The sequence below is a fragment of the Toxotes jaculatrix genome, chromosome 6 (assembly GCF_017976425.1).
Source record: "Toxotes jaculatrix isolate fToxJac2 chromosome 6, fToxJac2.pri, whole genome shotgun sequence".
Lineage (NCBI taxonomy): Eukaryota > Metazoa > Chordata > Actinopteri > Toxotidae > Toxotes > Toxotes jaculatrix.
The window spans coordinates 2,113,235-2,240,637 of NC_054399.1; the positions used below are offsets into that span (position 1 = coordinate 2,113,235).

Below are 127,403 nucleotides of genomic sequence, written 5' to 3' on the forward strand. Positions count from 1 at the left end.
TGAAAAGAAAGTGATGTGTTAGAAGTGACACTGTGGGCGATGATGTGATGGCGCACCAGAGACAACATCCTCACATGCACCTTACCGGTTTAATGTTCCGCAATTGCACACAAAAGTTTGTCAACTAAACAGAGCATAAAGTGGCATATGTTGAAACTATGAGTCTGAGCTGCTCCGCACGTAATGAAAAACGCCTGTTTCAGGATGGTACACTGTTAATGATGGCGGTGAAGCAGCGAATTAATGCTCGTCTTGCAATCAAGCCCAATAAATCACATGAGGCTGTGCACTGCCCCAGCAAACAGGCGAGAGGATGTCAGTGAAGCAGAAGGCGATTTTTGCGGCAGAGCAGAAAATGCACTGTATTCCTACAGGCATTGCATGACGAATCTGTGAACTTCGACTAAGTAGAGGTGGAGCATTGTTTGTAGGAATTCCTGAATGGCTGTTCCACCTAAGGAAAAACCTGGAACAAAGAGCACGCAGACGTCCGAAATTACAGCACATTTTGGCTTTAATCTGAAGTTTTACGTCAAATTAAGGTGAAATGTTTCTGATGCTGAAAGACAGCATTCGCACTTTGCATAGCAGGCTTCTACAGGAGTGACTGTGTATGTCTGAGTTTCCCAGAGGACTATGCACACATGTTAGTGATACCTCGGGTGGGGAGGGTGGGGGGGTTGGGCTGTAAAGCCACCGTTACCAAAACGGAAATCACTGTTGTTGTAGCACCAGAGCTACAGTGTGTTTTCATGAGTGCACCCTCTGCAGCTTAATACCTTCATCCTTCCAGTCACAGTGACACAGGTTATATGTTTCCAGGAACTAATATTACTCATCTTGAGTGAAACTCCCATGATGTAGTCACCAGTAAACCTCAGAATCTGTGTAGAAGTTTCATATTTCTGTTGTGAGACGGGTAAGCAAAGAGAAAATGCTGATGCTTGTTTTGTAGAAATGAAAGTGTGAAAACAAGTTTCTTAGTTGAGTTTATGGAGGTTATGTAATATCAAATGAGCATGGGCACCGACAAAGATGGAAAATATTCTGCCTTGCTCAAAGGCAGCAGTTAAGAATAAATGTGATACTTGCCATCCTTAATTCATCAGCTCCAATCTGGCTTTCATCCTCCTGTTAGTACCACATATCAAAGCAATCATTTTCTGGCTACTTTTCAGTGCCAGTCACACTCTGAGCTCAAGGCTAAAGTGCTGCTCAGATGAGTCAGAAACATCACAATTTCTGATGAATTATACGATATCCGATCGGTGCTTCCTGCTGCGTGGATGGGCCAAGTGGGAGCAGTCAGTGTGTCCAGGGTGCCACGGGATGTCACAGAGACAGAGGATTGGTAATGACACATGCCAGGAGGCTTTGTCTGTTGTACAGTCAGAGGTGATGTGAGAAAGATGAAACAGAATCAGGCAGGAGGAGGAAGAAAGGGAGGAAAACATGCTTAGCATAACAGCATTTATTCACAGGTGTGGAATGATGTCATGTATATTAATCATATTGTATTCACTGGACAATAAGCAGAAATCAGCTGGTGAGTTAATACATGTTAAATATGTTGTAATCACACATGTAGAACATGAATATGCTCCATGTCCTGTTCGAGTGTTGGATCATCACTGGAACAACACTGCCACTCAGTGGCTGGATTATCTCTCCCTGGACCAGGTTGGTTGAAGCACACTGATACAGCTCAGCCCTGTGTGATGTTTGCACCATAACTGGACTCTTAAATAAAATGTAAATTTAAAATACTCTTATGGATCTCATTGTTTTGCAGATATATCCTCTTCCTGAACGATACCGTATATCCGTCCGTAACCACGCACCAGTGTTACCCATGACTGGATCAGCCTGGTTAACCTGCTATGGAGGCCCGAGGCATAAATGTCCTCCTGCAGAAACAATACACGGCTTCACCTTTCCTGTTAATTTGGTTAAACACAAATTCATTTTGTAATGTGCCTGCTGTAAGCAGGTTTTTTTTCCAGGGACCATCTTCGCGATAGCACCATAACATTAGTTGTTAATCCAGGCCACATCAGGGCACCTTTACATGTCAGCTGATACTGTGACTTAGAGGTAAATATTTCCAGACAACTTCTAATTAACCCAATTACCTCGGGCCAGTTGACTCAGTGTAAGCCTGGGGCTTTAGGGGCCCCCTGGTGGTCTAAGGCCTCAGGGGAATTCCCCACTTTGCTTTGCTGGTGATACATTACATGCTTTTGTTTATGTACTGTGGCCTGTTACAACCAGATACAAAACGTGTAAAGCACTTTTTTGATAAGCTGAATCAGTGGTTTTAGTGTAATTATTTTAAAAGTATTGGATTTTATTTGGATGGTAATCCCAGCAGTGGCGGCTGTTCAGCCATTAAAGTGGGAGATATCCTAGTTGTCTTCTCTGACTCAGAATTAAAACTCTGACCGCTCATTATTATCATCTGAATTACATTATGTGATTACATTATGTGCGCCTGGTGTCTGATTACATTAAAATTGTTGCATCAAGTAACTCCCTGTTAAACCACAACTTGCTTTCACATGTCTGTTTGTGTATGGGTTAAACAAATGAGACACGATATATTAATTAGTGAGCTTTAGAGGGGCTGGTACATGTGTTTTTAACAGACCCTGTGCTTCCAGTCTTTATGCTAAGCTCAGCTAACTGCCTCTTCTTTCCACAAACTTACAAGCTGTCACTGTGTGTTGACCACTGGTGGTGGCTGTGACTTCCTGGAGTCTTTTAATCTCCGTTTGGTTGTTGCAGCGTAAGTTAGAGGAGCTGGGAGGTTTTAAACTGCAGACAAAGCCAGGCTAGCTGGCTCTCTGTGCTGTCAGTGCTAGGCTAAGCTAGCTTCATACATAATGAACAGGCATGAGAGCAGCCTCAGTCTTCTCATCTAACTCTTGCAAGAAAAAGAATAAGTATATTGCTCAAAATATCCAACTGTTATTATTATTTATTATTTAACTATTATTTAAAAAAAAAGTTTTAACATCCTGTTTTATTTTCCCAGTTGCTGTTTCTGAAGCATGTTGTTGCACTAAACTGTAGTTTTACACGCCACCAAGTGAGCTTATGAACCACAAGCCATTCATGTGAAACTTTGTCTTAGATGTGGAGCAGAGAGGGTCAGGGCCTCGATCCTTTTATCTCGGAGAAATGACAGGCCCATGTCACGCTGATTTATGTGTGTGCTATCACTTTCAGGCTCACCAAGCACCAAGCAGGCGCTCCTGAAACTCTCCATCATTGACCTAAAACATCCCCGTGAACCGTACCTGACAGGTCAGGTCTCGGCCTGATGGTCATAACAGCCAAGGTCAAGTGAAGCAGTTGTCTGCAGTCATCTGGAAGCGGAGCCTCTGGGCGGTAAACACAATGGTCAGCTCACGGTCAGTATGTGCAGCTCTCCCACGCAACATCATTGTCAACTCCAGACAACATACAGTGGTCCTCAGATGCACTTTACTGTCTGAGAGAATCAAGGTTAGTTCAGCTGAATAGTGAAAGTTAACTCCAGATTGAAAACTACGAGAATTCCCATTTATTTTTACTCCTTTTTTTCGGAGATGTAAAAGGAAGTCTTTTCTTTTCGTACTGTCACGTGCCATGTTCTCCTCCTGTGACCTGATAAGGTTTTGCATAACATTCAAATCACTGAACTCACACGGATACACTGACGACAGTGCAGATTCATTTTTCAGTGTGTTTTTCTCTTAGTCAGTGGTGAAACATGAAGGAAGGCCTCAGCATAGGCTCGAGCCGTTTGCCATGCTGGGTGAAATTATGCTCCACTGTGGAGCTTTTGCTGGGCTAAAACATTGAAGGTTAGGAGTTTTCCAGCTCATCAGGCTTCAGCTGAGTTAATGAACCTTCATAGCCCAGCCCCCGCGCTCTGGTCTGAGCATTACTCAAGGGCTAAGCAGGGGAAAAAGAAGCTGCCAGTGTTGCTACGCCTCAGCAAGCCACTGCACACACACAGATCATGACTGTGGAACTTACGGGGTCACAGAGGTCTACGCAACATCTGCTGATCCCGTGTGATATCTCAGGAGAGTTAAATCAGGCTTCACTGCGATATGGATAAACAAACACAAACGTGCTGGGACATAATTGAATTACTTCCATCCACCAAGAACATTGAAGATGAAGGGTGAATGCCCCTGGACATTTTTGTGTGTATGTTTGAGCTGCAAAGTCAACTGATGTCATCTCACAGAGGACTCTCTGGCCCAGATTCACCAAACTCACTTTGGTTTCCAAAGTGTGCAACATGCCCGTCATGAAGAAAATCTCACATTTCAATTTACTGACACTTTCTTTCTTTATTTTGTTTGTTTTTAAAAACTAATTTTCTTTATTGGATTTTCCAGTATTTCTCTGACATCCACCTCCTGAAAAACTTCTGTCTCAACAGGCTACACAGTTTAGAAAAGACTCACTTTCTGTCTGTTTGTGGTTTTACAGTGGATTATGTGAGGCCAATTTTATTCGATTTAAATAAAACATGGAATCTTTAAACCAGCTGAAATAAGAGCAGGGTTTTTTCAGTTAATTAGCATAAAATGATGGTGTAGCAGGTAAAATGTGTTTTTTAAAGTATTTGTGCACCCGGCAGCATTCTGCTTTACACTGAAACTGTTACATCTACCTGATTTTTATGTTTATGTATTATACATCCTGCACATACAGAGTGACATCAACATTCATTTGGAGTTTCTTTTTTTTTTTTTTTTGGTCCATCTTGTGCTGCTAAATGTTTTGCTGTGTTGACCAGTTCTGTCAGCTGTTTGGTGCTGGGCAGCTGTAGAGAGAATTTTTAGGCCTTTTTCTTTTTTCTTTTTTTTTGTTTGTTTTTTTTTTTTCAGAAAACAGCAGCTGGAAATCATGAGAGTCATTAAAATGAATAAAACAGCAAAATTAATAAAATTCTCTGTAATTCTCCAGGGGTTTGTCACCATTGGTGCCACTCTCACCTTACACATGCTCACTTCACATACTGTTATTATAAAACTATTTATTGCAGCAGTTTTAAACTGTATTAAAGTGGCAACGGGGGAATTTGGAGGCTTATATGAAAAGGGGCTGTTCTGATTTTTGATGAAACTCCTGTTATTGATCATTAATTTTGAATGTGCAGTGCTGCACGTTCAGTATGTATATAACATCATGCACTGCCACAGAAAACACACACAAAGATACATTTGCAAGATGCATAGAAATGTGAGATAATATTAAGTTACTGGTGAACATTAACTGCACTTATCTACAAGGGGAACACATGCTGCACTGCTCACCATGCCATTATAATACACTACATCCACTGGAAACATGACATGTATTATTTAACCTATTATTAATTCATGATAAATTCCATCTGTGATAAACATGTGTGTCTTTGGAGAGCACCAAAACAACTGTATGGGGAGACTGAAGGTTAAACTTACAGAGCAGCACCAATTGAAACGCTTACAGCTTGGTAACAGTCAACATTTCCAGTTATGCGGTGTTGATTACTTGGCCTAGATACAACAATATGGATTATTCTTATCCTCACTTCTCCGAATGATGTGATGCATCACGGGGCAAAGGGTTTTTTAAGTTCACTGGTTTACTGAACGTGAGTGGTGCTCCAGTACGGTAGTGTCAGGCTGAGATGTTTCCTTCAAACGACCACCAGGTCTGTGATTCAATTATGCTCTGGTCTTTAGTTTGCAGTTATCACAGAGTCAAATGAAGGAAGCACAACAAAACAATTTCTGGATTTCATGGGGATTTTGAAGAAATTACAGCTTCTTGCACTGATGCTTCTGTTTGAGCAGAAGGAGAAACGGAAAATTCATTATTAACCCATCACTGAAGCAAAGAGGCTCTGGATTGATTAGAAGTAATTACTTGACTGCAGACCAAAAAAAAAAAATCCAAATGAGATCTGGACTGAAAGCTACTGGCCATTCACGCAGTGCTAAAGAGAAAATCTCAGCCTGCAGTCCGTGGGAGTAGCTAAGCAACCGTGCAGAAAGAACGCCTTTAGAAATCCGTCTACATTTCTTTGACTGCTACAGATTACAACTGGATTGGTTTTAAACTTCTGACAAGGCACTGGAAGAGCTCCCTGACAGAGTTGTGATTGGGAATGAGTGGCTTTACAGTATGCTATGTCAGAAAACATTAGCACACACGCAGACTGATGTTTAAATGGTGATGCTATTCAAGGATTTGTGGGAGGAAAAAGTCTTATTCGCTTTCAGCGATCTGGTTCATCCCACAATTGCTTGATTGTGTTGTTGTCCAGTTGAATCATGAATGCCATTCACTGGTATTTTAGGAAAAGATGTCAAGACAGGAACAGAAGCTTGAGAGAGGAAATTCAAAGCAAGCTAAACCTTTTAGAAACAGTAAAAATAGTGTGTTGCACAAATCTGTAAGGTTAATCTGGGCAGCAGTTGTAACAGAACTGAACAGCGACTGTGTTAAATCCAACCCTGCTCAGATTAAACCTTACTATAGAGCAAAGCTCGAACGCATGATGTGGAACCGAACTGGTAAATATTTCATTTAACATCTCTGTCTCTTGTTGATGATGATTGATTCTAAACTCATTTAATCTGCAGGATTCATGCTTTACCTCTGAACAACAAAAAAATTGGTCCGTGCCCCACAATCTATACTTTAACATAACACTTACAAAAAAAATACACGTGAGCAATTTACAATTCTTATATATTTAAACATGCTTATAAATGTGATTTCATCGTTGTATCCATGTCCACATTAAGCCTCTTTCACTTTTCCAATTTGTGAAGAAAGTTCAGAGGTATTTTTCCCTCTGACATCAAAAGCAGTATAAGAAGTTTGAATAAGTGCCATAATTTTTTTAACTGAAACTACTGTATATTATATATTACAATATTATAATTATAATATATATATATATATATATATATATATATATATATATATATATATATATATATATATATATATATATATTGTAAGTAAATATAAAAACTGTTGTCTGGAGAGTTAGTCTGAGGGCATCTTTTAAATCCTCAGTTTAGTATCAAAAGAAAGACACGCAGACACTGGATGGACTAACCAGGGGTGTCCACATACTAAAAGGAAATTATTACCTGGCCAGGTGTAGTAGGGGCTATCTATACCAAAATCTGATTTTTAAGACTTTTATTTTAGCTGACGTGGCTCTCATGTTGTTCATATTCATATTTTAAGCTGGGTTTAACCAAACTGTCAAACAGACCCACAGAAAGCTCAGACTGAGGGGGGCGGAGTGGGAAACGTTCTGGCCCAGGGCCTCCACAGTTATTCAGGCCGTGAATTTTGTGGGGTCGCTATGAGCCGCTAACTAAACGGATGTCCAGGACACGGACAGGTGGGTCGGAGCCTTTATCCAACCTGACAACATTTAAAGCTGATCCACGCTCACGGGTTGAAAGCGGCCCCACACCGGCAGCTTCCCTGTCGCATCTGGGCGCAACAGGGTTTCAATCCTGTCTCACTGTTTATCTGATCACGGTGAACAAAAAGCCGAGATGCAGCGCGCTTTGAGCCGCCCTCCGAAACCAACCAGGAACAGGGAACAAGGAAGTCGTGCACCTGTTGCCTCTGCCTTTCTGCCTAACTTTCAGTTCCTGCTGCGACGTCGATAATTAGTGGTAAGTAAATCCTCTTTATGACTCTTGGTTTCAGCTGTTGTGCCAAAGTCATTTGCTCCTCTTTAAATGCTAAAACGTGTAAAGTTTGGACGCCGGGGAAGTTATGAATCTCAGAGCGTCTCTTTCTCTCTCTCTCCGGGGGCTCAGCCCGCAGACGCCGGCCTCTGTGGGCCGCCAGCCGCTTAATAACTACACATCAGTGCTGTTCATCTGTTCCAGCAGGTGTTGGGAAGCTCCATCATGGCAGAGGCTGAGAGGGAGGCAGCTCCCAGTGCGGAGCCGCAGCATCAGCTCAGCTCTTCCGCCGGCGGCCCGGGGGACAGTCAGCCTGTCACCCGCGCTGAGGCCTCTGAGGAGCGGACAGCGGCGGGCGGAGCGACCCGGTCTCCGCTCGGTGCCGTCTCTGTGGAGACATCTCCGGAACAGTTCAGAGTCAGAAGGTTCTTCGTGCTGAGGGTAAAGACTTTTCCACTTTGTGCCGTTTGAACCGTTCAAATGCTGCAGAAATCCAACATCCCTCTGAAAACGTTTTTTTATTTTTTTATGTAGAGTCAGTGCAGGTGTTGGACACAATAAGAGAAACACCTGTACAAACCAGGTTCATGTACCTGTGTCAGCCCTCAGGTACAGGTGTGAGTGACCTGTAGCTAAATATTACTTTAATATTTTAGATGTGCTTACTTACTTTAATACTTCACCACAGTTCAGTGGCTGCTTACATTTAGTTGACAGCTGTAGTTACTATCATATTCTTTTATTTGTATTATTTGGAAGGAACCATGTACAATATTAAACGTAATTGTTAGCTTAGCATTTACCGGAGTAAATTTGCATTTGCAGTATCTGCAGCCGCTCCTCAGGCCACAGCTGACACCCAGTGACAGCGACAGAGCAGCCCTGAAACATTCATTCAAGACTTATGAGGAGTTTATAAGACCCGATTCATTGGTAGAGGTTAAAGCCAACAGCATGCAAAAGATTAATCATATAACTGCAATTACTCCATGCTTAAATGTAAAAGGAGGTTGTGTGTAGACCAATGACTTTACCAGTAACTGATATAATCAGATAAATCAGTATCTGTGTACACATTAACCAATAAATAACAAAAACTTGCTGTTCGGTGTTGTCTTGGTTACACTGAGTTTGTCATTGGCCTCAGAAATTCAGTGTCAGTTGTGCTATACTGTACAGAATTTTTTTGTGTTTGCTTGTTATTGTGTCGCCTCTTGCTCATATATATATATATATATATATATATATAAACACTATATATACATATATATATACATATATAACCATGTTATGCAGTCAAGTAAAATAACAGCACAGCCTCAAAAATTTCAGAATTGAATCAACACCTTTATGACACAGTGTCAATAAACTGTATTATCAGTGTCAGAAAGGTTGTGTTTATTGCAGGAGTGTTTTATTGGATTGCAGTGGGATGTCAGTCACACATCCCATGATGCCAGGCCGGCTCAGCACCAGGCTCAGATTACACTAAGGCTGTCAGGAGTCCTCAGTATGAACTCCTAATCTTTTTAAGTTCTCCAACTTGGCATTGAAATAATGAAACATAAAGTGCAAGGGTAGAATAGCATGTTGTAAGAAGTGACTGTGTGTGTGTAGTTTGTGTGTTTGAATGTGTTGTGTATTATATAGTGAAGCTTTCTGTGTTCAAATACCTGAGTTACTCAGATGTATACATGGAAGCTGCACGCTCAGCTTTCTTCATTTACAGTCGTTTTCATATGCCGAGGCTTCATGTTTTTGTTTATTGTTATTCTGTTTGACACACAGACGCGTTGACATTTTGTTGGAGTACCAGTCCCAGCTGCACATCTGCCTCAAAGATTACCCCTTAAGCTTTGTGTGTACACATTGTGATTGTCACAATGGAAAATTAGAAAGTGACACCCGTGCATTTCTGTCTCCTCAGCCTGGCACTCTGAATCAGGCCATCAAAGACATTGAAGCTCTGGTGGATAAAGAAGTCGATGGCAGCATTCACAGCATCTGGCTGTTGGCAGAGTGAGTTCATGAGACCGTCTTCTGTTGCAGCTTTGTGTTCATGTCAACATGCAGCGTAACATGTGCAAAGTGAAAAGCTTTAGTTTAATTGAACAGTTAATCTTATTCTTTGTCTTGTTGCTGACACTTGTAACAGTGTTAACTCCCCCGTTTATTTAGGATTAATAAACAGATATAAACACTGAATAAATTGTTTACAACACACAACAATTGCAGCTTCTCCGGGTGTATAAAGCATCTGTGATTGGTGCATTAATGAATGATTGATTACACTGACAATTAATAAAGACCGCTTATAAATACTATATATATATATATTTTTTTTGGAGTTAGGAGGTTTTCACCTGACAGTACTGATGTGATGAGTTTACAGTATTATGTGCTGCTCATTCATAATCCAGTATGAACAGATGTACTGGGTGACTGCACTGACCTGCTTCCCGTAGGAAAAGAGCAGCTGCTTGTCTTAAATTCTACACATATACTGGGGTAAAGACCCTGGATGACTTGGTGTTACCGGATCCAGGCATCTTCATTAATTAACCTTTCACTCAAACATCAGTGTTCTTATCAAACCCAAAGCTTTCACATTACCACACAAGTCAAAGCAGAGGTAGCGATCTGACTGACTCAAACACAGAGTAATGTGAAGTGACTGCAGCACATTTACCAAGTGCACTTGCAGATGTCAGGTTGCATCGCTCCTGCACAGGCTTTCAGGAAACATTAAGGCTGGCCATGCCAGAATGAATAATACATCCCATTTATGCAGCTCTGTCCAACACACGTTAATGTTTGTCCTACATTGGCCTGCAGTTATCGGCGCCACAGAAGCCGCTGTAGGATTTCTTGCAACAGAAAGAGCGCATGATATGGTAATTCTGTAATGCTGCTGCAGAATGTGCCCAAGGGAGGCCGGTGACTAATGTCAGGAAAGCATGAGAAATTCCTCAAATCTGGCTTTGCAGAGGACCGTCTCTAGTTTTAGAAAGAGTAAGATGATCTCAGTTCATGTACTTTTATGATTTTGACTCTGCCTCTTTTTCACTGTGATTGATTTATGCATTTGCATTTTCTGAGGTTGTGTTTTTGTGTGGAGTACCACAGAAGTAAAAAAGAAAATAAAAAGTCTACGCTAAATATGAAGCTAAAGCTTCTCCTTTAAGCAGAAGTGAAGCATTTCCTATCTAAGAATCTGTTGTGTGTCCTGTAGAGGTACATCACTCAAGGCCTCGGTTGTTGTTGTGTAAAGCTTGAACGCCAGCAGCGTGTCAGACCACCCACAGTCTGATCCTGGATCTCTGTAGCACCCCTGTACCATGACACCAGTCAAGGTTAACTCCTTTCACTAGCACAGTCAAAGCTCTTCACCCACACCCTTCCCATGAAGGTTGTTCAGTGAACTGTTTTTTTTTTTGGCAGCAGCAGAGTGGTTCTGCTGGAGGTGACCACGTGCACCCAGCTCAGCGGGCTGTGAGAAAGAGAGACACTCCAAGAGAATTCACCACCATGAATTAATTGTGTGTGCACAGCAGTGAGGGAGTCTGATGCTTTTTGGGACTTCAGTTAATAAGACTGACATTTCAGACACTCTGAGGGCATAAGATGATAATTTACTGCCTTATAGAGGATATGTGACTACTGTAAGAAACAAGGAAGTGCACTCTTTGGTCCCTCCTCCCCCCTCCTCTTCCCCTGTGCCATAGTCAGACTGGACAGTGGTCATACTGGGAGAGATCCCAGTGGGCATGTGGGTCATCAGTTCCTAAAGTTTTTTTGGTGGTTGGTGTTTGTGGTGCTGTTGAATTGTATTGCATTATATAGAGAGTTGTTTCTGTTACTTAGCCTACTCTCATTGATTCAAAAGGGGTGGACAGCACGGTTATTAGACTGCATTAGTTTTACTGAGGTGTACCTAATAAACTGGCAGCTGATTGTATACCACTGCTTATACCCCTTACACACTCTGTACACACAGAGATCAGACATGTCACACGTGTAGAAAACTTTGGGATGTCTCATTGATGAGTTGACTAAGTTGTGAATTGAATGAGCAAATAAATTCTTTGTTTACAATTTAAAATATAGATACTAAGAAATAGTTTTTCATTAAATGTCTAATGGTCTCATTTTTTTTTTCAGGGTGGATCACTGGAACAACGAAAAGGAGCGTGTTGTGCTCATCACAGAAAACTCTCTCCTGGTCTTCAAGTACGACTTTGTCATGTTCAGCTGTGATCAGATACAGAGGATCCCGCTGAACTTTGTGGACCGCATCTCCCACGGCACCTTCAGCTTCCCGAAGCGCTCCCTGCTCACGTAGGTCTACTCATTTTAACCTTCATTAGTCCAAACTTCTGACTTTGGTCCATTAAACCCTCGGCTTTTCTGAGGTGAACGTTTTGTGACTTGTGCTGGGAAATGATAACCCAGAAACTTCTGACTTAACTTGACAGACACGTTCATTGAAATTTGAACCGTGTGCAAAAAAACAAAGCCTTGGATCTCCACTGTCCTTTCTTATTTTCAGTAATTTTCAGTAAGTCTGCTTAAGAACTGCTCTTTGTAGAGTTTAGTTGCTAATTAAAAGAAAAAATAAAAACCCTACTCAGAGAATTACAAATATTAGCCCTAATTATCTGCTCCATGCTCTAATTTGCTTCACAATAGCAAAATTCCCTGTGAAAAAAATCCCTTTTGCCTCATGATTAACTATTAAGCTCTGCCACAAAACATGCCGAGTCACGTTTTTGCTCGTATGTGAAGGTTTCTTAACTCTTTTTAACACGTTATATCAGACAACACAGTCCTTATGTAACGAATGTTTTTGAGAAATTTGAAGACGAAATGAAAAATGCAACACGCAGCCTCTCTAATGAATTTCAGTGCAAGAGTACGAGCGAAGTATTCACAGTGATTTGTATTGTCAGTGAAAACAGTGACGGGAGTCTGAGGGCAGCTATCAGAAGGCTGCACGGTGAGGGGGTGGTGGTGGGGTAGGGTGGGGGGGTACATGCAGGGGATTGGTGCAGGGTAGACGAGATCAACCAGGGACACATGGAACAGCAGAACTGAAACAGGCATGGCAGAGGAGTGGAGCGTGCGGAGAGGTTTTCGGGGGTAAGGAGTGCAGAGCTGTCACTTGGAGCTGTCACTTAACTGATTAGTGGCAAAATTAATGCAGTCCTTTCATCTAAACCTTTTAAAGACGGCTCAGGGGATACCAAACCAACTAAAACTAATTTGATGAATAAAACGTAATGTGCTGTGAAGAGCTTAGAGAGCGCAGCCTTTATTAGAGGCTTTATCTCCACACATTACGTTAAATTATACATAAAACGCTGGTGAAAGCCACCCGGGAGTCAAACAGTAAAGAGACGGTTTCAAATAAGAAAGGCTCGATCCTCAAGCATCTCCTCTTTCTGTCTTCATCTTCTCCGCTCCCTCCCTCTCTCTCTCCCCGTCTTCCTCTGTCTCTCCCTCAGGAAGTGTTGTCTTTTTTCGTCTAGGTCATTCTGTCTTATTTTCAGCAGAAAGTGATCAGTGAGTACATGTACGTATGAAAACAAATCCCTACCGCTGTTACTGTACTTAAAACTTTTTTCCCACAATACAAAGTCAGACTGAAGGAAAGTGCTTAAAGCCAGGCTAAGGAAATCAGCTGTTAGATTTATTTTTCAAAATTACTCGTCGTGAAAGAGGAAGTCAGATGGCCTGTCTGGACCAGTTAAAAGGTTAAATTAAAGGAATAGACGATGATGTTTTGGGAAATGCTGTTTTTCAGTTTTGAGAATTTTGATGTTACTCTCACGTCTGTGTGCAAACCAGGGAGCTCGAGTCAGGAGGCGATTAGCTTAGCTCATAAATGACAGACTTGGAGTCACGGCGCCTGGCTGCTGGTCACCAAGAAAAAAAAGCAAGCACATAACTTCTTGTAAAAGCCATAACTTGTCTTTATACTTCTGATTTTATGTGGATTAAATAAAGTTGATACAGTGAGTTAGAGGCTCGCTGTTTCACCTGCTTCCAGCCTCGAAGCTCAGCACGCTGAGCAGCTCCTGGCTCTTCTTAAAGTAACAAACAACACGTATATTATCAGATTTTAATCTGAATAGTGAACTTGTCAGTGAACAGTGGCTTATTTACACAATGCTTCTGACCACCTGTAGAAGTTAACTCATACTCAGTGTTTTGTGGTGAAATGCCCGGACGAGATGAGGGTGACGGCAGAGTCAGGTGATAATCCTCTGTGAGACCCTTTCAGGTAGTTAGTCATATGATCCATTGTTAATACAGAAATATTGACTGTACTCACTGTAACAGTCAGGCAGTGGAGAGCTGTTGATCTTCTCATCTAACTCACAACAAGAAAGTGAACAGGTGCATTTCCCAAACTGTTTTAAAACGGCTCCTTCAGGGTGTTATGTTTTGGGTGTGAAGTCTGGATGATGCCGTGTATGTATGTGCAGGTATTTCATAGTGAAGTCAGTCGTTTGATTGACAGCTGAGACTCAACAAGCCGCACTCAGGAGCTCTTAGAGAACACAAAGAAAAGATATCAAAGACGTCTTCGGTTTGATGTTTCAAACGCTCAGACAGTGATGGAATAATACATCTTCCACACAATACAGGTAAACATAGCTACTTACATGCTGATTTCTCCACATCAGTACATCAGCATCATTCAGGTTCTTTTAAAGCTGTTACAGTAATGTCACCTGACTGTCAGCGGTGTGGCATTGTTCACATTCAGGAGTGTGAGAAGTCAAGAAGGCTGCTGACAGTTGTCATTTGACCACTTGATGTCAGTGTGCACCCTTGGTAGAGACGGTTCAAGGCAGTAGCACGCCGCCGCATCACGGTCCTTCATCTGTTTGATGTTGTCATGGATGATTCTGCAATTCTGAATCTGTGCGGCTTGAAAGGCTTTTTCACTGTGTAGGCTGCAGCACAGCACGGCAGAAATGTCGAACCATGTTTCTGGTCACGCTGAGGCTGGTGATTGCATTAAACATTGCACAGTTGTTTCAACCTGTTCAGCAGTGATTTCTTTGTGTTTGTAAAATGCCATGAGATCAAAGTTTAGCGTTTGAGAAGTCATCGCAGGCTGCCACAACAGTTCTGCTTGGATGCTGTTGTGCTGATCACTCAGGATATTGATATTTTATAATAGGAGTAATATAATTGAACTTAATGAATTGAGACAGAAAGCACTTCCGTGAACGTTTGACCCTGGTGTTCCCAGACCATCACAACAAAGAATATCAGACTCCCTCCACAGAGCATCTTATCTGGCGTCCGTACCCTCCTCTGTGCTCCATCAGCCTCCCAAAACCTTGACGATGCCAGTAGAAAGTGTTAGGGGAGTGTCAGTATTTTTAGTCCTGATGATTTTGTTTTCATCGCACATTCTCCAGGTGCGCCCTCGAAGGAAAAAGCTCAGTATATTCAGCATCTGTGGGGAAAGATGTGTTTTAAGTGCCTCCTTTCCAAACTGTCTAGACAAACTAATTACCGAGAACATCATCTATTTTTTTATTCCGGTCTGAAAGAGCTGGGTGTGGAGGCTTGAAGAAGCCCCACTGGAGGCTGCTTCAGTAACTGTTGTAAAAAATACATATAGTTATGAAGAGTGGAAATAATCCCAGCACTGTTCTCCTCCGTTTCTCCTCTCATGTAGTGTTTTTGTTTTTGATAACGCTTCAGAGGGAGTCGTTGCTTATTTAGCCCCCACCTTCATCCACTTTCAGCAGTTTTATTGATTAGAATTTCTTCTTCACCCTGTCAGTTATTGTGCTGTCACCTGTGAACTTACTGATTGATTCTAACAGTTGTTTTAATAGGATGCAGAGTCAGACAGGGTTTAAGCACAGTCGCCCTCGTTCTGCAGTCTGTCCGACCACACCTGCACAAACCAAAGCAGCAGCTCTCTCAGACAGCAGAGGGCAGTCAGAACATGGTAGCTACAGCACCTAAGATCGTCAACATAATACCTCACCAGGTGATCACCAGACAGAGTCCCAGCTGTTGAAACGTGAAGCAAGAGAGTTAATTGTGGATATTTGTGTTTAAGATGTGAAGAAAGCATTTACTCAGCATGAGGGCTCACACCTCCTGTTTGTATTCTACCAAATTAAACCTGCCACAGTGGAAAGATGTTGACACAGTATTTTTTTATGAGGACTTGAGTCAGTGAGGCTAAACTTTTAACTGCTCTGTGGTCGTCACATAAATAATGAAGTAAGAGCAGTATTTACTATAAAAAGATGCTCTGAGTTTCTTACTTCAAGTTACATCTTACAGATTATACAATAACTGCTCAGTAATCTGATCAAGAGCTGAAAAAAGTGTTGGATAAGCGTCAGTTAGTGCAGAATTAGAATTAGAAACAGTAAAAACAAGCTGAAGGGATACTCCAGAGATTTAATATCACACCTCCCAAAGGTTGAGGGGATTAAAATGAACAGATTGTAGAAAAGAGTGGTGAAAATCTGTGCAGCAGAGGCCAAGATATCCTGACCCCCCCCACCCCCCACCCCCCAAATGCCCACTTCTTTCAAACTGTGTGCCTCAGGTTTGTAATCTGAGCTTTCTGATGAAACGTCTCCAGCCTAAGCCAAGAAAACCTGATGTCACTGTTTATTTTACTTTGCAGATCTTGATCTGAAAACCAGATCTTGGCCTGAAAAGTAAAATAAAGTATAAAGAAAGAAACGTAGTAAGTAAGGACAGTATATCTTTTTGAGATGTAGAGTGGAAGAGTAAACAGCTGTAGCTCAGAATGCACAGGTAACATCAGAACAGTAATACAGATTTATAAAACAGTTAAACAGCATGGACCCCTGGGAGAGTATTTGTTGCCATGGTAACTACTATTGAGCATCCAAATAAACCAAGCCTGCTGCCTTCAAGGCATTTTGACACCGGTGCTGCACAGTCTATATGTAGCATAGCATGTGCTAATAGATGAGGAACTCTCTTTATTGATTCCCAGTAACTCAGATCTAAGCTGAGATCCATAACGTAAAATACAGAAGGGAGTCATAGGGAGAAGGAAGTGGATCAGAATTGTGTCTGCAAATCAAACTCCTCCAGATAAAGTCTTTGCATTGCCAGATACTGTGGTTCTACCTGTAGCACAAGTCCTAAAACAAGGAAGAAGAAAACAAACAAAACATAGATCAAGAGCAGAGTCAGCACACAGGCTGCTCCCAGGACAGAGAGTGTAAATTAATAAACACCATTAGATTCAGAATGTTTTGGGCATGCTGCTGTAAATTCATGTACCCTGGGAGCAGCTCTCAGCTTGTGGACTTTACCTTTTCAAGGTGGAAATAGCTTAACAGCCTGCAGCTATGATATCACAGCTTTTGCATCACAACATTTGCAGTAACGTGGCTGTATGTTTTAGGCTTTGGAGGCTTTATCATGAATCATATCAACGTCGTTTTTAGCTTGAATATAATAGAGAAAATGTGAATAACAGGTAAACTCAGTTCTTTGTTTTTTTTAGCCTATACTCCACCCTTTTCTTCTTCTTTCTATTTTTTTAGTCCTTTCATGTTTTTAATGAAACCGTGTTGGATGGATACATGTATGGATGGCTGACAAACCTGCAGGCTCTGTTGAGCAATCGGAGCAGATTTGTTTGTTCGCTCTGAGACAATGTGGGACACTTGCCATGACAACTGGAGCTCGGCTTGATATTTATCTTGTGTGTTGACTTTTGAGTCTGAAGCGCTTGAAAGCCCAGGGAGGAATTTTTTCGTCACTTGCCCCTAAGCTCAGAATACAGTGTTTCTCTTATGCATGTGTGTGTTTTGTATAAACACTGTGGATTAAGTGGAACTCCACCAGGAAGATCAGTAGTGGGTGGATACCCTCAGTTTATCCTTCTTCTTGAGCCGTTTTTCTGGACATTTCTTTTGACGTTGTCAAACTCATGAATGACATAACTCAGGCGCAGCCTGCTTTCAGTGTTTCTGTATTTTCGTGACTGTATCGAAGTGAGGTGCAGTGAAAGTGCAAACCCCAGCTCTGCCACATAAACACGGTGAAGACTTCCAAGGCCTCTGGCTGGAAAGCCCAGCCCTGCTGTGCCTGTTTGGGCTGGTCCCGCTCCCAGTGATAGCTTACCTGTGGAATTTGCCAAAGCTTTTTTATATCCCCATTTATACTAGGGCAATAGCTGTGTGCTCTTACAAAGGGCAGTGTGTACAAACGTAACCCCACCATCCTCACTGGCTTTTGCTGAAATATAATCAGTCTTTTAGCCTGGGATTTGCTTTTGTACCAAGTTTTTTTTTTTTTCTTTCTTCCCCCCTTTTCTCCGTGCACAACATTTGCCCTGGAAGAGGCACAAAATGTTCAGCAGCAGCATTGTCATTTCGAAAGTGCTTGTGTAAACAGAGCTAGATGATTGCATTATGATGCAGCCCCTCCCTGGGACTGTGACATATCAATAGCTACACCATTATTGTTTAGCCTCAGGTGTTTAATTCTGGTTGGCAGGAAGTGCTGTTGCACAAGGTATGTGGTAAAATGAGCACAACAGTATGACAGATCATTAAGGATATATCAGAACACTGTTGGGAAATCGCCGGCATCCTGATTTATTTATCTTTACCCTCTTAGTGTTACATTTTTATGCAAACCAGCAGGTGCATGAGAGATGAAACTATTTTGTTCCACAAACTCTGACCTCTGATAGTAGCAGTTACAGTTGTTGACAGATTTACAGAAACAGGTTGCTTGATTGTTGTAATAGGTTTTCGTTTTCATTAAAACCCCACGCTATCAGTGTTCGATGGAGGAAGCTGGGAAATGCATAACAAACTCGCATAACATGACATATGTCACAGATGTTTCTACGCCTATGGAAATGATGGAACTGAGTATGAGGGTCCTGTGTGGGCGTTTGTCTGTTTTCCAGCTAATTTGTCAGCTTCTTCTGAGAAAAGGAAAAAAAAAATACCACCAAATATGGACTGATGTGCTCCCTCCAGTCGGTGCAGCTTCTGCTCTAAAAACATGCTCATGTTGTCAAAATGATGAGCGACTGGATGTTTTATCGAAGCGTGGACATCAGTTTTTGTGTCTAATAGTTAAATACCTGTAACAGCATTGTCTGTGCTGTTCTGCTGTGAGTGTAATTATGTCGGACTGAGGAGACAAACTTGTCACTGCAGGTTTTTCCAAGCTACTGTTTTGAATAAGGATCGATCCAGCAGTTGTTTACCTGGTTTGTTAAGCAGGTGATGATCAGCAGGCTGCAAAGAGAAAGGCACCGCGGTGCAGCTGAAAATGCCTAAACTCCACCATGAGGTGATTCCACATCTCCCTTTGTTAAAATCCTCCTAAATTCACAGTGTTTCATTGTAATTTCTGATCCAAACATTACATTTAGTTTTAATGGAAAGCTTCTTGGAACATCTTTAAGGGTTTAAAGGTTCATGGATGCTTGGAGACAGCCCCTGAACAAAAGCTTGGCTCCATAAACTAACATTGCACAGATCAACGTTATATAGTGAATCTTAGCATCAGCACATAAACCAACAACAACAGTGAGAAATGAAATATAAAGTTTGGGCTGCAGCTAATAGTTTTTACTTTACTTGATAAGACTGTTGATTTATCTTTATTTATAAATCATCATTTTGTTTCCCAGACCTGAGGCGACGTCCTTGGGTTTTGTTTTGTTTTATTTGTCTGTTACTTGGCAGGTAAGTATGAGTTTAGAGTTTCACATCTTTATTTGTCCAGTTACGACGTTCACATCAACCTCATGTGCTTTCTGTTTGGTGCTAATTAGCAATGTTAGCATACTAACACGCTAAACTAAGATGGCAACATTATACCTGCTAAACATCAGCGTGATGCTATCGCCATCGAGAGCGTGTCAGCATATTGATATTAGCATTTATCTCAGAGTGACGTAACTGTTGCATCGATTAATAGGCTTGTTTTTAGGTTAGCGCTGAGGCACCTGCTGAATTTATTTGTACGGTTGTGTGCATCAGAAGGAGCTCTGCAGAAACAGGTTTTGCGTGTCCTGTTACTTTGTTTAACTGATGGTTTAACTGATAGTTATGTGTGATAGTGATAGTTTGGTCTGACATCAGCGTTCTTCATGTCCATGGCCTTTTTCTTATGTTCGTACTGTCCCTGTGTTTTTCTGTTTTCTCTGATAAATTTCAGCTCAGGTTTATTTTACTGTAAAAGGAAAAGCAGAGGAGGGAGTTTTGAACCCTCTCTGACCCCGTACCTTTTCAGCAGTAACAAAGACACTGTATTCCTCCCAGATATTACAGTCCCAGAGGTTTGAGAGACTTGGATCACATTTGATGGACAAATAGTAAACAGAAAGTTGTAAAGACCTTCACAGCATGTAGATCAGCACCAACATCATTTCAAAGATGGGATCTGGGAGCGTTCGGAGGTCTGTTTGCTCTGAGTCTTCTGAGGTTTCATTAGGCAGAGGAAAGATGTGACCCTGGAGCGTTTTCATTAAAACCCACGGTATTTACTGTAAAAGCCACTGAAGAAATAACAGCCGAAGAAAGAGAATATGATGAGCACACCGTAGATTACATCTAAGCCTGGTAAACATGAGATTGCCCTCACATTAAGTATTTGCCTTGAAGTCAGAATAGTGCCATTTTTTCCTTGCTCTAACCGCGGACAGCCACGTCCACTGAGAGACAGGAAGGGTGCAGCTGTAATGTGTCAGAGCATTTTTGGTGGCAAGTACAGAAAGTTGAGGTTTTTGGTTTCCAGGCTGGACAGAGTAATAAAAACTGCACAATAGAAAATGTACGGTACCTTTTTATTTGTTATTAAGGTAATGGAGTTAGTCACAGGGATTGAATGTGTCTCTGGTTTGAAGTGAGTTTGTCTGTCCATCTAAAATTATTACTGAAACTATGTGTACCACCAAAGTGCAAGATTTCCTTTAGAGTCAAATGCTGCATTGGCAGCTACTGCAACTTTTCTTAAGCTAGGCTCGTTAGTTTGTAGTAAATCAGTTTAACTACTGATTGCCTCAATTAATGATGCCATAATAAAATAAATTAACGAGATGTCAGATCAATCAAATTGGGTTTTTTTTCAGTTACACAAAACAGACACAGCAGGGAGAGAATGCTAAAAAAAGCCTTTAATTACAACCGGCAATCTCCCCAGTTAGCTTTAACTCAATATGTTACTTCTAACCTTGGCTCTGTGACAGAGAGTGAGTTAATTACAAAGGATGGTTGTGGTCCACAGGTCACGGAGCCCCCGTGTAGTTACTGCAGAAGGCGTTTAAATTCAGTGCTTCGAACATGATTCTCAATGGAAAACAAAACGACCTGGTTTGTAGAAAGCAGTGAGTAATGTTGTTGATGTGATGACAGCATGAACTGTCTCAACTGACGTTTTGTCACACGGTTGAGTGAAGTGTGTCACTGACAGTGGGAGACGCTTTGTCATTTGCTCTGTGTTTTGATGTGTTCAGGAGAGAAGGCGAGGGGATGCGGATCTTCTGGGACCGGCTGAGAGAGCCCTCCTTCACCTCCAGGTGGAACCCGTTTGCCACCGACTTCCCTTTCATCACCTTCACCTACCACCCTGTGAGGAACATCAGTGACACGTTCGCTGCTCTCTGCGACGTAAGTTGATTAACAGCATGGCGTTGTTTAAAGGAACAGTTCACCCTAAGTCGCAAAAATAAAGCCATATTCTCACTAACGTCTGGTGGTGTTGAGCAACGCAAATAGCTGTGGTTTTCAGTGCAGATTTTTCTGCCACCAGCCCGGTGCAATTAAGGTGAAAGGAATCTTGATTTGTGGTGCTCCCAGTAATGGAAAATCTGAAAATCAACAGTCGCATTTCTTTCCCAGAATAATTTCCTTGTTACTCAGAATAATCCCAAGACCTCTCTGTCAACAACTTTCATTGGAGAGATTTTCAGTTTGGCAGGTATCTCAGAAGAATCTCAGGACATAAAACTGAAGCTGTGCAGCAGCTCGGAGAAAACGTTTGCTCGTGATTTGGGCCTAGACTTTGTCAGAACTTACCTGCTGAAATACTCGTAACGAGTTTTATGACTTATTTTTCTAATCCAGGTGGAGGTGTGTACTCTGCTGAGAGTCTTGAAGTGTCTTAACTGTTATCACTTAAAAAAAACAACAGTGTGGTGAGATTCATTGTGCGGTCAGATGAGTCATTACACAGGAAATTACTTACTGGAATAAGGCATCAGATATCATTCATGTTCAGTCAGTCATTTTTGATGTCTAATAAAATACTCAGGGCTGAGAAACCTCTGGATCCTAAAGCAGTCCAGGTAGAAATATATAAAACCTGCACTCAGTGTACTTTTTTGTTTGTTTTTGTTTGTTTGTTTGTTTGTTTTACTGTAGACTCCGAATGCTTGTACTACTACAAATAACTGTGTTTCCAAACCTGTAAAGAAATTTCAACATAACCAAGATGTTTATGAGCAGTTCCAGCAGTTGACTCAGGGTGAGGAAGACAAAGGAATGGAGCAATCATGTACTCAGCAATGAAATTTCAACAGCGTCACACAAATATTAGTTCATCATGTGTCAGACGGTTTTGTTTCTGTTTCACGCAGAGTAACAGGGGCTGGTGCTGTACACATCTCAGTGACTGCACATAAATGCTGAGTGGCAGCTGAGCCTGACAGACTCAAACTGGCATGCAAAGACCTGGAGGAGCATTTACTAAGAATGCAATGCAATCTTATCTTAATTCTGATATGACATTTAGAAATGTGCTTTGCCGGGAAACTTAAAGAACATTGTCAGCGTAGACAGGTTAGCAGTCACAGCAGATAGGATCACGTGGGTTTGACCCCTGACCCCTGACTCTTTCCTGATAAGATTTTAACTATTGATTATCATCCACAGTTTGATCAGGAAGTCAGAGAACAGGGCACACTGCAGAATTATCCTACTCCATTTGCAAACAAGCAAATAATTGTGTAATGTGGAAAAATATTATATATTATAAATGTATAATTTGTGCATTTAATAATGTCAGACAATAAAAAATCTGTCAGTGGAGCAGACGACCTGCTTGATAAGGTTTCACGAAATGAGCATAAAAATCAGGCCTCTATGAACCACGATCCTCTGGAACCTTCTGCGGTTCGATCATTCATGCAGAAACTGTGCTTTCTCTTCTGGCTACCAGCGTTTTGACATTTATTACATTATATGTATTATATATTGAACAAATATCAGATTATATATTAGAAAGCCACGGTGCTTACCGTGCCTTGATGTAGATCAATCTTACAAAATACAATCAGGGTAAGTTACCTCGAAACAAGTTTAGTAATTGAATACAGTTGTGGATGACATAATTATTTATTTTGGGGAGAAATAAGAGCTTTTTGTTGTGTTGAATCTCCGAGCAGCTCGTGTGAGCTGCAGCCGAGGGACTGCAAACAGAAAGTAAGAGTGTTTTCTGATAAATGTCTGATCATCACGTCTTCTCATCCACAGATCCAGAACTTTCGGGAGCAGCTCAGGGATGCAGCACAGAAAGTCCATGCCATGAAGCCCGTTCCTGGGAAGGCCAATGGTGTCCTGGTCCTGAATCAGCAGATCCACATCGAGGCCTATGTGGGCCTTATGTCTTTCCTTGGGAACCAGAACAAACTGGGCTACTGCATGGCTCGAGGAAACATTGGCTTCTAAACCCTTCAATATTAATATAATACTTTTGTTGTTGTTGTTGTTTGCTCTAATTTAGTCTTTTCTTGAATTCATTTTGATAAGTTTGTTTACAGAGAGTTCATCATTCTTGAAGGATTGACCAAAGATTTTTTCCATATTCAGGTTTGCTTTTGTTTCACGTTGAGGCCTGGATTCCCAGGATGAGGTGTATGAGGTTTAAACAACTGTGTGATCTCCCCCGCCGCTTATTACCAGTGTGTGGTGTCTGAGTACTCAGAAATATCCACATTTCAACACCACACTTCACTGGATGACGGATCCCCTGCTGCTCTCAAGGAGCTTTGTATTTGCTCCTCAGTGATATGGTAATTCAACTCTTTCGCAACGGGACTCCTTTCTTCCTCCCCCAGTTTCTCTGCTAAAAGCTCATTCTTATGCCATTCAGCCCCTTAGAGATTCACTGGAGCATGGGGGCACATTTGTCAGTTTATCATTTGTCGGGTATTTTTACAGTGCGTACAGTGCTGGAATTTCCCCTTGATTTGTGTGTTTACTGTGTGTAGCTCTACCTTGTTTGGTATCGCCCGTTTGTCTTGTGCGCCTGTCACAGACATGAAAATATAAAATGACAGATTTTGCTTTTATTGGTATAAAAAAATAGGCTGTTTTTTTAATGGAGATTTTGCTGCTTGCTGTTTTTGTTCTGTACACTTCGTTAGTCAGGAATCACAGAAATAACTTGTCCACACTAAATGTTGATAATTTCTGAAACGTTAACCCAGTGGTGACCTTTGACCTTTTAGGAATGCTGCAGCTTGTAATGTAAAATACAAAGAATGCCTGTAACCAACGTCCTGTTGTCGCTGCAGCACACAAGTAATATTATCACACATTTAAAGGTCTTGGTAGATTTGGCGACACCTGTGGTCACTGGTGGTAACTGCAGGTGTGGTTTAATGATCCATCAAACGTTTGTTGAGCAGCTACTTTGTCACCAGCTGACTGTTTTTAATGTGAAGCAGCAGCGGTAGGAGTCTGCATTAGCAGTAATTTAATACAGTTCTGACAGACTCTGTAAGTGCAGTGATTGGCTGTTTGAATCCAGCACAGGAAGGGCGGACTCCACCACTGACAATGTTTGATGACAATCTCAGCGATGGTGTTAAAGCTTCAGGTAAAGTTGTGCAATTGTAAAATACAGCCGAGTGAAAAATTGTTTCCTGAGTGACAGTGACAGTGACAAACTAAGCCAGCAGTAGTTAGTCTCTTCAGGCAATCTCATCAGGAAACAAGGTTAAGTATGTCCCAAGAAAAGGCTCCCGGGAGTACATGCAGCTGTTATTCCATAAGGTAACGTATATGGTTAAGTTCAGCACCTTTCGTATCATGTATCATAACCTAAGGGTCTGAAGGGGTTAACATGTTTCCTCCCAGAGTGGGGACGTGTCTCTCATCCTGGATCAAGCGCTGCTCTGGCCTGGAGCGCAGCACCTCATCCATATTTCTGCTCTTCAAGTTGTAAAAGATGTTCAGAAAACCCGATTAACTGCCAGATAAATGAGCACTCATAAAGTTAGGTTGCTTTGCCCCTCAAGAACACCTCTTGAGGGGCAAACAAGTTTCACATCTGTCACGTGGTGATTCGAAGGGGCAACTTTATTTAACATCTGACTGATTGTATTTATTTGGTTTGGTTTCCATGGATTGCATTTGTAGCTGTAATCATTTCATTCTTTAATTCTCATGACTTTATCATAGCTGCAGGTAAACTAGTTACCAACAACACTGTGCGGTAGAATGACAGCGAACGCTTCAAAGACTGTGTCTTATCACAAATCATTAGAAATAATGAAGGACTTCCTAAGATCTAATATTTATGATTCCACTGTGTGCTGTTCGGGTGATGCACTGTACATGTTCTGTCGTGTTTAAAGTGGACTGTAACGGAGCTCCAGTCTTCGTTTTTCACTTGTTTTCTGCCAGCCTTTATTTTTTAGCTGTTCGGAGCATCACTTCACTCGACTGATGTCTAGATGTGAAGTGACTTGCACTTAATGCCAGTATGTGCAGATGTGTATGCAGGAGACAGGAGGGAGTGTGGGTGTATTGTGGTGTGTGATCCATCTCTGTCCTCGGATGCTCCTTTTTTTTTTTTTTTTTGCATTAGAGATCATTATGTTCAGCCCTCGAGGTGCTACATCTGAATTAAAGCTCTGATTTTCTCTCAAGAATGCATGCACACTCTGTACAGTGCTCAAGACTCACTACTGAGACAAGACGGTGCACCAACGCCGGCAGTTCATATATATACAGCTCCGGCTGTGTGTGGGTTTATAATATTTAATGGTGATTTGCTTTCCCACACTTCTTGCACGGCTGATCGTCCTCGTCTTTGTCCTGTTGCATCTCTCACTGTGTGCACTTCTTCCACTTCATTTCCTTCAGTGCTTCTCATGCTGTCTTATGACAACAGTGGCTCTGCAGACCTGTGAGTATTTGTCCACTGTGAGCTCTCTCTCAGTCCAGAATTGTTCATACCACAAACTGTTCTGTCCCGAGTAAGTGAGTCTTCATCTTTATCTGTTTCCATCGTTCCTGGATTCCTTATAAAGAAACCATATTTCTCAACAGTCTCAGTCACTCTGGGGTCACAGTTTTCACTGATACTCATCAGTGTTTGCACAGTTCCCCTCTCTCTTCTCTCTCTTCTCTCTCACAAACCGTCCATGCTGTAACGCCCTTGTGACCCCTCTTCTCTTGTTTGCTTTAGATTAGCCTGTCCAGTTTGCTAGCAAGCTAGTTGCAGATTTCAGCTGCTTTAAAAACTGTGTGTGCAGCTTTAATGATAAAATCATTTGATTTGACAGTATAACAGCATGAGGTTTTACAATGTTGTGGAAGTATGAAGATGACATGTAGCTTTAGAAAGTATGAATATTACAGTTTTTCCTCAACTTATAATAATAGTCAGCCTATTGAAACAACAGTGCATTTGTGTAGTATATACACATTCTAGCCTAAATAATGATTTTATATGAGTGATTAAACTGTTTTTCATCACATTTTGCTGTGTACTTCCAATACAGTGCAGTGTACATCACCGCTTCGTCAAATAGTAGCACAGCGGCTCACAAGATAAATGACTTTCAAAGCTAATGATTGCATTCCTTTCTGGAAAGGTAAGTTAGTGCCCTGGGCTAGATAATATGACTTGAGCTTCACTACAATTATTTTCCACCAGTGGCGCATCAGGCGCATCAGACTGACATTAGTGCATAATACAGGGAACATCAGCCAGCGTCTGTCTCTGTGTCCAGTGTCTGTTTGGCAAGACTAAACAATCCTATTTACAAAAATGACTGTTTAGTCTAAACACACACACGAAGTGCAATGTTCATGAAAACAGTATTAAATTAGCAATTAACAAATTAACTAGCTAACATGAGAGCTGTTGGAGAGATGGCTTGAAGTGGTTTTGTTGGAGGTCAAGGTCACAGGAGGTCACAGCGGAAGTCTCCATCTCTTAACTCGACAGATCCAAGTGGTTGTTTTGCCTGATTGTGATGCGAGATGATTTTCCCACTGCCCTGAAGTGGAATGTGATCAGGAAAGTGAGAGGTTTAAAAACTGCCCATCAGTGCCTGTGACCCTGCATGGCCCCAGCTAACAACCAGAGCTGCCTGGGATGCTTGGGGCGAGTAACATAAGACAAATTCTGCGAGACACTCTTGCAATCCTGGTGTGGCACGCAGTCTTCTCATCTCTCTGAAATACCTTCAAAGCCCTCACAGATATGCCAGCTTGGATACCAGGCTTTTTTTTTCACAGGTCATACAACCTCAAGTCCCCATTTTCATTTCTCTGACATCTGTGTTGCTTGTTTGTTTGGTAAACATGTTACACCTGTCAGAGGAATGCTGGTTGCTAACGGGCCAAGTCCAACAGCATTTATTATATTCTGTGGCACTTTCCCCTTCTTCTCGCCTCGGCCGTTCTTCCATCTGTTGCCCTTGCAGCAGTGAATACAGTAAGTGTGAAGGAGTGAATGTGTGAGGAAAAGCGTGCGTGTGTTTGTTCATGCATGTGCTGTATGTGTATGTGTTGGCACGCACGCGCACTCAGAGGCTACTGGCTTGTTGTCTGGATTGCTGTCTTGTAATGGAGATAGAGACACTGTTTTTATTTATCCCTCCCCCAGCTGTCACTGTTGTGTCTGGAGTGTGTTCGCTGAACTCAGGGCTATGGGACACTTGGAGATCTGTCAAATCCACTAACCCTCCCAACTATGCAGAATGTTACAGCCCAGAACACACCCTGGATTCTTGTTATGGAAAACAAAGGCTGAGAGGGACATTCAGGAAATGTCCAACCTTTGTCCGACTCTTCTTCCTGTGAACAGATCAGCAACAAAAACAGTTCCTTCAGAAATGTTTTCATTTTTTATGATTTCAGTTTACGTGGAATCATGTCACTTTTCACGAAGGGAAACAACATTAAAACAGCAAAACCTTGCAGACTTGGTTGCTATATTTGAAATGTCTCGGACTATTCAGAAAAATATCACCAAGTACGTATCAGACAGTAACTGCAAAACCATTAAGAGTAAACCTGTGGTTTCCTTCACAGATCGCTGTCCCTCAGTGGTGGAAGACATCATTTCCTTTGAATCTCTTGTTCATTGGTAAGTGACGTGAATCTTAATGTGGGACTCTGCCACTAAAACAAATGGAAACTAGTGTTATTATCAGCAAAAGTAGAGATTGGCCCCATCAGTTCTATTATTACATATTTTATTATTAATATTATAAAACAGGTACAGCAAAACTGGATCTGAGAACAGTACTTTAGTAAATGTTCTCAACTACTGTTCAGCTACTCAAGTACTGTACTTCCAGGCTACAGTTCTGAGGTGCTTGTACTTAACTTATTATTTTCATTTTATACTTTATCCATCTATCCATCCATTTTCTATACGGCTTCATCCGTCAGGGCTGCCGCTGGTATGCTCCTGTGGGTTGTGTTCGAGGGCAGGGACAAAGGACCTATGGCCGTTTCTAGAAACAGCTTTTCTGGCTCAAGTTGTAGTTTTACGGGAGGTTATGTACCAAACTGTTTCTTGGCTGGGAGCAGTGTCATGTTGTTTTTATTTCCTTTACTTCCTGGTAGACAATTCTTTTTAACCATTGGACGGAGGCAGTGTCATCAGTGTCCACGCTGAGATAACCATCTCCTGGCTGTGTCTTCATATTGAACTGACAGGTGTGAAAGTGGTTCGTAGGAAACTGAAGAAGCATATTTACCAAAATGCCAAACCATTCCTTTAAAGTGTGAGAAAGTGTGATATTTTTGTCATGAGAATTTTGAAACTTGTAGACATTTTGCTAATGAAATGGTTTCATATGACGTGTGATTATGATTTTAAACCTGCTGAAGGGACGAAGTTGACAACCCATTTGCAGACAGCTTGTGTTTAGCCCACAGGGGTGATCGCTGGTCGGTCGGTGTAAAAGTGATTTCTTAAGAAGCCTATTTACAGTAACTACTCTCCCTGGAACCACTCAGACATCTGACACCCTGACAGAGAAGTGTTTTTATTCTTTTATAACTGATACACAAACATTCTGGATGTTACCAGTATGCAAATGAGTAATGTCAAACATACATGCTGAGTTTCAGTCTGCTCTTATTACTTAAATAAACCTGAGCTGAGTGTACCAGTATGATTATGTTATAAATGTCATGTGCCAGGTGAAAGTGTGCTGACTGAGCTGCAGTTCCAGTCTGTACATGCAGCTGATGAAAATCACCATACTGGCATGTATTCAAAAGTAGACGAGCGCTATTCACTGAGTCTGTGATGATCACTCTCACTCTCTGCCATATTTCACATGTCAGACAGTATGTGGGAGTGAATCTGTGTTGCCATGTCAGTCATCCAGCTCCTTGTTTTAGGATGCCCCCATTAGACGCTGGGCAGACGGTCAGCAGCGCTGAGACTAAGCACTGATGACAAGCTGCTGGAAAGGCTGCATGGGGACCGGCCTGGGCCTCAGACATGTACACACACACACACACACTGAACCCACATTCATATTAAAATCCTAATGCACATACACATCATTGCTGTCTGCAATCTAATGCCCACCATAATATTTTATTGCTGCAGAAAACGTTTGATTTATGTTGTTCAGGTTATGGTTTATTTAGCTTGTCATTAGCTTAAATCAGTGTTGAATTCCAGTTTAAGTTTTGAGTTTAGCATTTAACATTCACCTTCTTGCCAACAGGGGGACACAGCTGCCTTCTTCTACATACAGACTGTATAGACAATGGAAATGCATCCTTTCAGCATATTTAAATGAAATATTTAAACAGTACAAACTGCTAAATCAGTTCTGCTTGTTTTTTTTTCTGGTTGTATATTTAAAGGTTAGTCATGTGCCGTGAGCCTTGGTAATTTTATCAAGAATTGAACCCGAGACCTCTCAGATGAGTTTACGTTCTACAGTTTTAGATTCCCACACTCTGCCAGAGCCACTGGTGGGACCGAGTTTATAACCTCTGCAACAAGATTTATTCAAACCACAGACCTTTATCTGAAATGATGGAGGAGATTCCAGTTGTATAGCTGTTGGTGTTATTGATCTTTGTCTTCTGATTGTTAAAGTATTAGTATTTTCTGCATTGACATGTGATGGCTTATTCAAAACCACAGTAAAAAAAAAAGGAAAAAAATCTAAGTATTTGGTCATTTTTGTTCATCAGTCAAAAAAAAAAGGCTGCCATGTTTCTGTTGGGAAAACTAACTAAATACATTTACTCAAGTACTGCACTTTGAAGGTACAAATACCAAACATTACCTGGTTCCACATCCTCAGATAAGAACATCCACTGCTGTCTTACTTTTGTTGCTTTGTTTTGTTTGTATGTTGTATATGTATGTATATGTATGTATATGTATATATGCTGAATGTGTTTGGGTTTTGGATGACTGTACAGCACCTTGTGCTCTGGGAATATTGTTATAGACATTTTTCACTATTTTATGACTTTATATTGACAAAGGAAATAATCAGTTCATTGAGAAAATACCAAGCAGATTTAGGATACCTGGAATTGAGTATTTTTATAGCGTGGCAGTGCTTTGAACACTTCTGTCACGACCAGGGGATTTTTTTTTTTTTTACACTAATGTTTGGCATTTTTCACTCTGCCTCAGATGAAAATCCAGAAAACTCAGAAATACAAAACCATGCCAAAACTCAGGGTATCAGTGTGAAAACATACCACACATGAGCCATGTGTCAAAATAGTGTCATTATCCTTTGAGAATGTTAATCACGCTGGTTTGAGCTTTGGCCATTTCTGCCTCAAGGGCCTGTTTCCTCAGCAAGTGGTGCAGTTTATGAGTGAGGTTAAGATGTCAGTGTGAGCCCTGGTTAAAGACAACCCTCCTTTAACTGTCCCCCAGCCTGGCCTCCAGCACAGGAGGGAAGAATGTGATGGCTTGACGCTAAGTGAGTGCCCCGGCTCTCCCTTCCCTCTGACCCCCTCCACCCAGCCACAGCAGCAGCAGAAGCCCCTCTGCTCCTCGTGTCAGCCACTGTGTCCCCAGCAACCTCCTCGCAGTTTGCAAATACAGTATGTCCTTGATATGGCTGGCATGTCGTACGCAGGTGTCCCAGTGGTGGGAGATAAATTTGAGAGCAAGGAGATGTCAGGCCAGCAACAGCTGTGGGCTACAATTTCACCAGATGTCTGCCGTTGCTAACCTTCAGCAGACATGAGCTGGCCACCCCCTGGACGTACTTTACATGCACAGTAAATATTTTCTCAACACGGAGCTCATAGGAGGCGCAAACCCGAATTCGTTTGTCACGGCTTGCATGGCCCGGGCCTTCAGGGGCATGATTTATAAGATCTGGAGACACGACAGCCAGTGATGGAAGAAGTAGCGATACCACAGTGTAGAAATACTCTCACAGGGAAAAGTTATGCATTCAAAACGTATTAGCATCAACACATGCTTAAATATTTTCATAATAACAATATATCAAATGTAAGAAAACACTGACAGTGTTTGTAGTGATGAATCTACAGAGAATTATCCCTGAATCTGCAGCTCCTCTTGGTTTTGCAGAGTTTTGTAGTGAGTTTCCGTTCATTGTTTTGTCTTTTCTTTTTCTTTTTCTTTTTCTTTCTTTTTCTTTTTTTTTTGCTGCTTTGGTTAATTCTTACTGCTTCTTTCATTGTGTTGGATTCGGCCACAGCAGGCAGCTGTTTTTAGTCAAAAAGCTCTAAAAACCTACAGTACACCACCTGATCAAAGTAGGCCACTGGCTGGTGAACAAAGCAGAGCATGTTTCAGCTTAAGAGTCAAATTTTTCCCTCAGTAGTGGGTGAAGACTGAAAACAGAGCCAAAACCAACAGAATGCTACCGTTGGTCCATTTGTGCTGTTTGCTAACGTTTTGCAATATCAAGTTAAAAGGTGATGATGTCAGTGTTGCATTCACAGCCCGTTTCTGCTGCCCCCAAAAGGCTGAAAATCGTACACATATTGCAGAATTTCAGAATAAAATACATCATGAAATGATAGCTTAAATCAAGCAATCTGATTGGATGTTAGCTGTGAGATAATAACTGTATACAGTGGTGATGATGTCTTATTTCTTTACTCAGTGCACACTGTGAAGGGGAAAAACCTTGGATGCACCAGCCTCTTCACACAAGAAAAAAGAAAAGTGATGCATGGTGTCAGCAGTGTTTGGTGAGTAAGCCTCGTACATTTCGGCTACGGTTACCATACCAAAAATCTATATAACTGTGGAGGACCATCTGTTGGCTTTGTTAAAGACCTGAGCTACAGCCTAAATATAAAAAGTGCCATTTGCTGTGAGTTACAGGTAGACTCGAGAGCCACTGTACAGATAAATAAAATACACTTGTACGTTGTACAGTAGCCACCCTACACAGCCAGCAGGGCCTATTCTTTGTTTTATGAACATATTAATGAAAACAGTTTAAATTTGAATGTCTATGACTTTCGTATTGCCATATTTGGTAACTTAATAAATAAATATGGTGAAGTGCAATATTTGTCTCTGAAATGTAGAACAGCAGAAGGGCAAAGTAGCATAAAATGCCATTACCCAAGTAAAAGTACAAGCACTTCAAAACTGTACTTAAGTACATGAATAAATATACTTAGTTACTTTCCTCTGCAGACAGCGCTGACGGGTGTGATGTCTGTGTGTGGACAGAGTTTACATTTCAGAGGTCTTCAGTCGGCCACGAGGTGCCACCAACATGGCTGTGGCTTTTCCTGCTGTGCGTGCAGCCCTGACTCTGGCACAGAGTGCAGATTGGTCACAGACGCTCCCCGGTCACTTCAGCGTGAGCTGAACCAAGCCCGAAATGACTTAAGTTACATTTCTTTGCTTCCTGGCATTGCTGAAATCTGTTCAACCCCTTTTAAAATTGTTTTGATAAGTGGGATAGTGTGGTGTTTTGAAAGGCTTCACATGGTGAAAGATAAGCTTCTTTTCTTTGTGTGATGACTCTCTGTGACTAACTCTGACAGAGGCAGGAGAGGTGTGATGACGCCTCTGTGTGTGTGTGTGTGTGTGTGTGTGTGTGTGTGTGTGTGTGTGTGTGTGTGTGTGTGTGTGTGTGTGTGTGTGTGTGTGTGTGTGTGTGTGTGTGTGTGTGTGTGTGTGTGTGCGTGTGTGTGTGCGGCATTCTGAGGCCGTGCCTTCACAGAATCCCCTTACAGTGAGTTTGGCACTTGAACTATTTGTCCGAGTTCACCCCACTGTTGATCTCTTTCCCATCCTTCGCAATCAGCTCTGTTAACCTGAGGGTATTTGTGTGTGTGTGTGTGTGTGTGTGTGTGTGTGTGTGTGTGTGTGTGTGTGTGTGTGTGTGTGTGTGTGTGTGTGTGTGTGTGTGTGTGTGTGTGTGTGTGTGTGTGTGAGAGAGAGAATGTGTTGCAACTGAGCGTGGTTACTTGGCTGTGTTGGGATGGGGTGGGGTTGAAAAAGAGCAGTTTGGTGTCTTTAGATTTCATGGACAAGTTGGCTTACAACATATTCATCACAGTTTCCACTCTTCCACTTTCTTCCAAACAAAAACTGACAGACTACTGGATCTTAAAACTCAACAATGTTTATCATCCAGCACAGAGAAAAGCACTGATCATTTGTTCAAACTCACCATCAATAAGATGTGTTTGCTTAAAGAGTGGAAGTTCAGAGATTTGTCATCAGGTTGGTTTTTCTCAGGCTCGGGCGAAGCGAGAGTGGCATGGATCTTTAGGGATCACTTAACTTAGCTGTATGTGAGGGTCTGTCAGGATTACACATATTTCAAATGGTTTATGTGCCTGATGTAGAAGTAACAGGCTGTACTGAAGGACCTGGGTGAGGAGAGATTGAGTGCAGAAGCTGAATGGGATCCACAGGCCCCTGAGGCTCAACAAACCTGTCCTGCAACCTTCTCAGCCAGCCTGCTGTAGTCTTAAGAACGGATTTGTTTTTCAGACCTGTTATTTTCCTGCTTGGTTAATACTCACTTCTTGTATTACAAAGCGAAAACAAACACAGAAGGCAACTACAGTGTATCTGATGCAGGCACAGTAACGTACTTCAACACTCCGCCTTAACTTCATAAATGTTGATTGGTCATACTTTCTGTGACTTAGTGTAATTTAAGGGTGTTATTTTTGGCTCTTTGCGATTACATATGTGATAAACATTTTCCCAGGAATTTTATCTGGTGACTTGACACCTTCCCTCCTCTGCCTTCCTTTGTGGTTTGATGAAGAAGAGCACTAAGCTTGAGAGTCGTTACTATTGCTACATGGGAAACAGCTGCCCTCTGCATTTTTTCCCTCTGATCTGTTTTACTTTTTGTTTGATGTTCATATCAGGGCATAAAATCACTGCTTCATCCAGTGGCCTCCCATGTCTTTCATTATGGGACTTTTAGAGCCTTTACAGAAGTCCATCCTCCCACAGGGTCAGAGTAACTCAGGCTGTATATTCTGCAGTTTGATTAGCTTAGCGTAAAGACTTGAAGCAGAAAGCCTGGCTCTGTCCAAAGGTTAAAACATGGATTTGCAGCATCCGTAAAGCTCATTAATGAACATGCTATGTCTGTTTCATTCATCTCTACTAAAGGGTTAAAAAAAAAAGATAAAAATAACATGATATCATTTTACAAGGAGGACGTTAGTGGGAGTTAGACGTGCTGGTACCAGCACATTCTACCTTCGGACAGAACTAGGCTAGCACTTTCCTCCTGTTTCAGGTTTTATGCTAAGCTAAGCTAATCTTCAGCTAACAGTAGCTTTGTGTTTAGCATACTTGTGGGTGCCACAAATCTTTTCACTTAATAAAGTAAATAAGTGTATTTCCAGAAATGTCAAATAATTCCTTTAAAGACTCAGAACTAAATTTAATCTTAGTTACATGTCATTGAATCAGTGCTAATATAGCTGTTACAGTGAGTTAATATGGATTTAAGGCTAAAATGATACCACCTTTTCACAATTATAGGAATGGTATTATAATGTGACTTGAGGGAAAATGGTGTATTAATCTGACTGACACCACAGTGTTTACAGAAATACTGTACATGATGAAACATTGCAAAATACAAACAGTGCAAAGAGAAAAATCTAAACTCAAGAGAGCTGTGATATTTCTGGTTTCAGAACTCTGTCAGAACTGTGATTCAGCTGTAGTTTGTGCTGGTGAACTGAAAGGGTTAATGAGAATCTGAAGGTGTCTGAATTCAGTGTCAGTGCTGAGCCAGGTGTCACTCAGAGAGTCTGCCAAGTGACTCAGACTCCACATTCGTGACGTGATGCGAAGCTAGAGTTTGACACTGACACCGTCGGTTAACAAATGCCACTTATGATCTTATCAGTTGTGCGGATCTGTTCTCCATGATCAGCATCTGTATCCTGAAAACACCACATCACCTGCTGTGAAGACCTTTTGCAGCACTGGCATGATTTGGCAGCAGATAGAGACATCATGTACGGCTATAGTAAGAGTAAGATGAGAAGAGTGGAACTGGCCCTCAGCGTGTGACCATGTCTGTTTGACACAAGCCCACGCAGCCCAGCCCTGACAGGCAGATGTACAATCGCAAACTTTCTCACTAATGGAGATGGACATGTGACATTATCCTGCTGGAACCTGGTCTACCTGACACTGCAAACATTCTCATCCCACTGCCTCCTGCTGTCCTGGATCAGCTTTCCTATGTGGTCATAGAAATCTAAATTCTCTCAGCCTATCAGTTAGCAAAAAAAGATTACACAGGTCTTCACTTGAGCTGACGTCACCTTGGGAGCGGCAAAATAAAAGAATGAAAAACTAATAAAAATCAAGGTCATTGTTGAATGGTGAGGGTCACCGTGCTGTTTTACTGGCTGTGACTCATGAGAGGAATTTAACAATGAAATCAGCCCCAATAAAACCAGGCCCACGCCATATGCTCTCTGATCAACTGAGGCTTAGGTGAACACAAGATTGGTTTTATTCTGTATAAACGACGTCCCAGTTTTGTAGCATTCAGGTATTTTTTTTCTGGCATCATGATGCACAGAATGTGCAGCATGTTGAACTTGTAATTGTTTGTTGGCTTCGGTATTTTACAGATGAACTATATCCACCTAACACTCTAAGAAGTGCCCCTGAAATATCCACTTTCATTCAAGCGTCCCAGAACATCTACAGCGTGTTTTATTTTTACAGCGTATCCAGTGACAAAGGACACTTCAGCCCCTTGCTTAGATTACATGTGGATGGGTGTAAGCTCATGGATGGAGGGTAATGTGTCTTTGAGCTGCCCCCAGGCATTATTATGTTCTACACATACATGCTTTTTAATAGGTTGAAGAGCAGACCAATCACACTTGTCAACCAGTTGCCAGGATACCAGTGGTGTGGTTGCTAAACACCGGTCCACAACTTTTACATCATGGACTATATTTCTGAAAGTTAGAATATGAAAGATTGTATTACCTCACAGAAGTGCTGAAGCAGGTCCCAGGAACACCTGCTCTTTCAGTGTAAAATATCATCACCCTCGCTCCTGAGTCCGTACAGTCTCCTCATTTAATGCCTGCTCTCAATGGAGACGATGATCTCCATCTAATCCTAATAACATCTGCAAGAAATGATTAGAAAGGCAGGGGAACATGTTTAGTAGCAGTGAGCGTTTTATGTTAAGCGTCATGTCATTTATCGCAGTTGATAATGTCTCAGTCAAATGTTTAGTTTGCTCATAATCTAGATTTAGCAGTAATCTGAAGCCCACATTTATTTAAGTGCATGTGGACGACTTAGAATCTCACACTGGGTGATTATTTATGTAGCTATGTGGTAATTAGCCTTTGTTTGAGATGACTTTGCCCTTGTTTCATTTCATTTCCCTATTTTGAATGGGAAACTAGATTGCACTACTCTAATACCACACCATGAGTAATGAGTGTTGACTGACATCAAAAGACAGTTTTAATGTTGGATTAGCTGTGATTGATGGTTTGTGGTTCACTGGTTGGAGGAAGGCTTTGATTGTGTTTACCAAAAAGTTCTGCACTCGAGTCTGTGAAGCGACTCTGTCCCCTTGGGAGGAAAAACAAAGCCATCCAGTAGTACTCGTTTGAGCCAGAGCAGGTTTTAATCCACAGTTTGATGTTTTTGTTTTGTCTGCATTGACTCATGGCCTGCTGGTTATTCAAATCCATAAACTGTTCACAAACTGTTTGTGGAATCACTGTCTGTAATATTATTCTCTGATAGCAATGTTCTCCTTTATGACGTCTTCTTTTTGAAATATTGGATTCAAAAATTATTAGTACAGCAGGCTTTATGACCCATTATCAAATTAACTATTTTAGTTTACTAATCATTATTTTTTTATATTTACAATAGATCCAACAGGCCATATGCAATGTGTGTGGGGCTTGTAGATGAAAACTGCTGAAATCAGCTGCAGAAACACCAAAAATTCCTGGTTCCAGCCTCTCAGATTTGAAACTTTCCTTTGTCACATATGATACTAAATTGATTGTCTGGGTTTTGGACTGATGGTCAGATGAAACAAACAATTTGAATAAACCGCAATAATGTACAATAATGAATTATTTTATTGGAAAAAATAATTGGCAAGTTAATCAAAAATAATAATTGTAAGCTGCAGTCATAGTCGCTTTAAACTTACAGAGCATTATCACCCAAATCTGTGGTTCCCATTAGCTCTGCATAGCTTTTTAGCCTCTTTTAGCTCATTGTTTTGTTTTCTAGCCTGAAAACTTTGGCCTAATGAAACTGTTTCCAGCCAAAGCAGTCATCTGTTTTCAGCAAGAAAGCTCCAATAACCTGACTGTATGCAACCTGCCTAGACCCAAAGAGCAGACAAATTTAGCAACAAGCTAATGAAAAAGTGGAGCATTTAGCAGCTAAAGAGTTGATTTAGAGCAAAAAAGAGAGAGGACATTGGATGTAAACTTGTCAGGCTGCCAGAAACACAACTACTCATAAATGTTAATGTTGCTCTGTGTCTGCTAGATATATATATAAATATCTGTTAGTTAGCGGTTTGTTTGCAAGCTAATAGCTCCAACACATTAGTGTTTTTCCAGGTGGTCAAAAAATGAATTAATGCTGCTTTAATATAAAATAAATAGATAAGTTTGTCATTGTTTTATTTTATTCAAAATGTCTTTTTTGAAATCTATTTTTAAATTCTAGATAATCTTTTCACCAGGTGCACCATAACAGGTTATTTCTCAGAATCAATGATGCAGTGAATAAACATCTAAAAACAAATCTGGTTCTAGTTAAATACTGGCTTGGTTATTCAGCTCTGGCTCGCTGCCTTTTTGTTTCTCCAGGCAAGATTGATTTTCCCAACGTGACAACAACCTGATCTCAGGTGTAAAAGTCACTGTGACAAAAGACACACAAAAAAAGTAGAATCATATCGTGGGAAAGCATCAATAATTGGCTGGGAGTGTGAATATTACCGCAAATAATGATTCAGTGAATAGAAATACAGGTTTTACTGGTCACATAGGAAAGCTCGTGCAAGTGTACGGCTCTTTATCTTCAGCGTCGTTGTGGAAGCGCAGGACAGGTTGTATGAGAGTGAAAATATTCCATGCTCCAGGAACTGAATTTATATGCTTCTACTGAAAGTTTTAAAAATGTTTTGATTCATTTAATTTCATTTCGTTTGTATATGAGCTGTGGCTTCGTGTTCTTGAACCCTCCACAATGGTCCCCTGAACATCCCCCTACATATTGTCAGTTAAAATAGAGGTTTCCCTGTAGGGATGTTATGAACAATGCTAAGTTGCTGGGCAGTTTAGTGCATAGGCTGTAAATTATCACCTCTCAGACACTGCACCGGACACTGGTAGTTTTGACTCATCTGGATTTCCCCTGCATTAGTCACCAACTGGAATATACACACAGACGCACACAAGTATGTCCGCATAGCCCCCTCACAGTGTGAGAGTGATTTGCCACAGTGTGGTGTATGTGACTGACACTGATAATACATCTCTCCGTGGTGCAGCAAGCACCGAGGCTACTTCATCAGCTGCTCCACCAACTGCTCTTTGGCATCCCATATGTAAACTCTTGACATTAATAAGGCTGTGTGAATGGGGCCACATCATGCCTTCAGGACAATGAACACATGGAATAATTAAGGAGATATTGTGCTGTACAGTCATACAGGCTGTTTGCCATCTATGGTTTTGACTCCAGATACAATTGCAGATTAAAGTGAGCTTAGCGCTCTCTAATCAGAGCCTTGTGAGAATAATAACCATATTACACATATGTGCACTCCTTCTGATGACAGTACCAGAGATGTCACTGACGTAGCTGCCAGCTCATAAACACACACATACATCTGAAATGAAGTAAGAGGGGTTCAGTGACTGGTTCCCAAAGCCTGAGCCTTAGAGTAATTAATGATGTAAGGGTTTCAGATGTCATTGTAAATATCAAATTTAATGACATCTTGAGGTCAGTTTGTCCTTGTTATGTTGAGAGGTGGACATGGTCAAAGCTACAGTGCATGTAAAAGGTTTATTAGAGGGAATTTGTCTTATAAATAACATAATAATCACCCTGAGCTTTTACAGTTGGGTTTTTTTTCTTTTCAGCTGGGAAACTTTGTTTATCTGAGCATTAACAACAACTGGCTTTTATAGCAGTGACCTTGGGGGATAATTGCTTAGACATAGACAGACAGACAGTGCAGTGGTACTTGTTGGGCTTCAGTGCACGGGTAACAGCAGGGGTATCTACGCACTTTGATGAAAAGTGACAGAAGATGTTTTTTTGGGGGGGATAATTAACACAAACAGATGTGTTTTTTTGTAATCGTATCATATCTGTAGATAAAGCCCAAAGCTACAATAAATGACTCTGATTTGATGGCATGTTTGATATTTAGTAGTGCTAGCAGCATGGCGTTAGGAGCCCCAGTGTTGGTTGGTTGGTTGGTTGGTTGGTTAGTTGGTTGGTTGGTTGGTCGGTCGGTCGGTCGGTCGGTCAGTCAATCTGTCAACTTTGGTCCAGACTGAAATATTTCCACAGTATTTCTTATGTTCTGGTTCATTCTCTCTGTTCTCATAGCGTTGTTTTCTGCCCCAGCGGGCAACTGGTCTCAACTGCAAAGCTTTGAAAACCCACTGTACATGTCCTGTTCAGATCCAAACAGTAGACGGACACAGTTAGCAACGTTGCGAAGCATTTAGCATTTTTCCCACGGGAGACCAAAAACTGAGCTAAAAGAAGTGAATATTGGACTTACACTCGTGAGTTGACATAACTCCAAATGAAAGCTAACACTGCTCATTAACTGTTGGATGTGTAAATATGCAACTTTTTGATAACAATTCTCCAAATCAACTTAAAAGATAATGACATGTCAATGTTGTGTTCACATCTTGTTGCTGTTGACCCTCTGCAGTTGTCAACATATCACCACAACAATATGAATTCTCACAACTGTGAGGTGTCAGATTTTCTTCACAGGAGGGAAAAAGACAGTTGTATTTACATTATTCTCTTTCAAAACATTGAGGAAATGAGTGTCTGATTATGAACTTTATAATTAGTGTGACATTTCTAATGCGAAATTCTGTTTTACGACAAATAATTGCATTTCTGTAAAGGATATCTTCAAAGTAACAGCTTCATGACCACAGTGTCGCGTCACCAGGTTGCTGTATCAGTACTGTCTCTCATAGGTGCATAGCAGGCAGTCAGAGGGGAGAGAGAGGCCATATGCCTTTATTAAAAGTACAAGAGAGCAGCTTAGAGGTTTGTGTCCCCTGGATACACCACATCTATTTATTATCATTCCCCCTGCTGTGACCCTGCCTTTTATTTTAGCATGCTGATTCATCTGCTGTTCATCTCTGAAAACCACACAAGACCTCTAGGTTTACAGTGTCATACTACTTGGGTGAGAGGAAGAGTCTGATATTGAAGTGGAAGTATGTGCGAGGATGTGGCACGATGTGTGTGCTAGCTTAAGTAAGAGTTTATGGGGGCTACTGTAAAAGATTTTCAAACTGCAGTATTTTTGTTTGATTTCTGTTTCTGTCTGCTCAAGCTCAGGATATACATGTATAGGATATACAAAGGTTATTTTCTTCTTGTTTTCAGTTCTTTCCATCCATTACCCTGCACTACAATTTCACTACACATCTGAGATCTGAGCCTGAGAGAATGTTTCACTTTCACAAAATCAAATATTTGGGTGATTTCTGTTGTTACACTGACTTGGTATTTTGCTGAATTGGCACAGAATCAACAATCACTGACAGTGAGAATATATGGTAAATTTTCAGCATGTTTGAAGTCTCGTAGGCCTCAGTGACGCAACACACATACCCACAAAACCACTGGGGAATCTGGGTGGAAATATCAGAACTATCCAGAGAAACACATGCAAGAGGGTAGGGGTGAGCTTTTCAGGATAGTGGCTAGCTGTTTGTGTGTGTGTGTGTGTGTTTTGCTGGTGGGGGTGCAGGATCGAATGTAGTTGCTTGATATCTATATCCTAGCAACTGAGAGTGAGAGATATCTTGTACAACTGTAGCTGGGGATTGGTCAGATAGCTGGCATAAGCCCCTCCTATTTGTAGGGTAGCCTAAGAAAAAATACCTAAATTCAAAACATCTCTCAAACTTTCTCCACTCTGCACTGTACCCTCCGGCACTTTAATCTAGGCCTGTTTATTTATTTGTATTTATAAATATATTACATATATAATTTTTTTTTCATAAATTGTGTTTATTCTCGTAGCTCATGTACAGTCATCGATACATGTGCCTTTAACAAGTTGAGCATTTGGAAGATTTGGAAGTGAAGTTTGGCATGACAACATGAATTCACCTTACACAGCTGTGCAGTATTATCCAGAATTTCCCTTTCATCGGTAAGTACATACATACCGTTTAAACTGATGACTTCCAGTGTTAGTTTTATTTAATATTAAACGTATCTAAGACCATGTGATTTTCATTTTTTTAATGATATTCAATCCTGAGGCAGCACAAGTAACATATATCACATGGATTTGACGTGTGGTACAAAAATGTGGGCATTTGTGAATTTAGGTATAATCTTTTACTTTTATTAAGACCTTTTACAAATTGAGCTCTGAACAGAGAAAATTCAGAATATTTAATGATGTACTGAAGTGGCTGAGAATCCCTGATCTTTGTTTGACCTGGACCACCATTCAGACTGATACTGTCTGGAGGTCCAAAGTGACCTGAGAACAGTTGTGTCTGCCTGGATCCTCAGCTGCTGCTCTGTCCTGATATATTTATAAGTGTGGCATGCTTATGGCAACAATGCATGTGTAAAGGGCCATCCGGGCTAAAGTGGCAGACGGATTACATGACATCCGAGGGTCTTCTTCTGATCCTTACTTTAGAGGACTTTTGGTAATTTCAGTGGAAATGCTTGCTGTAATTTAGATGTCAGATGTTTTGCAGATGCTTTGAATCCAGAATGACAGATGACAGCACTTTACCATATAATCAGATGCATTTCTTTCGGTCACAGCATGATACTGTATCATGTAATTCTTGGCCCATAACTGTCCTCTATAGGACTAAAGTCATGATGATGACATGGCATCAGAGCATTTTGGTGCTTCTTTGGCCTCTTAGATTATAAATCTAAAATCTAATTTAGTGTAAGTTGTCTTACAATAGAGGCAACACAAAAAATAAACACAAACACAAACAACAATAAAATAAACATGTATGTCAACTGCTATGAATAGATAAATCTATCAAACTAACAAATTATGTAATTTATATCTCTTATCTTTTATCTCTCAAACGTCTTTTTGTTCAGTAGATACCTACAAAACCTACTAAACTCATCAGTTTAAAATTAACTATACACTGATAAAATGTTGAGCTCACACTGTTGCATCCACTGAATCCTCACTGTTTCTTTTCATTAGTTATTATTGAGTTCAGCAGTGATCAGACCGCTGACATACACGTTATCTCATTCTCTCTCAAATGATAGTAAATCAGTACAATTTTAAAAAGAAACTGTTCACTGTTTTGTCCTGGTTATCTTACATTTGTACTGGACTGCATTAAATACTGGCTGGTTGATATGATTGTACAACTGCTAACACACTGTAGTGTGCTGTCTCCTTCCTGTTGGTAAAGAGTAGTATGTTCATGTTTTCCAGGTTAATACATAACAGAACATAGTGCCATTGCATACTGTGTGCTTTTGTGCATTTTAATTGAATGTCACAACACACTTGTAGTTGTGGTTGACTGATTTCTTTTAAAGTCATTAGCATACTTCAAGTTTTGTGCTTTGATGAGACAGAAAGTTTGGCCTGTGTATCTTACACTAATTAATTTAGTGGGTTAAGTGATAACTACACTGCTTCGGGTTTAAACCTTATTAGATGATGATTTCAAATAAAACCTGGTACCAGTGCTGCTTTAATCTACTTTTGAGCAATGACAAGTTTAGTGGCATTTATTTTCTGTGGTGTTGCTTGTTAGATTTTATTCACCTTTCAAGTATCAAAGTATCTTTTAGGTCCATAAATTCTCTCGTCCTCTCTTGTTTTCTTTGTATTCCTAAAATTAAAAGAATGTGCCTGTCTTTTTGCTCCAGAGGATCTGAGTTCTTCTGACTTTTTCACTTCTATAAATGTAAGGGGATAAGAGGAAGAGAAACTCTGGCGCTTTCTATTGTTTTGGAGTCATGTCCCTCTTCCAGCCGGAGCTGACAGATGTGGGGGAGAAGGTCTTAGGGCTTTGAACAAGTGATTAATAAAGACACTGGAGAAGGGCCCCAATCGGCTGGGCTGTTTGTTTTGATTGCATTTTCATCGGTCGGTGTGCCCAACCTGCCAAGAGACAATGGCCATCCCTGTTTAGTGCTGACCTCTGCCCCAGTCTCGTCTGGAGGCGCTGCACTGTCTTTAAGTGGATGCTGAACAGCCTTCGCCTCAGGCTAACTGAAAAACTCTCTGAGTAACCAGACACCCAGCAGCAGACAAACAACAGCCAGAGTGGGGATAAACCCATCCATCTGAATGAGGATGAATTTATGAATTCACACTTTTTAAAATTTAATCTGTAGGTCAGATTTTCCACTTGTTTACCAGGATTTCCATCTTGCTGTTCACTGTTTCTAAGCTACTGGAGTCTCAACAGTTCAAATAATCAAATTAGTCTATAAAAATGTAGCTGCAGGTGAAATTGCCTTGCTCTTGGTTTCATGACAATGCATTTTTGGACACTATCCAATATGCTTTAATGAAAGCTTTTACAATCTCAAGAGCTCATAGGACTATGCAGAGTTTTGCACGGTTGTAGGACATCAGTGGGTGTAGGATACTGTTTTACTATGGTAAAACTGAAATCAACTCATTGGCTCACACTGCTGCATGTGTTGAACCTGATGCACGACTTTTGTGATTATATTCTCATTCTGACAGTGCTGTGAAACAAAGCGTGAAACAAAGCTCTAAAGTCGTTTAGACAAACTAATGAGGTGACAGTTGAACGAGTTCTGCCAAATAGCCTATTTTAAGAGGAAATTAAAGCCAAAATCAAAAGGAGTTTAATTAAGGCACAGGTCAGTAGAAGAACCACACCTAATTCCTCCCTCTTCCATGAACAGAGACAACACCACACCTGTTCTATCTGCTGTCTACCTGTTTTAATTCATTCAACTTGTTTTCTTGTTTTTCCAGTGACTGCCCTCCATTATTTGAATCTTATGATGGACTTATCTGCTAAACTCAGGAAGCCCTTTTTTGATTTAACGTCTAGATGTCTTCCTACTGCAGTTCTCCTCGTCCTCTCAGATAAAAACTCATGCAACAGTAAAGTTAAAATAATCTGAAAGATCAACTAAGCAGCAATGTCTAAAATACATAAGAAATTGGTTAAGAAATAGGTTCATATTTTTAGCAGGCCTATTTGATTCAACAGACAAGATGTTAAGTCTACAGTTTCTAAATAATAATCACAATCATAAAGAATCATATGTATTTCTCTGTATCTCATTATTACAGAACAAAAGTAAATTGTGTTTGATGAATTTGGTGAATAGTGTCGCAGTATTTTAATTTACAAGTGTTAAAAAAAAAACAAAAAAAAAAACAAACAAACAAAAAAAAAACGCCATCTCGATGTGCTCCCGTGAGACTCTGGTTGCCATGGAGATTAGCGTGCGCCTTGAAGGGCAACCGGAGCTAAATCAGGCAGAACAGAATTACTTAGCTACGCTCGGGTCACCGAAGATAACGTGTTATATTCTGCAGCTCTCGTTTCCAGGATTAATAGACGTTTAAATAAACAAAGGCGGGCACAGCTAATAACACAGGAGAGATGTCAAGTCAAAGCAGGGATATATCCGAGATTTTAGCTAGCTCGGTTGAGGGAGACGGAGCTAAAATGGCTAATAGTTTTGGTAGTTAGCATCATATTGAAATTAGCCCAGCTCTGTCTAACCGGGCTAGAGTTAGCTAACTAGCTATATCTTAAGTTCTGTATAGCTCTGTAATCCACTCCGCGTGAAAATGTGAAGGCAGCTAAATTTGTTTTTCGTACTGGTTCAGAAATTTAAAGTTACAAATGATGTAGCTAATAACAATAATGTAAATGTCCAGTTTCCAGTGTAAGGTGAGTTGGCGTGTCCATTAGTCCCAGTAGCTGTAAATTGCTCCTCTTAAACAGTCACAGCTTCAACATGGTGCTAACATTACAAAAGTCTCTAAACTGACTATTACACCAGCCCAGGCTGTGAGATCTATAGGCCAAATATCCAACATCCCCCTTTGTTTCTTAGGCACTGCAAGCTGAACTCATCTATATTCTAAACTCAGCACTGCCTCATGTGTAACTCCTGCATAAGTTAAATTATTCACTTCATTAGATATGCCTGTGTTTGTAAGTCAGGTATTAATATCATTCATCACGCAGTGTTGGGGAATTCCAAAACCTAAAATAGTGCCAGCTTCGGATTATAACCCCACCTCCCCCCTCCAAAGCTTGTCCAGCTGTACACATACCAGAAGTTGCAGCAGTGCTATCATATAGACTGTGGGGGGAATTCCGCCTGTCTCAGACTGCAGCGTGCGCCACTTCAGCAGAAACAATGGCATGCTGAGCTCTGAAGCAGGTGTAATGTTTCAGGGGAGCAGGTCAAAGTGCCTCTGTCTGAATGGTGCATAATCACCATTATGTGTAGTACAAATATTCAGTATTATGCAGGCTGACTTCTTCACAATGGAAGTGCTCTTCATGAATGGCTGCTAGCAGGACTCCTCCTCCTCCTCTTTTCCTCTTCTGGCTGGGTGGCCAGATCTGAGCCCTGCACATCAACATTTATGTTGAATGTTTGCTGACGTTGCAATGTTTGAAACTGCCATTTAGAATAGTTGTGCTTATTTCTTTATAACATATCAACATTAAGTATGGCTTATTTGGAATATGAGCAGTAAAATGAATGTAACATGATCAGGGTTAATTTTTTTTTCTCCTTGCAGACTCAGGGACCCCCCATCCCGTTTGTCCTGTAGAGAGACCTCATTCCTCACCACCATGTCCCAGAATCAGTCAGCACAGACAAATGACTTCTTCAGCCAAGATGTATTCAACCAACTGTTTGATATGCTGGACCAGTAAGTGAATAACACATAAAAACTAACATTCTGCTGTAAGTGGAAAAACACACACAGACTTAAGTGTGCTTCATCTCCATTGTGTTTCAGATCTGCCATTCATTCAGTCCAGCCCATTGAGCTGAATTTCACAGACAGTCCAACAGATGGGTCTGCAGGAAACACCATTCAGATCAGTATGGACTGCATAACCATGCACGAGCCAGATGAGACACTTTCTGTAAGTACGTAGGTTTTCTGTTCAAGGAAAACACCAGTTTCTTCTTTTTCTCGAGTAGTTCCTACTGCTTCTCACCACAACCAGAGATACAGCATGTATAAAATTAACAGCATTCAAAATGACCTGCTTGTGATTTTAAGACCCATACACACATTCAGTTCAGCCTGTAATGTATGTGCTATACAACCAGTGAACATTTCTTTTGACGTAAAAGGATAATTTAATGTTAAGTGATCAGTGTATAGTTTGTGTATAAGGTTTAAGCAATGCCGTTCTGGCACTGGCATTACAGATTTGCAGTTTACAGTGAGCATCCTTCAAAGAATCAATATAGATGTTTTATAAATGATTAAACCTGTCAGTTTTATGCTGTCTGAGACGTCTCCATGTACTTTCTCAACCAGCTAATTTCAAAACACACAATTGATGTCATAAAGCCGTACTAATTCCTTTACGTAATTAATCAAAAACAACTTGGTCTCAAAGCAACATATCAAATAGCAGCTTGAAAGTCTATTATTTTGTGTGCTTAGTTTTGGCTGATGAGTAAATGTACTGTCTGATATTACTTTCATTATGAGTTGACGTGATTTCCAGTGGTAAATTCCATAAGTTTGTACAGTAAAAAAATGTGTAAATGACTTTCAATTTCATATTAACAATGGAATTTCCCTGTGACAGCTGAGAAAATATGGTGCAGAGCAGTTCAGCAGCCAGTGAATGACTCTGCTTTGTCTGTTTTTGCTGTTTTTGTCTGTAAAGTGATGATAATATCTCATTTAGCCTGCGTTGTGCTGGACCTGGGTGGCCTCTCTTGACACAGGGAACTCTCAGAGTCTGTTGAGGGTGGAATGTGCATGTAGACAGTTACGTGCTTGATGATGTGCTCCAAGTGGTGAAATTTGAGTTTCCTGTGTTTTTTATTTTTTGTGACCTGTAGTGTTGAAGCATGGATCGTGAGGTTGCACCTTGTAACAGCACAGAACACACATTCAGCAGAAATTTACTGTGCAGTCAGGTAAAGCACTGTGAAAAATACTTTCTGGTATTAGATTAGTATAATTCAGTGAACTCTCCTCTGTTTGACCTGTGGTGAGGAACATATCTTTGTCAGTTCTGCTACTGAGAGATGATGTGCATGTTCCCCTCCCAGTGTAGGAATGCTGTTGTCCAGCCAGGGTGGAAAAAAATAGCAAATAAAATTTTGTTCAAGGAGCTGAGTAATGCTACCCTGCGCATCCCCCAAGGGGGCCTGTGCTCTCTTGAACCGGTGATTAATGGCCCCACCCCCACCACCCACTTTCCTTTGCACCAAAGAGGGGCGTGGTGCACTGATTGGCACGCCAGCAACTCAGGCAGCATCCGTGTGGGGGCCAAGAGCTTGCTGCCATGGCAGCTTGCCAGTCACCAAGCCCCAGTCGTTATTACCAAGTCAAGTATCTGTTTTGATGAAAAGCCGTGGTGGGCAAACACACCTTCAACACCCCCTGCCCCTCCCACCCATGTGGAGGTGTGCCTCCCTCATGAGTCATTAGAATGCAGCTCACTGTTTAGTGCCCTGGGGGACTTATTTGTATTGTGTGGGGTTTATGTTTAATCTGAAATTCCTTTTTGTTCTGGATTTTTTTTCTGCAGCTGCAGGGCAACAATTTAACGCAGCACCTGCCTCTCTTGCAGAGGTCCCAGCTCTCATCTATCAGTACGTGTCTTGTCTATGTAAAGGTGAGGGGTGGCAACAAGGAGGGGGGAAGAAGAGCAAGGAGAGGGTAGAATAACATGAAGGAATGTAGCAGATATAGAGGCAGGAGAAATGCTATATCCTACCCCAGACAGCTGATTTTACACACAGATAAAGCTCTGATCAGCTGTGCGTCTAATGCAGTGTTGAGCACAGGAACAGGAGTCCTTCTCAGAAAGTGTTTAAACAACTTTACGGCCGAGTAGCTCAATCGACACATAGCTTCTCAGAGATCTAATTACATGTTTGTGTTTGGATTCTTACCTTTTTCACCGATCCTCTTTTGTCTTATGTGTGATGGCCGTTGCCACCTAGTTCAGCATGTGAGCAGCTGAGCAGTTTCCTCCACTGTTACATTAGTTTAACAGATTTTAAATCTAATCTTAATGGTGTCCTCTGAAAAGAATTATCAGAAAACCTACGTTATCAGAGTCGGATGTTTCTTCTTGGTCAGTTCAATCATTAATCAAAGCTTACCTGAAAACTATCTGTTAACACTGAGTCCGTTTTGACCTTTATTTGTCTAAAAACACAGTTTAAACTAGATTTTTTTAAAAGTTAAAAACCATGAAGCGAGTTAACCTGTGCATGAAATTATCCTAATTAACTCCTCTTTTATTTTGAATGCTCTGTCAGTTTGCCTCCAGCAAACTGACTGACTCCAGCACATAAAGAAATGTTTTTTAAGGCATAGTACTGAAGAATGAGTGCTTGCCATGGTCCATGTGAATAACTGTTGAGTCACTGAGATAGTATGAGCCCTGGTCTGACTGTGGATGTGGGGATGCAAGAGCCCTTATTACCCTTATCTCTTCTAGACAAGGCTTAACTCTACTTTTACACCACAGTATTCTATCATCCTCGGTGCAACTGAAAAACTTGAAGATCACACCGTTTGAGAGAGAGCACATGAATAAATCCTTCAGTAATAACCCTTTAAATTACTTTTGGAAAACACCATACTTGTTAGATATATATATATATTTTTTCATTGTTCTTGTGCCAAGGAACTAAATCAGACAGTTTAGACATGCTTTATGCTTTAGTGTTGGCATTTTCACTTCACCTGAAGAACTGTGGTAATTAGGCAAATTAGGCAGATACATTAAAAAGCTGTGGGTTTGTTTGAGATGATTTTTTTTTTTGCATGCAACGGGACATCGACTCAGAGTCACTGTCCTTTGAAATCTACTGTACCGTGACTGTGATGTCTGAGAGGACGTTGGAAAGCAGACATGCAGTGAGACTGAAAACACTTGAAAGGGAAGACACCTGTTTCCAAAGTAGTGTGGATGTGTAATTTATATTTACCAAAGGATGTAAATATAGTAAAACAAAAAGGAGACGGAGTTATATTTAATTTCTCTCTTTTTCTCATCTCCTCATTTCACTCCTTTTTTGACTCATTGGGACGTTACACAAACTTCCCGTCCCTGGTCCTGTTGTTGATACTAGCTAACCAATGCTTCCCTGCAGTCTGAATGAATGCTGTACATATGCTGTATGAGTCTTGGGGCTTGTTTTTGAGCAGTCAGCTGAGTTCAGTCCTTAAACTCCACTCTGACAGCTCTTTGGTTTTTGGAAAGTAGTACTGTGTGACTTGTTAAAGGCAGAACCTAAGACACAAAACTAGAACGGGGTTTCTGCAGTTGAAATGCAGGTGATGTTCCTCACTTCCTAGAAAAATTCCTGTGGTTAATAGTCACTGACTAATTAAATGGATTTGATTTAATTGTATGAAAATGGAGTTTATGAACATTGTTATCAAGTTGATATTCACTTCAGCTTTGTTTGAGGGTGCTGTTGTGTTTTCCAGCTCCTCCCTGAACATAGTGACTGAGTTGCATCACAGCATATTCTGACAATTGAACTGATGTATTCTGCAGTCTGAGGCTTCATATGCAAGTGTTTCTGTTTCTGTTCATCAACGCAGCTGCATAAACAGAGTAGAAGGCCTTGTTTCAGTCGTCCTAATAATTCTGCTTATATAAAAAATGAGTTAACTGTGCTGATCTGCAGTTTTAAATCTAACACACAGAATTGCAGCAGTGCAGCCATTTTGTTGGTGGTAGAGTTTGACCTGCCACTGACTGAGTGGTTCTGATAGTTCAGATCTGAAATCAAATTTCCCGGTGCGTAAACTAGATTTACCAAAAGCTGCTTAAGTTCGTTTCTTTTAACTCAGAGTATTTCAGGATTTGGTGGTGGCTGATTGTGGCGGTTTTAGGATTTGCCACCCAAGTGATGCTCTCTGTCTGTCCACTGACGGCCTGTGTCTGTCAGTGTGGATGGGAGCTCGCAGTGTTTTCAGGGCAGGTGTCTGTACCTATCCAGCCACTGCAGCCTGACACTTGATACCGAACTAATCTAGCTGACTTAAGGAACAGGCTCTTTAAAGGGAAAAACTTCAGTAAAGCTTCTTTTGTCTGAGCCCCTGGATCTGCAGTTCTTTAGCTGCTGCCTGGTCCCACTCTTTTCTTAGTTTGCCACTGCTGTAGCATTTTAGGCTTTGCAGTTAATAGAGATGTGCCTCCTCTCTCTGAGTAAATGAGTTAGGATGGCTTCACAATCTGTTACCGGTGAACTGGACTTTTAGGAGTCTTACACTGTAATCCACAGCCCCAAACCTGTGAATAAGCTGTGTCATTTTAGAGTTGGTGTCAGTGTTTGTTAGTTATTGTTTAATTATGTAAGAAAAGCTTGTAATTTAAAAAGCTTTTGGTCTTTTGGTGCTGATTTACAAGCCCAGTGCGGTTTATTGAAGCCTGAGTCTGCATTACACTCAGTTGGCAGTTTATTAGTTTATTATTAGTTAGGCCTACAGCTAGTTAAAATGAATGCAGTGTAAGAGTCCTGCAGTAAATCCACCTTCCTGAGGGCTGTAATGTTCAGTGTGTGTTGAGACTGTCATAAAGAGGTGTTGATTCAGCTTTATGGTCATTTTGGAGGATATAGTTTGTGATGCTATCGAATCGTTTTGTGTTTTGTGGACAGGTGTTTGTATTATTTTGTCCACCTCATTTATGTCTGTGTGGGTTTGGGCAGAATAATAGAAACACCTTTCTGTACAGTGCAGTACAGTTAAACAGCTCCACAAACTACATCATCCATACAGTCGAATCAACATGTGTCTAACAAAAGCATTGTAACCTTCATGAGGGGAGGATTTATTGAAGGATTATTGAATCAGGCTGCATTAGTTTCAGCCAGGTGGACCTAATAAACTGCTAACTCAGTGTATACAGCTTTGTATTGTATGTCTCTCCTGTCCTGCTTGATTACAGCTACTGTTCTATATTTTACTACAGCCTCACCCCAACACTGAGTACTCTAACTTCTTTTCAGATGCCAATGTTGTTTTAACATAATTAGAAGTTTGTTTAGCTAAACTAATTATCACCCTCAAAGGTCTGGCTCAGCCTTCACTGAAGCCAGGCTGCGTTGGGAGGCCATTGGACTGGGCTCTTTAAAGTGTTGATTTGCCTTTTGTGACAGGCTGACCTGTAGGCCCATGGCCCCGGGGTCTGACCAGGGTGTGGCTGGTGATTGGAGACACTGCCTTCAGTTCATAGTTGTGCTTAAGTTTTCAGACAGCTTTCAAATCATTCTGACCACGGGGCAAGAGTTTAAGCCCCGTGGCTCTGCAGTAATAGAAATGACTTGCACCCTGCTGACCACTGACCTCCCTTGTCATCCAGCAGTGCAGCTAGCATCCACTCATGTTTACATCTGCAGCATTACTCTACTCCATGTTCTTCTTAAAAGATTAAAGAACGTCAGATGTACTTTCACTTTCAAATAATTAATGTGCAATTCTTCAGATGCTTTGTTTTTTTTTTTTTACTTATTTAGCAAATAGTTTTTTGAGGTGTAAGAGACTTAAACGTGCCAGCCATTTGAAGTTTTGTTTTAAAAACATGTCGGTAAAACAGTATAAGATGTTTCTTTGTTCCAATTCCTTCTCAATAGTTGTAAATTAGAGCGTTTAAGTGCAATCATTCCAGTTTCCAGCTCAAATATAAAACCCTAAACAAACAAAGCTGGATTATTCTTTAATTTGTCCGGACTGTTGCATATGCTAAAGAGCCAGCTGGTCAGTGCTGGCACTGTTACAGTATCTCAGACACAATGCATGTTTCCAAAACAGATCTACATCAGTCATCTCTGATAGATACAAGCAATCTACAGGAGTCACATTGTTTTTCTGGGGGGCTCTGCATTAAGATTGCTTAACAGATGCAGAAGGGAGCCATTCTTATGCTAACTAGCTACCGCAGGTATAGCTGATACTCTCCCAGCCCCGTACTACAGTTCTCACTCTGAGGCTTACTGGTCTAATGATTTTTCTGTATTAATTTATCGTATTTTGCAGATCTTTTCTATGAACATCCACATTGACAGAATGATCTGTTTGGAAAATTATTTCCACTCATGCATTAACTGTCTTTTGAATGGTTTCATTTAAATGACATCTTACAGGTAGAAACAATGTAAGAGCAGTGCCATTAAATAAAAATGTTCTTAGGTGAGAAGTTTAGATTTTTTCTGTATTTTCTGACACTTTACTGGGGTTGTCATTTTTCACTGTTAGAACATAGGGAAAATGTAAAAAAAAAAAAAAGTAAAATTACAAGAATATGATCAAAGTACATCAAATTTTTGTTGAGGTTGATATTAAACGCCGCTGCCAACTTAATAAAGTTATTCGCCGCTCAGCTTCTACTTTTGAGGATCTCTGCAGAGATTCAAAGGAAGTGTACTGGGTGTGGACTCAGGTATTGGACAGGTAGCTCCTTAGACCCCTCCCCTCTCTTCCAGGTATATATGACCTTCCCATAGATTCCTATAGAAGCTTCTGCTTGTCCACTTTGCATCTGTAGTCCACATCACTCCTTTAGAGTGAGGAAAAGAGATTTGGGGAATCCTGGAGCCAGTGGAGCAAACAGCAGCAGCTCTGCTCAATCTCAGCGCCAACATGTTGTACCTGGAGACGGGGACCACGACATCTTACAGCGAGGTAAGACTAACGGAGGAGCTGGTAATGGGGCATCAGCCATCGCTCCCATTCCTTTAGTTGGTTCCCCAGAGCTCCATGGGCTGAATGACATATCACATAGGAGTAAAAGGCCTTGTTGTTTTGGATGAATGATCCAAACTCTTGGATTCATTTGTTTAATTTATTACTTGATACAGAGATTTTTCCCGGAGGAATTTAATGTTGATGAAGTAAAAGAAAATATATGGATGAACTGAAAATATAAATAACTTGTTTTAATCAAGGAATAATTACATGTAAGAACTTAACGCGGGGAAGATGGTTTTGCATTTGAATGTGTGTGTGTTTGCGTGCACATCTGTGTGCACGTCTCTCTACAGAGCTGTGGTATGTAAACACCTTGAGAATTTGGGAATATTTCCTTCTTGTGAAATGGCTGCTGTCTGACTGGTCAATCCAAATACTCAGTTAATGTGATTTACTTTGAATCTGGTTACTATTGTTGATTAAATGTTTTATGTGGGAAAAAAAATCTGACTTCCAAAAGGTTTTGGAGGGTTTTGATTTTTCGGTGATAAATTTCTATTTTCTGTGAAGAACCTTTCACGGAAAAGCTCTGAAAAATATAAAGACTGCAAAAGATAATAGAAAGCACCACCATACAGTATATTAGGAACTAGAAACTGTTCTGATACTGTGGTGTGCATTCATTAACTTTACAGTTTAGAGAGCTGGATACTCATGGGATCAGTTGTTTTCATTTCTCTTTGTGTGTTAGATTTCTGACATTTACATGAAATGTTCTTCTGTTCTTTCACCAATCAAAAGTGACATTTTTTAATGCACCAGTCTGCATTAAAAATTCTTAGTTCGAAAAAAAAAATCTGAGGTCCCATTCCCATTTTTCAGTTTGAAAGTACAGACATCATGACTGATGGATCTTTGCTGCAGAGCTCGATGGTAAACACTTACAGTTAATTAAATATGAAAAGGATTTTGTTCTCATTTTTTTTATTTTAGCTCGTTTTTTTGTTTTAAATTCCACAAAATGGCATTATTCTGACTTTAACTGATGAAAAACTGTGGTTTTTCATTAGTTAAATTTAACTGTAAAGTTACGATTCCAAGCAGAAAAAAATGGCCCTTTTAGGCTGTTTGCCAAAAAAAACAACTAACCTTTTGTATGTCAGTAAGTCTAAGCTGTGAAATCTGTGCTGTAGTTTGAGAAATTGTGAGTTTCAGTTCTGTGCTTCAGCTTTTTTGTTCCTTTGTCGTGTGTTGCTGCAGTGAACTACCGGGCTATGCTTTCTGTTTTTCCAACCAAATCCTCATCCAAAACTTAATGCAGAGCAAGTGAGCGGTGACAGATTCTCAGATTGCAGGTTGCAGATAGCAGGTGTGTCAGGTCACTGTCTTTTAAGTTGTTGAGCAGGGGGTCTTTAAGTGGTGTCCAGCTCAATCCCTCTAGTGTGTGAGGTATCAGGTTCCCCCGTCCCCAGTCTCCTGGGAGCCGCTGCAGCCATTAGAATGTGGCTGGCCAGGCGTTGCTGTTTAGTCCGCCATCGTAATTGCTTTAATGGTGTGTTGATGTAGATACAATCACCTTCTCTGCCCACCCCAGCAGGTATAAAGTGTAGATAGACCCCCACCCAGCCCCACCTCAACCCCCAACCCTGGTGAGCCTTTAATGCCTCCCTCCCCTGTGGTCACTCATCACAGTCCTCCTTAGATGCTCTTATGTGCTGGCTGAAGGTACATGGAGCAGGTCATCAGAGAGCCTGGAATGGGAGCTATTCCCCCCCTCAGGCCAGGTCTGCTCTGGTTCCTGTCATCTATTGGTCGTTCAAGCTCTGACTTTATCAGTGCTCACACTTTGTGACCACAGCAGCAGAAAACCGGAGACTAAATTATAGAGTTTTATCTGTTCCAGTTCTCCAACTTAAAGGAAGTTTCCAGTTTATGCAGCTGTTCTCTTTCTAATAGTGGACGACTCCTGTTATGTCTGCAGATAGGCGAGTCTTTTTGGTGCTGTTCTGCTTTCAGTGTTCACAAAGATCATACAGTCTCTGCTGCCTGCTGACACCGTTGCAGTCGTAATCATAACCTCTGAACTGACATAAGCCTCACATTCATGTTATGACAGTTCAGAAAATCTAAAGCTGATGAGTGCATGATTTACGTTTAGTCAAATAATAAATACAAACAATCTTTTAGAGCATTCATTCTGTCATTGACATAGCAATAAAGGAAGACAAGGAGTAATTTGAACGTGTTAGTGTGCCATAGTGTTGACATTAGCAGTAACTTTTAAATTAGCACTGCCATGTGTATGTAAAACATGTCTGATATGTGTTGTGTTGTAACCAACAGGTCGTCAGGTCTGAAATGCTTACGCCAGGATTGATCTCAGACAAAGAAAAAGCTTGAAGGCCTTAAACCGACAGCACAACTGTTCAAAAACTTTATTAAAGGCTGCTGAGGATGTCAAGGCTGCTGATTTATCGTGTTCCTGCTTAGCCCCCTGACATCCCATAGGCCTAAACACAGCGTTGGCTATAAACAGAAAGAATTTTTAAGAGCAGCTAAAGTGGTTATTAAATGGTTGCTGTATTATGGTGGAATAAGATCTGATTAAAGGAAACGAAGGGAAGGCCTGAAACTCCCTCACACAACCTTCTTCACACTTCCAGTCAATTAAACATTAAAACATGATGAGTTTAGGTGAGACTCAGGCTTTCTGGGCCTCACTATCTGGTCAGCTATGGCTTTGATCCTCATATTCATTTAGACCATGAGACGCATTATCCAGGGCCCTGTGTTTAATGTTGAGTATTCTGTGTCAGGCTTTCTGCTTTATGTCCCCGCTTTTATCTATGTTTGGTCTCTGGCCAGCATCGACCTTTTCTTGAGAATAATAATTTGACATTGATAATTGGTGCCTGTCACATTAAGCTTTGCAGCAGCCGGCTTCAGGTACTGGGGGAGGCTGTGGCATCTCTGAATGGCTGAGCGTCTCGATGCAGCTTCAGAGAATTACGCCACAGTTCAAAAGAATCACTCATGATCACTGACTCCTTGCATACGGGAAAATATTATCCAGTCAGGAAATTCTTTCTCTTCTTTCACTTGGGATAAAAAAAAATAAATAAATAGAGATTCTTAGGTAACTGATAAGCTTCTGGTATTGTTAGTCACACAGGTTTGGACCATGCCCATTTTTTTTAATCTCCTGACATCAGATGCACAGGGCCAGACTTCAGTCCACTGAGGTTAACCCTTTATAACACGTATGTAATTAGCCCATTGTAAGGGAGCGTGTGTTGGGGGAAGCCTCTCCCTGCTAAAGGCTGGAGGGTTTCCTCCAGATAGGAGTTTTCTTTCTTGCTTAGTGTGTGTGTGTGTGTGTTCCATTCACAAAACACTTGTCTCCTAACACCTGCATTCCCAGTGCAATTGTTCTCCAGACAAGCTCTTATAAGCCCTGGTGTCATTGTTTGGTGTGTGTGTGTGTGTGGTGGGGGGGGGGGGGGGGGTTAAGCTGCCTTGCACCACGCACACAGTGACCCTCATCCAACCAGCTAGCTGCCCTCTGGCTGAGGATGACTTGAGTGACCTCTTTCAGGTGTGTCCGTCTGACTATATGAGTCTTTCTGTGTATGAGGATTTTTATTCAATAAAGCAGCAGCGTTGCTTCATAAGTCACTACCTTGATTAATAGTGATAGAGCCTAACTCGTCTGTGTTTTGTTGGTCATCTGGCACCCCACTAACACCTGGCAGTGCAAAGGGTGTGAGCTGGACAGCTGTGGTCAGCCATGCTTGAAATAAACAAGAGGCCCTGGAGAGATTAATGGCTGTCTGAAGAGCGAGAGCCATGGCACCTTGTCCAGGAATGTGCCATTTATAAATGGAAAGGAATGGGGTGAATGGCAAGCAGAGCAAGCAGGAGGGACTGGCTGTGACCCAGGCGTATTCTCCATCCTGTTTGAAGGCAGATATTTTAATACCATTCCTCCTGTCTGAATAGTTTTGACTGTGGAAAAGGGAACGAGGAGGTGAGGTGGTGCAGTTTGTAGCAGGACATTGATCAAAAACAAGCAGAGCTCAGCTGGTAACTGAATCATAAAATCAGAGTTTGTATTTCTAGCAGACATTTCTGAGGGCAGTTGTAACATGATGTTAGTATGTTGGTTCAGGAAAGAGCTGGATCATAAACATAACACCAGGGAAGATGGTTTATGTTGCTATGGTTTATCAGAAATCTTTTTTTCTTTTGAAACAAGATCTCCACTTCCTGTAGAAGGCTTTCCTCAAATTTTGTGAGCCCTCATCAGCTTGAATCAACATTTATGTGATTATTTTCTTGTGTTCTTTACTGAATTCTAAACACAATTCATGGTTCCTGGCGGTAATGTGTTTTATTTAAAATGCTTCTTTATTTTTAAGGTTCTTAAATGTCCAAGTTTCACAAAATAATTTTTCTGTTTGCATTTTCATTTTTTTAGTTGTGTCCTGTCTGAAATCCTTGAAATTCTCCTGTAGTGACTGAAAACGTTCTTTTTTGTTGCTCCCCCCCCAACCCCACCCACCCCCCCCTCCCCCATCTCCTCCATTTTGTCTCCAGTCACAGTATACAAACCTGGGGCTCCTGAACAGCATGGATCAAAACATTCAGAACGGTGGCTCAACCTCTACCAGCCCCTACAACAACGACCATGCACAGAACAACGTGACGGCCCCATCACCCTACGCCCAGCCCAGCTCCACCTTTGATGCCCTTTCTCCTTCACCGGCCATCCCATCCAACACAGACTACGCTGGACCTCACACTTTTGATGTGTCCTTCCAGCAGTCTAGTACAGCAAAGTCTGCAACCTGGACGGTAAGGCACTTATTTGTCAGAGCAGTTTGTGCAGTCTGCTTAAAGTTAGACGTTGCAGCTCAGGGTTAAGCGGCATTTGCAAAAAATCTTAATATTGCATGATGTATGGAGAGCCAAAGTTCCACCCTTGCTCCTAGTGAGCCTGTGTAACACTAGCATTTTTAACTGTGTGGGTTTTTATAGAGGGGATATTTTTCACTTCTTTTCTACATGTACTCTTACATCAGTATCTACAACTGTACTGGATAGTACACTGATGTGTTTTTGCCAAGAGTTAGATGAGAAGATCAATAACCTTTCCCACATTGGTCCATGAAATATAAGACCAGAAGCCAGTTAGGTTAGTTAACGCAAAGACTGGAAACGGGGGGAGGCAGTTAGTCTGACTCTGCCCAAAGGCAATTCTACCCACCTGCATCTCAAAAACTCACTAGTTAACAAGGAAGATATGAAAAAAATGTATAAAATGTGTATTCCTTCCTGTTCCTAAAACTACTCCTTTAATTAAAAACAGAAAAACTGTAAAATGAGAAAACATCTCATTTTACAATGCCTCCCATGAGTCATGAGCACACTGTTCAGACAGAGCCAGGTAAGTTGGCAATCCCAATGTACATCAAGTGGACATTCAAAAGTCAGTACTTCTGTCTTTAATGTATATTTTAACTGTTTTTTACCGAGTGATACACACACACACACACACACACACACATATGTACATAGAAAGATGTCACTTTAGTTTCCTAGATTTTTATGTGTTATATGAGCAGAAATGTGCGCGACATACTAAATATGGAAGCACAGAGACATATTAATGTGCTGCCTGTCATCAACACGTCATCATGTGAAGCAGTGATTTTTCATACTACACGATGAAAGGACCTTTTTACTGGTGAACTCCTTATCTGACAATCTGTGCTCTAGGCAGATTTCAGTGCATATCATTTGAAAGTCCTGGGTTTCACAGCTACATCTGGCAAAGACGGATGCCTCTGAGATGTATAGCTTCAAATCATGACTAAACCCCAGGTATTTCTTTCCAAGACTCAGACATTACACTTCACTTGCTAGCAGAAGAAAAACTGAAGTGCATGATCTCACTACATAGGGCGTCACTGTAAGTCTCATTAAGCTTTTAAATGAAATCCTAGCTTTCTAAATGATTTTAACGCACGTTAAAAGCAACTTGTATATATTCGTCACACACACGTTCACTTGGCTCCTGCTGACCAGTTTATGCAGAAGTCGGGCAAAGTTCACCGTTTGTTGATGACAGAGGTAAACAGACTCAACATTTGGTCCAGGTGTGGTGATGCCCTGCGCAGCTAGATGTCACCATGTGATGCTTCGTAAACCTACGCAACCAGCTCCTCCTGCTCTGTCATTATGCACGACAAGGCTGAGGGACAGCTGTTGCATCAGAGCCACACCTGCTTGGTTGTTTATGTGTCTGAACTGTACCTCTCTGGTGTGACACTATAACAGCCGTCCAAACTCAGTGTATTAATGCACCCTAGCGGACGATGTAGGTGACGGGTTTTTGTCCGCGTATACATGACGTTTTCTGTTGGGTTTTTTTTTTTTTTAGGATTATTTTTTTGGACAGGTTTGATAGCACGGAGAGACATGACAGGTGGAGAGAGTAGAGCAGTACAGCCGACAGGGGTCGCTGACCGAATCAGAGCGAGGATGTCAAACTTATGTGGCATCTTGGGCTGTTTGTGGGCTTTGTGGACAATTACATTTCAGCAAATAATTTTCAAGTGCCAACTTTGGATGAGATACTTCCAATGGAAATGGTCGTCAGTTGGCCAGTTGTTAGTGTAAGACTGGTGAATAACGCCATCCCTGTCGAATGTGTCCGAAGGGACTGTAGAAAAACCTGCTGGGCTTAATGCAGTGCTTTTAACGCACTGTGCCTTCCACGTAAACAGGCTGAGCTCAGGGAGTGCTGGGCCATCTCACCTTATTCCTTGGCCACGCCGAGTGTGGGATTGTGACATTTACCCAGTTCCCAGACTGCCTCACTCATCCCTCTCATTTTCACAGCCCAAAAACAAAAGTGTTTGTCTGATGTGCAACTGTGGGGAGTTTAAGAGTGTGGTTTGTTAGAGGCACGCCCCGAAGACTGAGCCACACGGGTTTAGGACACATCCCCATCACAGACACATGTAGTGGAACAGACTGTGCGTCCCACAGTCATAACATATGATGCAAGACTGGTTTGATTGGTCTGACTTACTGTGGAAAAGTAGTGAATTGTTACTTATTATCTCAGCACTGATTGAAGTGTACATCCTCCTCTGATGTCTCAGCTTTGTATTTACTGATTCAGGATTTTCAATCTTTAACCTTTGTTAACAAAACGTGATTAATCTAAAAACAGTGAAACATATTAATATATTCTCAGGGTAGTTTTGTCATTTAATGGCCAGGTTAGACATCAGTGCATCAGTCACCAGTGACACTTAACAGCAAAATGCTGCCACTTAATCCTACCAAAGAGTATTTGTCAGAATTTTCCTCACTGAAAGTTGTTTTCTTACTTACTTACGTTGTTTTCCGTAATAGCGAGCATCGTTTTCCCCCTGGTCTACAGCAGCTACTCTAAGGAATGGTGATTACAGTGTTGGCTCCCGTGTTGAAGGAGGCTCCCTCACATGATCTCAGGAGATCTTATGCAAAGCTCTCATAATCTCAGCCCAATAGCTCAACTGCTGGACTGATGGACCGATGGCAGAGAGCCACTGAAGATGTCACCACCACAGCTTTACCCTGTGCATAGATCTGATAATGCCCCCCTTTTGAAGGCCTGTGGGATCTTCCACAGGACTTAGTGGACTGTGTACTGTGCTTTTTGATGACTGTTCTTATGGAGACACACCTAATCCCTAACCCACACCTTAACTTCTTCCTGTCTAGGATGACTGTGACGCACACACACACACACACACACACACACACACACACACACACACACACACACACACACACAAGGTGCAACACGTCAACATTTCCCAGAACTGCTCCTGCGCGGTTTCCTTGTTGGCACTCCTGCAGTCTCCATGGTGTTCTCTCCTTTATCATTTAGTTGGAGAACAACGCTTGTCCAGGTCAAATGAACACACAGGTTACAGATGTTTTATCTTCTTTACTTTACTAAATTAATGGCGTGTTGCAAATGAGGCAGCCTTTGTTGGCAATTGATGCAACTATTGTGAGGCTAACGATTGGTTGTGTTTGCCATGTGTATTAACTGCCACCACATATAGTAGTCAAAGGAGAGGAATGTCATGGTTTGGACTATCAGTGGGACGCTGTAGAGCTCGGGGGGATTACAGTAATGGATTGAGGGCCTGTAGATAATACTTGTGTAAATACTGTGTGCCTCTTTCCTGAACCCTGTGCTCTTGGAGTGGGTTCTGTCTTTTTGAGAGAGTTAAGCTTGATGGTTGCATCTCACATTGCGCCGGAGGAGGAGGAGAGCCCTTGAATGCTCAAAGAGAAGAGTGTTCTAGCGAAAGGCAGCAAGACACAGCTTGCCCCTGGAACATCTGCGGGCCCGTCCCACGCCTCACGAGATGGGGCTGAGACTTGTTTGTGTCAAGAAGCTTGTCACGACTCGCCCATCACAGGGAGACAAGCCCTGAAAGCTACAGATGGGAAAAGGGAGAAGGGAAATTTTGAAAAAGGCAGAGTCAAAAGGTTTTTATGATATGGGCTATGGGATTTCTCCATAATCACTGTGGAAAAGCCCATTCTCTTACAGTTTAGTTCACAAGATTCTTTTTTTACCCAGAACAAACAACCTTATACAGATACCCGCAGAAGTGATTTACATCAAAAGAAAACAGTTTAATCCAATAAATGAATAGAAAAAATGAAGCTATGCGTCTGTCATGAGTTTGGCCGTTTGGTGGATTCTCAATGCAGAAATCCTTGTTGTGTGATTACTGCATTTGTTTACAGCTTTAACACTTCCTTGAAACTTAAGAAGAGCAAACATATCTTTCCACCCTTTGACATTTATTTTCGGTTTCAAATGCAGTGAACTCAGTTGTAGTTAGAGTCATTTAACAGCATTGGATTGGCTAATCCCAGGAGTGACAGATACATGTTTGACGCTGGCTACATAAACATGATGCTGCATGTCAGAGTACACGTTTGCCTTGGGACAGGTGTCACTGAGATTGGGTGGTCAAGATTGGAGCAGATGACTCCAACACAACATTCTTTTTTTTTTTTTGTAGAGAGGTGTGACTCTTGTCTAAAACTTTTAATTTAATTTACCACATACAAATTTTTTTCTGAGAAGGAGGTGTTTTACTTCTGTTTCAGAGAAAACAGGAGAAGAAAAAAACTCCTTTGCATTATTGTTGAATTAAACAGGTTTGGGAGAAGCTCTAGGCATGACATGACATGTCAGGTATGAAGAATACAAGACCAGAGGCGCCAAACAGTGCTTGTTTAAGGCCTGATGTTTGTCAGGACTTGACTTCTACATGCGCCCGCAGCGCCTGTCAGGGAGAAAAGAACGCCACAGCTGTGGGCCTGCCTCAACCTGTGCTGCACGGGAAGTGTGTGTTTGTGTGTGTTCAAGTGCTGCATGTGTTAGAAAGTAATTGCACACATGCAGCACTGTACAGACATTAGAACAAATTGTATGTTGCATGTAGTGAGATTATTATAAGAACATGTTCTCATGATTACACCAGTTTAAGAAACTGCAAAATGAACAAACCGCTGCAGCTTTATTTCCTCCAGCAGAGCTGTACAGCAGCCGTCGGAGCAGCTCGTGTTTGTAAATACAGCCTCTGCAGGTCATTCATTATTTTCTTCTGCCTCGCTGCCACACGAGCCTGGCGAACAATGTGTCACGTGTGGTTTTTGCAAACACTCAGAAAAGTTTTTTCTTTGCAGCGATTGTGATTAAGCAGCTCCGCATTGTGAAGTCTGTGTTCCTTGGCTGTGTAATTCACATTGTGACCAATGAAAGACTCATAATTACATGTTAACACCTGAACACCGCACCCTGTGTGAGCCACTGAATCCCATCAGTCAACCGGGTGTCCTCCACCCTGAACAGTGTTAGCTTTAGCCGGGCGCTGCTTTCAGCAATCAGCAGCAGCTCCCGCTCTCACTGCTGAGCAAACACAGCACCAGCAGCACATAGTTGTGTGCTCAAAGTTTGTAGCTTCGGGGCTGGGATGGTGCTTTTGCATGTGTGTGTGTGTGTTTGAGACAGTAGGATATGATCTACACAAACTTTGGTTTTCTGCCTCTCCAACATCTCTGATTAGATCTTGGTGTTTGGAGTTGTGCTGTTTTCGCCTTCAGCTAAACAAAACCAGCGGCCTGTAATTATTCAAAAGACTACGTACTGACCCTTTACGCCGCACTTCTCTCTTTCTCTTTGCTTCATAATCTTTTGCTCTCTCTTTCTCTTTTGCTGTTTCCCCTCGTCTCTCTGCTTGGCTTCTCCACCTCATTTAGCTGATTGACAGAGGCGTACGGGGAGTATCAGGTTAGGAGCAAGGGGACAACTACAAACATTCATCTTAGACTTTTTTTTTTTGGGGGGGGGGAAGCTGCTTTGATTTTAAGGAAGAATCACTTCAGCCATCATGTTGACATACGTGTCCCGGAGCTTGAACTGTGCTCAGCAGTGTTATCTAGATGTATTTATGCACAAATGGCAAATCAAAACACTAGATGCTGGTTTTACTTTTATAACCTTACTGTCTGATTTATCATTTAATATTATCTATCTATCAGTAGCACCATGTAGTGTTGTGTCAGTTCATCCTGTGCATGTACAGTTTATAATGAGGTCACTTGAGGCAAGAAATGAAGCTGAGAATTTGGGTTATTCTTCTAAACCCGCCTGCGTTAGTGGATCCTATCTGTGGGTGAAATGCTCAGCAGTAATGTGTGTAGTTTGTGAGCGGGTGTATGGGAAAAGAGAGATGAGAAGGAGCTGTTTTGGGTTTGTCCTGATGAAAGGAGAGGTTGTGCCTGGGGAGCAGAGCAGAAAATGTCCGTGCCAAGCTTGTGTAATATTTAAAGTCAGCACAGACAGGTACTGGGATGAGCTCTTTTTCTTTGGAACCAAACTTAATAGAGGTGGAATTTAGTGTTGCATTGTTCTCGAACACAACCCCGAGCGTTTTTCACAATGTTCACTTTTCTTCACTCAAAAATGAACCTGACAGGAAAATTTTCCCCTCCACCTTCCACCCCCACCCACTGTCTTCTGCACACACAGGATTTAAGGCTCTGCTTACACAGCAGTGATTTGAATGGTTTGTTTACACAGTTGGGTTATGCCTATTAGTAACAATTCAGAGTTTCTGATGGCTTACTGGTTATCAATTCTAACCGCGCCAGGGATCAACATACATCCATTATTCATGACTCTGGCTCACGAACCTGAATGTGAGCCAGCGTGTGTGAGCAACCATCACATTCTGGCACCAGGAGCATCTGCTGTGACTCCTGTGATTAGTCCTTCACTCCTGTACTCTGAAAACTAAAACTGAGTCATTTTCTTCTAATCCCACGAGGAAAGCTGCACCCAACCTCGTGTAGCGTTAGCTCCCCAGCCTCTTTAGAGGCGCTGTTCTGTATGATGAGTGGCCATCAGATGCTTTGGTGGAGCACTCCTCCCTTGAAGATGAAAGCCAGGCCCAGTTTAATTGCTGCTGGAGGGGTCCATTTTATGGCGCTCCTCGGAAGTCCCAGAGGCTTTCTGTGAAACATCTTTGAGGTTGCCCAATACACACTCTTGGAACCAAAAGTTGTGTGTGTGTGTGTGTGTGTGTGTTTATTTAACTAGGTCATAATCACAGTCTTGCCTTTAACCCCTTTTCCTTCAGGGGAAACCAGAAGTGCAGTCCAGGCAACAGGTGTTACTCAGGTCGATCTGTGGTTTTAAAATTTAGGCAAAAATTGTTTTGTGGCCTCATGAACAGCATTTACTTGCAAATGTTACCTTCTCCAGTTTTACCTGCACAGTTTTATCTAATCATTTTGTCTTTTGTCTTGTTTTTTTTTTTTACAGTACTCAACAGAACTGAAAAAGCTATACTGCCAAATTGCCAAGACATGTCCCATTCAGATCAAAGTCCTGACCACCCCACCGCAGGGGGCTGTTATCAGAGCCATGCCTGTTTACAAGAAAGCCGAACACGTGACCGAAGTGGTGAAACGCTGCCCGAACCACGAGCTCAGCCGCGAGTTCAACGATGGTCAGAAAAAAATAAATAAATTAAAGTCTCACACATGTTTCACTCCAGTAATCATCATTTACTGTTGACATTCAGTGACACGACTCATGTTGCTTCCAGGCCAGATTGCTCCACCCAGCCATCTGATCCGTGTGGAGGGAAACAGCCATGCCCAGTATGTGGAGGATTCCATCACTGGGAGACAGAGTGTATTAGTCCCCTACGAACCTCCCCAGGTGAGCTGCCTCTCAGCCCCGGCCTGTCAGCGACACCTCAGCACCTCAGCCTGACTCTGACAGATAGAGCGGTGACAGACTCAGAGCTCTCTGGGAGCCCGGCCTCTCATGTCCAGCTGCTGAGCTCTGACACACAGCAACTGCTGTGAACTGCGTCGAATTACTAAGCAAGCCCTGTGTCTAAGCCTATGGGTGTTTTAAATGTGTGTAATGAAAGAAAAGAGCCAAAAAGTGAAAGAATCTTTATGCACCTGTAATTTAAACTCAGTTAACAGCTAGATTTCTGCAGGACAAACATTTTTATTCAAAATCTAACAGGGTTTCTAACAGGGTTTTTACAAACCAGTTTTTTTTCTTCTACCTGTTTTTGTTGCCCGGCGTTGTCACTCACCTTCAGTCATTCTGCTCCTCAGGTGGGGACAGAATTCACCACAATTCTGTACAACTTCATGTGCAACTCGAGCTGCGTGGGTGGAATGAACAGACGCCCAATTCTCATCATTGTCACTCTGGAAACCAGAGAGTAAGAGACGCTATCATCATCATCCTCATTGTCAGTAGTTGCCAGTCATGCCTCCAGTTAAGTGGTGGATTGTTTGTGACCGAGGTTCTGCCTGCCGTGTGTCCCTGTCCTCTCTCAGCGGTCAGGTATTAGGCCGCCGGTGCTTCGAGGCCAGGATCTGCGCCTGCCCAGGCAGAGACCGCAAGGCAGATGAGGACAGCATCCGCAAGCAGCACGTAACGGACGCCACAAAGAGCAGTGAGGGTACGAAACGCCGTAAGTAGCGCTGGGGCTGGTGATGGGCTGACGAGCTTTGGTCTCACCTGACATGCCGCCAGTGTGGAGGACCCTGAACCGCTGCGCTCGCTAACACTCAGTGAATGGTGCCAGACTCTGCTGCTTTCCTGCCCTTTTCCCTGGCTTGTTTCCCTCCTGCTCTCGCTTAGGCTAACTTCTCAGCTCGTGGCAGTTTTACTCACTTGTTACTCTCCTCTTTTCAGCCTTCCGCCAGGTTTCCCACGGCATACAGATGTCCACTATCAAGAAGAGACGGTCCACAGATGAGGAGGTTTTTTGTTTGCCTGTAAGTGTTATTTTGCTGCTGGAGCTGCTTTAATAACGTTGTTCTGAGTGTGTCTGACCTGCTTACTGACCAATATCCTTTTTTTTTTCTTTACAGATCAAAGGCCGTGAAATTTATGAGATTTTGGTAAAAATCAAAGAGTCTCTGGAGCTCATGCAGTTTCTTCCACAACACACCATAGAATCATACCGGCAGCAGCAGCAAAATCTACTTCAAAAACAGTGAGTACCTTAGATTCTTAATAAAGTAATGCTGTTTTGTTCTCAGGCACATTATGAAAGACAGACCTCCATTACTTGCAAGGTTCACCCTTGAACAAAGTGGACTTGTTCCCTTGTGCTGTTTTCTCTCTTATTCTTACTAAATTGCGTGTCGGCTCGCACAGAAACTTTTTTTTGGATGAAATAGTTTTTCCTGAGAACAGACTGCAGCGATATAACTGACTAACCATGACTGACTTGTTGCTGCAAAAGTGGATTGCACTGATAAAGGCCGTGCATAAGATCTCTTGATTCTATTTATTGCTCTTGCTGAGGCATTGCAGCTATCAAGTAAAAGCTGATAACTGTTCTAAAATGGAGGTTATTCAGTGTTTCACAGCAGCTGAGAATTTTTTCACTGCTCGCGGCTTTAGAGGGCGAGCCTTGCATCAAGTAGAGCTGTTTTTGTTCCTCTTTCTGCTCTCATGGGATACGAGCCAAAGCTGATGAATCGTGACAAATGTACCTGGCTATGCTTTGTTAAGGAAAAGCTTCCAAAGATTTGTGGTAACGCCTTTGGGTGCTCTGCCAGGTTTGCACAACAGCACCCAACAAAATCCGTGCCTCGGCCTCATCTGTTCGCTCCAGCATAATTAAAAGTGTCTCAGATGCACATGTTCACACACACTTTTCCTCGTCCACGCCCATTTCACTATAAGCAAAAGAGAGGGGATGGGTGTAAACGATAGTTTGACAGCCCTGTGATGATAATTATTGCTTATGTTATAGTTTCCCACTAAGAAACTGGCAGACAGACTCACAGCATTTGCTGTTTTTTTACTTTGTTTGTTTGTTACCTGTTACTTTGTGAGAGGAACTAAAATATTGGGAGTTAAATGTTATTAATTAAATGATATTAATATCATAATATCATGTTATTAATAATCAATCAATCAATAATCAAGACAGATTTTTAACAAAATTAATTTCAGGTTTTTGTGGCTTTGTTTTGTGGATGTTTGGACACTTAGACTTGTTTATTTGGTGTTTGCATGTTTTCCTGTTTTTCTTTGTATTTCCTCAGCACCAACATAGCTTCTTACTCTCCTCTGTAGTTTCTAACTCCTCCAGTGTTTCCCTCGCAGCTTTTGAAATAAAAGGTTCTGTCAACAACGAATGTTTCAGACCTTTTCTTTCCTTCCACTGTGTAAATTTCACTTCACCTTCCAGTAGTGAACAGCTGTGATCTGTGTCTGCATACTGCCATCTTCTGGACAGTGCTATTAGTGCAGAACACTGGTGTAGTATTAAATCACAGCTGTCTGTCTTTATGTGTTGTGTCTCTTTCCATCACTGTTTTTTTTCCAGTAACATTTATTAAACTACTTTCCTCGACCTCTGGGCCTCTCTGGGGTCACTCGCTCCTCTCTCCTCCTCCATCAGTGAGCCCTTATTTCTCCTCTCTCTTCTTTCTGGTTCCTCCCCTGCAGTCTGATAAAAACCCGTCTTGGTAGCCAGCTCCTGGAACCTGCAGGAGAGCAGAGGCGGCGCTGCAGCTCCTCCTGAAACTCTGCCCCACATTCCTCCTCCTCCTCCTCCTCCTCCTCCCCAGATACACGGACCTCCTCTCTGTCTCCTTTTTATCAGCTCTGATTTTTCTCGTCTCCTAACTTTATGCCTTTCCTGGGATTCTACCCTGAGGATGTGACACTGAAACTTTCTATTTCTAAGATCTGCTGCTGCAAGATCATGGACAAACATTTCTACTATTCAGCCACTGTGCAAACTGTAGACAGCATCAGTGTGACGTGTAGGCTGTAGCCCTACATGCTGGACAGAGTTGTTCTTTGTTTATCCACTCTGCTCTCTCTACTCAAGTTTTTCTAGAAACCCATAATTATAATTTTTGCATGCATTATTTTTGTCCATCAGAAGGATATTGTTAAAGTTGTTAAGGTTGTTAAGGTTTCCTGTTGTGATGACATCCTCACCTTGTTCAGGTCGTCCCTGTTTATCATGTATCCGTTGTGAAATGTTCATCCCGTTCAGCCTTTCGTTCTGGCTGAAGTTGGACAGGAACCAAGCATAAATGTTTTGTTTTTTGTTTTTTTTATCTTACTTGACTTAAGAGCTCTGAATGTGTTGTGCCTTTGCGTCGTCGTGAGAGCTGGACTCACAAAATCTATCTTGTAGACTTGTGGGGGAAAGAGACTTTATTATTGAGAGAACTTGTTGCTAATGCTGGTCATGTTTTATAACGTCACTGCGGGACAGTCTGTGTGTTTGTTTTTAATCTTCCTCATTAAAATGTCTTTTAATAGAAACTGCAGGCGTTCACTTTGTTATGTGCAGAGCAAATTTGAGCATTTGTCTCTGTAACCATTCTGTTTGAAACAGATCATTCTGTTTTTGTGGCTGCTGCACTTTTCTCTGTCAGAATATAATAAATGGCTTTTTTTTGTTTGAACTCTGTCCTTTTCTTTTACTGTTCTGTTCTTTTATTAAAGAAACGTGGTCAGTATGAGGAGGAAATTCTCTCTATGGGCCCAGAACCGATGTGTACTGACTGTAATGTTTAGAACATGAACGTCAGTCATTGTTGTTACCTTTAAAGGGCAGTACGGACCAGGCCGGTCTGTAGAGCTGAACGCTGTTGAAAGTTGACGATAGTAACGGCCTGTAACCTCCTCTCCTCAGGACCTCGATGCCGCCTCAGCCCTCCTTCGGCTCCAGCTCCCCAACTCATGGAAAAGTCAACAAGCTGCCCTCTGTCAGCCAGCTCATGAACCCCCAGCAGCGTAACACACTCACCCCATCCAGCATGTCTGGAGGCCTGACTGACAGTAAGTGTGGCCCTTTGTTTCTCTTCCTGTCTGTCTCAGACCGTTCCCCTCCCCTGCTCCTCCAGTCGTCCCGTCCCTCCTGGGCTTATGTGTACATATAAGGACAGCGTGTCCGGACAGGCAGGAGGGGTCCTGACCCCCCCCCACTACACACACACACACATCTCCTCAGAAACTTTCCCTCTAAAAAAGAATGTGATCCCTCTGAGACTCTCCCTCAGGACCTGTTATGATGCATTATGTGTCATGTAGACAGTAACCTCTGCATGCCCCCCCCACCCCGCCTGCCCCCCACCACATGTTTCAGTTGACCTTACATAATCTCAAAATCCCAGAGCAGTAAAAGAAAGCTCACAGTAGCTGCTTTTGTCTCTGCAGTGACTCCTATGATGGGCACTCACATCCCCATGAACGCTGACATGAGTTCACTGAGCCCCACACACGCACTGCAGCCACAGCTACCCCTGGTGCCTTCCTCCCACTGTACCCCCCCTCCTCCATACCCCATGGACAGCAGCATCTCCAGGTACCTCATTAAGCCATAGTGGAAAACAGAGAGTTGTTTTTTTAATTAAATTTTATTACATTTTTTATTAAATCTTTTTTTATTTTTTTATATTTATTAACCTTCAAATGTTCAAATGTATGGAGGCCCAGAGTGTTCAATATTAAATAAATAAATCAGACATTATAAAATAAAGACCAGTAAACTGTGAAGTCATTTCCTATTGATTCTTAAGGATTTTCTCTTATTTTTTGTAGTAACACACTATTAATGGAGTCCTTTTTAAAACTGTTTTTATTTCATGATGGCATTTTCCTGACAGTGATCTCGTCCCCAGTCAGCGTCCATTTAACCTCCCTCTGCCTTTTTTTTTTTAGCAACCTCAACAACTTTTACCAAATTTAACGAGTTAGCTCCTGTTAGCTAGAGTAACAACACCAAAGTCATTCTGAGTTCAGCAGCTAGAGGCTGCTCCTGCAAAAAATAAATAAATTAAAAAATACACAGACACAGTAACTAACTCCTGCTACCTAACCAGCTGGCTAACTATTCAGAGATAATCTCTTTATTCTCTCTTTGTTTGTTGTAGCCAACAGGAGTTAGCTAGTTAGCTGGAAGCTGTTGAGCCTGTTAAAAGAGAGGACGGGCGCTGGTGACAACTCTGCTAACATATAAAAGTAAATAAATGAATGAATAAATAATATGTGTCAAAAAATGTCATCGTGAAATAAAAACAAACCTTGAAAAGTTTCTATAATGAAATGAAAACGAAACTCAAACTTCATAAGGATCAGTTGAGTTTTTACACAATTTATTTGTTATTTTGTATATTTTACTTTGAGTTATTCAGAATTATTTATTTCATAATGTCTCTTTTATTTATTTAATATTGAATGTTCAAAGTTAAAGGGTCATTAAGTCATTAAGAAAAGTTATTAAATGAACTCTGCAATAATTTGGGCCTTTAATTGTACTGAGAAAATATTTCATTTTTTACTGTATTAAATTATTTACCTCAGGAAGTAACTCAGAATTAGCTCCTGTGTTAAAGTAACTTTTTTCATGGCATTTTCAGATGTAGTAAGTTTTGCGTAGTCTGCTAAATCTTCGGGGACCAGATGATTTATTTTCTTTGTTTTCAGTATAAGTTTTTGACAGTTTGGTGTAGATGTAATATGTCAGTGTCAGTGAATGTTAATGTGTAAAATGAATGATCTGAACATCAAAGACTTTGATCGTTCCACCTGTGAACCTCGTCTCCTCTGTTCCTCCCACAGCTTCCTCATACGGCTGGGCTGCGCAGGCTGCCTGGATTACTTCACAGCACAAGGCCTAACCAACATCTACCAGATTGAGAACTATAACATGGAGGTGAGCCCTTGCCTATCCAACACGAGTCATTTGATGGGTTAGAGAGAAGAGTGGCTCCCCCTGCGAATACTAACGCTCCCCTGTGTAATGACCATTAGGACCTGTCCAGGCTGAAGATCCCAGCAGAGTTCCAGCACATCATCTGGAAGGGCATCATGGAGCATCGACAGGCCATGGATTTTTCCCCACCTCCCCATATAGTGCGCACCACCAGTGGGGCCTCCACTGTCAGCGTGGGCTCCTCCGAGGCCCGAGGCGAGCGCGTCATTGACGCCGTGCGCTTCACCCTGCGCCAGACCATCTCCTTCCCCCCGCGCGACGAGTGGTCCGACTTTTCCTTTGACTTGGATTCTCGCCGCAACAAACAGCAGCGCATCAAGGAGGAGGGAGAGTAAGACGCCTCTGTCTTGTTCTCACTGCTGCCATTTCTCATTTCATGCCTGCTGTTGGAACATTTCATTTCAATACTACTGAGAACAAAATACATATTCATATAGAAATGCACTTATTTTCATTGTTGTGCTGGTTCTCGTTATCGCAGGGAGATTAATGATGTTGATCAAAGGTGCATTTTATAATGTTCTAATTTCTTGAGAGCACTTAAGAAATGCTGAGGATTTCAAGATTGCTTTGAGGTTTTGTTAAGTGTCCATGATTCATTCCCAACAAAACTTGCATTAAAGAGCTAATTGTGATTTATGTTTCTGGTATGTGCTGTGGCAAAAGTGAATTTTAGTTTATAATACTGCTAATTTTCACCTTTATGGTGGTAAAGGTTAGTCTGGTACACTGGTTTTTAATTTGAGGCAGAAGTCTTCAATGATTGTATACATTTCAAACAGTTCCTGTCAGAAGTATTATGTCAGGCCATGGGCAACATGTTTTCTGCTGTAGCTTCTATATTTTGCTTTTTTTTTTAAATGTCTGTTGTGAAACCTATTCATCGCCTTATTGTGTCAGTTTGTGAAGTATGTGTGTTTGAGTGACAGATGGTCATTCATTTGATGTAGCCATATATAGGCCTAATGCTCTTGACCCAGTGTTTTGTGGTACAGTGACACTATGACTAGTCGAACAGTGATACTATGACTGATGTTTTATGCTTTTTACCGCTGTGCGAACATGGTTGTGATCGCATTTTAAGAGCAGGCTTTTGCTCTTTGCTCTTGCAGTGGATGCTAGAACAAGTTTTTTTTTTTTTTATTCCTGAACCATGTTTTGGTAGAGGTTTATTTCTTTTGATAACGGGTCGAAACCTATGATATAAATGTATATAAACTTGTATAGTTCTTTTTTTTGCAAGTCTCCCTAAAGAAATTCACCTTACGATTTTCACCACGGAACGAAGCACACTGATGTGAAGATCGCCTGGTGGTTTTACCACAGAACAATGTTTGTGTTCATGCAGAAGAGTGCATGCAGTATGTGTGTATCCTATATTTGGCCATAGTCCATGTTCACCTATGTTTCAAGTAGTCAGCATTGTTAGAGAGCAGGAACATTTTCATATTTTTGTACAATGTATTGTAAATATGTTGCAATATACCGAGGGTATTTTGATATAAATCTGAAATAAATATCCACACTTGCTGTATTGCATGTTAATGCTCCTCTGTGTCGAATTATTGTAAGTGTGGCTGCACTGAAATAACTCAAGGTCAAACAGGTGAAACAGCCTAAGAACAACACTGCATTGTTTATTTGCTTATCCTTCACGCTGACCATTTTTTACTATTTTGAGGCCGTTCTGAAAAATTACTTTTTTTTTTAATTTTTGACTTTTTTTGGCCGATTTTGACGCCTTAGTATACTATGATGTTTTTAATGAAATTTTGAGGCCGAAAAAAACTTTGACTTTTTTTGGCCGAAAAAAACGCCATACTATACTATGACGTTTTTTATGACATTTTGAGGTCAATTTTTTTTTTGACTTGTTTTGGCCGAAAAAAACGCCATACTATACTATGACGTTTTTTATGACATTTTGAGGTCGAAAAAAATTTTGACTTTTTTTGGCCGAAAAAAACGCCATACTATACTATGACGTTTTTTATGACATTTTGAGGTCGAAAAAAATTTTGACTTTTTTTGGCCGAAAAAAACGCCATACTATACTATGACATTTTTTATGATATTTTGAGGTCAATTTTTTTTTTGACTTTTTTTGGCCGAAAAAAACGCCATACTATACTATGACGTTTTTTATGACATTTTGAGGTCGAAAAAACTTTTGACTTTTTTTGGCCGAAAAAAACGCCATACTATACTATGACGTTTTTTATGACATTTTGAGGTCGAAAAAATTTTTGACTTTTTTTGGCCGAAAAAAACGCCATACTATACTATGACGTTTTTTAAGATATTTTGAGGTCAATTTTTTTTTTGACTTTTTTTGGCCGAAAAAAAGGCCATACTATACTATGACGTTTTTTATGACATTTTGAGGTCGAAAAAAATTTTGACTTTTTTTGGCCGAAAAAAACGCCATACTATACTATGACGTTTTTTATGACATTTTGAGGTCAATTTTTTTTTTGACTTTTTTTGGCCGAAAAAAACGCCATACTATACTATGACGTTTTTTATGACATTTTGAGGTTGAAAAAAATTTTGACTTTTTTTGGCCGAAAAAAACGCCATACTATACTATGACGTTTTTTATGACATTTTGAGGTCAATTTTTTTTTTGACTTTTTTTGGCCGAAAAAAACGCCATACTATACTATGACGTTTTTTATGACATTTTGAGGTCAAAAAAAATTTTGACTTTTTTTGGCCGAAAAAAACGCCATACTATACTATGACGTTTTTTATGACATTTTGAGGTCAATTTTTTTTGTGACTTTTTTTGGCCGAAAAAAACGCCATACTATACTATGACGTTTTTTATGACATTTTGAGGTTGAAAAAAATTTTGACTTTTTTTGGCCGAAAAAAACGCCATACTATACTATGACGTTTTTTATGACATTTTGAGGTCAATTTTTTTTTTGACTTTTTTTGGCCGAAAAAAACGCCATACTATACTATGACGTTTTTTATGACATTTTGAGGTCGAAAAAAATTTTGACTTTTTTTGGCCGAAAAAAACGCCATACTATACTATGACGTTTTTTATGATATTTTGAGGTCAATTTTTTTTTTGACTTTTTTTGGCCGAAAAAAACGCCATACTATACTATGACATTTTTTATGACATTTTGAGGTCAATTTTTTTTTTGACTTTTTTTGGCGGAAAAAAACGGCATACTATACTATGACGTTTTTTATGACATTTTGAGGTCGAAAAAAATTTTGACTTTTTTTGGCCGAAAAAAACGCCATACTATACTATGACGTTTTTTATGACATTTTGAGGTCAATTTTTTTTTTGACTTGTTTTGGCCGAAAAAAACGCCATACTATACTATGACGTTTTTTATGACATTTTGAGGTTGAAAAAAATTTTGACTTTTTTTGGCCGAAAAAAACGCCATACTATGCTATGACGTTTTTTATGACATTTTGAGGTCAATTTTTTTTTTGACTTTTTTTGGCCGAAAAAAACGGCATACTATACTATGACGTTTTTTATGACATTTTGAGGTCGAAAAAAATTTTGACTTTTTTTGGCCGAAAAAAACGCCATACTATACTATGACGTTTTTTATGACATTTTGAGGTCAATTTTTTTTTTGACTTGTTTTGGCCGAAAAAAACGCCATACTATACTATGACGTTTTTTATGATATTTTGAGGTCAATTTTTTTTTTGACTTTTTTTGGCCGAAAAAAACGCCATACTATACTATGACGTTTTTTATGACATTTTGAGGTCAATTTTTTTTTTGACTTTTTTTGGCCGAAAAAATCGCCATACTATACTATGACGTTTTTTATGACATTTTGAGGTCGAAAAAAATTTTGACTTTTTTTGGCTTAAAAAAACGCCATACTATACTATGACGTTTTTTATGACATTTTGAGGTCAAAAAAAATTTTGACTTTTTTTGGCCGAAAAAAACGCCATACTATACTATGACGTTTTTTATGACATTTTGAGGTCGAAAAAAATTTTGACTTTTTTTGGCCGAAAAAAACGCCATACTATACTATGACGTTTTTTATGACATTTTGAGGTCAATTTTTTTTTTGACTTTTTTTGGCCGAAAAAAACGCCATACTATACTATGACGTTTTTTATGACATTTTGAGGTCAATTTTTTTTTGACGTTTTTTGGCCGAAAAAAACGCCATACTATACTATGACGTTTTTTATGACATTTTGAGGTCAATTTTTTTTTTTGACTTTTTTTGGCCGAAAAAAACGGCATACTATACTATGACGTTTTTTATGACATTTTGAGGTCAAAAAAAATTTTGACTTTTTTTGGCCGAAAAAAACGCCATACTATACTATGACGTTTTTTATGACATTTTGAGGTCAATTTTTTTTTGGACTTTTTTTGGCCCGAAAAAAACGCCATACTATACTATGACGTTTTTTATGACATTTTGAGGTTGAAAAAAATTTTGACTTTTTTTGGCCGAAAAAAACGCCATACTATACTATGACGTTTTTTATGACATTTTGAGGTCAATTTTTTTTTTGACTTTTTTTGGCCGAAAAAAACGCCATACTATACTATGACGTTTTTTATGACATTTTGAGGTCGAAAAAAATTTTGACTTTTTTTGGCCGAAAAAAACGCCATACTATACTATGACGTTTTTTATGACATTTTGAGGTCAAAAAAAATTTTGACTTTTTTTGGCCGAAAAAAATGCCATACTATACTATGACGTTTTTTATGACATTTTGAGGTCAATTTTTTTTTTGACTTTTTTTGGTGGAAAAAAACGCCATACTATACTATGACGTTTTTTATGACATTTTGAGGTTGAAAAAATTTTTGACTTTTTTTGGCCGAAAAAAACGCCATACTATACTATGACGTTTTTTATGACATTTTGAGGTCAATTTTTTTTTTGACTTTTTTTGGCCGAAAAAAACGGCATACTATACTATGACGTTTTTTATGACATTTTGAGGTCGAAAAAAATTTTGACTTTTTTTGGCCGAAAAAAACGCCATACTATACTATGACGTTTTTTATGACATTTTGAGGTCAATTTTTTTTTTGACTTGTTTTGGCCGAAAAAAACGCCATACTATACTATGACGTTTTTTATGACATTTTGAGGTCAATTTTTTTTTTGACTTGTTTTGGCCGAAAAAAACGGCATACTATACTATGACGTTTTTTATGACATTTTGAGGTCGAAAAAAATTTTGACTTTTTTTGGCCGAAAAAAACGCCATACTATACTATGACGTTTTTTATGACATTTTGAGGTCAATTTTTTTTTTGACTTTTTTTGGCGGAAAAAAACGCCATACTATACTATGACGTTTTTTATGACATTTTGAGGTCGAAAAAAATTTTGACTTTTTTTGGCCGAAAAAAACGCCATACTATACTATGACGTTTTTTATGACATTTTGAGGTCAATTTTTTTTTTGACTTTTTTTGGCCGAAAAAAACGCCATACTATACTATGACGTTTTTTATGACATTTTGAGGTCAATTTTTTTTTGACTTTTTTTGGCGGAAAAAAACGCCATACTATACTATGACGTTTTTTATGACATTTTGAGGTCAAAAAAAATTTTGACTTTTTTTGGCCGAAAAAAACGCCATACTATACTATGACGTTTTTTATGACATTTTGAGGTCAATTTTTTTTTTGACTTGTTTTGGCCGAAAAAAACGCCATACTATACTATGACGTTTTTTATGATATTTTGAGGTCAATTTTTTTTTTGACTTTTTTTGGCCGAAAAAAACGCCATACTATACTATGACGTTTTTTATGATATTTTGAGGTCAATTTTTTTTTTGACTTTTTTTGGCCGAAAAAAACGCCATACTATACTATGACGTTTTTTATGACATTTTGAGGTCGAAAAAAATTTTGACTTTTTTTGGCGGAAAAAAACGCCATACTATACTATGACGTTTTTTATGACATTTTGAGGTCGAAAAATTTTTTGACTTTTTTTGGCCGAAAAAAACGCCATACTATACTATGACGTTTTTTATGACATTTTGAGGTCAATTTTTTTTTTGACTTTTTTTGGCCGAAAAAAACGCCATACTATACTATGACGTTTTTTATGATATTTTGAGGTCAATTTTTTTTTTGACTTTTTTTGGCCGAAAAAAACGCCATACTATACTATGACGTTTTTTATGATATTTTGAGGTCAATTTTTTTTTTTACTTTTTTTGGCCGAAAAAAACGCCATACTATACTATGACGTTTTTTATGACATTTTGAGGTCGAAAAAAATTTTGACTTTTTTTGGCCGAAAAAAACGCCATACTATACTATGACGTTTTTTATGACATTTTGAGGTCGAAAAATTTTTTGACTTTTTTTGGCCGAAAAAAACGCCATACTATACTATGACGTTTTTTATGACATTTTGAGGTCGAAAAAAATTTTGACTTTTTTTGGCCGAAAAAAACGCCATACTATACTATGACGTTTTTTATGACATTTTGAGGTCAATTTTTTTTTTGACTTGTTTTGGCCGAAAAAAACGGCATACTATACTATGACGTTTTTTATGACATTTTGAGGTCGAAAAAAATTTTGACTTTTTTTGGCCGAAAAAAACGCCATACTATACTATGACGTTTTTTATGACATTTTGAGGTCAATTTTTTTTTTGACTTTTTTTGGCCGAAAAAAACGCCATACTATACTATGACGTTTTTTATGACATTTTGAGGTCAATTTTTTTTTTGACTTTTTTTGGCCGAAAAAAACGCCATACTATACTATGACGTTTTTTATGACATTTTGAGGTCAATTTTTTTTTTGACTTTTTTTGGCCGAAAAAAACGCCATACTATACTATGACGTTTTTTATGACATTTTGAGGTCAATTTTTTTTTTTGACTTTTTTTGGCCGAAAAAAACGCCATACTATACTATGACGTTTTTTATGACATTTTGAGGTCGAAAAAAATTTTGACTTTTTTTGGCCTAATAAAACGCCATACTATACTATGACGTTTTTTATGACATTTTGAGGTCAATTTTTTTTTTGACTTTTTTTGGCGGAAAAAAACGCCATACTATACTATGACGTTTTTTATGACATTTTGAGGTCGAAAAAAATTTTGACTTTTTTTGGCCGAAAAAAACGCCATACTATACTATGACGTTTTTTATGACATTTTGAGGCCGAAAAAAATTTTGACTTTTTTTGGCCGAAAAAAACGCCATACTATACTATGACGTTTTTTATGACATTTTGAGGTCAATTTTTTTTTTGACTTTTTTTGGCCGAAAAAAACGCCATACTATACTATGACGTTTTTTATGACATTTTGAGGTCGAAAAAAATTTTGACTTTTTTTGGCCGAAAAAAACGCCATACTATACTATGACGTTTTTTATGACATTTTGAGGTCAATTTTTTTTTTGACTTTTTTTGGCCGAAAAAAACGCCATACTATACTATGACGTTTTTTATGACATTTTGAGGTCAATTTTTTTTTTGACTTTTTTTGGCCGAAAAAAACGCCATACTATACTATGACGTTTTTTATGACATTTTGAGGTCGAAAAAATTTTTGACTTTTTTTGGCCGAAAAAAAACGCCATACTATACTATGACGTTTTTTATGACATTTTGAGGTCAATTTTTTTTTTGACTTTTTTTGGCCGAAAAAAACGCCATACTATACTATGACGTTTTTTATGACATTTTGAGGTCGAAAAAAATTTTGACTTTTTTTGGCCGAAAAAAACGCCATACTATACTATGACGTTTTTTATGACATTTTGAGGTCAATTTTTTTTTTGACTTGTTTTGGCCGAAAAAAACGCCATACTATACTATGACGTTTTTTATGACATTTTGAGGTCAAAAAAAATTTTGACTTTTTTTGGCCGAAAAAAATGCCATACTATACTATGACGTTTTTTATGACATTTTGAGGTCAATTTTTTTTTTGACTTTTTTTGGTGGAAAAAAACGCCATACTATACTATGACGTTTTTTATGACATTTTGAGGTTGAAAAAATTTTTGACTTTTTTTGGCCGAAAAAAACGCCATACTATACTATGACGTTTTTTATGACATTTTGAGGTCAATTTTTTTTTTGACTTTTTTTGGCCGAAAAAAACGGCATACTATACTATGACGTTTTTTATGACATTTTGAGGTCGAAAAAAATTTTGACTTTTTTTGGCCGAAAAAAACGCCATACTATACTATGACGTTTTTTATGACATTTTGAGGTCAATTTTTTTTTTGACTTGTTTTGGCCGAAAAAAACGCCATACTATACTATGACGTTTTTTATGACATTTTGAGGTCAATTTTTTTTTTGACTTGTTTTGGCCGAAAAAAACGGCATACTATACTATGACGTTTTTTATGACATTTTGAGGTCGAAAAAAATTTTGACTTTTTTTGGCCGAAAAAAACGCCATACTATACTATGACGTTTTTTATGACATTTTGAGGTCAATTTTTTTTTTGACTTTTTTTGGCGGAAAAAAACGCCATACTATACTATGACGTTTTTTATGACATTTTGAGGTCGAAAAAAATTTTGACTTTTTTTGGCCGAAAAAAACGCCATACTATACTATGACGTTTTTTATGACATTTTGAGGTCAATTTTTTTTTTGACTTTTTTTGGCCGAAAAAAACGCCATACTATACTATGACGTTTTTTATGACATTTTGAGGTCAATTTTTTTTTGACTTTTTTTGGCGGAAAAAAACGCCATACTATACTATGACGTTTTTTATGACATTTTGAGGTCAAAAAAAATTTTGACTTTTTTTGGCCGAAAAAAACGCCATACTATACTATGACGTTTTTTATGACATTTTGAGGTCAATTTTTTTTTTGACTTGTTTTGGCCGAAAAAAACGCCATACTATACTATGACGTTTTTTATGATATTTTGAGGTCAATTTTTTTTTTGACTTTTTTTGGCCGAAAAAAACGCCATACTATACTATGACGTTTTTTATGATATTTTGAGGTCAATTTTTTTTTTGACTTTTTTTGGCCGAAAAAAACGCCATACTATACTATGACGTTTTTTATGACATTTTGAGGTCGAAAAAAATTTTGACTTTTTTTGGCGGAAAAAAACGCCATACTATACTATGACGTTTTTTATGACATTTTGAGGTCGAAAAATTTTTTGACTTTTTTTGGCCGAAAAAAACGCCATACTATACTATGACGTTTTTTATGACATTTTGAGGTCAATTTTTTTTTTGACTTTTTTTGGCCGAAAAAAACGCCATACTATACTATGACGTTTTTTATGATATTTTGAGGTCAATTTTTTTTTTGACTTTTTTTGGCCGAAAAAAACGCCATACTATACTATGACGTTTTTTATGATATTTTGAGGTCAATTTTTTTTTTTACTTTTTTTGGCCGAAAAAAACGCCATACTATACTATGACGTTTTTTATGACATTTTGAGGTCGAAAAAAATTTTGACTTTTTTTGGCCGAAAAAAACGCCATACTATACTATGACGTTTTTTATGACATTTTGAGGTCGAAAAATTTTTTGACTTTTTTTGGCCGAAAAAAACGCCATACTATACTATGACGTTTTTTATGACATTTTGAGGTCGAAAAAAATTTTGACTTTTTTTGGCCGAAAAAAACGCCATACTATACTATGACGTTTTTTATGACATTTTGAGGTCAATTTTTTTTTTGACTTGTTTTGGCCGAAAAAAACGCCATACTATACTATGACGTTTTTTATGACATTTTGAGGTCGAAAAAAATTTTGACTTTTTTTGGCCGAAAAAAACGCCATACTATACTATGACGTTTTTTATGACATTTTGAGGTCAATTTTTTTTTTGACTTTTTTTGGCCGAAAAAAACGCCATACTATACTATGACGTTTTTTATGACATTTTGAGGTCAATTTTTTTTTTGACTTTTTTTGGCCGAAAAAAACGCCATACTATACTATGACGTTTTTTATGACATTTTGAGGTCAATTTTTTTTTTGACTTTTTTTGGCCGAAAAAAACGCCATACTATACTATGACGTTTTTTATGACATTTTGAGGTCAATTTTTTTTTTTGACTTTTTTTGGCCGAAAAAAACGCCATACTATACTATGACGTTTTTTATGACATTTTGAGGTCGAAAAAAATTTTGACTTTTTTTGGCCTAATAAAACGCCATACTATACTATGACGTTTTTTATGACATTTTGAGGTCAATTTTTTTTTTGACTTTTTTTGGCGGAAAAAAAACGCCATACTATACTATGACGTTTTTTATGACATTTTGAGGTCGAAAAAAATTTTGACTTTTTTTGGCCGAAAAAAACGCCATACTATACTATGACGTTTTTTATGACATTTTGAGGCCGAAAAAAATTTTGACTTTTTTTGGCCGAAAAAAACGCCATACTATACTATGACGTTTTTTATGACATTTTGAGGTCAATTTTTTTTTTGACTTTTTTTGGCCGAAAAAAACGCCATACTATACTATGACGTTTTTTATGACATTTTGAGGTCGAAAAAAATTTTGACTTTTTTTGGCCGAAAAAAACGCCATACTATACTATGACGTTTTTTATGACATTTTGAGGTCAATTTTTTTTTTGACTTTTTTTGGCCGAAAAAAAACGCCATACTATACTATGACGTTTTTTATGACATTTTGAGGTCAATTTTTTTTTTGACTTTTTTTGGCCGAAAAAAACGCCATACTATACTATGACGTTTTTTATGACATTTTGAGGTCGAAAAAATTTTTGACTTTTTTTGGCCGAAAAAAACGCCATACTATACTATGACGTTTTTTATGACATTTTGAGGTCGAAAAAAATTTTGACTTTTTTTGGCCGAAAAAAACGCCATACTATACTATGACGTTTTTTATGACATTTTGAGGTCGAAAAAATTTTTGACTTTTTTTGCCTGAAAAAAACGCCATACTATACTATGACGTTTTTTATGACATTTTGAGGTCGAAAAAAATTTTGACTTTTTTTGGCCGAAAAAAACGCCATACTATACTATGACGTTTTTTATGACATTTTGAGGTCAATTTTTTTTTTGACTTTTTTTGGCCGAAAAAAAACGCCATACTATACTATGACGTTTTTTATGACATTTTGAGGTCGAAAAAAATTTTGACTTTTTTTGGCCGAAAAAAACGCCATACTATACTATGACGTTTTTTATGACATTTTGAGGTCAATTTTTTTTTTGACTTGTTTTGGCCGAAAAAAACGCCATACTATACTATGACGTTTTTTATGATATTTTGAGGTCAATTTTTTTTTTGACTTTTTTTGGCCGAAAAAAACGCCATACTATACTATGACGTTTTTTATGACATTTTGAGGTCAATTTTTTTTTTTGACTTTTTTTGGCCGAAAAAAACGCCATACTATACTATGACGTTTTTTATGACATTTTGAGGTCGAAAAAAATTTTGACTTTTTTTGGCCGAAAAAAACGCCATACTATACTATGACGTTTTTTATGACATTTTGAGGTCAATTTTTTTTTTGACTTTTTTTGGCCGAAAAAAACGCCATACTATACTATGACGTTTTTTATGACATTTTGAGGTCAATTTTTTTTTTGACTTTTTTTGGCCGAAAAAAACGCCATACTATACTATGACGTTTTTTATGACATTTTGAGGTCGAAAAAAATTTTGACTTTTTTTGGCCGAAAAAAACGCCATACTATACTATGACGTTTTTTATGACATTTTGAGGTCGAAAAAATATTGACTTTTTTTGGCCGAAAAAAACGCCATACTATACTATGACGTTTTTTATGACATTTTGAGGTCAATTTTTTTTTTGACTTTTTTTGGCCGAAAAAAACGCCATACTATACTATGACGTTTTTTATGACATTTTGAGGTCAATTTTTTTTTTGACTTTTTTTGGCCGAAAAAAACGCCATACTATACTATGACGTTTTTTATGACATTTTGAGGTCAATTTTTTTTTTTGACTTTTTTTGGCCGAAAAAAACGCCATACTATACTATGACGTTTTTTATGACATTTTGAGGTCGAAAAAAATTTTGACTTTTTTTGGCCTAATAAAACGCCATACTATACTATGACGTTTTTTATGACATTTTGAGGTCAATTTTTTTTTTGACTTTTTTTGGCCGAAAAAAACGCCATACTATACTATGACGTTTTTTATGACATTTTGAGGTCGAAAAAAATTTTGACTTTTTTTGGCCGAAAAAAACGCCATACTATACTATGACGTTTTTTATGACATTTTGAGGTCAATTTTTTTTTTGACTTTTTTTGCCTGAAAAAAACGCCATACTATACTATGACGTTTTTTATGACATTTTGAGGTCGAAAAAAATTTTGACTTTTTTTGGCCGAAAAAAACGCCATACTATACTATGACGTTTTTTATGACATTTTGAGGTCAATTTTTTTTTTGACTTTTTTTGGCCGAAAAAAACGCCATACTATACTATGACGTTTTTTATGACATTTTGAGGTCGAAAAAAATTTTGACTTTTTTTGGCCGAAAAAAACGCCATACTATACTATGACGTTTTTTATGACATTTTGAGGTCAATTTTTTTTTTGACTTTTTTTGGCGGAAAAAAACGCCATACTATACTATGACGTTTTTTATGACATTTTGAGGTCGAAAAAAATTTTGACTTTTTTTGGCCGAAAAAAACGCCATACTATACTATGACGTTTTTTATGACATTTTGAGGTCAATTTTTTTTTTGACTTTTTTTGGCGGAAAAAAACGGCATACTATACTATGACGTTTTTTATGACATTTTGAGGTCGAAAAAAATTTTGACTTTTTTTGGCCGAAAAAAACGCCATACTATACTATAACGTTTTTTATGACATTTTGAGGCCGAAAAAATTTTTGACTTTTTTTGGCCGAAAAAAACGCCATACTATACTATGACGTTTTTTATGACATTTTGAGGTCGAAAATAATTTTGACTTTTTTTGGCCGAAAAAAACGGCATACTATACTATGACGTTTTTTATGACATTTTGAGGTCGAAAAAAATTTTGACTTTTTTTGGCCGAAAAAAACGCCATACTATACTATGACGTTTTTTATGACATTTTGAGGTCAATTTTTTTTTTGACGTTTTTTGGCCGAAAAAAACGCCATACTATACTATGACGTTTTTTATGACATTTTGAGGTCAATTTTTTTTTTGACTTTTTTTGGCGGAAAAAAACGCCATACTATACTATGACGTTTTTTATGACATTTTGAGGTCAATTTTTTTTTTGACTTTTTTTGGCCGAAAAAAACGCCATACTATACTATGACGTTTTTTATGACATTTTGAGGTCGAAAAAAATTTTGACTTTTTTTGGCGGAAAAAAACGCCATACTATACTATGACGTTTTTTATGACATTTTGAGGTCGAAAAAATTTTGACTTTTTTTGGCCGAAAAAAACGCCATACTATACTATGACGTTTTTTATGACATTTTGAGGTCAATTTTTTTTTTTGACTTTTTTTGGCCGAAAAAAAACGCCATACTATACTATGACGTTTTTTATGACATTTTGAGGTCGAAAAAAATTTTGACTTTTTTTGGCCGAAAAAAACGCCATACTATACTATGACGTTTTTTATGACATTTTGAGGTCAATTTTTTTTTTGACTTTTTTTGGCCGAAAAAAACGCCATACTATACTATGACGTTTTTTATGACATTTTGAGGTCGAAAAAAATTTTGACTTTTTTTGGCCGAAAAAAACGCCATACTATACTACGACGTTTTTTATGACATTTTGAGGTCAATTTTTTTTTTTGACTTTTTTTGGCCGAAAAAAACGCCATACTATACTATGACGTTTTTTATGACATTTTGAGGTCGAAAAAAATTTTGACTTTTTTTGGCCGAAAAAAACGCCATACTATACTATGACGTTTTTTATGACATTTTGAGGTCAATTTTTTTTTTGACTTTTTTTGGCCGAAAAAAACGCCATACTATACTATGACGTTTTTTATGACATTTTGAGGTCGAGAAAATTTTTGACTTTTTTTGCCTGAAAAAAACGCCATACTATACTATGACGTTTTTTATGACATTTTGAGGTCGAAAAAAATTTTGACTTTTTTTGGCCGAAAAAAACGCCATACTATACTATGACGTTTTTTATGACATTTTGAGGTCGAAAAAAATTTTGACTTTTTTTGGCCGAAAAAAACGGCATACTATACTATGACGTTTTTTATGACATTTTGAGGTCGAAAAAAATTTTGACTTTTTTTGGCGGAAAAAAAACGCCATACTATACTATGACGTTTTTTATGACATTTTGAGGTCGAAAAAAATTTTGACTTTTTTTGGCCGAAAAAAACGCCATACTATACTATGACGTTTTTTATGACATTTTGAGGTCAATTTTTTTTTTGACTTTTTTTGGCCGAAAAAAACGCCATACTATACTATGACGTTTTTTATGACATTTTGAGGTCGAAAAAAATTTTGACTTTTTTTGGCCGAAAAAAACGCCATACTATACTATGACGTTTTTTATGACATTTTGAGGTCAATTTTTTTTTTGACTTTTTTTGGCGGAAAAAAACACCATACTATACTATGACGTTTTTTATGACATTTTGAGGTCAATTTTTTTTTTGACTTTTTTTGGCGGAAAAAAACGCAATACTATACTATGACGTTTTTTATGACATTTTGAGGTCGAAAAAAATTTTGACTTTTTTTGGCCGAAAAAAACGCCATACTATACTATGACGTTTTTTATGACATTTTGAGGTCAATTTTTTTTTTGACTTTTTTTGGCCGAAAAAAACGCCATACTATACTATGACGTTTTTTATGACATTTTGAGGTCGAGAAAATTTTTGACTTTTTTTGCCTGAAAAAAACGCCATACTATACTATGACGTTTTTTATGACATTTTGAGGTCGAAAAAAATTTTGACTTTTTTTGGCCGAAAAAAACGCCATACTATACTATGACGTTTTTTATGACATTTTGAGGTCGAAAAAAATTTTGACTTTTTTTGGCCGAAAAAAAACGCCATACTATACTATGACGTTTTTTATGACATTTTGAGGTCGAAAAAAATTTTGACTTTTTTTGGCCGAAAAAAACGCCATACTATACTATGACGTTTTTTATGACATTTTGAGGTCGAAAAAAATTTTGACTTTTTTTGGCCGAAAAAAACGCCATACTATACTATGACGTTTTTTATGACATTTTGAGGTCGAAAAATTTTTTGACTTTTTTTGGCCGAAAAAAACGGCATACTATACTATGACGTTTTTTATGACATTTTGAGGTCGAAAAAAATGTTGACTTTTTTTGGCCGAAAAAAACGCCATACTATACTATGACGTTTTTTATGACATTTTGAGGTCAAATTTTTTTTTGACTTGTTTTGGCCGAAAAAAAGGCCATACTATACTATGACGTTTTTTATGACATTTTGAGGTCGAAAAAAATTTTGACTTTTTTTGGCCGAAAAAAACGCCATACTATACTATGACGTTTTTTATGACATTTTGAGGTCGAAAAAAATTTTGACTTTTTTTGGCCGAAAAAAACGCCATACTATACTATGACGTTTTTTATGACATTTTGAGGTCGAAAAAAATTTTGACTTTTTTTGGCCGAAAAAAACGCCATACTATACTATGACGTTTTTTATGACATTTTGAGGTCGAAAAAAATTTTGACTTTTTTTGGCCGAAAAAAAACGCCATACTATACTATGACGTTTTTTATGACATTTTGAGGTCAATTTTTTTTTTGACTTTTTTTGGCCGAAAAAAAACGCCATACTATACTATGACGTTTTTTATGACATTTTGAGGTCAATTTTTTTTTTGACTTTTTTTGGCCGAAAAAAACGCCATACTATACTATGACGTTTTTTATGACATTTTGAGGCCGAAAAAATTTTTGACTTTTTTTGGCCGAAAAAAACGCCATACTATACTATGACGTTTTTTATGACATTTTGAGGTCGAAAAAAATTTTGACTTTTTTTGGCCGAAAAAAACGCCATACTATACTATGACGTTTTTTATGACATTTTAAGGTCGAAAAAATTTTGACTTTTTTTGGCCGAAAAAAACGCCATACTATACTATGACGTTTTTTATGACATTTTGAGGTCAATTTTTTTTTTGACTTTTTTTGGCCGAAAAAAACGGCATACTATACTATGACGTTTTTTATGACATTTTGAGGTCGAAAAAAATTTTGACTTTTTTTGGCCGAAAAAAACGCCATACTATACTATGACGTTTTTTATGACATTTTGAGGTCAATTTTTTTTTTGACTTTTTTTGGCCGAAAAAAACGCCATACTATACTATGACGTTTTTTATGACATTTTGAGGTCAATTTTTTTTTTGACTTTTTTTGGCCGAAAAAAACGCCATACTATACTATGACGTTTTTTATGACATTTTGAGGTCGAAAAAAATTTTGACTTTTTTTGGCCGAAAAAAACGCCATACTATACTATGACGTTTTTTATGACATTTTGAGGTCGAAAAAAATTTTGACTTTTTTTGGCCGAAAAAAACGCCATACTATACTATGACGTTTTTTATGACATTTTGAGGTCGAAAAAAATTTTGACTTTTTTTGGCCGAAAAAAACGCCATACTATACTATGACGTTTTTTATGACATTTTGAGGTCGAAAAAAATTTTGACTTTTTTTGGCCGAAAAAAACGCCATACTATACTATGACGTTTTTTATGACATTTTGAGGTCGAAAAATTTTTTGACTTTTTTTGGCCGAAAAAAACGGCATACTATACTATGACGTTTTTTATGACATTTTGAGGTCAATTTTTTTTTGACTTTTTTTGGCCGAAAAAAACGCCATACTATACTATGACGTTTTTTATGACATTTTGAGGTCGAAAAAAATTTTGACTTTTTTTGGCCGAAAAAAACGCCATACTATACTATGACGTTTTTTATGACATTTTGAGGTCGAAAAAAATTTTGACTTTTTTTGGCCGAAAAAAACGCCATACTATACTATGACGTTTTTTATGACATTTTGAGGTCGAAAAAAATTTTGACTTTTTTTGGCCGAAAAAAACGCCATACTATACTATGACGTTTTTTATGACATTTTGAGGTCGAAAAAAATTTTGACTTTTTTTGGCCGAAAAAAACGCCATACTATACTATGACGTTTTTTATGACATTTTGAGGTCGAAAAAAATTTTGACTTTTTTTGGCCGAAAAAAACGCCATACTATACTATGACGTTTTTTATGACATTTTGAGGTCGAAAAAAATTTTGACTTTTTTTGGCCGAAAAAAACGCCATACTATACTATGACGTTTTTTATGACATTTTGAGGTCAATTTTTTTTTTGACTTTTTTTGGCCGAAAAAAAACGCCATACTATACTATGACGTTTTTTATGACATTTTGAGGTCAATTTTTTTTTTGACTTTTTTTGGCCGAAAAAAACGCCATACTATACTATGACGTTTTTTATGACATTTTGAGGCCGAAAAAATTTTTGACTTTTTTTGGCCGAAAAAAACGCCATACTATACTATGACGTTTTTTATGACATTTTGAGGTCGAAAAAAATTTTGACTTTTTTTGGCCGAAAAAAACGCCATACTATACTATGACGTTTTTTATGACATTTTAAGGTCGAAAAAATTTTGACTTTTTTTGGCCGAAAAAAACGCCATACTATACTATGACGTTTTTTATGACATTTTGAGGTCAATTTTTTTTTTGACTTTTTTTGGCCGAAAAAAACGGCATACTATACTATGACGTTTTTTATGACATTTTGAGGTCGAAAAAAATTTTGACTTTTTTTGGCCGAAAAAAACGCCATACTATACTATGACGTTTTTTATGACATTTTGAGGTCAATTTTTTTTTTGACTTTTTTTGGCCGAAAAAAACGCCATACTATACTATGACGTTTTTTATGACATTTTGAGGTCAATTTTTTTTTTGACTTTTTTTGGCCGAAAAAAACGCCATACTATACTATGACGTTTTTTATGACATTTTGAGGTCGAAAAAAATTTTGACTTTTTTTGGCCGAAAAAAACGCCATACTATACTATGACGTTTTTTATGACATTTTGAGGTCGAAAAAAATTTTGACTTTTTTTGGCCGAAAAAAACGCCATACTATACTATGACGTTTTTTATGACATTTTGAGGTCGAAAAAAATTTTGACTTTTTTTGGCCGAAAAAAACGCCATACTATACTATGACGTTTTTTATGACATTTTGAGGTCGAAAAAAATTTTGACTTTTTTTGGCCGAAAAAAACGCCATACTATACTATGACGTTTTTTATGACATTTTGAGGTCGAAAAATTTTTTGACTTTTTTTGGCCGAAAAAAACGGCATACTATACTATGACGTTTTTTATGACATTTTGAGGTCAATTTTTTTTTGACTTTTTTTGGCCGAAAAAAACGCCATACTATACTATGACGTTTTTTATGACATTTTGAGGTCGAAAAAAATTTTGACTTTTTTTGGCCGAAAAAAACGCCATACTATACTATGACGTTTTTTATGACATTTTGAGGTCGAAAAAAATTTTGACTTTTTTTGGCCGAAAAAAACGCCATACTATACTATGACGTTTTTTATGACATTTTGAGGTCGAAAAAAATTTTGACTTTTTTTGGCCGAAAAAAACGCCATACTATACTATGACGTTTTTTATGACATTTTGAGGTCGAAAAAAATTTTGACTTTTTTTGGCCGAAAAAAACGCCATACTATACTATGACGTTTTTTATGACATTTTGAGGTCAATTTTTTTTTTGACTGTTTTTGGCCGAAAAAAACGCCATACTATACTATGACGTTTTTTATGACATTTTGAGGTCAATTTTTTTTTTGACTTTTTTTGGCCGAAAAAAACGCCATACTATACTATGACGTTTTTTATGACATTTTGAGGTCAATTTTTTTTTTGACTTTTTTTGGCCGAAAAAAACGGCATACTATACTATGACGTTTTTTATGACATTTTGAGGTCAATTTTTTTTTTGACTTTTTTTGGCCGAAAAAAACGCCATACTATACTATGACGTTTTTTATGACATTTTGAGGCCGAAAAAAATTTTGACTTTTTTTGGCCGAAAAAAATGCCATACTATACTATGACGTTTTTTATGACATTTTGAGGTCAATTTTTTTTTTTGACTTTTTTTGGCCGAAAAAAACGCCATACTATACTATGACGTTTTTTATGACATTTTGAGGTCAATTTTTTTTTTGACTTTTTTTGGCCGAAAAAAACGCCATACTATACTATGACGTTTTTTATGATATTTTGAGGCCGAAAAAAATTTTGACTTTTTTTGGCCGAAAAAAACGCCATACTATACTATGATGTTTTTTTATGACATTTTGAGGTCGAAAAAAATTTTGACTTTTTTTGGCCGAAAAAAACGCCATACTATACTATGACGTTTTTTATGACATTTTGAGGTCGAAAAAAATTTTGACTTTTTTTGGCCGAAAAAAACGCCATACTATACTATGACGTTTTTTATGACATTTTGAGGTCAATTTTTTTTTTGACTTTTTTTGGCCGAAAAAAACGGCATACTATACTATGACGTTTTTTATGACATTTTGAGGTCGAAAAAAATGTTGACTTTTTTTGGCCGAAAAAAACGCCATACTATACTATGACGTTTTTTATGACATTTTGAGGTCGAAAAAAATTTTGACTTTTTTTGGCCGAAAAAAACGCCATACTATACTATGACGTTTTTTATGACATTTTGAGGTCGAAAAAAATTTTGACTTTTTTTGGCCGAAAAAAACGCCATACTATACTATGACGTTTTTTATGACATTTTGAGGTCGAAAAAAATTTTGACTTTTTTTGGCCGAAAAAAACGCCATACTATACTATGACGTTTTTTATGACATTTTGAGGTCGATTTTTTTTTTGACGTTTTTTGGCCGAAAAAAAACGCCATACTATACTATGACGTTTTTTATGACATTTTGAGGTCAATTTTTTTTTTGACTTTTTTTGGCCGAAAAAAACGCCATACTATACTATGACGTTTTTTATGACATTTTGAGGTCGAAAAAATTTTTGACTTTTTTTGGCGGAAAAAAACGCCATACTATACTATGACGTTTTTTATGACATTTTGAGGTCGATTTTTTTTTTGACGTTTTTTGGCCGAAAAAAAACGCCATACTATACTATGACGTTTTTTATGACATTTTGAGGTCAATTTTTTTTTTGACTTTTTTTGGCGGAAAAAAACGGCATACTATACTATGACGTTTTTTATGACATTTTGAGGCCGAAAAAATTTTTGACTTTTTTTGGCGGAAAAAAACGCCATACTATACTATGACGTTTTTTATGACATTTTGAGGTCAATTTTTTTTTTGACTTTTTTTGGCCGAAAAAAACGCCATACTATACTATGACGTTTTTTATGACATTTTGAGGTCGAAAAAAATTTTGACTTTTTTTGGCCGAAAAAAACGCCATACTATACTATGACGTTTTTTAAGACATTTTGAGGTCGAAAAAAATTTTGACTTTTTTTGGCCGAAAAAAACGCCATACTATACTATGACGTTTTTTATGACATTTTGAGGTCGAAAAAAATTTTGACTTTTTTTGGCCGAAAAAAACGCCATACTATACTATGACGTTTTTTATGACATTTTGAGGTCGAAAAAAATTTTGACTTTTTTTGGCCGAAAAAAACGCCATACTATACTATGACGTTTTTTATGACATTTTGAGGTCGAAAAAAATTTTGACTTTTTTTGGCGGAAAAAAACGCCATACTATACTATGACGTTTTTTATGACATTTTGAGGCCGAAAAAATTTTTGACTTTTTTTGGCCGAAAAAAACGCCATACTATACTATGACGTTTTTTATGACATTTTGAGGTCGAAAAAAATTTTGACTTTTTTTGGCCGAAAAAAACGCCATGCTATACTATGACGTTTTTTATGACATTTTGAGGTCGAAAAAAATGTTGACTTTTTTTGGCCGAAAAAAACGCCATACTATACTATGACGTTTTTTATGACATTTTGAGGTCAATTTTTTTTTTGACTTTTTTTGGCCGAAAAAAACGCCATACTATACTATGACGTTTTTTATGACATTTTGAGGTCAATTTTTTTTTTGACTTTTTTTGGCCGAAAAAAACGCCATACTATACTATGATGTTTTTTATGACATTTTGAGGTCAATTTTTTTTTTTGACTTTTTTTGGCCGAAAAAAACGGCATACTATACTATGACGTTTTTTATGACATTTTGAGGTCAATTTTTTTTTGACTTTTTTTGGCCGAAAAAAACGCCATACTATACTATGACGTTTTTTATGACATTTTGAGGTCGAAAAAAATTTTGACTTTTTTTGGCCGAAAAAAACGCCATACTATACTATGACGTTTTTTATGACATTTTGAGGTCGAAAAAAATTTTGACTTTTTTTGGCCGAAAAAAACGCCATACTATACTATGACGTTTTTTATGACATTTTGAGGTCGAAAAAAATTTTGACTTTTTTTGGCCGAAAAAAACGCCATACTATACTATGACGTTTTTTATGACATTTTGAGGTCGATTTTTTTTTTGACGTTTTTTGGCCGAAAAAAAACGCCATACTATACTATGACGTTTTTTATGACATTTTGAGGTCAATTTTTTTTTTGACTTTTTTTGGCCGAAAAAAAACGCCATACTATACTATGACGTTTTTTATGACATTTTGAGGCCGAAAAAATTTTTGACTTTTTTTGGCGGAAAAAAACGCCATACTATACTATGACGTTTTTTATGACATTTTGAGGTCGAAAAAAATTTTGACTTTTTTTGGCCGAAAAAAACGACATACTATACTATGACGTTTTTTATGACATTTTGAGGTCGAAAAATTTTTTGACTTTTTTTGCCTGAAAAAAAACGCCATACTATACTATGACGTTTTTTATGACATTTTGAGGTCGAAAAAAATTTTGACTTTTTTTGGCCGAAAAAAACGCCATACTATACTATGACGTTTTTTATGACATTTTGAGGTCAATTTTTTTTTTGACTTTTTTTGGCCGAAAAAAACGCCATACTATACTATGACGTTTTTTATGACATTTTGAGGTCAATTTTTTTTTTGACTTTTTTTGGCCGAAAAAAACGCCATACTATACTATGACGTTTTTTATGACATTTTGAGGTCAATTTTTTTTTTTGACTTTTTTTGGCCGAAAAAAACGCCATACTATACTATGACGTTTTTTATGACATTTTGAGGTCGAAAAAAATTTTGACTTTTTTTGGCCGAAAAAAACGCCATACTATACTATGACGTTTTTTATGACATTTTGAGGTCAATTTTTTTTTTGACTTTTTTTGGCCGAAAAAAACGGCATACTATACTATGACGTTTTTTATGACATTTTGAGGTCGAAAAAAATTTTGACTTTTTTTGGCCGAAAAAAACGCCATACTATACTATGACGTTTTTTATGACATTTTGAGGCCGAAAAAAATTTTGACTTTTTTTGGCCGAAAAAAATGCCATACTATACTATGACGTTTTTTATGACATTTTGAGGTCAATTTTTTTTTTTGACTTTTTTTGGCCGAAAAAAACGCCATACTATACTATGACGTTTTTTATGACATTTTGAGGTCGAAAAAAATTTTGACTTTTTTTGGCCGAAAAAAACGCCATACTATACTATGACGTTTTTTATGACATTTTGAGGCCGAAAAAATTTTTGACTTTTTTTGGCCGAAAAAAACGCCATACTATACTATGACGTTTTTTATGACATTTTGAGGTCGAAAAAAATTTTGACTTTTTTTGGCCGAAAAAAACGGCATACTATACTATGACGTTTTTTATGACATTTTGAGGTCGAAAAAAATGTTGACTTTTTTTGGCCGAAAAAAACGCCATACTATACTATGACGTTTTTTATGACATTTTGAGGTCAAATTTTTTTTTGACTTGTTTTGGCCGAAAAAAAGGCCATACTATACTATGACGTTTTTTATGACATTTTGAGGTCAATTTTTTTTTTGACTTTTTTTGGCCGAAAAAAAACGCCATACTATACTATGACGTTTTTTATGACATTTTGAGGTCAATTTTTTTTTTGACTTTTTTTGGCCGAAAAAAACGCCATACTATACTATGACGTTTTTTATGACATTTTGAGGCCGAAAAAATTTTTGACTTTTTTTGGCGGAAAAAAAACGCCATACTATACTATGACGTTTTTTATGACATTTTGAGGTCGAAAAAAATTTTGACTTTTTTTGGCCGAAAAAAACGACATACTATACTATGACGTTTTTTATGACATTTTGAGGTCGAAAAATTTTTTGACTTTTTTTGCCTGAAAAAAACGCCATACTATACTATGACGTTTTTTATGACATTTTGAGGTCGAAAAAAATTTTGACTTTTTTTGGCCGAAAAAAACGCCATACTATACTATGACGTTTTTTATGACATTTTGAGGTCGAAAAAAATTTTGACTTTTTTTGGCCGAAAAAAACGCCATACTATACTATGACGTTTTTTATGACATTTTGAGGTCAATTTTTTTTTTGACTTTTTTTGGCCGAAAAAAACGCCATACTATACTATGACGTTTTTTATGACATTTTGAGGTCGAAAAAAATTTTGACTTTTTTTGGCCGAAAAAAACGCCATACTATACTATGACGTTTTTTATGACATTTTGAGGCCGAAAAAAATTTTGACTTTTTTTGGCCGAAAAAAACGCCATACTATACTATGACGTTTTTTATGACATTTTGAGGTCAAATTTTTTTTTGACTTTTTTTGGCCGAAAAAAACGCCATACTATACTATGACGTTTTTTATGACATTTTGAGGTCGAAAAATTTTTTTACTTTTTTTGCCTGAAAAAAACGCCATACTATACTATGACGTTTTTTATGACATTTTGAGGTCGAAAAAAATTTTGACTTTTTTTGGCCGAAAAAAACGCCATACTATACTATGACGTTTTTTATGACATTTTGAGGTCAATTTTTTTTTTGACGTTTTTTGGCCGAAAAAAACGCCATACTATACTATGACGTTTTTTATGACATTTTGAGGTCAATTTTTTTTTTGACTTTTTTTGGCCGAAAAAAACGCCATACTATACTATGACGTTTTTTATGACATTTTGAGGTCAAATTTTTTTTTGACTTGTTTTGGCCGAAAAAAAGGCCATACTATACTATGATGTTTTTTATGACATTTTGAGGTCGAAAAAAATTTTGACTTTTTTTGGCCGAAAAAAACGCCATACTATACTATGACGTTTTTTATGACATTTTGAGGTCGAAAAAAATTTTGACTTTTTTTGGCCGAAAAAAACGCCATACTATACTATGACGTTTTTTATGACATTTTGAGGTCGAAAAAAATTTTGACTTTTTTTGGCCGAAAAAAACGCCATACTATACTATGACGTTTTTTATGACATTTTGAGGTCGAAAAAAATTTTGACTTTTTTTGGCCGAAAAAAAACGCCATACTATACTATGACGTTTTTTATGACATTTTGAGGTCGAAAAAAATTTTGACTTTTTTTGGCCGAAAAAAACGCCATACTATACTATGACGTTTTTTATGACATTTTGAGGTCAATTTTTTTTTTGACTTTTTTTGGCCGAAAAAAACGCCATACTATACTATGACGTTTTTTATGACATTTTGAGGTCAATTTTTTTTTTGACTTTTTTTGGCCGAAAAAAACGCCATACTATACTATGACGTTTTTTATGACATTTTGAGGTCAATTTTTTTTTTGACTTTTTTTGGCCGAAAAAAACGCCATACTATACTATGACGTTTTTTATGACATTTTGAGGTCAATTTTTTTTTTGACTTTTTTTGGCCGAAAAAAACGCCATACTATACTATGACGTTTTTTATGACATTTTGAGGTCGAAAAAAATTTTGACTTTTTTTGGCGGAAAAAAACGCCATACTATACTATGACGTTTTTTATGACATTTTGAGGTCAATTTTTTTTTTGACTTTTTTTGGCGGAAAAAAACGCAATACTATACTATGACGTTTTTTATGACATTTTGAGGTCGAAAAAAATTTTGACTTTTTTTGGCCGAAAAAAACGCCATACTATACTATGACGTTTTTTATGACATTTTGAGGTCAATTTTTTTTTTGACTTTTTTTGGCCGAAAAAAACGCCATACTATACTATGACGTTTTTTATGACATTTTGAGGTCGAGAAAATTTTTGACTTTTTTTGGCCGAAAAAAACGCCATACTATACTATGACGTTTTTTATGACATTTTGAGGTCGAAAAAAATTTTGACTTTTTTTGGCCGAAAAAAACGCCATACTATACTATGACGTTTTTTATGACATTTTGAGGTCAATTTTTTTTTTGACTTTTTTTGGCCGAAAAAAACGCCATACTATACTATGACGTTTTTTATGACATTTTGAGGTCAATTTTTTTTTTGACTGTTTTTGGCCGAAAAAAACGCCATACTATACTATGACGTTTTTTATGACATTTTGAGGTCAATTTTTTTTTTGACTTTTTTTGGCCGAAAAAAACGCCATACTATACTATGACGTTTTTTATGACATTTTGAGGTCAATTTTTTTTTTGACTTTTTTTGGCCGAAAAAAACGGCATACTATACTATGACGTTTTTTATGACATTTTGAGGTCAATTTTTTTTTTGACTTTTTTTGGCCGAAAAAAACGCCATACTATACTATGACGTTTTTTATGACATTTTGAGGCCGAAAAAAATTTTGACTTTTTTTGGCCGAAAAAAATGCCATACTATACTATGACGTTTTTTATGACATTTTGAGGTCAATTTTTTTTTTTGACTTTTTTTGGCCGAAAAAAACGCCATACTATACTATGACGTTTTTTATGACATTTTGAGGTCAATTTTTTTTTTGACTTTTTTTGGCCGAAAAAAACGCCATACTATACTATGACGTTTTTTATGATATTTTGAGGCCGAAAAAAATTTTGACTTTTTTTGGCCGAAAAAAACGCCATACTATACTATGATGTTTTTTTATGACATTTTGAGGTCGAAAAAAATTTTGACTTTTTTTGGCCGAAAAAAACGCCATACTATACTATGACGTTTTTTATGACATTTTGAGGTCGAAAAAAATTTTGACTTTTTTTGGCCGAAAAAAACGCCATACTATACTATGACGTTTTTTATGACATTTTGAGGTCAATTTTTTTTTTGACTTTTTTTGGCCGAAAAAAACGCCATACTATACTATGACGTTTTTTATGACATTTTGAGGTCGAAAAAAATTTTGACTTTTTTTGGCCGAAAAAAACGCCATACTATACTATGACGTTTTTTATGACATTTTGAGGTCAATTTTTTTTTTGACTTTTTTTGGCGGAAAAAAACACCATACTATACTATGACGTTTTTTATGACATTTTGAGGTCAATTTTTTTTTTGACTTTTTTTGGCGGAAAAAAACGCAATACTATACTATGACGTTTTTTATGACATTTTGAGGTCGAAAAAAATTTTGACTTTTTTTGGCCGAAAAAAACGCCATACTATACTATGACGTTTTTTATGACATTTTGAGGTCAATTTTTTTTTTGACTTTTTTTGGCCGAAAAAAACGCCATACTATACTATGACGTTTTTTATGACATTTTGAGGTCGAGAAAATTTTTGACTTTTTTTGCCTGAAAAAAACGCCATACTATACTATGACGTTTTTTATGACATTTTGAGGTCGAAAAAAATTTTGACTTTTTTTGGCCGAAAAAAACGCCATACTATACTATGACGTTTTTTATGACATTTTGAGGTCGAAAAAAATTTTGACTTTTTTTGGCCGAAAAAAACGCCATACTATACTATGACGTTTTTTATGACATTTTGAGGTCGAAAAAAATTTTGACTTTTTTTGGCCGAAAAAAACGCCATACTATACTATGACGTTTTTTATGACATTTTGAGGTCGAAAAAAATTTTGACTTTTTTTGGCCGAAAAAAACGCCATACTATACTATGACGTTTTTTATGACATTTTGAGGTCGAAAAATTTTTTGACTTTTTTTGGCCGAAAAAAACGGCATACTATACTATGACGTTTTTTATGACATTTTGAGGTCGAAAAAAATGTTGACTTTTTTTGGCCGAAAAAAACGCCATACTATACTATGACGTTTTTTATGACATTTTGAGGTCAAATTTTTTTTTGACTTGTTTTGGCCGAAAAAAAGGCCATACTATACTATGACGTTTTTTATGACATTTTGAGGTCGAAAAAAATTTTGACTTTTTTTGGCCGAAAAAAACGCCATACTATACTATGACGTTTTTTATGACATTTTGAGGTCGAAAAAAATTTTGACTTTTTTTGGCCGAAAAAAACGCCATACTATACTATGACGTTTTTTATGACATTTTGAGGTCGAAAAAAATTTTGACTTTTTTTGGCCGAAAAAAACGCCATACTATACTATGACGTTTTTTATGACATTTTGAGGTCGAAAAAAATTTTGACTTTTTTTGGCCGAAAAAAACGCCATACTATACTATGACGTTTTTTATGACATTTTGAGGTCAATTTTTTTTTTGACTTTTTTTGGCCGAAAAAAAACGCCATACTATACTATGACGTTTTTTATGACATTTTGAGGTCAATTTTTTTTTTGACTTTTTTTGGCCGAAAAAAACGCCATACTATACTATGACGTTTTTTATGACATTTTGAGGCCGAAAAAATTTTTGACTTTTTTTGGCCGAAAAAAACGCCATACTATACTATGACGTTTTTTATGACATTTTGAGGTCGAAAAAAATTTTGACTTTTTTTGGCCGAAAAAAACGCCATACTATACTATGACGTTTTTTATGACATTTTGAGGTCGAAAAAAATTTTGACTTTTTTTGGCCGAAAAAAACGCCATACTATACTATGACGTTTTTTATGACATTTTGAGGTCAATTTTTTTTTTGACTTTTTTTGGCCGAAAAAAACGCCATACTATACTATGACGTTTTTTATGACATTTTGAGGTCGAAAAAAATTTTGACTTTTTTTGGCCGAAAAAAACGCCATACTATACTATGACGTTTTTTATGACATTTTGAGGTCAATTTTTTTTTTGACTTTTTTTGGCGGAAAAAAACGCCATACTATACTATGACGTTTTTTATGACATTTTGAGGTCAATTTTTTTTTTGACTTTTTTTGGCGGAAAAAAACGCAATACTATACTATGACGTTTTTTATGACATTTTGAGGTCGAAAAAAATTTTGACTTTTTTTGGCCGAAAAAAACGCCATACTATACTATGACGTTTTTTATGACATTTTGAGGTCAATTTTTTTTTTGACTTTTTTTGGCCGAAAAAAACGCCATACTATACTATGACGTTTTTTATGACATTTTGAGGTCGAGAAAATTTTTGACTTTTTTTGCCTGAAAAAAACGCCATACTATACTATGACGTTTTTTATGACATTTTGAGGTCGAAAAAAATTTTGACTTTTTTTGGCCGAAAAAAACGCCATACTATACTATGACGTTTTTTATGACATTTTGAGGTCGAAAAAAATTTTGACTTTTTTTGGCCGAAAAAAACGCCATACTATACTATGACGTTTTTTATGACATTTTGAGGTCGAAAAAAATTTTGACTTTTTTTGGCCGAAAAAAACGCCATACTATACTATGACGTTTTTTATGACATTTTGAGGTCGAAAAAAATTTTGACTTTTTTTGGCCGAAAAAAACGCCATACTATACTATGACGTTTTTTATGACATTTTGAGGTCAATTTTTTTTTTGACTTTTTTTGGCCGAAAAAAACGCCATACTATACTATGACGTTTTTTATGACATTTTGAGGTCAATTTTTTTTTTGACTTTTTTTGGCCGAAAAAAACGCCATACTATACTATGACGTTTTTTATGACATTTTGAGGTCAATTTTTTTTTTGACTTTTTTTGGCCGAAAAAAACGCCATACTATACTATGACGTTTTTTATGACATTTTGAGGTCAATTTTTTTTTTGACTTTTTTTGGCCGAAAAAAACGCCATACTATACTATGACGTTTTTTATGACATTTTGAGGTCAATTTTTTTTTTGACTTTTTTTGGCCGAAAAAAACGCCATACTATACTATGACGTTTTTTATGACATTTTGAGGTCAAATTTTTTTTTGACTTGTTTTGGCCGAAAAAAAGGCCATACTATACTATGACGTTTTTTATGACATTTTGAGGTCGAAAAAAATTTTGACTTTTTTTGGCCGAAAAAAACGCCATACTATACTATGACGTTTTTTATGACATTTTGAGGTCGAAAAAAATTTTGACTTTTTTTGGCCGAAAAAAACGCCATACTATACTATGACGTTTTTTATGACATTTTGAGGTCGAAAAAAATTTTGACTTTTTTTGGCCGAAAAAAACGCCATACTATACTATGACGTTTTTTATGACATTTTGAGGTCGAAAAAAATTTTGACTTTTTTTGGCCGAAAAAAACGCCATACTATACTATGACGTTTTTTATGACATTTTGAGGTCGAAAAAAATTTTGACTTTTTTTGGCCGAAAAAAACGGCATACTATACTATGACGTTTTTTATGACATTTTGAGGTCGAAAAAAATTTTGACTTTTTTTGGCCGAAAAAAACGCCATACTATACTATGACGTTTTTTATGACATTTTGAGGTCGAAAAAAATTTTGACTTTTTTTGGCCGAAAAAAACGCCATACTATACTATGACGTTTTTTATGACATTTTGAGGTCGAAAAAAATTTTGACTTTTTTTGGCCGAAAAAAACGGCATACTATACTATGACGTTTTTTATGACATTTTGAGGTCGAAAAAAATTTTGACTTTTTTTGGCCGAAAAAAACGCCATACTATACTATGACGTTTTTTATGACATTTTGAGGTCGAAAAAAATGTTGACTTTTTTTGGCCGAAAAAAACGCCATACTATACTATGACGTTTTTTATGACATTTTGAGGTCAAATTTTTTTTTGACTTGTTATGGCCGAAAAAAAGGCCATACTATACTATGACGTTTTTTATGACATTTTGAGGTCGAAAAAAATTTTGACTTTTTTTGGCCGAAAAAAACGCCATACTATACTATGACGTTTTTTATGACATTTTGAGGTCGAAAAAAATTTTGACTTTTTTTGGCCGAAAAAAACGCCATACTATACTATGACGTTTTTTATGACATTTTGAGGTCGAAAAAAATTTTGACTTTTTTTGGCCGAAAAAAACGCCATACTATACTATGACGTTTTTTATGACATTTTGAGGTCGAAAAAAATTTTGACTTTTTTTGGCCGAAAAAAACGCCATACTATACTATGACGTTTTTTATGACATTTTGAGGTCGAAAAAAATTTTGACTTTTTTTGGCCGAAAAAAACGCCATACTATACTATGACGTTTTTTATGACATTTTGAGGTCAATTTTTTTTTTGACTGTTTTTGGCCGAAAAAAACGCCATACTATACTATGACGTTTTTTATGACATTTTGAGGTCAATTTTTTTTTTGACTTTTTTTGGCCGAAAAAAACGCCATACTATACTATGACGTTTTTTATGACATTTTGAGGTCAATTTTTTTTTTGACTTTTTTTGGCCGAAAAAAACGGCATACTATACTATGACGTTTTTTATGACATTTTGAGGTCAATTTTTTTTTTGACTTTTTTTGGCCGAAAAAAACGCCATACTATACTATGACGTTTTTTATGACATTTTGAGGCCGAAAAAAATTTTGACTTTTTTTGGCCGAAAAAAATGCCATACTATACTATGACGTTTTTTATGACATTTTGAGGTCAATTTTTTTTTTTGACTTTTTTTGGCCGAAAAAAACGCCATACTATACTATGACGTTTTTTATGACATTTTGAGGTCAATTTTTTTTTTGACTTTTTTTGGCCGAAAAAAACGCCATACTATACTATGACGTTTTTTATGATATTTTGAGGCCGAAAAAAATTTTGACTTTTTTTGGCCGAAAAAAACGCCATACTATACTATGATGTTTTTTTATGACATTTTGAGGTCGAAAAAAATTTTGACTTTTTTTGGCCGAAAAAAACGCCATACTATACTATGACGTTTTTTATGACATTTTGAGGTCGAAAAAAATTTTGACTTTTTTTGGCCGAAAAAAACGCCATACTATACTATGACGTTTTTTATGACATTTTGAGGTCAATTTTTTTTTTGACTTTTTTTGGCCGAAAAAAACGGCATACTATACTATGACGTTTTTTATGACATTTTGAGGTCAATTTTTTTTTGACTTTTTTTGGCCGAAAAAAACGCCATACTATACTATGACGTTTTTTATGACATTTTGAGGTCGAAAAAAATTTTGACTTTTTTTGGCCGAAAAAAACGCCATACTATACTATGACGTTTTTTATGACATTTTGAGGTCGAAAAAAATTTTGACTTTTTTTGGCCGAAAAAAACGCCATACTATACTATGACGTTTTTTATGACATTTTGAGGTCGAAAAAAATTTTGACTTTTTTTGGCCGAAAAAAACGCCATACTATACTATGACGTTTTTTATGACATTTTGAGGTCGAAAAAAATTTTGACTTTTTTTGGCCGAAAAAAACGCCATACTATACTATGACGTTTTTTATGACATTTTGAGGTCAATTTTTTTTTTGACTGTTTTTGGCCGAAAAAAACGCCATACTATACTATGACGTTTTTTATGACATTTTGAGGTCAATTTTTTTTTTGACTTTTTTTGGCCGAAAAAAACGCCATACTATACTATGACGTTTTTTATGACATTTTGAGGTCAATTTTTTTTTTGACTTTTTTTGGCCGAAAAAAACGGCATACTATACTATGACGTTTTTTATGACATTTTGAGGTCAATTTTTTTTTTGACTTTTTTTGGCCGAAAAAAACGCCATACTATACTATGACGTTTTTTATGACATTTTGAGGCCGAAAAAAATTTTGACTTTTTTTGGCCGAAAAAAATGCCATACTATACTATGACGTTTTTTATGACATTTTGAGGTCAATTTTTTTTTTTGACTTTTTTTGGCCGAAAAAAACGCCATACTATACTATGACGTTTTTTATGACATTTTGAGGTCAATTTTTTTTTTGACTTTTTTTGGCCGAAAAAAACGCCATACTATACTATGACGTTTTTTATGATATTTTGAGGCCGAAAAAAATTTTGACTTTTTTTGGCCGAAAAAAACGCCATACTATACTATGATGTTTTTTTATGACATTTTGAGGTCGAAAAAAATTTTGACTTTTTTTGGCCGAAAAAAACGCCATACTATACTATGACGTTTTTTATGACATTTTGAGGTCGAAAAAAATTTTGACTTTTTTTGGCCGAAAAAAACGCCATACTATACTATGACGTTTTTTATGACATTTTGAGGTCAATTTTTTTTTTGACTTTTTTTGGCCGAAAAAAACGGCATACTATACTATGACGTTTTTTATGACATTTTGAGGTCGAAAAAAATGTTGACTTTTTTTGGCCGAAAAAAACGCCATACTATACTATGACGTTTTTTATGACATTTTGAGGTCAATTTTTTTTTTGACTTTTTTTGGCCGAAAAAAACGCCATACTATACTATGACGTTTTTTATGACATTTTGAGGTCAATTTTTTTTTTGACTTTTTTTGGCCGAAAAAAACGCCATACTATACTATGACGTTTTTTATGACATTTTGAGGTCGAAAAAAATTTTGACTTTTTTTGGCGGAAAAAAACGCCATACTATACTATGACGTTTTTTATGACATTTTGAGGTCAATTTTTTTTTTGACTTTTTTTGGCGGAAAAAAACGCAATACTATACTATGACGTTTTTTATGACATTTTGAGGTCGAAAAAAATTTTGACTTTTTTTGGCCGAAAAAAACGCCATACTATACTATGACGTTTTTTATGACATTTTGAGGTCAATTTTTTTTTTGACTTTTTTTGGCCGAAAAAAACGCCATACTATACTATGACGTTTTTTATGACATTTTGAGGTCGAGAAAATTTTTGACTTTTTTTGGCCGAAAAAAACGCCATACTATACTATGACGTTTTTTATGACATTTTGAGGTCGAAAAAAATTTTGACTTTTTTTGGCCGAAAAAAACGCCATACTATACTATGACGTTTTTTATGACATTTTGAGGTCAATTTTTTTTTTGACTTTTTTTGGCCGAAAAAAACGCCATACTATACTATGACGTTTTTTATGACATTTTGAGGTCGAAAAAAATTTTGACTTTTTTTGGCCGAAAAAAACGCCATACTATACTATGACGTTTTTTATGACATTTTGAGGTCAATTTTTTTTTTGACTTTTTTTGGCGGAAAAAAACACCATACTATACTATGACGTTTTTTATGACATTTTGAGGTCAATTTTTTTTTTGACTTTTTTTGGCGGAAAAAAACGCAATACTATACTATGACGTTTTTTATGACATTTTGAGGTCGAAAAAAATTTTGACTTTTTTTGGCCGAAAAAAACGCCATACTATACTATGACGTTTTTTATGACATTTTGAGGTCGAAAAAAATTTTGACTTTTTTTGGCCGAAAAAAACGCCATACTATACTATGACGTTTTTTATGACATTTTGAGGTCGAAAAAAATTTTGACTTTTTTTGGCGGAAAAAAACGCCATACTATACTATGACGTTTTTTATGACATTTTGAGGCCGAAAAAATTTTTGACTTTTTTTGGCCGAAAAAAACGCCATACTATACTATGACGTTTTTTATGACATTTTGAGGTCGAAAAAAATTTTGACTTTTTTTGGCCGAAAAAAACGCCATGCTATACTATGACGTTTTTTATGACATTTTGAGGTCGAAAAAAATGTTGACTTTTTTTGGCCGAAAAAAACGCCATACTATACTATGACGTTTTTTATGACATTTTGAGGTCAATTTTTTTTTTGACTTTTTTTGGCCGAAAAAAACGCCATACTATACTATGACGTTTTTTATGACATTTTGAGGTCAATTTTTTTTTTGACTTTTTTTGGCCGAAAAAAACGCCATACTATACTATGATGTTTTTTATGACATTTTGAGGTCAATTTTTTTTTTTGACTTTTTTTGGCCGAAAAAAACGGCATACTATACTATGACGTTTTTTATGACATTTTGAGGTCAATTTTTTTTTGACTTTTTTTGGCCGAAAAAAACGCCATACTATACTATGACGTTTTTTATGACATTTTGAGGTCGAAAAAAATTTTGACTTTTTTTGGCCGAAAAAAACGCCATACTATACTATGACGTTTTTTATGACATTTTGAGGTCGAAAAAAATTTTGACTTTTTTTGGCCGAAAAAAACGCCATACTATACTATGACGTTTTTTATGACATTTTGAGGTCGAAAAAAATTTTGACTTTTTTTGGCCGAAAAAAACGCCATACTATACTATGACGTTTTTTATGACATTTTGAGGTCGATTTTTTTTTTGACGTTTTTTGGCCGAAAAAAAACGCCATACTATACTATGACGTTTTTTATGACATTTTGAGGTCAATTTTTTTTTTGACTTTTTTTGGCCGAAAAAAAACGCCATACTATACTATGACGTTTTTTATGACATTTTGAGGCCGAAAAAATTTTTGACTTTTTTTGGCCGAAAAAAACGCCATACTATACTATGACGTTTTTTATGACATTTTGAGGTCGAAAAAAATTTTGACTTTTTTTGGCCGAAAAAAACGACATACTATACTATGACGTTTTTTATGACATTTTGAGGTCGAAAAATTTTTTGACTTTTTTTGCCTGAAAAAAAACGCCATACTATACTATGACGTTTTTTATGACATTTTGAGGTCGAAAAAAATTTTGACTTTTTTTGGCCGAAAAAAACGCCATACTATACTATGACGTTTTTTATGACATTTTGAGGTCAATTTTTTTTTTGACTTTTTTTGGCCGAAAAAAACGCCATACTATACTATGACGTTTTTTATGACATTTTGAGGTCAATTTTTTTTTTGACTTTTTTTGGCCGAAAAAAACGCCATACTATACTATGACGTTTTTTATGACATTTTGAGGTCAATTTTTTTTTTTGACTTTTTTTGGCCGAAAAAAACGCCATACTATACTATGACGTTTTTTATGACATTTTGAGGTCGAAAAAAATTTTGACTTTTTTTGGCCGAAAAAAACGCCATACTATACTATGACGTTTTTTATGACATTTTGAGGTCAATTTTTTTTTTGACTTTTTTTGGCCGAAAAAAACGGCATACTATACTATGACGTTTTTTATGACATTTTGAGGTCGAAAAAAATTTTGACTTTTTTTGGCCGAAAAAAACGCCATACTATACTATGACGTTTTTTATGACATTTTGAGGCCGAAAAAAATTTTGACTTTTTTTGGCCGAAAAAAATGCCATACTATACTATGACGTTTTTTATGACATTTTGAGGTCAATTTTTTTTTTTGACTTTTTTTGGCCGAAAAAAACGCCATACTATACTATGACGTTTTTTATGACATTTTGAGGTCGAAAAAAATTTTGACTTTTTTTGGCCGAAAAAAAACGCCATACTATACTATGACGTTTTTTATGACATTTTGAGGCCGAAAAAATTTTTGACTTTTTTTGGCCGAAAAAAACGCCATACTATACTATGACGTTTTTTATGACATTTTGAGGTCGAAAAAAATTTTGACTTTTTTTGGCCGAAAAAAACGGCATACTATACTATGACGTTTTTTATGACATTTTGAGGTCGAAAAAAATGTTGACTTTTTTTGGCCGAAAAAAACGCCATACTATACTATGACGTTTTTTATGACATTTTGAGGTCAAATTTTTTTTTGACTTGTTTTGGCCGAAAAAAAGGCCATACTATACTATGACGTTTTTTATGACATTTTGAGGTCAATTTTTTTTTTGACTTTTTTTGGCCGAAAAAAAACGCCATACTATACTATGACGTTTTTTATGACATTTTGAGGTCAATTTTTTTTTTGACTTTTTTTGGCCGAAAAAAACGCCATACTATACTATGACGTTTTTTATGACATTTTGAGGCCGAAAAAATTTTTGACTTTTTTTGGCGGAAAAAAACGCCATACTATACTATGACGTTTTTTATGACATTTTGAGGTCGAAAAAAATTTTGACTTTTTTTGGCCGAAAAAAACGACATACTATACTATGACGTTTTTTATGACATTTTGAGGTCGAAAAATTTTTTGACTTTTTTTGCCTGAAAAAAACGCCATACTATACTATGACGTTTTTTATGACATTTTGAGGTCGAAAAAAATTTTGACTTTTTTTGGCCGAAAAAAACGCCATACTATACTATGACGTTTTTTATGACATTTTGAGGTCGAAAAAAATTTTGACTTTTTTTGGCCGAAAAAAACGCCATACTATACTATGACGTTTTTTATGACATTTTGAGGTCAATTTTTTTTTTGACTTTTTTTGGCCGAAAAAAACGCCATACTATACTATGACGTTTTTTATGACATTTTGAGGTCGAAAAAAATTTTGACTTTTTTTGGCCGAAAAAAACGCCATACTATACTATGACGTTTTTTATGACATTTTGAGGCCGAAAAAAATTTTGACTTTTTTTGGCCGAAAAAAACGCCATACTATACTATGACGTTTTTTATGACATTTTGAGGTCAAATTTTTTTTTGACTTTTTTTGGCCGAAAAAAACGCCATACTATACTATGACGTTTTTTATGACATTTTGAGGTCGAAAAATTTTTTTACTTTTTTTGCCTGAAAAAAACGCCATACTATACTATGACGTTTTTTATGACATTTTGAGGTCGAAAAAAATTTTGACTTTTTTTGGCCGAAAAAAACGCCATACTATACTATGACGTTTTTTATGACATTTTGAGGTCAATTTTTTTTTTGACGTTTTTTGGCCGAAAAAAACGCCATACTATACTATGACGTTTTTTATGACATTTTGAGGTCAATTTTTTTTTTGACTTTTTTTGGCCGAAAAAAACGCCATACTATACTATGACGTTTTTTATGACATTTTGAGGTCAATTTTTTTTTTGACTTTTTTTGGCCGAAAAAAACGCCATACTATACTATTACGTTTTTTATGACATTTTGAGGTCGAAAAAAATTTTGACTTTTTTTGGCGGAAAAAAACGCCATACTATACTATGACGTTTTTTATGACATTTTGAGGTCGAAAAAAATTTTGACTTTTTTTGGCGGAAAAAAACGCCATACTATACTATGACGTTTTTTATGACATTTTGAGGTCGAAAAAAATTTTGACTTTTTTTGGCGGAAAAAAAACGCCATACTATACTATGACGTTTTTTATGACATTTTGAGGTCGAAAAAAATTTTGACTTTTTTTGGCCGAAAAAAACGACATACTATACTATGACGTTTTTTATGACATTTTGAGGTCGAAAAATTTTTTGACTTTTTTTGCCTGAAAAAAACGCCATACTATACTATGACGTTTTTTATGACATTTTGAGGTCGAAAAAAATTTTGACTTTTTTTGGCCGAAAAAAACGCCATACTATACTATGACGTTTTTTATGACATTTTGAGGTCGAAAAAAATTTTGACTTTTTTTGGCCGAAAAAAACGGCATACTATACTATGACGTTTTTTATGACATTTTGAGGTCAATTTTTTTTTTGACTTTTTTTGGCCGAAAAAAACGCCATACTATACTATGACGTTTTTTATGACATTTTGAGGTCGAAAAAAATTTTGACTTTTTTTGGCCGAAAAAAACGCCATACTATACTATGACGTTTTTTATGACATTTTGAGGCCGAAAAAAATTTTGACTTTTTTTGGCCGAAAAAAACGCCATACTATACTATGACGTTTTTTATGACATTTTGAGGTCAAATTTTTTTTTGACTTTTTTTGGCCGAAAAAAACGCCATACTATACTATGACGTTTTTTATGACATTTTGAGGTCGAAAAATTTTTTGACTTTTTTTGCCTGAAAAAAACGCCATACTATACTATGACGTTTTTTATGACATTTTGAGGTCGAAAAAAATTTTGACTTTTTTTGGCCGAAAAAAACGCCATACTATACTATGACGTTTTTTATGACATTTTGAGGCCGAAAAAAATTTTGACTTTTTTTGGCCGAAAAAAACGCCATACTATACTATGACGTTTTTTATGACATTTTGAGGTCAATTTTTTTTTTGACTTTTTTTGGCGGAAAAACACGCCATACTATACTATGACGTTTTTTATGACATTTTGAGGTTGAAAAAAATTTTGACTTTTTTTGGCCGAAAAAAACGCCATACTATACTATGACGTTTTTTATGACATTTTGAGGTCAATTTTTTTTTTGACTTTTTTTGGCCGAAAAAAACGCCATACTATACTATGACGTTTTTTATGACATTTTGAGGTCAATTTTTTTTTTGACTTTTTTTGGCCGAAAAAAACGCCATACTATACTATGACGTTTTTTATGACATTTTGAGGTCAATTTTTTTTTTGACTTTTTTTGGCCGAAAAAAACGCCATACTATACTATGACGTTTTTTATGACATTTTGAGGTCGAAAAAAATTTTGACTTTTTTTGGCGGAAAAAAACGCCATACTATACTATGACGTTTTTTATGACATTTTGAGGTCAATTTTTTTTTTGACTTTTTTTGGCGGAAAAAAACGCAATACTATACTATGACGTTTTTTATGACATTTTGAGGTCGAAAAAAATTTTGACTTTTTTTGGCCGAAAAAAACGCCATACTATACTATGACGTTTTTTATGACATTTTGAGGTCAATTTTTTTTTTGACTTTTTTTGGCCGAAAAAAACGCCATACTATACTATGACGTTTTTTATGACATTTTGAGGTCGAGAAAATTTTTGACTTTTTTTGGCCGAAAAAAACGCCATACTATACTATGACGTTTTTTATGACATTTTGAGGTCGAAAAAAATTTTGACTTTTTTTGGCCGAAAAAAACGCCATACTATACTATTACGTTTTTTATGACATTTTGAGGTCGAAAAAAATTTTGACTTTTTTTGGCGGAAAAAAACGCCATACTATACTATGACGTTTTTTATGACATTTTGAGGTCGAAAAAAATTTTGACTTTTTTTGGCGGAAAAAAACGCCATACTATACTATGACGTTTTTTATGACATTTTGAGGTCGAAAAAAATTTTGACTTTTTTTGGCGGAAAAAAACGCCATACTATACTATGACGTTTTTTATGACATTTTGAGGTCGAAAAAAATTTTGACTTTTTTTGGCCGAAAAAAACGACATACTATACTATGACGTTTTTTATGACATTTTGAGGTCGAAAAATTTTTTGACTTTTTTTGCCTGAAAAAAACGCCATACTATACTATGACGTTTTTTATGACATTTTGAGGTCGAAAAAAATTTTGACTTTTTTTGGCCGAAAAAAAACGCCATACTATACTATGACGTTTTTTATGACATTTTGAGGTCGAAAAAAATTTTGACTTTTTTTGGCCGAAAAAAACGGCATACTATACTATGACGTTTTTTATGACATTTTGAGGTCAATTTTTTTTTTGACTTTTTTTGGCCGAAAAAAACGCCATACTATACTATGACGTTTTTTATGACATTTTGAGGTCGAAAAAAATTTTGACTTTTTTTGGCCGAAAAAAACGCCATACTATACTATGACGTTTTTTATGACATTTTGAGGCCGAAAAAAATTTTGACTTTTTTTGGCCGAAAAAAACGCCATACTATACTATGACGTTTTTTATGACATTTTGAGGTCAAATTTTTTTTTGACTTTTTTTGGCCGAAAAAAACGCCATACTATACTATGACGTTTTTTATGACATTTTGAGGTCGAAAAATTTTTTGACTTTTTTTGCCTGAAAAAAACGCCATACTATACTATGACGTTTTTTATGACATTTTGAGGTCGAAAAAAATTTTGACTTTTTTTGGCCGAAAAAAACGCCATACTATACTATGACGTTTTTTATGACATTTTGAGGCCGAAAAAAATTTTGACTTTTTTTGGCCGAAAAAAACGCCATACTATACTATGACGTTTTTTATGACATTTTGAGGTCAATTTTTTTTTTGACTTTTTTTGGCGGAAAAACACGCCATACTATACTATGACGTTTTTTATGACATTTTGAGGTTGAAAAAAATTTTGACTTTTTTTGGCCGAAAAAAACGCCATACTATACTATGACGTTTTTTATGACATTTTGAGGTCAATTTTTTTTTTGACTTTTTTTGGCCGAAAAAAACGCCATACTATACTATGACGTTTTTTATGACATTTTGAGGTCAATTTTTTTTTTGACTTTTTTTGGCCGAAAAAAACGCCATACTATACTATGACGTTTTTTATGACATTTTGAGGTCAATTTTTTTTTTGACTTTTTTTGGCCGAAAAAAACGCCATACTATACTATGACGTTTTTTATGACATTTTGAGGTCGAAAAAAATTTTGACTTTTTTTGGCGGAAAAAAACGCCATACTATACTATGACGTTTTTTATGACATTTTGAGGTCAATTTTTTTTTTGACTTTTTTTGGCGGAAAAAAACGCAATACTATACTATGACGTTTTTTATGACATTTTGAGGTCGAAAAAAATTTTGACTTTTTTTGGCCGAAAAAAACGCCATACTATACTATGACGTTTTTTATGACATTTTGAGGTCAATTTTTTTTTTGACTTTTTTTGGCCGAAAAAAACGCCATACTATACTATGACGTTTTTTATGACATTTTGAGGTCGAGAAAATTTTTGACTTTTTTTGGCCGAAAAAAACGCCATACTATACTATGACGTTTTTTATGACATTTTGAGGTCGAAAAAAATTTTGACTTTTTTTGGCCGAAAAAAACGCCATACTATACTATGACGTTTTTTATGACATTTTGAGGTCAATTTTTTTTTTGACTTTTTTTGGCCGAAAAAAACGCCATACTATACTATGACGTTTTTTATGACATTTTGAGGTCGAAAAAAATTTTGACTTTTTTTGGCCGAAAAAAACGCCATACTATACTATGACGTTTTTTATGACATTTTGAGGTCAATTTTTTTTTTGACTTTTTTTGGCGGAAAAAAACACCATACTATACTATGACGTTTTTTATGACATTTTGAGGTCAATTTTTTTTTTGACTTTTTTTGGCGGAAAAAAACGCAATACTATACTATGACGTTTTTTATGACATTTTGAGGTCGAAAAAAATTTTGACTTTTTTTGGCCGAAAAAAACGCCATACTATACTATGACGTTTTTTATGACATTTTGAGGTCAATTTTTTTTTTGACTTTTTTTGGCCGAAAAAAACGCCATACTATACTATGACGTTTTTTATGACATTTTGAGGTCGAGAAAATTTTTGACTTTTTTTGCCTGAAAAAAACGCCATACTATACTATGACGTTTTTTATGACATTTTGAGGTCGAAAAAAATTTTGACTTTTTTTGGCCGAAAAAAACGCCATACTATACTATGACGTTTTTTATGACATTTTGAGGTCGAAAAAAATTTTGACTTTTTTTGGCCGAAAAAAACGCCATACTATACTATGACGTTTTTTATGACATTTTGAGGTCGAAAAAAATTTTGACTTTTTTTGGCCGAAAAAAACGCCATACTATACTATGACGTTTTTTATGACATTTTGAGGTCGAAAAAAATTTTGACTTTTTTTGGCCGAAAAAAACGCCATACTATACTATGACGTTTTTTATGACATTTTGAGGTCGAAAAATTTTTTGACTTTTTTTGGCCGAAAAAAACGGCATACTATACTATGACGTTTTTTATGACATTTTGAGGTCGAAAAAAATGTTGACTTTTTTTGGCCGAAAAAAACGCCATACTATACTATGACGTTTTTTATGACATTTTGAGGTCAAATTTTTTTTTGACTTGTTTTGGCCGAAAAAAAGGCCATACTATACTATGACGTTTTTTATGACATTTTGAGGTCGAAAAAAATTTTGACTTTTTTTGGCCGAAAAAAACGCCATACTATACTATGACGTTTTTTATGACATTTTGAGGTCGAAAAAAATTTTGACTTTTTTTGGCCGAAAAAAACGCCATACTATACTATGACGTTTTTTATGACATTTTGAGGTCGAAAAAAATTTTGACTTTTTTTGGCCGAAAAAAACGCCATACTATACTATGACGTTTTTTATGACATTTTGAGGTCGAAAAAAATTTTGACTTTTTTTGGCCGAAAAAAACGCCATACTATACTATGACGTTTTTTATGACATTTTGAGGTCAATTTTTTTTTTGACTTTTTTTGGCCGAAAAAAAACGCCATACTATACTATGACGTTTTTTATGACATTTTGAGGTCAATTTTTTTTTTGACTTTTTTTGGCCGAAAAAAACGCCATACTATACTATGACGTTTTTTATGACATTTTGAGGCCGAAAAAATTTTTGACTTTTTTTGGCCGAAAAAAACGCCATACTATACTATGACGTTTTTTATGACATTTTGAGGTCGAAAAAAATTTTGACTTTTTTTGGCCGAAAAAAACGCCATACTATACTATGACGTTTTTTATGACATTTTAAGGTCGAAAAAATTTTGACTTTTTTTGGCCGAAAAAAACGCCATACTATACTATGACGTTTTTTATGACATTTTGAGGTCAATTTTTTTTTTGACTTTTTTTGGCCGAAAAAAACGGCATACTATACTATGACGTTTTTTATGACATTTTGAGGTCGAAAAAAATTTTGACTTTTTTTGGCCGAAAAAAACGCCATACTATACTATGACGTTTTTTATGACATTTTGAGGTCAATTTTTTTTTTGACTTTTTTTGGCCGAAAAAAACGCCATACTATACTATGACGTTTTTTATGACATTTTGAGGTCAATTTTTTTTTTGACTTTTTTTGGCCGAAAAAAACGCCATACTATACTATGACGTTTTTTATGACATTTTGAGGTCGAAAAAAATTTTGACTTTTTTTGGCCGAAAAAAACGCCATACTATACTATGACGTTTTTTATGACATTTTGAGGTCGAAAAAAATTTTGACTTTTTTTGGCCGAAAAAAACACCATACTATACTATGACGTTTTTTATGACATTTTGAGGTCGAAAAAAATTTTGACTTTTTTTGGCCGAAAAAAACGCCATACTATACTATGACGTTTTTTATGACATTTTGAGGTCGAAAAATTTTTTGACTTTTTTTGGCCGAAAAAAACGGCATACTATACTATGACGTTTTTTATGACATTTTGAGGTCGAAAAAAATGTTGACTTTTTTTGGCCGAAAAAAACGCCATACTATACTATGACGTTTTTTATGACATTTTGAGGTCAAATTTTTTTTTGACTTGTTTTGGCCGAAAAAAAGGCCATACTATACTATGACGTTTTTTATGACATTTTGAGGTCGAAAAAAATTTTGACTTTTTTTGGCCGAAAAAAACGCCATACTATACTATGACGTTTTTTATGACATTTTGAGGTCGAAAAAAATTTTGACTTTTTTTGGCCGAAAAAAACGCCATACTATACTATGACGTTTTTTATGACATTTTGAGGTCGAAAAAAATTTTGACTTTTTTTGGCCGAAAAAAACGCCATACTATACTATGACGTTTTTTATGACATTTTGAGGTCGAAAAAAATTTTGACTTTTTTTGGCCGAAAAAAACGCCATACTATACTATGACGTTTTTTATGACATTTTGAGGTCAATTTTTTTTTTGACTTTTTTTGGCCGAAAAAAAACGCCATACTATACTATGACGTTTTTTATGACATTTTGAGGTCAATTTTTTTTTTGACTTTTTTTGGCCGAAAAAAACGCCATACTATACTATGACGTTTTTTATGACATTTTGAGGCCGAAAAAATTTTTGACTTTTTTTGGCCGAAAAAAACGCCATACTATACTATGACGTTTTTTATGACATTTTGAGGTCGAAAAAAATTTTGACTTTTTTTGGCCGAAAAAAACGCCATACTATACTATGACGTTTTTTATGACATTTTAAGGTCGAAAAAATTTTGACTTTTTTTGGCCGAAAAAAACGCCATACTATACTATGACGTTTTTTATGACATTTTGAGGTCAATTTTTTTTTTGACTTTTTTTGGCCGAAAAAAACGGCATACTATACTATGACGTTTTTTATGACATTTTGAGGTCGAAAAAAATTTTGACTTTTTTTGGCCGAAAAAAACGCCATACTATACTATGACGTTTTTTATGACATTTTGAGGTCAATTTTTTTTTTGACTTTTTTTGGCCGAAAAAAACGCCATACTATACTATGACGTTTTTTATGACATTTTGAGGTCAATTTTTTTTTTGACTTTTTTTGGCCGAAAAAAACGCCATACTATACTATGACGTTTTTTATGACATTTTGAGGTCAATTTTTTTTTTGACTTTTTTTGGCCGAAAAAAACGCCATACTATACTATGACGTTTTTTATGACATTTTGAGGTCGAAAAAAATTTTGACTTTTTTTGGCGGAAAAAAACGCCATACTATACTATGACGTTTTTTATGACATTTTGAGGTCAATTTTTTTTTTGACTTTTTTTGGCGGAAAAAAACGCAATACTATACTATGACGTTTTTTATGACATTTTGAGGTCGAAAAAAATTTTGACTTTTTTTGGCCGAAAAAAACGCCATACTATACTATGACGTTTTTTATGACATTTTGAGGTCAATTTTTTTTTTGACTTTTTTTGGCCGAAAAAAACGCCATACTATACTATGACGTTTTTTATGACATTTTGAGGTCAATTTTTTTTTTTGACTTTTTTTGGCCGAAAAAAACGGCATACTATACTATGACGTTTTTTATGACATTTTGAGGTCGAAAAAAATTTTGACTTTTTTTGGCCGAAAAAAACGCCATACTATACTACGACGTTTTTTATGACATTTTGAGGTCAATTTTTTTTTTTGACTTTTTTTGGCCGAAAAAAACGCCATACTATACTATGACGTTTTTTATGACATTTTGAGGTCGAAAAAAATTTTGACTTTTTTTGGCCGAAAAAAACGCCATACTATACTATGACGTTTTTTATGACATTTTGAGGTCAATTTTTTTTTTGACTTTTTTTGGCCGAAAAAAACGCCATACTATACTATGACGTTTTTTATGACATTTTGAGGTCAATTTTTTTTTTGACTTTTTTTGGCCGAAAAAAACGCCATACTATACTATGACGTTTTTTATGACATTTTGAGGTCAATTTTTTTTTTGACTTTTTTTGGCCGAAAAAAACGCCATACTATACTATGACGTTTTTTATGACATTTTGAGGTCGAAAAAAATTTTGACTTTTTTTGGCCGAAAAAAACGCCATACTATACTATGACGTTTTTTATGACATTTTGAGGTCGAAAAAAATTTTGACTTTTTTTGGCGGAAAAAAACGCCATACTATACTATGACGTTTTTTATGACATTTTGAGGTCGAAAAAAATTTTGACTTTTTTTGGCGGAAAAAAACGCCATACTATACTATGACGTTTTTTATGACATTTTGAGGTCGAAAAATTTTTTGACTTTTTTTGGCCGAAAAAAACGGCATACTATACTATGACGTTTTTTATGACATTTTGAGGTCGAAAAAAATGTTGACTTTTTTTGGCCGAAAAAAACGCCATACTATACTATGACGTTTTTTATGACATTTTGAGGTCAAATTTTTTTTTGACTTGTTTTGGCCGAAAAAAAGGCCATACTATACTATGACGTTTTTTATGACATTTTGAGGTCGAAAAAAATTTTGACTTTTTTTGGCCGAAAAAAACGCCATACTATACTATGACGTTTTTTATGACATTTTGAGGTCGAAAAAAATTTTGACTTTTTTTGGCCGAAAAAAACGCCATACTATACTATGACGTTTTTTATGACATTTTGAGGTCGAAAAAAATTTTGACTTTTTTTGGCCGAAAAAAACGCCATACTATACTATGACGTTTTTTATGACATTTTGAGGTCGAAAAAAATTTTGACTTTTTTTGGCCGAAAAAAACGCCATACTATACTATGACGTTTTTTATGACATTTTGAGGTCAATTTTTTTTTTGACTTTTTTTGGCCGAAAAAAACCGCCATACTATACTATGACGTTTTTTATGACATTTTGAGGTCAATTTTTTTTTTGACTTTTTTTGGCCGAAAAAAACGCCATACTATACTATGACGTTTTTTATGACATTTTGAGGCCGAAAAAATTTTTGACTTTTTTTGGCCGAAAAAAACGCCATACTATACTATGACGTTTTTTATGACATTTTGAGGTCGAAAAAAATTTTGACTTTTTTTGGCCGAAAAAAACGCCATACTATACTATGACGTTTTTTATGACATTTTAAGGTCGAAAAAATTTTGACTTTTTTTGGCCGAAAAAAACGCCATACTATACTATGACGTTTTTTATGACATTTTGAGGTCAATTTTTTTTTTGACTTTTTTTGGCCGAAAAAAAACGGCATACTATACTATGACGTTTTTTATGACATTTTGAGGTCGAAAAAAATTTTGACTTTTTTTGGCCGAAAAAAACGCCATACTATACTATGACGTTTTTTATGACATTTTGAGGTCAATTTTTTTTTTGACTTTTTTTGGCCGAAAAAAACGCCATACTATACTATGACGTTTTTTATGACATTTTGAGGTCAATTTTTTTTTTGACTTTTTTTGGCCGAAAAAAACGCCATACTATACTATGACGTTTTTTATGACATTTTGAGGTCAATTTTTTTTTTTGACTTTTTTTGGCCGAAAAAAACGGCATACTATACTATGACGTTTTTTATGACATTTTGAGGTCGAAAAAAATTTTGACTTTTTTTGGCCGAAAAAAACGCCATACTATACTACGACGTTTTTTATGACATTTTGAGGTCAATTTTTTTTTTTGACTTTTTTTGGCCGAAAAAAACGCCATACTATACTATGACGTTTTTTATGACATTTTGAGGTCGAAAAAAATTTTGACTTTTTTTGGCCGAAAAAAACGCCATACTATACTATGACGTTTTTTATGACATTTTGAGGTCAATTTTTTTTTTGACTTTTTTTGGCCGAAAAAAACGGCATACTATACTATGACGTTTTTTATGACATTTTGAGGTCAATTTTTTTTTTGACTTTTTTTGGCCGAAAAAAACGCCATACTATACTATGACGTTTTTTATGACATTTTGAGGTCGAAAAAAATTTTGACTTTTTTTGGCCGAAAAAAACGCCATACTATACTATGACGTTTTTTATGACATTTTGAGGTCAATTTTTTTTTTGACTTTTTTTGGCCGAAAAAAACGCCATACTATACTATGACGTTTTTTATGACATTTTGAGGTCGAAAAAAATTTTGACTTTTTTTGGCCGAAAAAAACGCCATACTATACTATGACGTTTTTTATGACATTTTGAGGTCAATTTTTTTTTTGACTTTTTTTGGCGGAAAAAAACGCCATACTATACTATGACGTTTTTTATGACATTTTGAGGTCAATTTTTTTTTTGACTTTTTTTGGCGGAAAAAAACGCAATACTATACTATGACGTTTTTTATGACATTTTGAGGTCGAAAAAAATTTTGACTTTTTTTGGCCGAAAAAAACGCCATACTATACTATGACGTTTTTTATGACATTTTGAGGTCAATTTTTTTTTTGACTTTTTTTGGCCGAAAAAAACGCCATACTATACTATGACGTTTTTTATGACATTTTGAGGTCGAGAAAATTTTTGACTTTTTTTGCCTGAAAAAAACGCCATACTATACTATGACGTTTTTTATGACATTTTGAGGTCGAAAAAAATTTTGACTTTTTTTGGCCGAAAAAAACGCCATACTATACTATGACGTTTTTTATGACATTTTGAGGTCGAAAAAAATTTTGACTTTTTTTGGCCGAAAAAAACGCCATACTATACTATGACGTTTTTTATGACATTTTGAGGTCGAAAAAAATTTTGACTTTTTTTGGCCGAAAAAAACGCCATACTATACTATGACGTTTTTTATGACATTTTGAGGTCGAAAAAAATTTTGACTTTTTTTGGCCGAAAAAAACGCCATACTATACTATGACGTTTTTTATGACATTTTGAGGTCAATTTTTTTTTTGACTTTTTTTGGCCGAAAAAAACGCCATACTATACTATGACGTTTTTTATGACATTTTGAGGTCAATTTTTTTTTTGACTTTTTTTGGCCGAAAAAAACGCCATACTATACTATGACGTTTTTTATGACATTTTGAGGTCAATTTTTTTTTTGACTTTTTTTGGCCGAAAAAAACGCCATACTATACTATGACGTTTTTTATGACATTTTGAGGTCAATTTTTTTTTTGACTTTTTTTGGCCGAAAAAAACGCCATACTATACTATGACGTTTTTTATGACATTTTGAGGTCGAAAAAATTTTTGACTTTTTTTGGCCGAAAAAAACGCCATACTATACTATGACGTTTTTTATGACATTTTGAGGTCGAAAAAATTTTTGACTTTTTTTGGCCGAAAAAAACGCCATACTATACTATGACGTTTTTTATGACATTTTGAGGTCGAAAAAATTTTTGACTTTTTTTGCCTGAAAAAAACGCCATACTATACTATGACGTTTTTTATGACATTTTGAGGTCGAAAAAAATTTTGACTTTTTTTGGCCGAAAAAAACGCCATACTATACTATGACGTTTTTTATGACATTTTGAGGTCGAAAAAAATTTTGACTTTTTTTGGCCGAAAAAAACGCCATACTATACTATGACGTTTTTTATGACATTTTGAGGTCGAAAAAAATTTTGACTTTTTTTGGCGGAAAAAAAACGCCATACTATACTATGACGTTTTTTATGACATTTTGAGGCCGAAAAATTTTTTGACTTTTTTTGGCCGAAAAAAACGCCATACTATACTATGACGTTTTTTATGACATTTTGAGGTCGAAAAAAATTTTGACTTTTTTTGGCCGAAAAAAACGCCATACTATACTATGACGTTTTTTATGACATTTTGAGGCCGAAAAAATTTTTGACTTTTTTTGGCCGAAAAAAACGCCATACTATACTATGACGTTTTTTATGACATTTTGAGGTCAATTTTTTTTTTTGACTTTTTTTGGCCGAAAAAAACGCCATACTATACTATGACGTTTTTTATGACATTTTGAGGTCGAAAAAAATGTTGACTTTTTTTGGCCGAAAAAAACGCCATACTATACTATGACGTTTTTTATGACATTTTGAGGTCAAATTTTTTTTTGACTTGTTTTGGCCGAAAAAAAGGCCATACTATACTATGACGTTTTTTATGACATTTTGAGGTCGAAAAAAATTTTGACTTTTTTTGGCCGAAAAAAACGCCATACTATACTATGACGTTTTTTATGACATTTTGAGGTCGAAAAAAATTTTGACTTTTTTTGGCCGAAAAAAACGGCATACTATACTATGACGTTTTTTATGACATTTTGAGGTCGAAAAAAATTTTGACTTTTTTTGGCCGAAAAAAACGCCATACTATACTATGACGTTTTTTATGACATTTTGAGGTCGAAAAAAATTTTGACTTTTTTTGGCCGAAAAAAACGCCATACTATACTATGACGTTTTTTATGACATTTTGAGGTCGAAAAAAATTTTGACTTTTTTTGGCCGAAAAAAACGGCATACTATACTATGACGTTTTTTATGACATTTTGAGGTCGAAAAAAATTTTGACTTTTTTTGGCCGAAAAAAACGCCATACTATACTATGACGTTTTTTATGACATTTTGAGGTCGAAAAAAATTTTGACTTTTTTTGGCCGAAAAAAACGGCATACTATACTATGACGTTTTTTATGACATTTTGAGGTCGAAAAAAATTTTGACTTTTTTTGGCCGAAAAAAACGCCATACTATACTATGACGTTTTTTATGACATTTTGAGGTCGAAAAAAATTTTGACTTTTTTTGGCCGAAAAAAACGCCATACTATACTATGACGTTTTTTATGACATTTTGAGGTCGAAAAAAATTTTGACTTTTTTTGGCCGAAAAAAACGCCATACTATACTATGACGTTTTTTATGACATTTTGAGGTCAATTTTTTTTTTGACTTTTTTTGGCCGAAAAAAAACGCCATACTATACTATGACGTTTTTTATGACATTTTGAGGTCAATTTTTTTTTTGACTTTTTTTGGCCGAAAAAAACGCCATACTATACTATGACGTTTTTTATGACATTTTGAGGCCGAAAAAATTTTTGACTTTTTTTGGCCGAAAAAAACGGCATACTATACTATGACGTTTTTTATGACATTTTGAGGTCGAAAAAAATTTTGACTTTTTTTGGCCGAAAAAAACGCCATACTATACTATGACGTTTTTTATGACATTTTGAGGTCGAAAAAAATTTTGACTTTTTTTGGCCGAAAAAAACGCCATACTATACTATGACGTTTTTTATGACATTTTGAGGTCGAAAAAAATGTTGACTTTTTTTGGCCGAAAAAAACGCCATACTATACTATGACGTTTTTTATGACATTTTGAGGTCAAAATTTTTTTTGACTTGTTATGGCCGAAAAAAAGGCCATACTATACTATGACGTTTTTTATGACATTTTGAGGTCGAAAAAAATTTTGACTTTTTTTGGCCGAAAAAAACGCCATACTATACTATGACGTTTTTTATGACATTTTGAGGTCGAAAAAAATTTTGACTTTTTTTGGCCGAAAAAAACGCCATACTATACTATGACGTTTTTTATGACATTTTGAGGTCGAAAAAAATTTTGACTTTTTTTGGCCGAAAAAAACGCCATACTATACTATGACGTTTTTTATGACATTTTGAGGTCGAAAAAAATTTTGACTTTTTTTGGCCGAAAAAAACGCCATACTATACTATGACGTTTTTTATGACATTTTGAGGTCGAAAAAAATTTTGACTTTTTTTGGCCGAAAAAAACGCCATACTATACTATGACGTTTTTTATGACATTTTGAGGTCAATTTTTTTTTTGACTGTTTTTGGCCGAAAAAAACGCCATACTATACTATGACGTTTTTTATGACATTTTGAGGTCAATTTTTTTTTTTGACTTTTTTTGGCCGAAAAAAACGCCATACTATACTATGACGTTTTTTATGACATTTTGAGGTCAATTTTTTTTTTGACTTTTTTTGGCCGAAAAAAACGGCATACTATACTATGACGTTTTTTATGACATTTTGAGGTCAATTTTTTTTTTGACTTTTTTTGGCCGAAAAAAACGCCATACTATACTATGACGTTTTTTATGACATTTTGAGGCCGAAAAAAATTTTGACTTTTTTTGGCCGAAAAAAATGCCATACTATACTATGACGTTTTTTATGACATTTTGAGGTCAATTTTTTTTTTTGACTTTTTTTGGCCGAAAAAAACGCCATACTATACTATGACGTTTTTTATGACATTTTGAGGTCAATTTTTTTTTTGACTTTTTTTGGCCGAAAAAAACGCCATACTATACTATGACGTTTTTTATGATATTTTGAGGCCGAAAAAAATTTTGACTTTTTTTGGCCGAAAAAAACGCCATACTATACTATGATGTTTTTTTATGACATTTTGAGGTCGAAAAAAATTTTGACTTTTTTTGGCCGAAAAAAACGCCATACTATACTATGACGTTTTTTATGACATTTTGAGGTCGAAAAAAATTTTGACTTTTTTTGGCCGAAAAAAAACGCCATACTATACTATGACGTTTTTTATGACATTTTGAGGTCGAAAAAAATTTTGACTTTTTTTGGCCGAAAAAAACGCCATACTATACTATGACGTTTTTTATGACATTTTGAGGTCAATTTTTTTTTTGACTTTTTTTGGCCGAAAAAAACGGCATACTATACTATGACGTTTTTTATGACATTTTGAGGTCAATTTTTTTTTGACTTTTTTTGGCCGAAAAAAACGCCATACTATACTATGACGTTTTTTATGACATTTTGAGGTCGAAAAAAATTTTGACTTTTTTTGGCCGAAAAAAACGCCATACTATACTATGACGTTTTTTATGACATTTTGAGGTCGAAAAAAATTTTGACTTTTTTTGGCCGAAAAAAACGCCATACTATACTATGACGTTTTTTATGACATTTTGAGGTCGAAAAAAATTTTGACTTTTTTTGGCCGAAAAAAACGCCATACTATACTATGACGTTTTTTATGACATTTTGAGGTCGAAAAAAATTTTGACTTTTTTTGGCCGAAAAAAACGCCATACTATACTATGACGTTTTTTATGACATTTTGAGGTCAATTTTTTTTTTGACTGTTTTTGGCCGAAAAAAACGCCATACTATACTATGACGTTTTTTATGACATTTTGAGGTCAATTTTTTTTTTGACTTTTTTTGGCCGAAAAAAACGCCATACTATACTATGACGTTTTTTATGACATTTTGAGGTCAATTTTTTTTTTGACTTTTTTTGGCCGAAAAAAACGGCATACTATACTATGACGTTTTTTATGACATTTTGAGGTCAATTTTTTTTTTGACTTTTTTTGGCCGAAAAAAACGCCATACTATACTATGACGTTTTTTATGACATTTTGAGGCCGAAAAAAATTTTGACTTTTTTTGGCCGAAAAAAAACGCCATACTATACTATGACGTTTTTTATGACATTTTGAGGTCAATTTTTTTTTTTGACTTTTTTTGGCCGAAAAAAACGCCATACTATACTATGACGTTTTTTATGACATTTTGAGGTCAATTTTTTTTTTGACTTTTTTTGGCCGAAAAAAACGCCATACTATACTATGACGTTTTTTATGATATTTTGAGGCCGAAAAAAATTTTGACTTTTTTTGGCCGAAAAAAACGCCATACTATACTATGATGTTTTTTTATGACATTTTGAGGTCGAAAAAAATTTTGACTTTTTTTGGCCGAAAAAAACGCCATACTATACTATGACGTTTTTTATGACATTTTGAGGTCGAAAAAAATTTTGACTTTTTTTGGCCGAAAAAAACGCCATACTATACTATGACGTTTTTTATGACATTTTGAGGTCAATTTTTTTTTTGACTTTTTTTGGCCGAAAAAAACGGCATACTATACTATGACGTTTTTTATGACATTTTGAGGTCGAAAAAAATGTTGACTTTTTTTGGCCGAAAAAAACGCCATACTATACTATGACGTTTTTTATGACATTTTGAGGTCGAAAAAAATTTTGACTTTTTTTGGCCGAAAAAAAACGCCATACTATACTATGACGTTTTTTATGACATTTTGAGGTCGAAAAAAATTTTGACTTTTTTTGGCCGAAAAAAACGCCATACTATACTATGACGTTTTTTATGACATTTTGAGGTCGAAAAAAATTTTGACTTTTTTTGGCCGAAAAAAACGCCATACTATACTATGACGTTTTTTATGACATTTTGAGGTCGATTTTTTTTTTGACGTTTTTTGGCCGAAAAAAAACGCCATACTATACTATGACGTTTTTTATGACATTTTGAGGTCAATTTTTTTTTTGACTTTTTTTGGCCGAAAAAAACGCCATACTATACTATGACGTTTTTTATGACATTTTGAGGTCGAAAAAATTTTTGACTTTTTTTGGCGGAAAAAAACGCCATACTATACTATGACGTTTTTTATGACATTTTGAGGTCGATTTTTTTTTTGACGTTTTTTGGCCGAAAAAAAACGCCATACTATACTATGACGTTTTTTATGACATTTTGAGGTCAATTTTTTTTTTGACTTTTTTTGGCGGAAAAAAACGGCATACTATACTATGACGTTTTTTATGACATTTTGAGGCCGAAAAAATTTTTGACTTTTTTTGGCGGAAAAAAACGCCATACTATACTATGACGTTTTTTATGACATTTTGAGGTCAATTTTTTTTTTGACTTTTTTTGGCCGAAAAAAACGCCATACTATACTATGACGTTTTTTATGACATTTTGAGGTCGAAAAAAATTTTGACTTTTTTTGGCCGAAAAAAAACGCCATACTATACTATGACGTTTTTTAAGACATTTTGAGGTCGAAAAAAATTTTGACTTTTTTTGGCCGAAAAAAAACGCCATACTATACTATGACGTTTTTTATGACATTTTGAGGTCGAAAAAAATTTTGACTTTTTTTGGCCGAAAAAAACGCCATACTATACTATGACGTTTTTTATGACATTTTGAGGTCGAAAAAAATTTTGACTTTTTTTGGCCGAAAAAAACGCCATACTATACTATGACGTTTTTTATGACATTTTGAGGTCAATTTTTTTTTTGACTTTTTTTGGCCGAAAAAAACGCCATACTATACTATGACGTTTTTTATGACATTTTGAGGTCAATTTTTTTTTTGACTTTTTTTGGCCGAAAAAAACGCCATACTATACTATGACGTTTTTTATGACATTTTGAGGTCAATTTTTTTTTTTGACTTTTTTTGGCCGAAAAAAACGCCATACTATACTATGACGTTTTTTATGACATTTTGAGGTCGAAAAAAATGTTGACTTTTTTTGGCCGAAAAAAACGCCATACTATACTATGACGTTTTTTATGACATTTTGAGGTCAATTTTTTTTTTGACTTTTTTTGGCCGAAAAAAACGCCATACTATACTATGACGTTTTTTATGACATTTTGAGGTCAATTTTTTTTTTGACTTTTTTTGGCCGAAAAAAACGCCATACTATACTATGATGTTTTTTATGACATTTTGAGGTCAATTTTTTTTTTTGACTTTTTTTGGCCGAAAAAAACGGCATACTATACTATGACGTTTTTTATGACATTTTGAGGTCAATTTTTTTTTGACTTTTTTTGGCCGAAAAAAACGCCATACTATACTATGACGTTTTTTATGACATTTTGAGGTCGAAAAAAATTTTGACTTTTTTTGGCCGAAAAAAACGCCATACTATACTATGACGTTTTTTATGACATTTTGAGGTCGAAAAAAATTTTGACTTTTTTTGGCCGAAAAAAACGCCATACTATACTATGACGTTTTTTATGACATTTTGAGGTCGAAAAAAATTTTGACTTTTTTTGGCCGAAAAAAACGCCATACTATACTATGACGTTTTTTATGACATTTTGAGGTCGATTTTTTTTTTGACGTTTTTTGGCCGAAAAAAAAACGCCATACTATACTATGACGTTTTTTATGACATTTTGAGGTCAATTTTTTTTTTGACTTTTTTTGGCCGAAAAAAAACGCCATACTATACTATGA

General features: G+C 36.5%; 2 protein-coding genes across 9 annotated transcripts; both read left to right on the top strand.

Annotated features, from left to right (window-relative positions):
• Positions 1-7,602: 7,602 nt before the first annotated feature.
• tprg1 (tumor protein p63 regulated 1) lies at positions 7,603-24,094 on the top strand. Of its 2 annotated transcripts, none has more exons than XM_041040987.1 (6): positions 7,603-7,697; positions 7,917-8,153; positions 9,640-9,731; positions 11,874-12,050; positions 21,226-21,379; positions 23,243-24,094. In XM_041040987.1, the coding sequence occupies exons 2-6, from the start codon at positions 7,938-7,940 to the stop codon at positions 23,435-23,437; spliced, it is 834 nt and encodes a 277-aa protein (XP_040896921.1). In that variant the 5' UTR covers positions 7,603-7,697; positions 7,917-7,937; the 3' UTR covers positions 23,438-24,094. The 2 variants fall into 2 exon arrangements, with proteins under 2 accessions (XP_040896921.1, XP_040896922.1); XM_041040988.1 differs by having other exon boundaries at positions 7,613-7,697; positions 7,920-8,153.
• tp63 (tumor protein p63) lies at positions 23,643-73,553 on the top strand. Of its 7 annotated transcripts, XM_041040982.1 has the most exons (16): positions 23,643-23,781; positions 28,043-28,097; positions 32,098-32,185; positions 46,513-46,647; positions 46,738-46,867; positions 58,225-58,482; positions 65,543-65,729; positions 65,829-65,944; positions 66,358-66,467; positions 66,586-66,722; positions 66,947-67,029; positions 67,126-67,250; positions 69,927-70,072; positions 70,451-70,598; positions 71,855-71,948; positions 72,047-73,553. In XM_041040982.1, the coding sequence occupies exons 4-16, from the start codon at positions 46,568-46,570 to the stop codon at positions 72,341-72,343; spliced, it is 1,911 nt and encodes a 636-aa protein (XP_040896916.1). In that variant the 5' UTR covers positions 23,643-23,781; positions 28,043-28,097; positions 32,098-32,185; positions 46,513-46,567; the 3' UTR covers positions 72,344-73,553. The 7 variants fall into 7 exon arrangements, with proteins under 7 accessions (XP_040896916.1, XP_040896914.1, XP_040896920.1 ...); XM_041040980.1 differs by lacking the exons at positions 23,643-23,781; positions 28,043-28,097; positions 32,098-32,185 and adding exons at positions 26,591-26,595; positions 41,827-41,898; XM_041040981.1 differs by lacking the exons at positions 23,643-23,781; positions 28,043-28,097; positions 32,098-32,185 and adding an exon at positions 41,696-41,898 and having other exon boundaries at positions 66,586-66,710.
• The last annotated feature ends 53,850 nt before the right edge of the window (positions 73,554-127,403 follow it).

Excerpts from the sequence above, each read along its gene's own strand:
- tp63 (XM_041040980.1), top strand. The coding sequence starts at position 41,846 with ATGAATTCACCTTACACAGCTGTGCAGTATTATCCAGAATTTCCCTTT. Across the intron at positions 65,730-65,828 it reads CAGCCGCGAGTTCAACGATG|GCCAGATTGCTCCACCCAGC; the intron begins GTCAGAAAAAAA and ends TGTTGCTTCCAG. Across the intron at positions 70,599-71,854 it reads ATGGACAGCAGCATCTCCAG|CTTCCTCATACGGCTGGGCT; the intron begins GTACCTCATTAA and ends TTCCTCCCACAG.
- tprg1 (XM_041040987.1), top strand. The coding sequence starts at position 7,938 with ATGGCAGAGGCTGAGAGGGAGGCAGCTCCCAGTGCGGAGCCGCAGCAT. Across the intron at positions 8,154-9,639 it reads GAAGGTTCTTCGTGCTGAGG|CCTGGCACTCTGAATCAGGC; the intron begins GTAAAGACTTTT and ends CTGTCTCCTCAG. Across the intron at positions 9,732-11,873 it reads AGCATCTGGCTGTTGGCAGA|GGTGGATCACTGGAACAACG; the intron begins GTGAGTTCATGA and ends TTTTTTTTTCAG.